The sequence below is a fragment of the Struthio camelus genome, chromosome W, assembly GCF_040807025.1.
Source record: "Struthio camelus isolate bStrCam1 chromosome W, bStrCam1.hap1, whole genome shotgun sequence".
NCBI classification, from domain to species: Eukaryota; Metazoa; Chordata; class Aves; order Struthioniformes; family Struthionidae; genus Struthio; species Struthio camelus.
The window spans coordinates 20,352,478-20,474,373 of NC_090981.1; the positions used below are offsets into that span (position 1 = coordinate 20,352,478).

Genomic DNA, 121,896 nt, shown 5'->3' on the forward strand with positions numbered 1-121,896 from the left:
ATGATTAATTTTCTGCTGCCTGCCTACAGCTGTGGCTAATGCACCCAGAAGACTTTAATCCTGACAGTTATAACAGGGTGCCTCAGAGCTGAAGCAAATAGATCACAAAAATTACCAGGCACAGAAGTTCACAGTGGACCTGGTCTTCTCATGGGCTGGTGAGGCTGAAAGCAACTGTGCCCAGGGTCAGAGTCATGTAGGAGGAAAACGTTAAGGAATAGGGAGGAATCAGATGATTAAGTAAATAAGTATTTGCTTGATCCCAGAAACTGGTCAGAGTGCAGTAGCTTCTTATGTTTTCTGCTTTTGCTCACTGTTTGAAAGCGTGGTTTTACTCTTGAGGAACTTTCTTTTTTGGAAGACACTCTCATTCTGTATCGTTTTTCCCAGAAGATTTCAGCCATCGCTTTAGTGAGGGTGGGGATCATTATAATGTGGAGGCTGCAAAAGGGTACGGAGGAAGACAGTTCTAAAATGTTGTAATGCAGCTGTTGAGGGAAGTACATTTTTTGTACATACTTTTAGTTGATTGGTGACAATTTAGCTAGTTTTGGACAGTACATGGCCAGAAAGTGATTCTCCTTACAGTTCTTAAAAATCCCTCTCAAATAAGCGTTGGGAGTGCTCAGAGTGTTATTTTGAGTCCTTTCCTCCACTGTATATAGTCCGTGATGTTCAGAAAGTCACTTAAGTCTTCATTACAAGTTGAGAAATCACCAACCTGAGATTACAGAAGGTGGAAAGGTCTCTTGGAAAGACTTCAATGTCAAGCCCTCCCCAAAAGAGGGGGCCGTACAGCTTGTGAATCCTAGCTGCTTAGGATTATCCCATGCACTGTCCCATCGTGTTCCTGCCACGGTCCCTCTTCGCTGTGCTTCGTAGGGCGGCATAGACCTCTCTTTTGTTGTTTGCTGTGTGTGTAAGATGAAAATCATAGCAGATGCAGTAGGTTACAAAGACACTTGTCTCTATTTCATGTTCCACTGCATCTTACTTTCTAGAACTATGATTTTTCTGCTTATTGGGTTGCCTATCACTTTGCTGATAGCACAGCTTGGAAGATTCCTTACTCTTTGGTTTCTTAGTTCATCGTGATGATGGATGTGCTTTCTTGGAACAAAATTTGGCCTCCTCTTCTGTGGCATGAAGAACAAGAAAATATTTGGAGGGAGTAAATTAGACCATTTTGGATTGATTGAGCCTAAGCCAGTTCTACGTGCAATAACAGTTTGAGTGCAACAGCTACAATTATTATCCTTTCCTGTACAACATGCCTCATTTGCAAATTAGTAAAACTAATTTGATAGAAATAGAGAGCTGTAACATTATATTTACAAGTGACGTGCAGCTGTAATTTTTCAAGCAGGCCCTGTGCTCATGTTTCATAGGTATATTTCCAGCAAGCAGCAATCATACAATCAAACATGGTTTGCTAAAGACTTATCCATTTATGGTTTGCTATTTATATTGAGCTGTTTTGAAATTCTGAATTTGAGCTTAATATGTAAGATATGTTAAATAATTGATAATGTGCTTAAATAATTAATCACGGGAAAGATACTTTTTTCACAGAGAGAGGCTGCATCTATTTACATTCCACAGTGCTTGAGGAAAGATGGTAGTTGCCTTTGAATTACTAGAGTAATTGGTTCTGGTGACTTGCAAGAAGTTTCATGGAAGACAACAGTATTAAAAGGACCCCCCCCCCGCCCTGGAATTTCACACGTGTAACGTGGAAACAGAGCAATATGTTCACTAGTCTCCACTGAGTCTCCACTGAGTCAATTTGTTTCAATAGCTGTTGAACTTAATTGCCCATTTCCCTTATTATTTACCGTGTGCAAAAATGGATCTGAGTTAGTTCGTGTACACAAAAACATTTGCAAAATGGCTGTTACATGAGCTTTGGAAGCCACACATGCAAAAACTATTTGTGCAAAAGAAAAGATATTTGAGACTGATTGTTAGTGTGCTATTCATGTGCTAGTATTTCCTTATTTTACTAATGTTTCTCCTTTTTAAAAAAATCCTTATCAGCTATACTTCCACTAAGAAATAGTTAAAAGTCCCAAGACTGTATCACATTTTCCACTACAGTGTTACGAGTAAGGCTAGCAGGATTTAAACTTTTTTCATCTTCTTCCTCATTTCTTTTCAGGGTTCTAAAATGACTTTAGTTTATATCAGCTGTTCTCTCAAGCGTTACAGGGAACTCGCATATGTGCTTGCATTAGTTATTTTGGATTGTGTCTTTTTTAATGGTGCTTTGACATATGTTGACAATAACATTCAACAAGATGAGCCAAACATACACAATTTCATGGGAAATAAAAAGTAAAGTTAGCATTCTTAATCTGAAAATAAACCACATATAATGGGGTAATGTGTAATTAAAATGTTTTGCACATTTGTGGTGCCTCTTCCCTTGCTGAATAGTGGCTCTAGCCGAGAGAGATACCACTCTAGTTCTCGTAATGAGTTTTGAAATTAATCCTATATTACTGAAAGTATTTCTTGTATCACATTTCCCATAATCTTTAACACCCATTCTCACACAGTATGTGTATGCCTGTGATTTACTGTAACCTTAAAGATACAGTAGCATAATGGAGGAATCATTCTACCAGTTCACTTAGCATCAGACATGTTTTGAATAAATATGTGATCCGCTGCCATTTATCATTTGTTTTAAATGCAGAGCAGAAGATGACCAGCTTAAAAGACTGATCAGCAGCATTCTTCACCTTAAGGCAGCTGGACTCCTTACAATGACAGTAACATCTGTGTTGAAGGCACTGGACCTTGACTGTTGACCTGATGCAAGGATAATGGGTATGTTTTTAATCATGACTTACTTGTCTTTCCCAGCTGAATGGACTTTAAAACGATGTGTCAATATTATTCACGATAAGGACGGAATTAGCCTAACCTCCCTTTGTGTTCTTACGCGAACAAATAAACCATCTGGATTTTGTCCCCTCTTTGGGCAGTAGCTATATCTTCTATCTATGCAAATTCAATATTGAATTTGCAAAGTACAAATTCAATGTTTTTTTGTCTAGAGGAACAATTACGGAGGAAACCTGGAGGACTGCCAAATTCCTGCTAATTGGGAAGGGAGAGGAACCTTCTCTAACTCAGATGGGTGATGGAAGGTAACTTTCATGCCGTTGGGCTATAAATATTTATAAAATTGTCTCATAAGAGGAGAGGTGAGAGCGGAGGGAGAAGAAGGCCTTCATAGTTTGTAAGAATCCTTTTGAAGTTTGAAAAGGATAGCCCCTGTTATATGATACCCTAGCACTCCTGCCCCTGGTGAAAATGATCTTATGATGCAGGATACAATTTCTGCAGGGGTCTGTTGGATGCAATTCACAACAGTCTGGAAACACCCTATAAATCCTGTCATTAAAACCAGCTGGGACTTATTAGTAGAGCAATTGCAAAGGAGAATTCACCTTCAATAAGGATGAAGGAGGAATTGTCAGGATTGCCTACAGGGACTGTCTACCTAAACTTGCAGTATGAAACCTCTCCACCCCCTCTCTTTTCCATTTTCCATTTCAGTGATACTGAAAACTGGAGCTTCGGGGGGAAAAAAAATGAAAATAAAGGGTCACATAGACAAACTGCTCCAGACATCCTATCCCTTTCTTTTCCCGTCTAAAGTTGGCCTGTGCCAAAATAACTTAGTGCAAGAGAATTTGTATGAATATAGAAGCCAATTCTAAAGGCATGTCCCTGTAAAACAAATATGTTCAGTTTGGTTTTAGGTACTTATAGCCTGGAAAAATAGACCTTTCTGTGGTTTTCAATAGTGGAGAGAATGGTCCAAAGGAGATCTGTTTGGATCAAAAGTGGATTTACAAAGGAACTTAAGGCATATTTTCTGAGCCTTTAAGGTCTACAAATTCCAGTCTCTTGCAAGATAGTTTTCCCATGAGACTCCAGGTGCACTCTACTATGGTGCGCAGTATCAAATGAACAACTTATTTCATGGCTGAGTAGTTGCCTTTTAAGAAGAAAGATGTTTTTCTCACAGATCTCATCTGTGTTTGTGAAATATGACACTATTTATCTATTTTAAAACAGCAAAAACCTGTGGAATCACACAAATCCAAACATGATAATTGGCAGACCTTAATCCTATTCCTGTGACCTAGTCCTAATCAGCAAAGCAATTCTGACTCCCTGTCCAACAGAGATTTTCTGCTGGGGCAGAAAACCCAATTTCCTTGGTTATATTCTTTTCCCCCCAGAACCAGTCTGTTTGGAAGAGCTCTTCCGCTGCTCCCGATGTACTGTTATTGCAGAACTCAGGTTAAAAGTCTATGAAATCGGAATAGAAATGTCAGTGGCAAATCCTGTTTTGGAAGGCAAGAGGGCATGTGTTGGGGGTGGGGTGGGGGGACTGTTACAGGTGAAGCAATTAATATTGATCAGCAGTTCTGACCTAACCAGGAGAGTGGTGTGATGGGACCTCATCAGTCTGCAGCTGAGGACCAAGCCTGGATCCTGACTTCATAAGATAGCAGATATACATATGAAAAGCTTATCCTTACTCACCTACAGTCAGATCCTCCAAATAAGGGAGGCCCCACTTGTCCAAAAATGAATTGCCACTGCAATAGAGCAGCTGAGGAAGAGCTGACTGATGCAAGTTTAAAGCTTACCACACCAGTAATTAAAAAAAAAAAAAAAAAGCATATAAACGCCTGTCAGTGCTGCAAAGGTGGCTTTGAAAAGTTCGATATTATTCTTTATCTGTGGGCATGGCTAAGCTTCTGAATTAACAGCTGGTTCTCAGAGAATGGTGTTCCTAAACTGCTGAGGGTGTTGAGTTATCAATTATCTCTAAAACAACTACAGGTTTGTGCTGATGGAAATACAGATTAGTCTTTGGATGCTTTGTTTCTGCTAAAATAGCTGGCCAGGTTGTCTGCAATTGCATAAGGAATAGATCTGTTGGTTGATGTGGTGAAGGAGAGCCTACAAGTGAACTGAAAAGAGCAGAAGAAAAAATTGGCATCTGGGGACTGAATATCATATCAGATAAGTGGAGAGCTGTTGAGATACATGGAGAGCCCTTGCAAATTTACCCTGCTTGGAAATCTGACTGAATAGCTAAATTTTTCCTTACTTCTGTTCCAACATGTTGAGCAGGCTGTGGTTGTAGAGGTCTACAAATGGCTTGTAGATTGGGTTAATGTGCCTTTTGTTCTTGGTTTGTTCCTTATGTTGAACCTGACCAATACTTTGTTTTGAAAAGGCTGATTAATCACAGTGGTTAAAATAAAATGCTATGTGTTAAAAAAAAGAAATTGCCCACAGGGCAGATGAACAGCAGGTTTCAAGTGAGAGCCTGAGAAAATGGTACTCAGAAAAACTGGGAAGGGTCAAAGACGTAGCTGGGGCAGAGTGGTGAACAGCAAGAGCTTGCCAGTAGGATGGGGTAAAATGAGAATTGTGGTTCACCAAAAAAAAAAGTCAGGATTCATTTTAATTTATTTGTTACAAAACTTAAAGGTTTTTGTTTGTTTGTTTTTAAAGTAACAGAGAACATGTAAAAGCACATATACATGTTGCCAATTGTTTGAAAAACCTGATGTGGAAGGTGCGAGATGCCCTCTATGTCCCTTCTCAAAACCAGGCAGACTCTGAACATACCCTAAATCAAACTGTTAACCCTAACTTACTCTGGAAAGCCTCCTGTAATACAAAATTCTTCCTAGAGCTGAAGACCCCCCCCACAGATAATATGGATGAACCAGGAAGTTTTGGCAACTAGTTTTTGGTGTTCACCTTTTTCTGAGAATGTTGCACCAACAAAACTACATCTGGGCCAAGCTGTGGCATCTGCCATGGAGGTGTCCTCAGAAGCCATGCTATTTCCCAGGCAAATTCAACAGGCAAGCAGAAGGAAAGGGCCTCACTGCTGTCGGGAGATGTAGCGTAGGTGTGATTTTGTGTGTGCATGTGTGAATATGCCTAAGCCAGAGGTTCACCCTTTCTATTAGGCGGAAAAGAAGCCTACTCTCCTTGAAATCTATTTATAGTTCCTACATAACATGAAGCCTATTCACTTAAAGATGAGTTCTATTTACATACTGTAAATTGCATTTATATGATGATAAAGGGGGTTTGTTGTTGTGCTATATAGTAGAAAAGCTTTTGTTTCTTTTTTTTTTGGAACAGAATTAATTCTAGAAAATATAAATGCTCTGACCTGACTTGATCCTTTTTACCTTTGATTTATTTGGAGAATGAAGTAACGGACTATGAACCTTTTAGCTAGCTCTAATTTTGCCTCAGGAATGCCTCTGTCCGTTGTAAATTAGTGTTGTTGAGCATTAAGCACAAATACAGCTCTATCTATTTCAGCCCATTCTACTGCCATCTTTCACTGCAAAAGAAAATAAGATTGCGATTTTCTAGTTTTCGCTCATTTCTCTTTCAAGCAATTCTGCCTTTCTCATTGTCCGCAATGCTTGCTCTCAAATCAGCGATTGTGTTGATTTATTGACAAACCACAGTTTACAGTAAATGTCATCCCAGAGCAGCATTATCTGAAGCACATGCACTGAGTGAGCGAGTAGGAGTTGTCACAAAGGATTATTCAAGACCATACTTTCCAAAACCAGCATATATCACAAAAAGACCAAACAGACTAGCAAGATTTTTGTTCAGGATCCTCATCAGCTATCATCTAGGTGCAAAAGAATGAAACAGGAAAGGTTTATGACATGCTGAAATCACTAGTATCCACTATAAATTATTTTTTTCTCCCGCGCAGAACGGCTTCAGGATTAGCCGAGCACAGAGGTGAGCTTAACAATTGCTGTTTCCAACCTGTATTCAATCTGCCTTTCCATACATTTGCACAATTTTATTAGGTTCTCTTTACTTGATTGTTGAAGCATCTAATACGGATTAGATCCTGCTTCTGCTTGAGTCCAAACAGTCACATCAACTCCAGAATTTTACTAAGTTTCGGATGTTAACGTAGTTCTTTACAAATATTGACATACATTTATATTCCTTTTCAAATAAGGAAGTAGAGTTCCTTAACCCGTAGCAAAACTGCTCACTGTATTAAAAAAAAGACTAATAGCTAATAATGGGAGTTTGCTCCTCAGCTGCTTTCTTTCTCTGTTTTTAGCTTTGCGAACCAAGTAACTTTTTTTTTGAACTATGTATTTTCTTAAACTATAGTGGAGTTATTTGTGTGGGATTTTAAACAAAAGCATTTCCAGCAACTGGATAAGCAAGTGTCTCATTGAGAAGGATGGAAGACCGATGGTAATTCCTCTGCCAGAATGCAATGGAAAATAAGAGCTGTCATCTAGAAAATGACAAAGCCATTTTTAGTCCCTATAGATTATCACTCTGTCTTTCGCTGAACAAATATGCTGTTAAAGGTGTTGGCCTGTAAGACAAACATAAAAAATGTTGCACTGGTATCAGGGTGAAACTATTAATTTGTGTTTGAAATAGATTATAATTATTAAATTGTTTGCACTGGGAGGAAGCCTTCCTAGAAACTCTCTTCTTAAACAGATAGGCAGAGCATGAAATAACCATGTAACATAATGATTTTTTTCCAAAGGGCCTATAAACTAAAGAGATGAAAGGTGGCCCAGGGAGGTGAAGAATCTTGGCCCAGCGTTGATTAGGTCAGTGGCAGAACGAGAGATAAAGCAAACTTCCCCAGCTCCCAGTCCAGTGACCTATTGGTCCACACTTGGTCGCGTGGGTTGGTAAGCGATGACGGAAGTTGGACTTGAAACCATTTGAAATATCCTCTCTAATGCTTCTGCAGCCTTCTCTTGTGCATCTTTTTTCCCTGAAAATATATCTGCTTTTTGTTGAATTAGATTTTCCCCACTGCCCTTCTCATAGCATTTCTCTCTTTCTGTTATTTTCCAGTTAAGCTACTTATGAAACAGAACACTATATGCAGTCAGTTGGTGAGATTAGCTCTCTATAGTTTTGTGTTTTTTTTTTTTTTAGTTGTCTCCCCTCCCCCTTTCTCCTATCTTTTGGTCCAAAACATATAGTTGCTATCTGATTATAACTGGCCTCTGGTCAACCTTTTGTGCAGGGCTGATTTAGATTTTCCAGCTCGGTCACAGCAGGGAAGATAAACCCTGAACCACATGATGATGTTGGCCGTGTCAGACAGTGGAAATGAAGTCTCCAGGGGATACCAATTGACATTTCAACACTTTGGCTGCCAAAGAACGGCCTTGCACTGGGGAAAAAAAAAAAAAAAAGAAGTTATGGGGTGGGGGACATCAGAAGCCTTGAAAGTTGAAAGCACAGTGAAAAAACTTGCATGTGTTTGTAACATGAAAGTGAGCGTGTATTTTACTTTCAATGTGTTTTTACGTAACAGATAGAGATTGACCTTAGATGCTTCTCGCCCTCCAGAAATACCCTTTAAGTTTCCAGGAGTTATAAGTAACCGAGCTGTACTTTAAGACGAGAGCAGTTATATTTAAAGTGGAATCATGGTAGCTGTATTCCGTCAGAAATTATCAGGAGGCAGAGCTCCCTTACAACTGTAATTCTTCTATGAGCTTTATAGCGCAGTAGGCCTACCCTTTTTTTTTTTTTTTCCCCTGCTTTACACCTGACTTGCACCAGCGTAGCTCCGTGACCTCAGTTAATTCCAGCTCAGCGCGAGCAGAAAATAAGACTCTTCCTGGATGTTTTTGACAGAAGCTCGTTCTCATCTGACTCCCACATTTTTAATTTTGCTTCGAATTCTATTTCTTAAAAAACACAAAAACACACACAAAAAAAAAAACTGTGAGAAAAAAAACAGCACATTCAAGTTGCCCGCGAGCCCCTGGTTGATTTTCCCTCCTCCCCCCCTTTCCTCTTTCCCTTTCTTCTTTCTCATTCTTTTCTTCTCGGTGACATTTCCTATGATGAGCACGGGGGAAGAATAACGCTTGCCTCTCTTGTCAGTTTTGTTTTGGCAGCTCTGAATGCTGGGTCTTGCTTTGCCATTTCCAAGGTCTCTTTCAATGCCTAGAACACAGCTGGCGCTTCAATCAGCAGCTCACACCGTGAAGAAGCTGGCAGTTGATCCCCAACCAACTTGCACGGAAAATATATAATGTATTTCGCGGCACGCCGTGGAATCCCCTTTTCATTTCAGCACCGAGAGCGGCCGCTTCGCTCGGGAGCGCTTCTGTACGAAAAATAGCAATAATGTCCCGTGCTCCTCGGGGATGTGAACGTTTGGGGGTTGAACTTCACTGACCCCGGCTTGTCAGGTTGATGTGGCTTCAGCAAATTCCGTAATGGAAGGCTTTTTGTGCCGCGGTTTACGGTTTCGTTAGCCTCGCTGTCGAGAATGTTTTTTAATCACTTCTTGGAAGAAGTTGTGGGAATTGAAGTGTGTGAAGAGGGTTTGCGGGTAGATGCTCAAACCTTGTAGAATTGCATAATTGGATTGTGCTATATAAGGGATGCTCACAGACCTGAATACTCTTGCCTTTGTTTTTATTAATTATATTTCAATCATCACAGAAACAATTGAGACCTCTCGCTTCCTATTTATGCTATTTGTTTTCTTTTTTTTTTTTTTTTGGTATATGACTTGATGTGGTGAAAATTAAGTCACACAAACTTCCTGCTAGCTTAAGTGAGGAGCGCAGTCCCAAGCCTGGGAGTATTGCAAGAATTTTTGCCCCAAGTCGTCCTTTGAGAGGGGAAAAAAAATCAGCTGCCACCGAGGCACAAGGGGCAGGGAGTGGGCAAGCAGGGCTAGTGGTTAAGGCCGTCTGTGGACCAGTGCTCTTTGCAGGCTGCTGTTTGCTTGGCTCTGGGGAGGCTCCTAGTGCCGGTGTGTGTACTGCAGGTCTGATGATGAGCAAATCTTTCTAAGCTAGAGGGGACCTCTGTGGTGCTATTTATTGGGTTAGTCTGCTCCCGCATGAAGTATGTGATTCTGTGTAAGGTGACTGAGGGTCTTTACTTCCTATTGGCCTTGTTGAATTAAGATCTTAGCGCTCAAGCAAGAGAAGCCAGTTCAGTCCTGCTTTACTCTCGTGCAGTGCCTTAAAGGAGCTTGGTGAAGCATCTTCCTTTCTTAATTTATGTGTACAATCTGAAGCAATGTGCTTATTAGCATATTTGCTTTTAAAATGAGCACGCTTTGAAGTCAGATGGAATGTGTTAGAAATGCTCATAAAAGGAAAAGTGTTTGCCCTCTTTTTATATAGGGCATAAATATTCCTTTTTACATTCCTCAGTTCAGGATGAGGGAAGACAAAGACACTTGGGGCTCTTAGGATTGTATAGAAGATACTGAAAAGAAAACATCTATCTGAGTGAGAAAAATTGAAAGCCCATTTAGTAATGAGCATGGGGAATCCTGCTTTTTTGCTTCAAGCAGAGAATAGCTGTTGGATGGACATTTCTAGTAGTGCATGAAATGAGTGAAAGGCACTGTATTTACAGGACGTTGGTTAAGTGGCTTGGTGTATTCCTAGGACGTTTCTTTTCTTCTCTTTAATTTTTCTGTAGTCTCTCCGTTTCTCCGTTCCCTCTTTCACCTGCCTGAAATGACAACCACGGCTAGTTTAGCAAGTTAAGATGTCATTGTGGGTTTCCTTTACTACAAAGGAGACATGGCACTGTCAGCCATTGATCTAACAGCAGGCACACCGGCCCGATAGCAGAAAGCTGTTCAGAGCTGTCCTTGGGCTTTTCTCTTTCTTCATCATCTTCACCACCTCTTTGCAGTAATCCTATCTTCTCTGGGGAATGGCTCCTTTTCTTATCTTGAAACCCAGATGCTCATCGTAAACAAATTGCTTTTCTCTTAGACAGTTCAGATTGTAATTTTTCCAAGTATTAGTTCAACGTTAGGTAAAGCGCACTGCACACGTTTTACAAAGGCTTAAATGCAGCATGCTAGCCAACATTTGTAATGGTAAGATGCAGTATCACCATAGTGAGAGCTGGTCAGTCTGAGAATGCTTTCAGTATAGCTAATAAATTGCCATGCATAATTTTCCAATTACTTGACCTGAGGGGAGACAGTTCCCATCTTTAGTTTCTTTAATTTTATTTTAAACATAACAGTTCACCCTGTGTATTCGGTTGTGTATTTAGTGCCGACAGAAAAGATGCACTAACTAGATTGTAAACAGCTTGATATGTTTGTATGGAACAAATATTCTGGCTGTTAAACAAATTTGTGTTGGATTACACTGAATTTACAGGACTAAAAAGTCCAGTTTTTCCAATTCTGTACCTGCCATTGACGCTAATGGGAAGTTCTGACTGAGTAAGAACGGCAGATGCCACGTTCCCAGGCATTTCAAACTTCAGTTTTTAAATAGCCAATGCCCCGAAACATCTCATCTTAAAAATAATAGCTTTCCTAAGAATTTAATTAGGCCATCGACAGGGGTTATCTTTGGCACTCCGAAATTAGCTTTGTTGCAGACACTTGGGAGGACAATTAGGACCCATCTTATTAGCACTGAAGGTTAAAACTCCAGTACTGTCTTGTCTCAGGACGTAATCTTTCATGCTTCACAGCTCTACTCTTCACAATGAGCTGCAGTGGAAACAGTATGGGGGGAAGGGAGAAGGGCAGACCTGAAAGAGCTAAATAAATATCCAGTTTAAGGAAGTTGCTTCAGGCTTTTTATTCAATGACCCTGATAAATATGACTCAGGAGAAGACACAAGGCTGTAGGGGACTGGAGAGCTATAATTAGATCCAATAAATTCCCTTAACTGAATTCCTAACATGATGTTTAAAGAACCAGGTTATTTATATGATGTTGAAGCACACCCTTTTTTGTGGAATTGTGTTAAGTATAAAGTGCATTAAGATTTCTTATAGGAACCGAATACATTTCTCAGGATAAAATTCTGTTTCATTTTAATTTTGGTCGGGAAATACCGTGCTTGGACAGCTGTACTGCTATTAAACATGAAAGTCATGAAAATGAGTTTATTCTCGCATGATAACTAGGACAAAGATTTTCACATCTCATAATCCCTAGTTAAAAACATATTTTGCAACATATTTTGCAGTTGTTGAACATAGTCTGTTTCTAGATTCAACGTATTATGTGTAGAGTTTTTTGTTTCAGGGAGATAACTATTTCATAAACCTGCATTTTCCTGCAGTAGAAGGAGGCTGTTATATCTTGCTTGCTGGGTATACACAGCCTTTTCATAGGAAGCCTCCTTCCCACATGCATTGTGCAATAACAAGTAAAATGACCCTCCAGGGTCATGGGATAACACTCACGGGTTGCCGCTTGCTTTTTTTCTTTTTTTCTTTCTTTCTTTCTTTCTTTCTTTTTTTTTTTTTTAAGTGGCACCTGCTGTGAGGTTCTCAATATAAATAGAGAGTGCTTGCAGCAAATCACAGATGTTTTACGCACTGGAAAAATCGACAGGAAGCAATCACTAAAGGAAAAGCAGAACCAGTGGGGGATGGCAAAGAGGAGAGAAAGAGAAACTTTACTTTACATTTTCTTGTCATTTTCTTACTTAGCAGTGGCCTGGTATAATTGTCAGGTTTTCAGTTAAAAACTTGCCTAACACATGCAGAATGACTTCACTGTTGTCATATTCTCCTTTCATGAGCATCAAGCCAACTCTTTTTTGTTGTTGTTGTTGTTGGGTGGGTTTTTTTTTGAAATGTGGGAAAGGAGCAGTGCTGCTTTGGTTTTTGTTTTTAATGGATTAACAACAAAAAAGAAATAGTAATACAATGAAAACTATTCATATTTTTACAGTTATTTTAACATATTTTAACACTTTATTTTTAGTTTTCTATTTGCTTTTAAACCCCTCTTCATGTAGTCATATCTCACTCAATTATGCCTGCACAGAATGAAGAAAAAGTAGCAGGCCATAGAGATCTGCTTTGAACAGCAACCAACACCTCCATTGAGCAAGAAGAGAGAAGGCTTTGTGAACTGCCCTTTCAGATCCTATGTTGCTTTTATTTTGTGTAAAACCTTTTCTTGTCCTCTCCCAGTGTCTCATAGTCCTTCCATGCAAATTCAGTTTATTTCAGCTTTGTGGAGCTGGATATGAGTCACAGCCACAAGACCTTGAGGAAGGGGAAAGAAAGCTTGAATGAAAAGAGAGATCTGTCATCTGAAAAACGTTGCATTTTATGATATACTAAAAACTGCAGATATGTGGACAGCTCCTCCAATACTGTAGGACATAACTTTTCATCAGAGTTTTTCCAGTGATGATAGGATCTTATTAGTTACGTTAACTTTGTTAAGGAGTGTCAGAATGTAATAGATTTATTTTCAGTGAGTTATGAATGAGACTGAATAATCATGAGTAGAAAACCAAATATTATCAAAATAACAGCTACTAAACTTACTAATTGTTTTTTTGCTTTATATTCTGAACACTGCATTGTCTTTTGCAAAAGAATCAGGATGTAGTTTTTCTGAATCTTTTGGAGGGCCTCTTGTTTTTACACGGGGATCCTGTATCTTGGTGAGGCTATTGGGTTATATGCCGTATACGTACAGTGTATTAGCTCCCTGGCAATATTGTCAGGAGGTACCCCAGAAGGAATGTTATGAGTTATGATAGCAACAATTACTTGATGAACTGGTCTGGGTGTCATTCCCTGCAGTACCGTGGCTAACGCTCCCTATGGGAATACTGTTAAGTAGGTCGTTTTTTTAACCAGGAATGCCTCAATATGGCACATAATCTGTGTGTGCTTGGAATGCGGGTGAGGAGTTGGTATGAACTTCAGAACGGTTTGAGGACTCGGTCTTTTAATCAGGATATCTCAGGGTTATTAAAGAAAATGAGTCAGAAGCATCCAGCCTCTAGGTCCGAAAGCCAGAGAGGCTGTTAGAAGATGAATTTGCTTCAGTATTTTCCCTACCATATTTACCTTTTATTCTTTCTCTAGCTGTGCCGTGTTCCTATGGCTAAGATTAAAAAAAGTATTTTGCCTTAAGAAGGTCCTGGGGACAATACATGCCTTACTGTTCTCCTATCACTTCAGATACAAAGCCGCATTGGCTGTTCTTGGGAGGCAGGATTGATGCTTTTTGCTAGATAAGAGCATTATGGCAGAATAGGGGTGAGAGGTCTACAGCAGTCCAGCCCAGAGTGGTGAAGCCTGCAGCTATAAAGCTCACAAAGGAGAAACCAAAAGAGGACACGGAAGGAGCTAGGCCTCATATGGGAAAGCTTACGTTTGCTGTGGAGCAGAAAGACCTCTTCAAAGTTGGCCATGGAATTCCCTTTGGTTTTGTGAGAGTTAGTATTTTTACAGAATTCTGGACCAATAAGCAAATGCAATGGACCTCTTTAGATTTCTTTCTTATAAGAAAATAAGAAAGCATGGTGAATGCACCTTTATAAAGTAGCGATATGCTGTCTTTTGTTTCATACAAATCTGCTGTGCAGATTTATGGTGTCCATCCCTTCACTAAAAGACAAACTGAGAAATTAACTCAGATACTAGAATCAGCTTAGCTTAGTATTACAGAGGGCCCTAGACTCATTTACCTTTTTGAGAAATTGCTGGGCCCTAGGCAAAACCTAAGAAACAGGTTTGGGGGAAGGGAAGGGCTTTTTGAAGAGTAGATAAAAGTAAGGAATTCTCCTTTCTTTGCTTCTAATTCAGAGGCAGGATATGGAATAAATATGCTGCTGCCTTTTGACTTGTAATGCGGTTTGCTGAGTGCAGTAAAACCTACCCGACTGCTCAATTCAATGAACTGCCCCCTGGAAAATCTCGTGTCTAGGAATAACAGCTTTATGAGTTACTGTGTCCCTCAGCCTTTCTTAATCCCGTTCAGATCATCTGCAATGCTAGTTTCATTCAAGTCAGAATTTGGAGATTTCCTAGGGAAGGGAGCTGGAAGCGGTGTAGAGCACTGGCTAATGATCTTCTCGAGGCTGATCTAATTGACCTGTGCACTCTAAGGCTTAGTGGCAGCTGGTTGGTAGAACATGTGGCTCTTCTCTGAAGGGAGCAATTTGCAAGAGCGCATCTGCCTAATGACCACACGAGGGTCTTCTCTAACCCATCAGGTGACGCATAGCTTCCCCGTTCCAGTGCCACCCTTGGCACTGCCCTTCCAATCATATGCGTTAGCCTGTTCGCCACCAATGCAGCTGCGTGTACAGTGTCCGGGAGTATAATTTGCTATATATGAAGATTCCTGTGGCAAAGATTTACTTCACTAAGTGAAGTAAATACCTATTGTTTTTAAATACAGTATATTTTTCTCTCTCACGCTCTCTCTCTGGTTTCAGTATTCTCTTTGCTTTTTTTCAGCAAAAGTGAATGCAGCTTTATTTAGGATTCTGATGTCTGAAGAAATCAATATGCATATTTCTGAACTTAGAGCAGGTAGTGAAAACAAGGGCAAGAAGAGAAGGCAACTTTACTTCAAATATTTGACATCACAGAGTTCATCTGAGCAGGGAGGTTTTAAAGAAAAATGAAAAAAGAGACATCACAAACTTCACTCTGATGAAGTATACCTCATAAAGGAAAACTACTTAATATTCCCCCAAAACATGCTGCTTTTTCAAGAATATGCACTCAACCCAGTCAAAAGCCTTCCTGTCAAGGCTAAGCAAGTGGATGACAGCTACAGTCATCTTCCTAACACACACACATCTATATATGTGTGTGTGCCTTACAGAAGTTAACTACTTAACAATCTGTATAATCATGGAATAAAAATTCTTCAACCTTAATGACATATCTGTCAGTGCTTACCACTTAGGCAGTCAGACGGGCCTCAGAAGAAGTAATCCCATTTTGAAAGAAGAGTCAAAAAAGGACTCAAAAGAGGTTTTTAATTTGTACAGTTCTACTCTAGATTTTTCTCTTTATACAATAACATGTACATCTTAGTCTTCTCTTTTAATACAACTGCAAATCTTGGGAAGGGAGTGCATGAATTAACTGTTTATCAGGTATTTCCAGCAAAGGGAGTTATCAATTCATGTTTAGCCTGAAGCTGTAAAATTCCTCATTTCACTGTGGGAAATTTCTGTCCTCCTTTGATTAATGATCCTAGTGGTCATTATTTGTATTTGTGTGAAATCTGAGACTAGGTCAGTATTCTGGGGTTTGTAGTTTTTTCTGTAACCCTTTTCCACACACCTTTTTACGCAGTCCGAGTTGCTTGATCTATTTCAGTAATTTCACATAAGAATTTTAATAAACCTTTGAAAAAATGTTCATTCTTATTAATTTTCTAAGTGAGAATGAATTGTTTTCATATGCTAAAAAGCAACAAAGGATAGCTTTGATGGGTTATGTCTACACGGTTAAAGGCAGAACTCGCTTCAAGGCAGCTAGACCTGAACTTGGTCCAGACTAGAAGCTGTGTAACCACATTAGCATGGCACTGAGCCCAAGCTAATAAGCCCTGCTAAGAGGCATTAAAGCAGTTGCACAACTTTTGGATAAGGCCTGGCTTGCCTCCAGCCAGCTTGGAGCATAAGCAGGATGAGCTCAGGTTTGTCAGGAAAAGACAGTGTAGACAGTGCTTCCGATCCCTGAAACACGCAAGCTTAACCTGTACTCCAAACTTGTTTTGTAGCTTAATGCAAGAAGGGAATGTAAAGCTGGCACGTATGAAAACTGTAGATCTTAGGCAGCGATATTTCGGAAGTAAAACTGTGCTTGTATATTTTACTTTCTGTTCTTTCAACTTGTTCCATTAACAGATCCATTTGGGAAGACTGTTTTGTAAATACTGCTTGAAAGGAGAGTAAGAGATATGCTCAAAAGACTTGAGCAGCAGTTATTTTCCTAACTTTACCCAAGTCTTTCATTTTTCTTCTTCATATAGAGGGAAAAATTTTTTTTTCCTCAGTTCAAAGCCATTTATTGCAACTGCTTTATAGTCTCCTGCCACTTTTCCTGGGTGCCAGAATCCATTCATTTAAATGCATCTATTCTTGTGGCTGGACTGAGGGATGAGCTTCTGTTAGCTTCCTAAAGCAGCTCTGCGAGTGCTTGCCTGCTTTTCTTGATTTTTTTTTTTTTTTTTCTTCTGGGCAGAGACATCCAATTTCTCGAGGACTGCTTCTCTTCTGAAATTGTTGGTGTTGGAGTGCTACTGGAGACCACGGTGTCGTCAGAACTAGGAGAGCTTATTACATCCCTATGAAGTAAAGACTTTGTAAGCCTTGTGCGCGTAGGAAGGCTGGAAGGATGGTGTACTTTTGTTCAGTTGGCCAAAAAAAGGCTTTGAAGAAATTGATTCTCTGGAAGGGCATCACAGAGCAGAGAATTGGGTTCCTCTGTTTGTCTGTCATCCAGTGTGACTTTTACTGTATTTTAATTTAAGTCCTATTTGGTCTTCCATAGAGTGAATTCTTCAGTAACTAGTTCTTGACTTAAATCACATTAACAATATACCTGAAAAGTATTCTCCTGAGTATTCCCATTTAAAAAAAAAAAAATTAATATTTGACAGTTTCTCTGTAGAGAGGAAAGAGCATTTGAAATAATGTTGGGTATTTTGCCAAGTCTGTCAAATGAGTAACACTTCCACTTTCTCAGCTCTGTCTCATTAAAATTGTATTCTAATTCTGTCTCAACTTGGTCTCTTTGCTTCATAAGTCATTGCCTGCTCATTACTTGTAGTGTGAGAGATGAAATTTATTCAAACCTGATAGCAGGGATAAGGAATTGAAAGGCAGGCAGCTGGGAGAAATGAAATTAGCTTATTCTAATGCTTTTTTGACAGGATTTTTTTCATAGCCATGGGTTACTCTAAGTGTCAGTTTGGATTTGTGGTACTGTCTTTGTTAGGTTTGTTTGTTTCTTTTTTTTTTTTTTAAATACATACCATCTTAAATGCTAAAATATGCTTTCCTTTGTCACATCATTTGAAATAATGTTCAATATCTGTGTTGATAATAAGGTCACATATTACTTGCTGCAACCTTCTGTAATTATTTTATCATTATAGCTGTCCAAGAGAGAATACATTTTTGCAATTGTTTTAAAGTAGATTCTTCAGCACAGTATTTAGATAAATAGGATACATTCAGTAAGGTTTGGGCAAACAGTATAAAATGCAATATAACTTACGTGCAATTTAATGTGGCATACAGAGGGGAGCTGAGCTTTCTAACCCAAATATTCTATCTCAAGCTTTGAATGTCAAAAGAATACACTAAGGAATTTCTAATTTTGAATATAGGAGAGTATTAGAAGCAAATTGACTTAAAGCACAGCACTTTTCCAGTATAAAATTGAGTTGTTAAGGAATTATATGGTCTAATTACTGAACTTGGTATTTTTGACTACTTGGATTATGAACAGATATTGTCATTAACTAGCTAATTAAATTGACTGCAATAACAAGCAGTAATTTAGAAATATGTTCTAAATTAGTTTTTATATGAAAGCAAAGTCTTTGTTGATCTGTGCATGTGATTAATGTCAAGTGTCATGAATTAGCTCAGGGATCTCTGGTGGAGGAAGGGTGTTGCAAAGAGAAGTATCTGTATTTGACAGAAACAGATGCAGTCAGAGGAGCAGTTTCTATTCAATTAAAAACTTGAACTAGAAAATGTTAATGAATATGCATACATGTATTTTCTTGAAGGATAACAGACAAAGCATCTCAGTAAATAGAGAGTGAAATATATTTCTCTCTCTCTCAAAAGGCAAAGCTTTCTTTTAGCCACAATACAGCCGATGCTCTTATCCCAAAATCTTCCCGCTTGAATTACTTGAAATTTTGCTATTCAGCAAATGAAGTATTGGGCTCCTAATCTTTATATGCTTACATACAATGAACACTTTCAAGCAATCTGATTGTTAACATCTGAAGTGGCCTGTTAATTAAAGATGGTGTCTTAAAAGCCTTTAAGAATCTAAACATGAAAAAGCCCTATGTACTGTATTATATGCTGAGGATATACTAACCATACTCCTAAGCAGACCAGATTTTGATGCGGATACACTGCAGGAAATACATATTAATTGGACAAACTGATCAGTAAGGGAAGTCTTTATTCTAGATTTTGTTTTCCCTTCCTGTTTAATAGTTACATCATACTTTCCCAGTATTCCTTCTTCCCTTTTCAGTAGTTAGATGCTTTGAATGAAATGGTTTAAGCTGGGTTGTAAACGTAAAAGCATAAAAAATAAAGACGTAGTTGTGGAAAGGGAAGCTGTCCTGGATCTTTAGGGGGAAAAAAATTAAAGATGTCCACATATGCCAAATTACCTGAACTGATTTCTAAACAATATTTGGTACCAGATGAGATAATATGAGATGAATCTCAGAGTTCTCATGACATTGATCTGCAGCAGTCCAAGCCTCACAGCTCTCCGTAATCTCAGCTGGGGATGGACAAAAGGTCAGCTCAGATATCAGTCCTCCAAATAGTAACAAAATCCTGTAGGGAAAAGGGAGAATGGTAGGATCTAGATTTTCTTTTTCTAATCTTTTTTTATTTTTACACAAACAGAAATTAAGGTCTTTGGAAGTTTAAGCTTTCTATGGTTGATTAAGGTAAAGAGTGATAGCACAGAGTAAGCTTTCTCTTTCAAAGCCCACCTTAAAACGGCATTCACAGAAAATGATACTTTTAAAGAATCATTGTATATTATGCAATCATGTATGAGCATACATGATTACACACAAGCATATACCATAAACCATCACAAGCATATACCATAAATTGGGCAGTGACTTGAAAAGATCATTTTATGTATCTAATTTTCACTGATAATAGAGAACTACCTTTGGTGTTTATCTGATTCGAGTCAAACCTCAGGAAACAACTGATTATTCAGCCTGATCACAAAAAAACAAAACCTGTATCTCTGGGGTTCATTAAAATTGAAAATAAGCTTTTTGAAGGAATTAACCTCCTGACAAATATTTGAGTTGAACAAGATGTTATGTTTCATCAGATGTAAATCTCATAGCTATGAGACTCTTACAGCTCTTGAAATAGATAGGCTAAATACTCTCTACCCAGAGCCCTTAGAGATTTTGCCTATGAAGCTGAAAGTCCATTAGCAAGTACCTTTTAACAGGTATCAGTTAACTTGTTGACACACAATCTGTAAATGAAATAACTGTATTTAAGAAAGGGAATGAGCCAGAAAATAATTAATCTCAAGAATATGCAAAGCTTTAGAACAGTTCTGAAGGAAAGAATAACTGAAGGCACAGAAATAAGTAGAAAGAAGTAGAAAATTCAGCACAGGATTTCAAAGGTATCTCCTGCTAGATTAACCAGTGTCGATCTAGAAAATCATTTCTCTTATCAAAAGATAGATCTTTCCTATCATGATTATTAGTTCAGCAAGTTGATGTAGCCTTCCAATACAAGTAGTAGGAGCAAACTTTTTGAAGTTGATAAATTTGTGGGAGAAAACAAGGAAAGGGATTAATTGCAATGGTAACATGCTAGCCTTGATGACCCAAGAGGGCATAACCCCATCGTGTGTGTTCCTAAGTAGAAACAAAAGATTTTCAAGAAATTCTAAATAGAAGGTCTCAGAAACAAGCAAGTCTTGGAGAGCACATATCTGCACCCTGAATTTGTTACAGTTCTTACTTGGAGTAGTATCTGTGAAGAGGGCAGAATAGCACCAGGTAAGTGCCGAGAAGAAACCTTGGGGAATTGAATGCGAATGTTATCAAGTACCTGTGTTAAGATAGCATGAGACTAACAAAGAACGTCAGATCTGAGTCACTCCCGCATTTACATGTGCTGGGATCTGTTCTTTTGACAAATTAATTCCAAATGCCTGTGGACTGCTTACTGCGCTGCAGCAGGACTGTGCTCGGGCTGAGGGAGAGGGGGCTGGCAATTGTTTATGATTGTGAGTGACTTCATAAATATGTTTACAGGCAGAAATCAGTGAAAGTGGAAACAGATCATAAATCTTAGGAAGATGTATTACAGAAAATGATCATGAAATCGCACAAGTGTTCATTAAATGTGAAATACAGGTCTGATAAGCTTCTTACAGCTGACATGTTTTCAAGAGTGCCTATAAATAGTGAAGGCAAGGAGCAACAAGGAGAGAAGTTTAATATGACTTGTGTGTTGCCGGCTTACCAAATGAAATTAGACAAGTTCAAATGAGAAACGAAATGACCTGTCCTTTGGAAAGTGTAGGGAGGTAAGCGTAGCTAGATAGCCTGCAGAGAAACCACTGAACATGAAATTGTATTTGAAATTTAACACATGAAAATAGAATTCTGTTATGGCTGGAAACCAACAGCTTTTGGCCAAAGTCTTAAACCTATTTAAACAATTAAATGCCATTAAGTACCAATGGCATTTTTGTTTGTTTGTTTTGCACTTTTAGCTGCAACACTTAGGTTTGGGAGCATGTAGGTGCACGTTTGTTGCAATTTAGGTGCACATAGGCACCTACCTAGGTTTTCAGAACTGTGAAAAAAGACACCAGGATGGTTTAATTTGGGCAGGCATGGATGGTACTCACTGAAGTGAAGGTATTGGAAAGTAACTGCAACGAATATGGGATAAATTGCAACTAAGATTTCAGATCATCCATAAATCAGGTTCAAGACCTTTGGACTGAGCAGAGAGTTATTTCTTATTAGTGGACTCTTTAAAGAAATTTGTACACAACTGATTGAGTAACAGTGAAACATTCTCAATCGGTTAGCTCCCCCATAAGATTCCAGGTGAGTTAGTTAATGCAAAATTAATAAATGCCTCCATTCAGCCATGCTCCTCCTTGCTGTATCAGGTCAAGCACAAGATACGAAGCTTTTACTGTGTACAGAGAGTCTTGCTAGCCAAAACCTCCCTAAATGTAGACAAGAGCAGTGTTAGAAAAGTTCTGTCAGATTCAAAGATCTCCTGTTACTATCACTTACTGTGCCAAGATTGTGCCCCATAGTTCTTTAATGGGATTACCTGGCCATTGACTTCCCAACAGTTTAGTAGATTAAAGTCTAGATGCTACTTGTGAAACTGTGACTTTCCTTGAAACCTGGGGGAGCTGTTGACTCCACTGCAATCAGAATTTACCTCCATATAAAAAGCTTCTTGAACATTAGCTTTGTTAGGATTACATCCCAGGGAACACAAACAGGAGTGTCATTAGAAGACAGACAGTTATAATCAAACTGATGGGCCGGATATCAAGTCCTACAGAAAGAAAAAAAGGATAACTTTCTGTTGTGTGCTAACCTAGAGGAAACAGGAGGTGTATTGATTACAGATTTTATTTGATAATTCTTTTTTGTTTAACTAAGCCCAGCCCTGAGTTCCTTTTACTTCAGAACCTAAAATCTGACAGCTCCGCGAGCATCAGAACAGGGTGATTCCTGGTTTGGGACCCACGTGCACCCTCTTAACTGTGTAATGGAGGGCAAATGATGAAGAGGGGCAGACATCTCCTGTTCTCTGATTCCAATATCAGCTCAGAAGTGAGAAAAAGGAGTTCTGTCTTTCTCCTTTTTTGCCTAGGCTTCTGGATCATTAGGATGGCAGGCTCTTCACCTAGCTCAGGGAGGGAAGGGCAAGATGTAGCTGTGCCAGCTGGTGACGTAATCCTGACGGTGATCCGCGACTCGTGTCGCCACAAGGTCAGCAGTTGTCAACTCACCAGGCTGAAGCCCTAGGCTCGAGCCCAGCTTAACTATAACGTGATCATACTCTAAAGAACGCAAATGCAAGGGCACTGATCGTACAGCCTTTTTGAGCACTGTTTGCGACTGTGAGGTTGCGCATGCCTACCCACTCACTGACCATGTAAAACAAGAAGAGCAGTGTAAACAGGTTTCAGGTGACTGAGTAGCTCAGTGGCTGCACAGGTCATTGCAGAAGGAATTGTTCTGAAACAGAGAAGGGCCTGTGCAAGCAGAAAGCTGTTATAAGCCAGGGACAGTAATTATTGATAGCCCTGTGTTATGAAGCAAAATATCCTGTCATCTATCAGGGGAGTGTGAGGTGTCACAGTTGCTGCTCTCTCCTATCTTATCTGTGTCTTTTTAATTGACTGTATTACTTTGTGATTGATGTGTTGACTTGTATGTGATTTCAAAAAAAAAAAAAAAAAAGGAAGAAAGAAAAAGAACCAAGGCCACTAGTAAATATTGACCTTGTCATGTAACTTAGAGGAAACTTTCAAGGCCCTCGCTCTGTCCTGTGACTCAGGGAAAAAGGATAGGCTATGAGAACTTGATATAACTCCTAATTTTCATGCTTGCGTCACACACATGGCAACACATATTTCTGGAAAGGCTTAGTGGTCTTCTCTCCACAGTGCTTTTCTCCTGTGGCTTGAGAAATTGTTTACCTCTTGTCTTTGCTGAACCATGCTTTCCTGTCAATCTTCTGGGCATCTTGAGGAGGCAGCCAACCCCTTCTCTGAAACAATATGACTAATGCTTTTTTGGTTTTGCTGACCTCCTCTGAATTTATCTCAGCTCGGTGGACTTGCATAGTATTGGCTCCTTGCATATTTTCCAAAGGTTCTCTTAGGTGTAAATCTTGCCACAATGCCCCAGCCAAATATCACTCATCTGGAATGACAGCCACACATTTGCTATAGCTGTCATTCTGTCATTCGTCTCAGCTGTTGTTGCACTTAAAGAAGGCCACCAGCAATGAGCTGCTTTTCCAGTTGCTGAAAAGGTAGCCAAGGCTCGCTCGCTGCTCTTCCCTCTCAGTCTTTTTCTGCTAGCTCCTTTGCTCCTGTTTTGCATTTCAGTGTAGTAGTACAGGAAGACATATGGTGGAGCTGCTGTTGCCAGCCCCGTTTTTTGTTTTTCATTCTGTCTCTGACTTGGAAAATGATCTCTGTGCCTCAGTCTCTGTGCCTCAGCTTTTACAGAGCATTTTATAAAGTCCTTTGAGATGTACAGATGAAACATATTACTCAGATACAACTTAGAATCCCATGTTTTCAATTAAGATATAAATGACAGACATGCATTCTAATTTTATATTTGGAAAACCATATAAAATATCTCTGGAATGTAATTTGTGACCGTGTGAAAGCTGACACTTGGTTTTAAAAGCAGCTTTTGCTTTTGTCTCTTTAAGCGAAGCCCTTTCTGTTGACGCATAGTTATTTATGGAAATAAATGTAACTTTGAATAAGTTAAGCTAATGGAGCTTGCGGAGCTTTAACATGAAGGGAAAGAGTTATAGCATGCTGGGAATTTTGGTAGGAGTGAAGCTACAAAGAAGTTGCCACATTTGTTTAAAGTGCGGTTAAAACTCTGGTTTGGGAAAAGACAAAAGGGCGTAGAATTGGGTAGTTACTTTATGAATGTGGGTGTGTAATGGAGAGAGCTCATTGGTTTCATAGGTCTGTGTTAGATTCCCACAGCCCTGAACAAACAGCTCTCAGCCTTATATTTTCTAAGCTTTTGTCTTCCCACTTTGGAATTCTGACTGTGGGCACATTACCAAGCCAACTGGATTCACTACAAAGCTCCAGTGTAGCTCTTTTTATCACAAAGATCAAGACAACAATTGTGTGCCTACAAGAAAAGAACAACTAAAACCATCGAGCAAACATTAAAAGAACAATTCTAGAGATAGTTGCCTTTGAACTGCAATAATGGGCAACATTGAGTCCTGAGATTTGAATTCTGAGTAAAAGGAATTCATTACTAACTGCCTTTCCTTGTAATTATCCAAGCTGCTGGCAACATATATTTTCAGCAGCATTAATTTTGTCCAACGTAATATTTTGTAGTCGTGCTGAACCCCACACAATGGCAGTATTGTAAATCTACTTTATGGAGTTAGTTTTGTTTATTATAGAGTTCGTATATGAAAAAGGAAGAAATCTAAATTTTGTGTTGGCTTCTCCCCAAACCGCAGAAAATGGAGTATTGTTTTACAAGAGCTTGTTCTGAAATATCACTTCCTGAATGTAAAAGAAGTATGGTATTTGTGCAGATGCATTCCACAAGCATGCACAATGTCCAGCTGAAAAAATATTGCAGGAGCAGACCAATTTTTTTCTTTCCAGAATAGCCCAGTTTCACACTTGGGGAGAAGGGGAGGGGGGAGGAGGAAGGAAACTACTATTTTTACAATAAATGCTTCATTTTGCGATGCCCAAAAAGTAATTTAAGTTGGAATCTACCAGACACCAGTAATTCAGGGTAAACATTGTCTGAGAATCTTTGACCACTGCTGCTTTAGTTCTGGCAGTTCGAATCTAAATCGTATAAATAGTTTCTGTGAATCATCCTGCAGTGTTTTATTCCTCTCCCTGCTTTTTAGTAGATTAGCTTTGGATTCATTGTTAATCAGCTGCCTGAAGTTTTATTTCATCTTGAAAGGAGGTTACACATTTGGAAAAGTCCTTCCCAGATTATTTTGGTTTGAAAAGAAAAATTGCAGAAAATACAGCGAGCTGGAAACATCCAGTCTTGGATTCCCTGTTGTGTGCGTGGATGATGAAGTATACATGTGATGTGCAGTCTAAGCAAACTGAACGTTATTTAGGCTCCTTGGTGACGAAGGGGACAACGTTTTCCATTTCCATTCATAGCAGTGTGGGCAGATAGGTAGTCCCTGTTTGGCTGCTTTGCCTCCTCTGGTTTCAAAAAAAAAAAAAAAAACAATGACAATAGCCTCTGTGTGACCTGTATGGGGAAACTATTACCAGAGTGACGATTTCCACATGAATTAAGTATCAGGCTACTTGGTTTCTCCTCCAAGCAATTGAAAGGTTACAGGAATACCTAATGGAAATACATTTAAACATTTTGCTTTACCAGTTACCTCTAGGATGCCCTGAAGCTGGTACAAACTAGCAATAAGAGCACCATCCTATTAAGCTATGAAGCTTAGTAAGAAATCATTGCCCACCCCCTGCAGCTTCTCAGATAGCATCAATTCAATGTTAGAGTCCTTCTTTCAGACCTGAAAAAAGGAGCACTGGTATCCTAGGAAGGCGGGATATAGGAGGAGAGATTGAATCTTTTATAGCACCTGGATGATTTTAGGCAATGTTCTGGTTTAACTCTAGTGAGTTTTGACTTATGCTTTGCAGGCATGTAACGTAGTCCACTAAATCCATTAAAGCTCTGCTCCTACTTGAGAATTTTCCTTTTTTAAAACCGTATATATTTTAAATCGGAACTACCCATTGCTTGTACACATTTAGAAAATACATTTCTGCTATCTAGAAAATATGAACTATAAATGAATTGTTAATAAGTTTCTAGAGGGTGTGTTTTGTTTTGTTTTTGTTTTTTTTAGCTTTCTAAATTTCATACAGTTGAAATTTTCCCAAATTGTGATATGTCAGTCTAGTAGTCATTTAAATTACTCAGGAAAAAGGGGGGGAGGAGGTGTCAGGAAACATCTGGTCAGTAGATGAGATTTACAGCTTATCAGAAATACAAACACTTTTTTTGCCAGATTTCTAGGTTAAGTGTCTTTGTACAAAGTAAAGAGCCCTCCTCATTTTCTCCACTCTGCTCTAACTAGGCCATATAAATCATGCTGACGTGTTGAGGCATCAACAAATAGAAGACCTTTCCTTTGAACTGAAACTGTAATTGGCCTAGATTTGTGGTCCTCTCACTTCAGGGCAGCTCATGCTTAGCATAGCCAAAAGCTCTGCTGCTTTAATAGCAGACGAAAGAATATCCTGACACTGCAGAGTTTCTCGGGGACAAACGTGGCTAGCATGGACATCTCTTCTGCTGCACTGCTAGTAATTTTGTCTCTTTCGTAATTGGATTATTTTCCGGTACAGTCAGCCTAAGAACTACTTTTCTGGATATTACATACCTCAGGGGCGTGTTCTGAAATCTAAATCATTAGTGTTCATAAAGTTCTTTGAAAGTCTAAAATGAAAAGTGCTGTAAAAATCTAAATGTTTATTTTTTTCGGTCTACTGTTTTAAGTACTAAAAGTTCCCATAATATCCATCAATAATTAAAAAGAAATACTTTTCAGGCTGTCAAAAACAGTGTCCATGGGATCATATTTATTTAGTCATAGCCCATCACGTTTTTATGCTAGATTACTGAAACATCTACATCTCAGGTTGATCTTTACTTTCCGTTTCTCTCTGAGGGTAATTATTGCCTAAGAATTACATCACTATTTTGTACCTAACCTTGGGATTTCCACCTGGGTTTTACCTCAGTAGTTACCTTCTCCTGTTGAAGTGATATCTACCATCCTGGAAAACAGCATTGAGGCTCTTTTCCTTTTTGTAAATGATTTGCCTTGGTAAATTGCCACAAGTCCAGTTATTCCAGAAAAGAAGTTTCAGTACTTTTTATGAGAGCTAGATGATAAGGCCAGCCACAGGAGAATAATGCAAGTGCATTAAATGTCCATCAAATGCTATTCAGAAAAGGCAATCAAAATGAAAAGAGTGTAAAAGGAAAGGAAGTGATGAAACCATATTATATCAGTACCATTAGATTTTAGGAGGTATGTCAAGTTACTTGTTTTAAATTATCTGATGTTAATAGAAAGGTGCTAATTTGGAAAGACCTACAAACGCAGAAGAATGTCAATAAAGCTCTAGCAGGAAAATTAAATATTATTCGAGTGTGTGTCTGAGGGAGAGAAAAATTCTCCTGTAGCTTGAATATGCAGCTTTAAGTTGGGAATTGCCATTAAAAACTGATCATAAAATCATGCATTATTTATATAGTTATAAGAGCAGCACTGGGTATCCCAAGTTTTATATTATTATGGGATTATTTACCTCCAGTTGCCAGTCTGCAGCTTATTAAACATAAAAGGCTAAGGTATTTTTTAAAATATTGTCTTAAGAAAACAAATTTTTAGATTAGCTTTCAAAACCTTAAAAAGGTGGAAATAATCCCCTTAACATTAATTGCTGTCATACTAAATGAACTGTTCTCGTTTATTTTAAAGCCCCCAAACAGAAATCTCATTAAAACACTATCCAGCCTCTAGTTTGAAAGTGAGGAGGGGCTTCTTCTGGGGGAGGGGGGGAATCCCCAAAGCAGAACACCTTCAGACCTTTGATTTTCACCTTTATATCTTGAAAGCATTTCTTGGTGTCGTACATCCATTGCTGACTTGGAAATTTGAAACTTAATTATATTGGGACTGCGAGGGGAACTGTTTAAACATATCTCTCAATACTGATTCTGGCAAGTCACGGTCAGTCTTGACTGTAGGTGTTAGAAAATAGTTGTCTTCGTGTGTGGGAAGAGATGACTCATTGTGAATAGGAGCACAAACACTTCTCTCTGCCTTTTGTTCTATTTATCTTTGGGATGTTCCCTCGTTAATGTTTGTGAGAGTTTTTTTAAAAGCTGATGAAGAGACTTGGGATACAATTTATTTTTTTCCTTTAGAGAGCAGAAAGACGAGCCTGAAAATTCTCCAGGCTCGTTCCTCGGGTGGTTGGAAGGCTGGGGAAGAGTCTGCATGTTGACACAGGTAGAGACAGAGTGAGGAGGAGACCTCTTTAATACTTTCTTAAGTCAGTGGTCAAAGTGGCAGTAAAAGTAGTAAAATAAGACCTACCGTGAAAACTTCTTCAGCCTCTAGCATGAGCTTCCAGAGTGAGGTTAAGTGCATGTAGTAATTTTTGCCATGTAGTCCCCTCTATCCCTTTTCAACTCTGAGTGAGAAGCACTGTCTACGGTTAGATCAGGACAGGCAGCATTCACAAGGAAATACATGGGTGTCATTGACATACTGTTCGTTATGTATTCCCTTGAGACTGCTGAAGCTTTCTTTGTCGCATTCTTTCTTTCAAAATTGACTTTTTGTTTGCATATTTGTGCAAAGCAATGGCTTAATATAGTGTATTTTCAGTGCAGAGTATCAAAGATCATTGTGGAAAACTCAGTGCTTGTTTATGCTATTACCTCATGTTAACTCAAATGGAAATCTGCGGTAGGTGATACCTTCTGGGCTGCCTTAGGAAGAGTGTTGCCAGGAGGTGGAGGGAGGTGATTACTCTCCTCTGTTCAGCATTGGTGAGGCCACATCTGGAGTGCTGGATCCAGCTCTGTGGGCTCCCCAGTATGAGAGAAACGTGGATCTGCTGGAGTGGGTCCAGCAAAGGGCCACAAAGATGATTAAGGGACTGGAGTATCTGATATACGAGGAGAGGCTGAGAGAGTTGAGGCTGCTTAGCCAAGAAAGAAGGCTCAGCAGCATCTTGTCAATGTGTATAAATACCTGATATGGGGAAAGGGGGCAGGGGAAGAAGATGGAGCCAGACTCTTCTCAGTGGTGCCCAGTGACAGGACAAGAGGAAAAACAGGCACAAATTGGAATACAGGAAATTCCACTTAAACATAAGAAAAAGCCTTTTTTTAATGCGAGGGTAGTCAAACACTGGAACAGGTTGTCCAGAGAGGCTGTGGGTTCTCCATCCTTGGACGTACGCAGAACTGAACAGGGCACAGCCCTGACCAGCCTGCTCCAGCTGAGCCTGCATTGAGGAGTGGGTTGGACTAGATGATCTCCAGAGGTCCTTTCCATCCTCAGCCATTCTGTAATTCTTCTGTAATTCTGTGATTTACCAGGAATTATTACATTGTGACTCAATATGCTGTGCAAGATTTAAATTAAAAAAGAATGATGGTCAGCTAATAATAGTCTGATAATTCCTGATCTTTTAATTAAATATAGAAGTGTGCAAATCTTGGATTTGCACTTTTTCTGAGCAACGTTCCCATGTACTTTCAGTCCTTCTAGGTTTTTTTTCTTTATATATATACATACATATATATATATTTTTAAAACAAATTAAAGACTTGTTTCAAACAGCTGACTCCATTCCTTTCCAGGAAAGGGTCAGTTACAATTGAAGGAAAAAGAGCAAACTCCTTTTTTCCATTTTTCTGATACCTGTGTGGATCTGTTAGGAAAAGCCTCATGACTCACTTTTGATGTATGAGACACGGAAGAAATAGTAGACACTGTGCTAAATGATCAGCCTGCAAACATAATCTGGGGCCACTCAGCCATGCACTATGCGCAACTCGGTCATGTGAGCAGGACCTGGCACTTAGGGGAGAACAAAAGTCCCCTTTATATCTCTTCCAACTTGTAAATTGATATATGCTGAGTAAACCACATTCTCAAGAATAATATCGATCCTAAAGGAACGAAACTGATTTTCCCAAAAGTGCCTATAAGGTTTGTTGCATCATTTGGGATTCGACCTTTCTATTCTGTGTTCGCAGTGTTAACCATTAATGTTTTTTTCCTTTTTAAAAACTGGTAACTGTATCTGCAGACAGCTATTTCTAGAATGCTAATGCTTGTGTATCCTTTTCTGTATGAACATGTGCATGTGGTGAGGTGACAATTTATTAATGTATCATTATACTCGCGCTGATCTGGAGAAAATGTCAGGTTAGTTAAAGTATTTGTTTTTTCAGAGAAATATAATTCTGAAGAATAATTAGGAGGGCCATAATAATTAAGAGGATACCATAGTTTAAGGAGGTTCCTTGGAGCACGTTTGGCGGATTGATAAAGAAGTCTTTTTTTTTTTTTAAGGTGAAAGAAAAAAAATTATCATTCTTAAACCATAAATAGTTTTATTCTGCGATAATGATACCTTGTAATAAATCACATCAAATGAAAAAGGAAGGGCGCAAGAATCTTAAACAGAGCCAGACACACAGCAAATTTACAACACTATTTTTTCAACAAAGGTCCTTTTCTTCAAAAATTGTCTATCTGGAGGAGATTGTTCACTTCAGAATAAAAACCTTTTACTTCAACAATTTGCATGGCTATTGCCCAGCTCTTTGCTTTCAATTAACATTCTTGAAAACAAAACAAAAAAAAATCACTTATACAAATGTTTATGGAAAACAAATAAAAACAGCTGTGAATGCCATCAAAGTGGATACATTATTTTTATTCCAGCACATGTTTGTGAATACTTTCTTGCAGTATTCTGCCAGCTCTAGCCTTGAATTTGGACTTTAAAAAGCATTTACAAAATTCTTTTCCTCCTCCCTCCATACCACCACATTTACTCACTCGCACTGTTATTTTGTTTTCCATATGTTATCTCTAGCAAACAGGCTTCTACAAAAATACGAATGCAGAAAAGCTTGAGGCGGAGGTATTTGACATATTTTCCTTATTAAAATCTTGTGATATCTTTCAAATATCTAAAACCTAAGCCCAAAAAGCAGCGAATAAAAACCATGCGCACATTGGTGTACCAGCTGCATCATAAACCACTCTACCGTCGCTCTGTTGGTTACCATGATACTTTCTGAGTACATAGTCTTAAAGTTAACACTGATCTGGGTTTTGCGTTGTATTTTGACAGGCAGATCCTGCCTCCTGACTGTATTAGTGCTGCATGGTATCTTTCACCCTTCACGGGAAAAACTGTGTGTAGTATTAATAATGTATTTCTTCGGGGGAAAAAGGAATGCGCTCAGGAGTAGAACGACGGATGAAACTCCGACTGTCAGACCTCCGCAAGCGCACAAGTCGGCTTGCATGTGCCTCGCTCCTGAAAGGAGGCCCTTGGCAGGAGCATACAGACTAGGTATTAGTACACAGGCCTAGGCTGCTAGCCACCTATAGAGTCATTTACATTACAAATCCCGTTTTACATATGCACAGAGGATAGTTGTCTGGCTAAATTACGTTCACACACTGTTGGATATGCAGTCCCACAAGGCCAAATGTGGACGTTTCCCCCAGTGCTACCGGTTCTGTTGGTTGTGATGGTAGTCCGCTTGTTTGCACCCGCCGTCAGGAGAACGACTTTGAATAATAGCTGTGTTGTTCTAGTTGACTGCCATGCGCTTATGTGCCAAGATTTTTTCTTTTCCCTAAAATTAACCACTGTTGTCAGAGTTGACAGTATTACTGGTGACAGTACCACTCTAAGCAAGGTGCCAGCAATTTTATCAGGATATGATATATGACGTTATCGCTTTCAGGATAAGACCTCTTGTACGAAGGCGGCACAGAGAGGAGGGAAAAAAAAAAGGAAGAGAAGGTTACTCATATTAACCTTGTACATTTCTGCATGTAGGAAGACATACAGAATTCCTGTACAAATGTGCTGTTTTTAAAGGCATGTTGTTTTGATTTTTTTCCCTCTTAATATTTTTAATACCTCATAAAATACACCGCTTGTTTCTTTAATCGTACTGTAGATAACAGTACAACATTGGTGGTCTTTATTGTGTTTTGGAAGAGGGGGACTATTTGCTTGAAAGCAGTGCTAAAAAATAATAGGATTATTCTCATCTTTCATTTAGCTTAATAATACACTACATACATTTGTCAATCAAATTAGAATTACTGTCAGACCATAATAATGCATTTTAGTTTAGCCAATATCAGTCAGACCTGATTTATTTGCTTAATACAAATCTAATTGACTTTCAGGCTGCTCTTCTCTTTTCAGCTGTTAACCGACCAAGTACATCTTTAATTTCCAAGACCGATGGTTTGGTAGCAGTTGAGAGGAAGAATGATTTGCATAAGGCCCCAGAAGGGTGCCAAAACTCTTCACGCTTTAAACAACAGCCTTTATTATTCTGTAAGTGGATGTGTTGAATTTTCATGCTTTTGTTTCCAGTTCAGCCCTGACAGAAAAGAATAAAGTAGATTTTGCCAGCACCCCTGCTGTGCCCTGAGGGAGAAATTCAATGTGCCTCATTTGTCTTAATTGGAGAACCGCCCTTAGCACCAGCTTTTTCTATGAATATATTAGCATAACAGACAGAGAAGTCTAAGCCCACTTTTTTTTGGTAGAAGTATTTTTTTTTCTTTCTAAGAAAAATAAAAACTGGGAAGAATAGAATACATGCATCATTTCCCAGTCTTCTTACTATTATTGTTGTTGTAAAACACGCTATACAGAAAAAATGTAGCCAGCCTACTTCATCTCCTAGGTGTTGTTAGGAGCTGGGTAGAGAAAAATGTGATAAATACCATCTATGACAGAGAGCTGAAAGCTGATCTTTATTCTTCATAATGTACTAATCCTATATATTTGTTCTCTGCCTGGTTATGTTGCTTTTTCAGATGGAGGAGATAGTTTTACACACAAAGACTGATGGGCAGTAACTAGGAATGAATCTAGGAACAAAAAACAATCTCACAAAAGTGAATTTATTAACACCAAAACAAAATGCAGCTATCTCTGTCAAAGGAAGATTTCGAGCCCCACGCCTAGTCATTTGAGAAATGTTAAATTCATCTTCACGTTATTCATTTCATAAAAGAACTCTAAATCTGGACAAACAACCTGTGCAGTGTAAATCATTTCTAAATCAGGGCTCTTTCAGTGTCAGATTGAACTAATGGTATTTAAAGGATAGTTTTTTTAAAAAGAAGTATTTAGTTTACACGTTCCCATGACTGATATTAATCCCTACATCTGTTAAACCAGCTATCTATTGCTTGTACATGAAAAACATGCTGGAAATAGGTAATTTCTTACTAAAGTGTGATGTATACGTTTTCCTGGAAGTGTGGCTGCGTTTTAGAAACTGATGAATCCGTATTTAGTCTTGATATTTCCCCCCCGAGGGTCCAATATACTGCACCAGTCACATAGCCACTTAAATAGAAGCTTTCCATGGGTGCTGGAATAAAGGCTTGGTGGTTTGAGGTTTTGTAGGCGTCTTGTAGACATGATGAAAAATTAAAATATTCTTTGGGGCAGGATTCTTCAGTCAACTGGAGGAGTTAATAGCTTTGAGGTTTGATTCCAGCAGGAGCTGGGGTGGAGTCATTAGCATAGCCCCCGGAGAAATAACAAACTCTTAATTCTGATATTTACTCTTGCCTGTTCTCTGTGGCAATTTATCAAAGCTAGCCAGTACTGCAACATTAGAAGTCTTTCACACCTCTCTCTCCTCCTATTACTCATTACTGAACCATTTTTCTCTTACGTGCACACCCTCTCTAAAACATGTTCAGCTGCTCTTGGCTGGGATCTTCTTACATCTTGGAGAGTAGTAATAGAAGAGCTATTTGCTTTCTTGTGCAAACGGATCTGCAGAATAATTATTTAGCGTGATGTATTTTTGAAAGTATGTGGGCATCCCACACTGAGTGGTTTCATTTATGTTAGAAAAATGGCAATGGTTTACAATAGTTTTTCTGATAATCCACACTGTTTTGCTGAGCAAATAACCCAGGATATCAGACAGGCATGCATGCTTTCCTTCCCTCATTTTGTTGCCTTGCTCAGTTTCTCTCCTTCTTGGCACTCCTTGCCTCAGTTTCCAACCTGGAGCCACTCAGACCTGCCTAGTGGAGAAGAGTGTCCTAGACTAACCTTCTAAGAACTTAAAGAGAATATCCTCTTTGTTTATTGCCATGAAACTTCCATAGGTATTAATTTCTAATGGTTTGTTTCCTAGGAAGGAGGGTAAAAACTATTAGTGGAACTGCAGACAGGTTAATGGTAATATGCGGCACTTCTTGAAGTAATGAGATGGTGGGGGAAAATGCCTTATCTCCATGTCATGCTCTGTAATTTCCCACTTAAAGAAAATTGCAACAAATGGTTTGTGTAGAAACAAAATGGTAATCTAGGTAGCAGGACACGTTGCGAGGTTATATCATTGTTATTTGTCAACATGATAGGAAGCTCCTATGAACAGAATCCTCTTGATGGATTAAGGCATCCCCTCATTTTTCATAGCACTAAATGATGCTCTCCTATTGCAGAACAAAACGGATAATCCCAACCTGAGGAACATACTTTTTAAATAATTCTCTTGATTATTTCCACGTGTACCACACTGCACATCTATAACAAATCCTTGCTCTGTCGTGTCTGTTTGTGTTTTGAAAAGTGTTTCATTTCTACAATTTTCTTGGATGGATATGGCCTTCAGTGAGTTGGATTTGTTGTCTGACAGGTCCTGGGCAGTAGTGTAGCGTTGGGTCCTTCCCAAGGCTTTTCTTCTATTAAGTGCCTGGCTAGCCGGTTCCTAACGTAAAGACTGTGCGGCCCTATTTATTCATTGTGTCCCTATGTTGGGAAGTTGATAGCTGCGTTTTCCTTCCTCCGTATTGAATGGAATAGGTTGCCCCTACTTGACAGCGTTTGAAGAGCTTTCTAGGGAAGAACAGCCCCTGGGATCCATACAAAGTAAGAGAGGATGAGGAATGGTTGTCTGCTTTCCATAGACAGCACACAAATGATAAAGTATTATGAGGACTGCAGCGTGGAAGAGTAAATGGTTGTGGAGGGAATCAAAAAAATATCAACAGTTGGCTGACAAGTGGGAGCAGATTCAGAGTTGACACATTTTCTCCCATGAAGTATCCTCTCCTTGGGCCTGTGGAACACAGTGTATTACGAGCTTAGCTCTGTACTAATGGATTCAAGGTTGAAGTTAAATGTTGCAGATGTTTATTCACTAAAAATGCATGCACAACTGCAAAAAAGGATATGAACATGTATTCATTCAAGTTCTTTTTCTTTTAATTCAAAAAGGTATCCACTTTAAAAAATAACCCTCTATTAAGTCTTAGTGCACACCTAATCATCTGTTTCCAGTTATGCCACTCCATTTCTGAACTTTTGTGGATACACGAGGGCTGTCCGCATGTGCAGCGGCTTTATACATTCTCCATTCATTTTGGAAAATGAACAAAAGTCCCACTTGTGATGTTCACAAGGCTATCCCACATTGCCAGTCATTAAGTCCAACATTACCCTCACAGAGCATTGAAGGAGGGTAAGGATATGTTAAGCGTTCCAGAGGGTGCACAACCAAAAGGAGGCATTCACATCTTAAACACACAGACTGCACCTATTCATATGTAACATAAATAATGTTTTTTTTCCAGAAGTATGGTTTTCAAGACATAGCTTGCTGAGGGTAAGGTGGTGTCATTCTCACTGTTCATGAATAGGGCAGTGTGCAAATTCCGCAAGCCACGTACCTTATGTGTAGCATCTGTGTCTTAAAAAAAAAAAAGTTCTCTTGGTCTGCATGTCACACAGCGTTACCACAGTAAGCACTTACTCCTAATCAAACTCCTGAATAAATAGGCAAATAAAATGCATGCAGTTTGCTTGCCCTATTCTGTGAGTTGCCTCTTCTGTAGAGCTGTGGTTAATGGAACATGAGCTTTTATGAAACTGTCTGAAATATTTGCAGAAATATTTTATCCTGAAATGATGTCTACATCTCTGTTTTCACTGATGCTGTTTCTGTCTGGAAGTAGTATACATTTCAGCAGAAGCAAACAAAGAGTTGTAATGTATGGCAGTGCTGAGTCTGTGGTGATGAATTACATAAATAAATTCTACAAGGAGGAAAAAAAGCCCTTTCCAAATATTTTTGCAAGATTAAAGGCTGGAACATTTGCATTGGCATGTGCATAACCTAATTAACTCTTGTGAACAGATTCCTAATGTTCAAAGGATGACTTAGTGGAGAAAAGGTTATGCTTTCTTTAATATTATTTTCATTATCCAAAAGTTGGAGGTATTTCAGTGCTCACTTGATGCCTGGTTCCTAAAATACTACGCAAATAAAGCACTGAATTAAAAACTTAGTATGAGTCTAGTTTTTAAACACTGAATCAATTGCATACAAGAAACTATAGTGATTGTAACTTCTTCATTTATTAATGGAATTACTGGAACATTAATAAATATTGGTGCTGCTGATCTCATAACAGACTCCAAAGATGGTTGTCTGCAGATGTGTTTTATAAAATGTTACTCTCCTTATCAGAAAGAACCCCAAACTTGGAGCGCTCCATCTAACTACTCTTGTGTTCAGCTTTCCCGCAGGCGCTTAATCCACTAAGTTACTGGCCTGCCAGAAAGCTATCAAAAGACATTTGTCACTGGATCAAAATCAAATATGTATCCTGACTGTTAAGAAGGGTTTTGTCGGACTAAATGACTGTACCATTTTAGACACTGCTGCAAGATTAACGATGACATTGGTTGTCCAATTTTCACCCTTGGGGCAGTATTACAAAGATGTGCCCTTTCTGCGCACCTGATGTTACGCATACCAAACGCATCGTTCCTTCTGCTGCGAATCTTAGTAACGGTCCGCGTTTCCCTGCTCCCCCTCCACAGAGAAAGATTAATATGGCATGGGCGCAGTTTATCTTGGGGAGGGGGTTGTTGGATGGAAGTATACTTGCTGGTACTATATTATGTGGGTTAATCTCCTAATCACAGAGAATACTTAACGAGCGTGCGTGGTCCCTGACAGAATGAGGCCTCTGGCATATATTTTTGAGCCAAAGCAAATGAACTGTTCCTCCCCATCATCATTCCTTAGATGTTAAAGCTATCAGTGAGCAACCTGCCTTCAATTAGCTTTATGTTCTCTGACCTGCTCCAAAGCCCCTTCCTCTCTTTGTTTTACAGCACCCCATCGCTAAATGTAAGCTTACTTTCGCAAGGAAATTCAGCAAATAAGGTTTTACATGGGCATTTTGCCCTATCCGTACATTAGAAGGCTGCTGGATAAACAGCACTGTTGGCACTGTTCAATTGCTGTGTAGTGTTTTTCTCCTAGGTGGTATGCTGAGCCACTCTTTGGTGTTTCCATTTGCCCTGATAATGACTTCACTTTTAGCTTCCAGCTTCATGATTTTCTTTTCACACGGTACTGAGCTGCTTGCTCTCTCCTGCTGCTCATGTCAGAGGCAGTTGAACTTGGAGGTCAGCGTGAAGAGAAAAGAGCAATATAATTGCGTACCACAGAGGCCAGATGTTTAGTAAGATCGTGGGGAATCTTGTCAGGAAGCCCCACTGAAGTTCCTGGGAGATTCACCGCTTTCCCAAAGGAAACTGGAAAATCGTATTCCAGAAAGAATGGTAGTCATTCCTTGACAGTAACATGCCAAGAGAAAAATAAAATGGGCTTATTTTTGCCCTTTATTCTATAATACATCTTATCTCTCCTTTTCTACTCTTAGTTTCTATCCATTTTTTCCTGATCCATCCCAAGGATAAGTTGTAGCCGGGAAACTAATAAGCGCTCTTAATTTGTGGAAGTTTTGTTCCTGCTCCTAGTTATGAAACATTGACAAAGCCATCACAAACTTTTCAGACATTTATTGTACAAAAGTACAAAAAAAAAGGGGTTCTCTTCTAGGAATATTCCTTCAATAGTTCACCGCAACTAATTGAAAAGTTTGGCATCTCTTTTCTTCAACATTATGGCCTTATATGGCACAATAGCTAAAAAGTTGTGCATTCTGAATATGGAAAATCATTATGAAATATGAGGCTAGACATCAGCTTTTAGAAAATCTGAACTTAAAATTCAATTTTATCATGCTAAGAGAAGCAGCATATCGAGGAATGAAAATGTAGATGGGTAAAGCCCAATTAATGACAGATGGGCAATGACCAAAATTCTGGCACCTTAAAAAAAATCAGTTTTATCGCATGTGATTTTTTAAGCAATTAGAACCATGAGTGTATAAAATATCATCTCAGTACTTGCCCCCTCAAGGTGCATGATTCAGGAAGAAGGTGCTCACACTTACAATTTACACAGACTGAAATTTAAAATAACTGCTGGAGGAGGAACCTTGAGGTCAATACACATTTGCTACTTGGTTAGTTGAGCTGGCCAAGTTCAACTTGTGAGATGAGCCCTGGTGAGAAATGTGGGAATTACAGTCTAGTAAGCACCACCTGTCATCTTTATTGTTATGAGGGTAAAAATTATAGCACAATACGAGCAGATTTCTGGTGCTAACCAGTTAACTTATTTTAATGGTAGTTTTTAAGAGAAGGAAATGAATTTAGGCTATATAGAAGATGTTATTTTTCCTGCCCTTCCCTGTTGGGTACAATTTCTTTTTTTTCTGTCTGATCCAAGATCAAGTCTAAACTGGGAAGTTTAAAAAAAAAGAAAAAAAAGAAAAAAAAAGTGCTGGACAGTATGAGCTTAATTGTTAGAGATGCAAAGTTACATTAAGGGCTACAACCTCCTACAAATATAGAGGGTGTTTTTGCCATAGGGTGATTTTTGAGTTAACAGAGAGAGAAAGTTGGCCCTTGTCTATCCATAGCTGTGGCAGGTTGGAGGTGAATTGGCTCTTCCCTTAACTAGCCTTTGCTTCCAACTTTAGCATCTTATTTTTCTCCCCTCTCCTGTCTGTGCAATATTCATGCAGGAGAAACGTGGAGGGTAGACTTCCCATGGAGGCCCTCTACTACCTTAAATAATGTTCAGGCACTAGTGGATGAAAAATCTCTTATGTAGACGGATATAGTAAAACTTGTATCTGAAAAAACCTTGTATTTCTGTCGTACTATATCCTGTATCGGTTGTACTGTAGGGAAATGTCTTTTTAGAACCTTCTCTTCTGAAATAATGCTAAAATAATATTCTTAACAGGCCATCAATCACATCTCCACTCCCACTTTTAAATACTAATTACAACTGAATTTCTTCTTTGGTCTGGCTAGTCTTCAGTAGGACACCTGAGGTAGCTCATTGTATGAAAAGTGAATAAAAGCATATGAAACTGAGGAGTTTCTTTGTCTTGACAGAGCATAACATATGCAATGGAAGCGTTAGCTTTCCTAAAAACTTAAGCCGGGAATGTCCTGTATGGGTATAAATACTGTTGTATAAAAAGAGAAGAATGCCGCAAAGGGGCATCTCTGAGAACTTAAGTCTCGTTCTTGGCACTTGAATATGGAGCCACTTTATCTTCCTGGCCCCAACACATGGATCCAGTAAACTCAGCTTTAGCTGGCTGATTCCAGTAACCAATCATCTCTGTGACAGTTTACTTTGTTGAGCTCAACCTTTACTTGTTTCACCAGCCGGGGAAGTTGTCCATTTCCTAGAGAGACATAACTGAACTGTATTATCCATCTAACAAGCCATTCTGCATCCCCAAGATGTGGATGTGCTATCTGTATTAGCACAATACGTGCTCTGCTGCATGTGTCTGAGCAGTCCTTTGCACGAAAATGTCCTTGTAATAGCGTCTGTCTTGGATATTCAATTACCACAGAAATCTACTGGCAATACTATTTTGTTCCTCTGCCATTAGTTGGATGGTATGTTGCTGATAAGCTGGGCAGTTCTGTCCTCAGTGATTCTGGATAAGAGAAGATCTATGATTAGGTTTGCTATGTAATATAGATATGACAAGACTCTTCAAAACGGTGTAGCCCCCACATAATTTAACATAATTTAAGTCTCTCATTTCCCACCTTATAATTATAATATATTAAGCTGTTTCAGAGATACTGAATATGAAAGTATACAGGCACTGAAGTATTTCTTGCCCTAATCTTATCAAGTCTGTAATATTTTAACAGAAAAGAAGGCCTAAATGCAAATTTCCATTCTCTTTGTATAACATTTATGCAGTAAAGAATGAGCTGAGTACACGATTTTTCATTTCTGGATAGCTAGGAATAGTAATGCATGAGCTGCAGAAGAGAGCATTAATCTCAAGCTGCTAAGAAATGAAATGTCGTAGAGAGCGACTTGTTCTTCACTGGCGCTTTCCCAGCATCGTTTTTTTCCCTAGCTGTAAGATTCTTCTTCGGGAGGGGGAAGATCACACTTCTGATTATATTAGATTACAGCAAAGCTATAGTCTGTCATACATTGATTTAGATATTGTATTTGGAGCATGAATATCTCATGCATCCTTTCTTTCTTCTCATGTATATATAATTTTAAATCATTTTGAAGTTTGCAGGGGCTGGTGTAGGTCGAGGAAGGCTGAGATAGTTTTTGCATGTACTTTACTGTGTCACATTAGAGATAATTTCTAAACAGGACCTATCTTTTTTTTCGTTATTTTCTTTATTTTCTCTTTGTAATTTTAATTCAGGCTTGCAGCCACAGTTGCATGATGTCTTCTTGGTTGTTCTGACTTTTCTTTTGGCAAGCAGAGGTGCATTCTCATGTGAGCAGGAGCCTATGGATGCAAGTACTTGTAATAAAAACATGCCTAGTTTGACCAACTTCCTCATTCTCTAGTTGTAACATTCAAGAGGAAGGACACGGCCCTCTATTTAGTGGTTCTGGGCCATCTTTTTGACACTGCTTAGCCCTACTTCTGCCTTTGTCTTAGGAGCTAATTGGGACTTGAGTGATGTGAAGACCGTGAGTGAGTTCTTTGCACACAGGGGAGAAATTCACTCCTGGAGAATAATTACGTGTCCTTTGACATAAGGATTTTTTAATAGGAGTCAGAAGCTCCTCACACTTTTATGAGCTCCCTGTAATGTTAAGGTCCTCAGAAACCTAATCCTGTCATCTATTGGCACAAAGCTCCCAAGGACTTGCAGAATTTTGCATCAGTTTTGAGTTAGGATTATGGGTCTGATCCTACAGAATTATAATGATGATGAAGTCAGAAATCTGTCTTCTGATGATATGGTGGTGTATTTTATCTCACGAATCTCTTTTGCTAAGTTGCAGAAACATAAGGTACCACAGATATTCTGTAAACAGAACTCTCATTTACTTCTGTGTATGTTCTGTACACTTTGCATACTTCAATCATAATCATTTACAGTGGCCTCTTCTATTTAATTTTCATCTCTATTTCTCAGCTAGAACTCCTAAAATTTGTGTTATGTTTAGAAACACTTGGTAATAGTTTTGGAAATCTTGTCAGTCAGGCTGCCTCAAATTGTCATTGTAAATACAGAAGTCAGTTTGATTTCACAGGAAGAATTGTAAAAGTGTTCACGTATACCTGAACTGCTCGTGTGCGGATCAGTGGCCCTCAACAGCATTCTTGGAGAACCTAGGCCTTCTCTCAAATAATTAGTTCTGCCTTTCAAATAGAAATAGCCCTTCCAGAAGATCACTGGAGAACATATAGCACATGACAAATGTTATCGTACATCATGTAAACAGTAGAAAGCAAAAAAAGTATGTAAAAAAGTATAAATTATTTACATTTTGTCATGTGAAAGAGGAAAAATAGCAGGTTTGTGAGGCTGCTAGGACTTCTTCATATAGGGAGTGTGATTTCCTTGTTTCTGTGGTTATTTTTGTTAAGCTTTAAGTACTTATGGTGTGCTGTTAAGCTACGGTCTTTTTTGATACCTGTAACGGCATCACCAGCAGTAGCAAGATCAGAGTTTAAGGCTGTGTGCTTTCTCTTCTTTACCAGTTTTCAGGATCTTGCCTGACAAAAGTAGACTTCTTCAAGGAAATTTGTATTCACTGGTTTTGAAACAGATGGAAGTCCGGTGTTGTTGCTGTCAATGTGATCGTTACACTTTTAGCAGTTTAGGTCCTCTGGAGATCCATTTTGCTTATGAGTGAAGAAAGATGTCAATATATCTGCCTTTTAGATATGGCTGAAGCAATATTTCTTTGCAATAAATTGTTCTCCCTCAAACAATTCAATTAGTAATGGCATCTATAGTCAGCTTGGAATCCAAGTCACCTCATAACGTGACAGCAAATGCCATATCTTAGATTCACTTTGTTTCTCTCATTAGTGAAAGGCAATGGAGAAATTAATACTGCAATGTTAGTTCTTCGACTCTTGCTCTAATCATTCTTCTTTTAAAGCTGTATATTGATCCTATGTGCAGTGCAAAAATATTATCAATAACGCATTCTTTAAACAAGAAATTTCATTATCACAAGGATTTGCAAAAAATGGAACGTGTGTTTTAGCATTATGTTATATGCTTGAGCTCTCTCCACATTGTGAACAGTCAGCTTGGATAGTCGTGGGTACATCCTGCAAGCAGAATCGTTGTGAGAATGAAGGCTGTAGATGCCAGTGGAGATGGGGAGTTATCTACGGTGCAAGAGGCAAAGGTACAGATGCCTGTAGAGATGGAGAGGTATCGATGCCTATCAATAGGTATGGAAATGGAGAGGCGTGGATAGGGATCGCTGTCGAGAGGTGTTGATGTCGATAGTCCTTGATGCCTACCAAGAGTAAGCTGGGTGCGAGAGCAAAAGCTGAGGTGTGTGTGGAGATGGAGAGGTATTGATGGCTGCAGCAGCAACATAATTTCATCTTGTTAATTCAGAGCTCACAGACTTGAGTGAAAACCGCTCTCATCTTCTAACTGAAAAACGTGCCTTAGCCATGCTATGAAACTTTCTTTAGGATACGTTCTAAATCCCACTGAAAAGAGAAATTCTTTCTATTCATGTCAAGGATTTTGTATTAGCCCTCAAAGATCAAATAACAGAACACAATGAAAGGAGAGAGGCAGGTAAAAGTATGCCAGTTTTTCTGTTATGCCCTTAAAGAAATTTCTCCACATACTTGTGTAGGGATGAAAACAACACCCATTGGGATCCTCATATATCTATGAATTGTTTGATTTTTTTTTTTTTTTTTTAGAAATTACTCTAGATGATCAACAACACCAAATTCACTTATCAGCTGTGCAATACCGTTAAATTCCTGCAGAGCCAGATGATTCATTGCTTTTATGGATGCTATTTTATGTCTTGTCATTTGTCTTAGAACAGCTACTCGTTCTCTGGGAGACAAATTCTCGTGTTTTTCTCTTTTATGTTTCATAATGTTTTCACTTTCTAGAAAATCAGCAAGTGTGTGGGGGCGGTATCATTCCTGTATTTGCATCTTTTTTTTCCTTCCATTATTGTTTGTTTGCTGGGTAGTGTAAAACATGTAGCACATACTTGGGGATTGCTTTGTAGCTTGCGACTGGGATGTGACAGTATTGTCATAATGAATCAAACTAATACAAATAGAAAGGCCTCTATTTTTCTATGGCGTATGAGCGTTAGTGGATTTTGAAGAAAATGAATTCAGTTTTATGAAAAATACTGAGTTCTGCAGTGCATTTCTCCCGCTATACCCAAAAGTTAGTTATACAGCACTTATCCAGGATGTGCTGCCTTGCTCTTCCTTATTGGCAGTACCTGACAACGATCTGTCTCCTGTATTGGTGTACTGGGATTTTAATGCTTTCTTCTTTCCCAAACAGGCTTCCATCTCGCACCTAAGAAAACTCTCCTGTTCATCAAAAGGATAAGGAACCTGTGAGTAATTCAACGTTATTACCAAGCTGTTAGTGGCTGTAATTTATTCCCCATACATCTTGACTGTAAAGGCATTTCTGTAGTATTTGTAATTCTAGTGTCCCGATGCCTCACAACAATAAGAAGACATTAGTGCCCCTAGAAGATGGAACTCTTCTATTTATTTTCTTTTCCAACTCATCTTTATTATTATACAGTGATTACTACTGTTCTGAAAATATTTTTGTGGCATCAAGCTTGCCTGTCATTGGTCTAAATGCAAGAGTGGCTGAATCCTTGGTATTTTAATTTGTGAATCATTTCCTTTTGTGTACCCAATGCCTTCATTTTCTTAAAATATTATCGGTTGAGTTTTTGCATGAGGTACTAGTCTGTTAAGAATGTTCAGTGTCAAGCATGACAATAAAAGTACAGTCGCAAAAGGGAGAGGGCTATAGAAGGCATCACTGGCTGCAAAACTGTTCAACTTTCGGTTCAGAAAGGCCAACTTTGCAAGGCCAAGAAGGGAAGACTTGCAGCCTCCAGAAGCTCTACAACAGAGCCGCCTGGGAAGGCAGAGGGAAGCTATTTCCTAATTTGTAAGCCAAAACACATGAAAAGACAAAACAGTCTACTCTCTGTTCCTGAGGGCATGCAGATTTTTAAAAGAGGGAGGATAAGGGTGGTTTTCAGTGGAGGAAAAACCCTTATTCATAGCATGCAGGGAAAATGCATTAAAATCAACATTTAAAACAAAAGAGGATGTCAGTAACTAAATAGCAATTTATCTGTGAGATTTTTATATATGTGTATATATACACACACACGTATATGTATGCACATATGTATGAATGATATGATATGTTGCTCTAACTGTCCAGGAATCTCAAACTTGTGCAAATGCTAACTGATGAACCCTCACAACACTCCTGAGAACTATTTTACCAAGGAGGAAATTAAGCTACATAGGTTAACAATCTTCTCTATGTCCACACAAATCAGGTCAGCCCTGCTGATTCGCTGTTATTACCAACCATAACAAGGCTATTGTAATCCATTGCTGGTGAAGAATTGTGTTGTAGGGACAAAAGGAAAAGGGAGTGCTACTTCAGGATGGAAATGCCCACAGAACAAAAGCATTATTCTAAATTGGTTCTAGGAGTGGAAAATAAAGTTAGCGGCAATGTTTTGACTAGAAATGGCTTAGGCCCATAGGAGTCAGAAAGAAAAAGAAAAAAAAGAAAGCAAGCATGGTGGAAAAAAAAAGAGCCTTCACATTCAATATGCTTACTGTATCTTTACTTCTTTTTGTCCTAGTCACAACTTTTTTAATGACATGGTGAATTAAGTGTTTGACCTACGTATCTAGAGTTTTCAGGAGGAGTAATATCACAACAAAAGTCAATACTGGAGTTTTTTTACTCACCTCCTTTTCTGTGTCAACTCTTGGTACAGAATTAAGGCATCTACGATGCTAAGAGCAAACCGAATCCAAGGTTGGGAATTTTTTAGCCTTTTAACATTAGCTGCAATGATAAGAAACAGCTGTGATAATGGAGATCATAGATTTTTATTTCCTAAAGCTTAGCTGTATTGGATGAAAGCTCTTGAACATAACCCACTTTTAAGACCAGTGAGAAAACATTTTGATTAAGGTGTAGACTGCTGTGGGCTTGATCGCACCTTGTATGAAGGCAAGAGGGGCTAAGGGGCTGTTACGCAGCTCCATCATACAATAAAGGGAAGTGGTCATGTTATACCTCCCACAACTTGAGCTTGGGGGAGATTGATGAGACAGGATGAGAAATAAGAGGTAAATTGGCCTTGATCCCTTAAAAGGCATACATAGACCACCTAGCAAATTTATGGTATGCATCTGTCACAGGACCCAAGTTAGTCCAATCCAGTCTAGCTGTAAGCTGCCCCACTGCAAGGTTAACGTGCTCTTTGTTTGTGCCGTGACGATACTGGGAAGTGTATTTCATAGTTCTTTTTTCCTGAGATAAATGAAACTGTTCAGTAATTTCCTAATTTGTGAAAGAGTAGGAGGAACTATGGGAGAGCACTGGAGGATTATGTGCATCCTCAGTGAGGTTAGCCTGGATTGAATTTATCATCTAATTTATGTGAGAGATTTTTGTGTGCGTATGACAGGGACGGAGATAGGTTCAAGAATACTAGCTCTGCATTAGGTTTTGAGCTGGTTTGAAAAGGAATTTGAAATCTAAGTTTCTCTGTTAATTTAAACTCTTCTTGAAATGGTGACTTATTGGCGTATGTTATCTGGATCTTTTGTCTTTAATTTCCTCAATTTCTTTCTAAATTGAACAACTAGACTTTAAATTGAAACAACTTTAGTTTGCCAATCTATCTACATCTGTATCTTTCTGTGCGCATAAATCCAGCCACATGGAATAAACTCTTTGTTATTTTTTTCTTTCATCTGATCTGCATTTGAAGTAGCAAAATAGAATGGTTCTGTTTTCTTCTATGGTCCGTTGAGATTTTTGTGATGATGCTTTCTGCTTTTGTGTGCGGGAACAGAGCCAGTTTATCATACGCAATCAGGAGCTTCTACCAAACAAGTTTATTAATTTCTGACCTACAGTAGATCTTGTCTTTTACAGATTGTGTCTGCTTTGAGCATTTTTGCCTTTCTTTCCACTACTAGCAGTAATATTTCCCACATTATTATTACCTTTTAATACTTACACATTTTAATTATGTGCTCACATATCATTCCCTATTTCGATTGCTCTCCCATTGTCCCTGAACATTCATGTCCTGATCCTACAAAGACTTGTTTACCATTGAGATTAAAGTTATAAAGGACAATTTAGGATCACAGAATAATTCATATTGCGAGGGACCTCAGGAGGTCTCTAGTCCAACCTCCTGCTCACTGCAGCGTCAGCTGTGAGGTCGGACCAGGTTGCTCAGGGATTTATCTGGACAAGTCTAGAAAATCTCCAAGGATGAACAAGGCACAGTCCCACAACCTGTCATCAGGTAAAACCAACTGAATGTGTAAGTTTTTGGAGGGCTAGTGTATTAGACAGAGGGTTATGGTATTTTGAGATATTCTGTAATACTACTAAATAAAATCACTCTTGGAAGTCATGTATGAGAGATGCTCAAAGGAACACAGATTGTGTGTATGTGTGTGTATTTATGCATCAAAACTAATTAAGGTCCCAGACTATTATTTTTAATGGAAAGAACTCTTGTATAAAAAAAAAATGACCTATCGGTTACACACGCATTAAAAACATCCAGTTTTGTCAGTATTGCTTAGAGTGTTGCTCTCTGAGACAGCTGAGTTGATTTAGCATCTCACTACCCTTGTAAAAGGCAGGTCTCGTCCTCCTTTCTCTTCCCTTTATCTGGCTGTGTAATCTCACCCGTTCCCACATGCCAGTAAGCTAGTTTAGCTAAAAATACGTATTTTTTTGCCCCAAGGGTCAGTTTCTGCAGATTCAGTGAGCTGAATTTGCTCCTGCGCATGGTTAGGAACAGGAAGAGCAAGGTGGTGGGGAGGTGGCACTGCTCATTTTCAGGGCACCATAACATTAGATTGTTCAGCTGCTGTCAGTCTGCATCTTTAAAATTCTGTATTTTTGCTTAAAAGTAGGTTTTAGTAGTAATAATTTATACACAATTAAAGATACCATTAAAGCTAGATTAAGTGGGAGGAAGGACTACAAATATTTATTCTGAATCAAGCAGCACTGATGGTTGGATTTCCAGTAAAATGTTTTTTGGTTTTGCCCTGTTTTAGGAACATCATGTGTGTATGTATGGATATATGTGTGGGTATATATACATATACAGAAACGTACATGTATAGTGTTCCATAGTCCATGGAATTTTCCAGCTACATTGACTTTATGGTATCCTCTGACCCATTTTGAAGAAGTCTTTCCAGTGAGAACTACGCTGTATGTGATGGAAATCCATAAATTTTACTAAAATACCAAACCATCTGCTCTGATGGAACTTGTTAGCTAAAAGTTAGCTTAGCGAAACATATCAAATCATTATGACATTAAAAGAAATGGAATATAAAAGAGCATTGGCGGGATCTTACCACGCACTGTACACCAGCTGTAGCAAAAATGTTCAGAAATTCTGAAGACTAATTCTGTAACTCAGATCCATTGTCCTGAAAATGTTCAGGATACAGAGCTAAGGTTGTGCATTCCGACTCCTGAATTCTTGTCTGTGCTACCATAATGTTCTCCTTACTATAAATTTTTGTATGGAATAAAAGGAAAATCCTCGGTGCTGCAAAATAATTAGTATGTGCAGATATCAACTGAGAGATGCATGCTCTTAGGTAGGAGCTCCATTTGGACTCAAAAAGCCCAATAAGCAAAGATCTCCCAATCAAAATCAAAAACAGAACAGAAAAACACAAACTGGAAAAATGTCAGTGTTTTTACTGTCTTGCGCTCCCTTGCCCAAACCCGTGGCTTTTATTTCCTCTCTCTCTAGAAACAAAGGTGTAGAAAACTCTTTAAAATGAAAGAACATTTAAAGGCAAGAGAGCACATTTTAATGCAAAAACGCTCCCGGTCTGCTTGAGGTGATCAGTCTAAACCTATCAGCAATGGGGCAGATAGTTAATGAATTATGAGATACTTGTATTTCATTTGGGGATCCCAGATGCAGGGAGTCCATTGCTATTGTTAAAACCCAGTGGAAAAACTTATTTAACCACGCTTTTAACTAGATCATTAATTGTAATTTGTTTCGTTGTTGCTGAAAAGTACTCCCATATAATATCAGTAAGGGTTAGAGAGAAAGCAAAATGTCTGATTTCTTAACTGAATGTGGGAAGGTATTTTAAAGATTACTGCATTTTTTTGGAGATTTAAGTCCCTTTCCAAGTGAGAGTATCATTACAAATGTTTACTTCTTCTCTTGCAATGCAGTCTGTTTTCTGCCTTTGCAGATACCAAGTGAGAGATCCTCAGACGATCTAATATAACCATTTGATTATCTTCTTCTGGCGTTACTCCCCACACGCGTCAGAAAATAAAACTCTCCATGACAGCGCATAACGAAATTACAGTAAAAACGGAAACGAATGTCACTAACAGTCAGTATATACCAGTTTCACCTGTTTTCCTCTCATTAGTTTGCTTCCTCCAGCCAGGGCGAGAGCAGAGGCGTGAAGCGGGGCGCCGGCACCGAGGAGCCAGCACGAGCTCTGCGGCCCGGTGAAGCGGCCCGGCCCACGTGGATTTGGGTTGGAGACCTCGGGGCGGGCCTGGGGGCAAGCGTGGCCCGGGTGGGGTGTTTGGGAGCGCCGCCCCTGAAACGGCCGTGAGCGAGAGAGGTCGGAGGAGGGAGGCCCCGTCCCCATGAGGCCCGAGGAGAGTGGCACGAAACGCCCTAGGAAGAGAGAGGCGCGCGCGTGCGCGGCTCCAGCGTCACCTGCGACGCCTTGTCCAAAATGGCCCCCACACGACCCCGTTCGCACAAGGGATCGTAACCGCGTCGCTCCCCGGGGAAAATCAGCTGCGGAGGCGAACCCTGGCTCTTGTACGGGGATTTCACGAGCGTCTGCTGCTGGCTGTGACTAAACTCACGGTGTCAGCAGCTTTTAATCATGTTAGCTGAGGAATTAGTGCATGCCTCAACGCAATCTGTATCATCCGCCGTGAAGAAATAACGAGAAATAAGCGCTTTCTGCTGTCAGGCGAAGCCGGAGCAGCAGCAGCAGGGATCAGTCCGCAGCGACTTGGAGCCCTGCGTCGTTTCGCGGCCAAAGTCAGTAGCTCTCCCCATCCACGGCGGGCGAACGGGGCAAAAACAAACCGCTTTCTACGCGGTGGCAACGCCTGAAAGGGCTTTGCCTGCAGTAATCCGAAATCCAGGGCCAGTCTGTCCAGAACTCGGCACCACCGATCCTGAGAACCCACCCATAAGCACGTTCTCCTCCCTCTCCCCTCTCCCCCCCCCCTTTTTTTTTTTGAGTTAATCCTCTTAAAGATTGTGCTAAGCAATGAAAGGACGGGATGAAAGAGGCCTTTTTCATTATGACCACATAAACTGCTTGTGTAAATGTTTCGTTAACACGCTGCTTGACCGGCGTTTAGTTCTCCCTTCCCCCCGTCGCCATGGCCCTGCTGCAGCCTGCCTTGGCTAAACCTGTGATTTACACGTGTAAGAGAAACATTCCCACACCTGAAGGCTGCGCTCTCCTTTAGAGGAGGAGGGAGCCACCCAAAAAAAAAAAACAAAAAAAAAAACCATTGTGGACAACGTTTTAATTTACACTTCTTGTTTTCATGCGTGCTTAAGAAGATGGATTGCTTCCAACTACGCACCGGTTTTGTTTTTTATTTTTCTAAGGTTCCTCTGATATATGTTTGTCTCTCGCAAGCGCCCTCAGGCAAGCTGACATTTATTAAGCATGATGGGTTTGAGAAGATATTTATATGTTTTTATTTTCTTGGCGGAAAAGGCAAAGGGATTCAGAGGAGGTTTGCCCTTTTGTACACTCAAGTACAGGCAATATGTTACCCTTTAAGCCCGTGGGTACTGGTCAGCTTCCTCAGAGCCATGGGTAGAGAGAGAAAAAAGACTGTAAATTGTCAGGTGAAGGCTTACAGCATGTTTTTTCTTATATATTTGAACCAAAGGGTGTAGTTTTCTTTATTGAATAAGGCATCCCATAATTTTTCCCTCTACTCATATGATTACAATCGCCATGTTTTGTGTTCTGCAGCTAATCCTGTAAAGCCTGACCATTTGCATTATCCTATTCAAACAGAAATAAGATATTTTCCATACTGTCGTCGTTTCTCTAGAAAAAAACACGACCTGCACTGTGCACTGCTTCCTATCAATATTAGACACATGGGGCCAGCTAGATCTGCCTCATCAGCATAAACGTCCAGTAACTCTTTTGCAGCCAGTGGCATTACTCAAGGAAGGCTTCACTGGAGTTACTCTCCATTTACACTCATGCGGTCAGGAGTGGATTTGGTGCATCCTGCGTGATATTTGCATCAATACAAAATGCATTTTCTCTTTTAAAGCAGGCATTATTTTAATCTAGTAAAGTAAAGTATTTTAATCTAGTAAAGAAAATGAGAAAATAACAAGAATTGTTATCACAATCAGCTCTCTTCCTTTTGGGAAGAATGTGTGAAATTATTATTATGTTTCCATTCTACCACAGCTCCTGTTACCTGCAATTACAAAAATAAATGGAAAACTGCTTTAAAATATAGCCCTTATATTGCAATCAAGTATTTCTTTTCAAGCCCCTTTTGTTGCATTAAGGTTAGCGCTCCTGCTTTGCTATGAGTTTACAGTTACTATGGCTAATATAAGTGCCACATTTAGTTTGGTGTATGTAAGCTTGTTTGCTGCCATGACCATGAGCTGGTTTCAAAGTGAATAGATTCATTTGGATCAACAGTCCCCCCAGGGGTAAATGCTTAAATGTATTCAACCTTCTTAAGAGCTGAAAAACATCAATACCTTCATAAAGCCACTTTGATTTGTATTGACTAAGGTTGTGCTGCTAATTCACATATATCATTGTTTACTTCACAGAGCTTTTAACATGGTATTTGATTTATAGAAATAGTGATTCAATTTCTACAAAGAAGTGGTAGGCTAAGACCTCCCCCAGATCCTTCCTGTAGCTCAGAAATGCTGAAAGTCAGAGAGAGGAAGCCTATCATTGCAATGCAAAAATTACTCAGTAAACGTTCATGCGCAGTACATATTTTACTGGCCTAGGAACAGGTAATAGCAATGTAGATGTGTCAGATAAAGGACAATCAATTATCTAAGCATGTCGCTAATGTGACTGCAACAAAACCATTGATTTATATCTCAGCAGAAGGTGTCTGTGAAGTGCATTTCTCATGCTCTACTCCATACATGTCAGTAAGAAACTTGTAAGGAAAACGGAGGAAAAAAATCTAAAGGTCTTTTTATTGTTCTTTTTTTCATTAAGAAAATATAACCAGCGATTCCCTACAGGAAACACTTAAAGCGCATTGGTAAACCCACATAAATGGCATACAGAACCCCATACAAATAATTGCAGCACTTACATTTGGTATGAGTTTAGAATGTTTGTTTGATGCTACATCAAATACAGGCTTAAAAATGTCTTTCGTAGCTCATTAACTTTAGGCAGCTACAAACTGATGGCTTTAAATAAAAGTTTGGTCCAATACACCAAGAAGAAATTACTTTAAACATCTTAGTAAAGTTTTCCTGAACTATGTTCTTTTGGATTTTCCCTGGGTTGGAGCCAGATCCTACAGATTGTCAAGCTTATGTATATAACTGGGCTCACAGTAGTTTTGTTGAATGAAACACGATCAAAACTATACAGTTTTATGCCCAGGAGTTTGAAGGGTCTCGCTTGGGCTGATCACTTGAGCCTCACAGAGAGCAAGAGTTTCTCTTCAGCGTTTCCACTGGTAGCCCATTGCACCGATGCAATCTTCAGGATTAAAAAAAAAGGGGGGGAGGGTACTGCAAAAGTTATCCTTTGCTGCTGTGAGGCCAGTGAGTGTGTCTTGAGTGCAGCATGGTTTTTCAACAGAGAGTTTCCTATCCATCACTTTCAATGGAGAAAGAGCCATTGGATACCAAAGCTGTAAGGCAACCTTTTCCCGCATTTGTGAGCTGCATAACTTTTGCAGAGGAAAGCTGGCTTAATTTGGGGGCTGAAATTGAAGATCTGGGTTATAGGAATGGTGCTGTCATGAAAGCAGTACAAACTCGAGGTTCAGAAAATAACAGCGGTGGAGCTGCTACTTTGTCAGGACTGTATTTTCTGGATTAAGCTGTTGATAAACAGAATATTTTTATGGCTGCAAGAGAAATCACAGTTCCAGGGGAGATAAACTTAGAAAGCTTAGACACACACTATAGGGCTCGTCAGCATCTCACAGTTAATTAAAGGAGTGAGTGGAAAGCATCAAGGCTTGCTCCCCTCTGCATGAATAATTCACTGCCTGTATCCATTATTAAAGCCAGTTACTTCACCACAATGATTTCCAGCCTGCGATGGATTGGTCTCAGAAATGAGAGATAAATTGCAACAAGGCTTGCAGCTATATTAATAAATTGAAAAGAACATTTATTTGCTCATCTAATTAGAACTGTAGTTTTTTCCAAATGGTGTAGTAATGCATTACCTTGACAGCCAATACCTGCTGCAAGAAATAATTAACAGAAATGCTTTTTATTAAATTCTGTTTCACTAAAAGCAAAAGTTTTCCTCATGATTTTGTTCCCTTTAAACTGTTTGTTTCAACTATTTTACAGTAGAGGTCTACAGTGGATTCAGCATTACTAAAGCAAATGAGATCTATGCGACTGAAGTGCCTGTAAGTAGTCATAAACTTGCAGATAAAATATGCATGCATACAACAGTCTACTTTCACCAACTCTCTTTATTAGAGGTGTAATTGTATGATATGGCCTCTGAACAATATCTGAAGAATGCGATCATTGTTTCAAAGCTTTGGTTAATGTCACAACCAAATAAAATACTTCAGAATGAAGAATTTGCTAATTTTCCAACTATATTGGTCTAATAAAAGCTGTTACCTCTAACTGCAAACCTCATCTTGAATTCATTAACATCATTCTTATTTATTTTCAAATATATTTGCTTAGATTACCAGATAAAGAAATGGAAGGTATGAAGAAGTTTTGATATTGATGCAGTTTTGGACTGTCAAAGTAACTGAGATGTTATAATACCTCCTTCTCCATAGATGCATTTTAAATTAAAATAGAAGCTATAGCTACCAAAAGTTTAGCCTTCCCGTTCTTCAGCCTCCCCCAGCAGAGAAGAGACTGCGCCGTATTGCCAGGTCTTTGCATGAGGTTTGCAGATTTGTGCTTGTCAATCCAGTCGGTTGTTATAGCTGGGGCCAATGTACCAGTGGAAGCAGAAATGAGAGCGTGCCGTGGCTAGTCATCTCAGCTTACCCTTCCCAGAGTAGCAGGCCAAGAACCTTGAGTTTGATGTGGGAAAAGATAGGAGAGGAGCCAAAGGGTTTGAGAGATTGATAACGTGTGCCTGTCTGTATATGTACAAATATCCATATATATGTATAGGTATACAAATATATTTATGTAGTGGCCCATACTCACCATATGTTTACATGGGGAATGGCTTACTATATGACTTAGAGGAAAAAAAGGAGGTTGGTGATAAAAGGAAGGACCATTCTGAACAGACTAATTTTTTTCACTTCCTTATATTTTTTTAGTGACATTACGTTCTCAGTTTGTCATGTGCATAGGAAATATTTTCTAGTGACTGTTTTTCCTGGATGGTATTTTCCACTAAAAATGCTCTCCAAATAAACTGAAATGATCGGTCTTTCATTTAATGATTTTGGAATAATCTTTAAACAATTTTAGAGGAATAATAAATCCATGGATATGGAATGAGACAGCATGGCTGGGTTTGAACTTGCAATTGTTTTTATTTTGGGATCCAGGCACATAAAGAGATTTGAATGTGCAGCCTGCTTCCTTCTGGTATGCATTCATCCAGCATGGGAACATGAAGCTTGTGTGCTTAAAGAAGCATGTCAAAACTGCTTTGTTAAAAAGAAGGGGGTGGGGGGAGAAGCCCTAGACCAAGTGACAGGACTGAGTTTAGTGTGCTAATCATATTCGTTCTTCTTGTAACCTAAGGAGTTGCACTGTAGAATTTAAATGAAATGAATGGTGTTTCAGACAAGCGGTTAGTGATTTTATATGGTCACTGTCATTTTTCTTCTTCTGGGAATTCAATTTGTTCCTATTATGCCAAGGTCACAGATTGGGGAATCTTAGAGAACATTACTTCTCTGCCTTTGATGCAAAGGGTCAGTGGATTAGTACAAAGCAGAATTAATCCAGTGTGCTGGCTCACCAAATGATATTTAAGTCATTTTTAATGAATGACTAGGAGTTCCTATTAGTTTTCTTAAGGAAAACAGAAGCAAGCCTACAAACAAAACCTTCAAAAATGAATATTCAAAGAGAAGTATGACTTCATTGTCAGCTCTAATTGCTAGTTTTACCTTATTAGTAGAAGCTTTCTGTAGCTGAGTCTGACATACATTTGTTTGCACACTGTTATTAGTCAAGACTCAGTGAAGTCTTGTAATTAACACCTCCACATTATCTCATGCAGTGAAAGCAGAGACAAAAACAGATGACTCACTTTGTTTCAGCTTTGCTCTTGTTTTCTGATACAGAAGTACTTAAGAAGAAGTGTGAGCTCATCAGAGTGCCATATGGAGTCAACAGAAAGCATAAAGGGTTTTTTCAGGAAGGAGAGCATCAAAGTTTGTTAAGAACTAAAGGGTAAGGCCTCGTCTAAGCACAGTGTTACTGAGCCGGTTGTGGTGTAACATTTTACCAGTATAATTACATTGGTATTAGTCGTTGTGTTTGATTCTGTTTACACCAGTAAAAAACAAACAAACAAACAAACAAACAAAACAGTGCATCTGCCTGTGTAGTTTATTTCCCACCTAACGGAGGGAAACATTATACTGGTACAGCCTCTCTCGCCTCTCCGTGGTGGTGCCCACACCAAGGAAGTTGTACTTTTTAAGCAATCAGTAGCACAACATTTCCATGTTGGAAATTCCCTGCTAGAAGTATCACTCATCATGCGCTATGCATAAGTGGATTTTCTGCGCTTATCATCTTTTTACTTGAGGTTAAAACTCTACTTCATCATAGTCAGGCGCGAGTTCCTTATTGGAAGTTAAATATTCTTACGTATTATTTCATTAATGGGCCATAGGATAAATTCACAAGGAATTGTTGGAGTATGTGCCTTAAACCAAGATGTAATTATCTTCTGAATATCTGGTTTCAGGAAAGTCACCTTTGTTAGATCAGGCTTATCTCAAAAGTAATTTGTCTGCGGAAATTCAAGTACCTAATTCACACACACATGCTGCAAAATTAAGGTTGTTGGGTGTTGTATTCTGTAATGAACCACACTTTTTTTTTAATGTGCTATTATAAGGGATGGGAGAAAACAAACAATATAAACCTCAAAAAGAAAAAAAAAAGCCCCAAAACCTGATGAAACAGTTACAACAATAAGGAGGAATTACTTTATTGCAGCAACAGCATAGCCTTTCAGTTAACGAGTATTCCCAAAGCAACATGGAATTCAGTCATTAAATTATTACCGTTGAGAGCTTGGCTGAGTTAGATATTCAGATAATAACAAAGCTTGTTTACTGGATGGAAGCCAGCCAAGAATATTTGAACAAGTAAAATGTACATGAAATTTCCCACAACTCTGAAATAGCCATCAGAAAGGGAAATGATCGAGAGTGATTGAATTCCACAGAGCTGCTGTCCTTGGCTGTAAGTACCCACATCCCTCATAGCAGAGCTCTGCAGTTTGATGCGTTTTACAGCATTACCATTGTTATTGATCTAACAACCCCACGTGTTCCTGGTTTATTATTTTGCTACTCAAGAATAACTATCTTAAATGATTAGGTCACAAATGTTATTGTATTATTGTGATTTGGAGAATATTATTACAGATAGGTCACTTCATTACTGAGATCCCAAAGGTGGTGTATATGGAAAAAACTACATTAGTTAAGTTCTCTGGAAGCTGGCAGGGGCTCATGCACAACTAAGGCTATCTGTATTTTATCTCTAGCCTAAAAATGCTGCCACTGAAGCATTTTCAGGTGCATACTACTGTGCCTATTCAGCCAAGCTATACTGAGTCCTCCTAAGGGAAAAATCTTTCCTAAAAAAACTTCAGTTGTCTACTGCAGGTTCTTCAGCTCTGGTTGCAATAGGTCATGGCACAGTGGAGTTTGTACTAAAATAGAATCCTGCAGTGTTTTGTAACCTTCAAATGGGGTTTCTAATAATAGCGTTGCTTCTTGGTTTGGGTACTGGCCCAATGACTGTGGACATCCAGAGTGAAGCACACGCTGTACACAAATCGGATCAAAATGTTTCTAGAGGGTATAGGCAGTACTCTGGGACACATTCATATTCTAGAAGTATTCCTGAGAGAAACGTTGCTGGACTGGTTTTGGAATAAGTACATCCAGACTGAAAGGAACTAAGTAGAAGCCCCAGCAACAGGAACTGGTCACACAAGCGTTTTGCTCTGTACATTAGGCTTGTCTGTACTAGTGCACGCGAGGACTGCAGCTGCCACAGTAGGAAACCGCTGCGCTGGTCTGCGCTTGGTTGAGATGATGTCCGATTGACCAAGTAATTGCCACCAGTGGAAATTACAACTTTCCTTTGGTATACTCCGTGTCCGCAATGGCAGCTATACCGTTTGCCTGCTACTCCCACCTGAAATGAGGCAGAGCAGGTCTATACTGGTATCACTGGGAAATGCACAGGATGAGCTAGCCTCGCCGTCACCACAGAGATGGGGAAACCAGTGGTTACGATGCTGTCCCTGTGGTAAGTGTCACAGAGGACACCGTCCTTGACTTTGCCCATCGTGCAGACCTGTTACGTGCTCTCGTGAAATCCCCCCCATCTCGCAGTACTTTTGTAAAAGGGGGCTATTACAATCTACTTGTGTACAACATACGTACTCTAAGGAAAAGTGCTATTTAAAGGCCAAATGATACCTTTTTATTTACAATATCATGCTATGTCTGTTTGGAATGGAGGCCCTTTTCCCTCATTTTGGGTACCATTAATACACAATTCACTATAGACTAGGTATTAAGATGCTTGTCCGATGCTGAAGACATCTGGATATTAATGTCAGTGATACTGGTTGTTACAAATAGCTAACACTCATTTTGTTGGTTGACCTCCAAAGGAAGATTAATGGTCTAAAAACTGGTCATTAAATATGGTAACAAATGTTTTTCAGGGAGGTTATTGCTACCATAAACTTTAATCAATGGTTCATAGGCAGCAGCCGCTGGTTCAGTGTTCTGACTAATGACAAATTAACTATTTCTTAGCAGTTAATAAAGACTTTTCACCAATCTGCATACAGAACATGATTTCCTCGGTTGGTAATTAACGTTGTCCCCTGGGTGCAAACTCCATATATCCATACTGAAATTCCACATTGGCAGAGATGAAAAGCAGCAAATTTAATACCATTTCGCTAGAGATTTTTTTCTTTAAATTGTCTATTTAAAACAACCAAAGCAATTTTTAAAGAATAGGAAATCTAGCTATTTAACGAGCTATTGTTTGCCGAATAGTATCAATCATGTTGATCCTTTTCCCTTTCCTCTGTTTCTTAAATGATTTTTTTTACACTCAGATCTAGCAAGCACCAGGCTGGAACTAGTTAATGATCTATAAAAGAGAAAAGGGTAGGGTTGGAGGTGGGAGTTGTTTGTTTTTTCTAAAAGCTAACTACAGTTAGTGTGAGAAAAACACTAGAGAGCACTAATAAATATATGCCTTATAATAGTAAAAGGAAAAAGGTACATCTAACCTTTCTAAATAGCCTAAGGGCAGGGTTTTGCTTTTCAATGAAAAGGTCATCCAGAATGAATTAAAGTCATTTTCCTGCTGAGGTCCAAGCATGTGGCTTCACTTTGAAGGCTCAAATAAAGTTGTTCTTATCCATGTATCTTGGAGCGATGCAGAGTTTTACAAAATGCTTTGCAAAAATCTGTGACGTGTTTTCATTTTGTCAAGGCAAACCACATTGCAACAATTAATAAATGGCCTTCCAGGATGAAGTTTCTAATAGTGATGATAAAGGCAAAAGACTTTTGCAAGGTGGTTATTTATTCGCTTTGGGCTCTTTCAGTGACACTCTTGTATCAGTTAATCCTTCTCATTTTTTAGTATTGCTCACATTTTCATTCTTTTACTATGTTTAATATTTTAGTTGATATCTTGCCTCGACTGAAATTGTGTGTGAAAATTCAATAGCCAGAATTTCATACTGCCAGAATGACAAGGAGGGATACTGAGACAGAAAATGTGAGAGAAGGCATCTATATTACAAACTAAAAGGCATACAGTCAAATCTATGAATGCACTGTTTATACTGTAGTGATTTTTTTTTTGAAAAGAAGGCACAAAGTTGCTATATTATATAGTTCCATTTAACTAGAATTATAAAAAGAATTACTTGCAAGCAGTATCAAAATGTGCTTTTCTTCCTTGTTATATGACAAGATATTAGGAGGAGAAACCAAAAAAGCTGAAGAAATATATCTTATTCAGAAATGGTGTTTCATCTTATTTTCCTCATACTGTTTTATGCAAGCAATATCGCATGTCAGAGTACGAGATGGTAAGTCTCTTGGTTGCAGCTGTTCTGAGGTAGAGGCAAAAACTGAAGGGTTACAAAAGCCTGGAGAGAAAACCTGAGTTTGAATGATGAATTTGAAATAAAACATGAATTCCAAATACCCGGGAACCTTATGAGTGCTCAGAATCCAAATTGGTGTCTGAATTTCCCAGTACTGAGGCAAGTCAGTAGGAACTGTGTTTGATTCTGAACTTGCTCGTTTGGGCCCACCTCCAAATATCAGAATGACTTGTTCTTTCGGAATGTTTTGCTTTTTTATGACATTTTTGTAGGATTTGTAGCCTGTTTCGCAAAGAGGATTGCACTCTGCTGAGCTGAAACTTTGGTTAACATACCTGAATAGCTGAAATTTCATTCAACAAAACAGTATACTTTTTCCAAAGATCATTTCTACAAAGGAATGCACTCAAGAAAACAAGTCAACATAAACTAATTAAAATATAGAAGATTATTACTTTGCCTTTCTTATTGGTCTAAGATATCTTTAAACCTTTCCTAACAGCTATTGGGTACCACCAGGGTTACTAAGAAAGAGGTCTGGATTAGGAATAAAGCAGCATCAAGATTCCTCAGAAAGGGTTCTTGCAAAGCATTCCACCAGTTTTCTTTTTCTTTTTACCAGCTGTGGCATGACTGAAAGGCTCACCAATAATTTGCCTGGCATATGTTGGAATTTTGCCTTTTTATGGGCTTTTGCTTTCCCAAGCAGCTTTGAAGGAATGCTAGAGGCACACGTGCCTGGCTGGAGGCAACGCGGATTCCTGCAATCCTCATAAAAATAGTGCCCATGGCTGAGCTAAAGTTTTGAAGTGCAAGGATGGGAGAATGGTAATTCAGCCTCTCCTAAACTCTCATTACCTGCAAATCTGGATATCTGGAGTCCTTCAGAGACATCAGGTGCACAGGGGACGCTGATGGAGAGGTAAGAGCCTGCTTGGGTGTGGAGTCTTCTTATCCATTGTGGTTTCGGGGGAACGCCCAGTGTTAAGGGAATACTGAATCTCTGTCAGCTTCTTGGCTGAGCGACTTCCAAAGCACAGAGACTATTTGTGAGAAGAGCGGTTCTGGTGCTAGACTCCTGGATTGACTGTTATCTGTGGAATGTAAGAGGAGTGAAAAGTGCCGATCAAAACAGAGATGTTGGTAATTGAATATTTGGAAAACTGTTAAATGCCTCTATCTGAAGTGTTCTCTCTCTCTCTCTCTCTCTCTCTCTCTTTCTCTCTCCCTCTTTTTTCTTTTTTTTGGAAATTTGCTCTTTCATAAAATGCGTGTGTGTGTGTTTTTATTCCAAAGCATCCCTCTGTTGTGGTTAGGTTCCACAGGAGGGTTCCAGCTTGTAAAGGTTAACCGTGCAGAAATCAAGACTCGGTGCATTTTTGCAAAGGTCACACTCATCAGTAGTTCCGGAAAGACTGCTGGGAAGGGCTATAGTAACTACCCAATGATTGAACCGTGGCTCCAGGTTTCATTTCCTTTAAGAATACTGTTACAATCACTGGTTGTGTCACCAAGAGATAAAGAGGCTGCTCAGTCACTTGAAATTCAATTTGTACATTACTGGAACCTACCCCACCTCTTTCCTTCACGGTGCCTAGCAGCTGCTTGCTGGCACTCTGAATTTCAAATGCCTGAGCTGCAGGAAGCAGCTTAATAAATGGGATAGGTTTTGATTAATGTAACAAGCTGAAAATAGACAATGATGCAATGCATATCTCAGCAAGAACCACAGGCTCGGATCAAATCTTTGTGTTCTGAGGAAGACTGCTACGGCAGAGGGTTCACCCAGAGATGCATATTTATGTTTCTATAACACCTTGAAGGTTCAAAACCTACCAATATATAAGATTTAGACCTGTAATCCTGTTATGCCTATAAGCGTATACTTCAGGTCACTGCGCAGTCATGAAGTTCAAGTCTAGATTAAGTATGTGACATTGAGTTCCAGCAAGGGCACTGTGCACTTCACCACAGAGCTCTGATTTTATTTGCAGGAAGGAAATACCGCATTTTTTTTCTTTCGATGTTAGAAATGTAAGCAGTCAGTTGCTGTGCTGCAAAACAATGGCATCAATATGTCAAGTTTAATTAGTAATTCATATGCATACAGTAAATTACATGCTTTGACATTGTTTCAGATAAACAGTCTGTGTGGCGGTTGCACTCATCCATCGTGGATCTATAGCTTTAATGCTAGGAAACTTATTCTTTGTGAGTTCCTGCTCTCTCAAGCCCCAAACGCGCAGAATTCATATTATGCTGGAATTCTCCCTCAGCAACTTGCAGATTTGCGGTTTTACACAATCGTATTTCATCAGGGTAGTATTCACTCTGCCTCACAAAAGGAAATAGCTGACGATGTCACTGACGATTATCACTGCTTTCTTACGTAAAAAGAAAACACAATTAATACACGCTCACAAGATCTAAATTACCAGGTCTTGACTCTACTCCTTTTTTCCCTTGAGGTGTGGCAATGAGACCTGACAAGAGGTTGGACACAGCGTGGCAGCCTGTTTCCAAAGGTGCCGGTAAGCGACTGTTGGGTTTGGGTCTCTGGCAGCGTTCCCTCCTTGGCAAGTGTTGCCGAGTTGCCTTTCTTTAGGTGCGTTTACAGTAAGGGAGCTAGTCAAAGGATGGCTTTGTATTTCTCCCCTTCTTTGCGGGGGAAAAAAAAAGTTCTCTCTATATTATGAAATAAGTGAAAACCTAGGATTTGTGGGGTTTTGTGCTTTAACAATTTTGAGCGCCAATTATTTGCTCAGTGTTGTTGCTTCATACAACCTTAGGCGAGTTAAAATTTATATTTGTTTCATTAACGTTGCCAGAGACTAAACTCTTGTATGAGGAAATAGTTCTGTAACATTACATGAGTTGGCATTACTGAAAGTGAATTGGTTTCTCAATACAGGAATTAAAAATCTTTGGAGAACGGTACAGGACAGCTGTATTTTTGAATTTATATCGCATATGTTCGTTTTATTGGTATAAACAGCTTGTGCTAGTCATTGGTTGTGACTAATTGGATAATCACCAATTGATTACTGAAAGCTTCTGATTCCCAAACCAGAATTTTAGGATTTCAGTGGATTTAAGAAATTCACTTGAAAAACCTATACTGGAAATGTCAGTAACTATATATTCTGGCACGTTTCAGTGGATTATCAGGGTTGTGGATTAGTGATACTCCTTTTTTAAAAACAGCATTATCTTTAAAATCCCATTCTGTGTTTATTTTTAAAGTCTAAAATACTCTGTTCCTATAAACCAATTCCTTGTTTGTTTGTTTGTTTTTCTCTGGGTTAGCCATCCTCCCTCTCTTCCCCCCACTACTGCCCATACAATGGAGAGTTGATGGTAGTTGCTTTAAAGGAGATCAGATCAATAGTGTTAACTCTCTGATCAGTTGTCTGCCATGAATAACAAATATTTTAAGTGAGCAGTTTGCAAACAAGCCATGGGCTAATATTTGTTTGCATAAACTATTCAGCACAGATGCATAAAAAGATATTTTGTGGAAAGCAGGATCAGTTTACAAATGATTCACATACAGAAAAAAGCTACAGTCATCAGATATTTTGTTCACAATTAATAATTTAACCAACTCTAGCAGGGATGCTGAGAATATCAAGATAGCATGTATTCTCTCTCTCTCTCTCTCTCTCTCTCTCTCCCTTTTTTTTAACTATTATTTTCAACAAAATTAGCCCATTGTCCTTCTTAATTTTGAGGTGAGTTGATAGTGGTATAGATAAAAAACATGTAGTAGAGCAAAGCGATTCTGATGACAAACATGGACTTAATTTGACTTGAACTTGAGCTTCAGACCTGATGAGGGTGAAACAAAAGGGGGAACTCGCAGAGCCTGGCTTTACATTAGTGAGCTGCCTATCCCAAGCTTCCCGCTACAGGCAGTGGCAATGGCTAGGCTCCCCTGGAGGCAGTTCAGAGACAAGAGACCCCCCCACCACCACCTTCTCTTAAGCATTCTTTGAATTGCTAGAAATCCTCTCTTGACGCATCTTCTTTCCAAAGGCAACTAGAAAGTCAGAACTCACCTTTGTGATTAATCCCTCCGAAAACTTCACTTAAGCTTGAAAGTGTGATATTATGACATGTGGTCTCCATGTTTGCCTTTTAGCTTCAAAGTTCTTGTTGTTGCCAGCATTTCCTTGGAAGCTGTAGCTTTCTGGTTTGTGATTTTTTTAGGGGTTTATTGAAGGAAAGCAAGGGAGGGATAGAGTCATTTTTCTACTTTCATCTCATTTTAATCGTTGTTGTCTGTGTTTCACACGCTTCTCAAAGAAACAAACTGTGTTTCCCGTGTCTGTGGAGGAAGTGTGCTTTAGCTAGGGGCCTGTTGAGGGGCTGGGGAGCGTGGTTATGGCCCACTCTTCAGGGCCAGTAGCTTCTTTCTGTTGGCACATAGACAAGAGAAGTAAAGAGACATGAAACGGGGTTTGATGAAGCGATGGGAAGGTGGAAAAAGACAGCGAAATTTAAGTTGTCCTTAAGGAAAAGGATAAAGAGTTTCTTTATGGGGATGTGCTAAGATCCAGGTAGCTGAAACAGTGGGCTGATTTTTTCTCTTTTTTTTTTTTTTTTGAGTGAAATGCAGATAGCGTGGAACCATTCGTTCTCCTCTCTGAAAATGCAGAGAGGGACAGGGAAATGCAATATGAATCTGCACTGGAGTTTCAATTATAGAAATAAAATTAATGGATTTTAGAGATGTTGTGAGGGGATATCTGGTGGGACATTCCAGTGGTATCCTTGAATTTAGGAAAAAAGGCAAAAATGAAGGTGTCGATTTGCAAGCCCAAAGGAAAGGGAAAGTAATAAGTGATTGAACGTCAGCAGTAACAGGCAAGGGAGGACAAAAAGATGATGTTCTACTTTGCCAAGTAAAGGTTGCCTTAGTGCATAGGTATCCTGTTATTTGAAGTCACAGCTGGAGGTTCAAGAGTGACAAGAGGTGGTGGCGTGACAGTTGAAGTCATGTGGCTGAATTAGGTTGCCCTGGGACTGGGTGTCTTATGTGTCACTTGCTCATGTGTTGTTTAAAAATAAGTAGTTAAAATCAGCTTCGGTTATCCAGCACTGCACTGTTTAAGAAGATCCCATCATCGTGAGTTTTGTGAGGCCAAATTTTGAATGACTGGATGTACACAATTGAGTCAGTGAGCATAAAAGAAAACACTCATGTAATTGGGATGCTTTCAAGAATTTTTAAGAGTTTCTTTTTCATCCTGATCCAGGGTTGTAAACAAAAAGGAATAAGGAGCAGCATGTTTTATTCGTTTATGTCGTACCATTTATATTTTGTGGTACGTGCTTTGAAGACTTCTGAAAGGCAGTGCTGTACACAGGGGAGACACTATACTTATATTTGCACACCATTGTGAGAAAGTACATAATTACACAACATCAAAATTTCTCAAATTGCTCACAATTTTTAAGTGAGTGGATTCAATCCACTGATATAAAAGGCAGATGAAAACCTCAGCTATTAATTTTATATTGCTGCTCAATTGGTACTGAATGTTCCAGCACCAGCTGAGTTCTGCATGATGCTTTTGGTGATTTATTGTATCTGATAAAGGCAGCTCTTTGATTAAAAACAGAAGGCTTTGCTGTCTTGTGAACTACAACCGCTCCTAGCGTAACACTGAGTGGCCTAAGGAAATGTTTCGTTTGAAATTCTCCTGTTCTGTTTGATTTTTTTTTTTAATGCTGTAAGCATGCCAAGGGTGTGGTCAAAGTAAGTAAACATAAGTATAATGAGTATAAATTTAAGGAAAATAAGTATATTTATCAGTTTGTTACACAGTGCTTTGCGGCACGGTCCTTTTCATCTGCTACACTGCCTCTAATATTTCAGGTAATAGTTCCTCTTTCTAAATTTTGAATACTCAAACAACAATAACACTAGAGAGTGGTTTTTTTTTTCCTTTTTGTTACCAGAGCTGCTGTCTTCTTAGTATGCTTTAAAAGCAGAACTGATTATCTTAATCTTGTTAATATTCTGAGAGACAGCTTTATATAGCAGCAGCTTAATGGTGATCTGCAAGTGTTATGTCTTAATACAAATGCCACCTGGTTCAGCCACATATATTTGTATGATGGCAATAACATGGAAAATCTTAACTCAGAGTAGATGTATGAAATAATGTCAGAGTATTTCAGCGGGTCAGGGTCCTGTTTACTGTCGAGCACCAGACAGTGTTTACCACAGAAAGTATCGGTTTCCTCTGCATCTTTCAGTACAAATTTATCTAACTGAGTTTTATTCCAGGGGAAATGATATAAATTTTCATTAAAGAAAACACTATATTATGGCAGCACTAAATGAATCATCTGCAATCACTTTTAAAATACTTGATTTATTTTCCACAGTTGGGAGGCTGTAAGTTAGGAAAATATTTTTGCTGACAAGAATGAAATATAGTCTGGATATAAATAAAAAAAAAAATCTCTCTAGCTAGCTGAAGTGTTTGTATGTGTGTGTGTGCATGTGTGCGCAGGCATGCCTTTCTCTTCCCTGTAATTATGTAGGTATCTATGTGCATGAATATATATATTTTGGCCACTTTGGGAAACACTTGGTCACCTTCCTTCTCTAAGAAAAAAGCAAAACAAATTGACTAACCAGTGCAGGCTAAAATAAAATCCATCATAATAGAAGAGAACATTGTCCTGGAGAGAATATATATTCACACATCCTTCTGTGAGACTTTCATATATTTGGTGACATTGTGAAATGTCATTGAAGAAAAGGTATTTCAGTTTAGCCTTGAGCAAACAGACGTAGTAGAAGCACTGTGCATATGCAAAGCCTTTTTCTTCTTCCAAAAGGGACCTTTTTTGCTATATACACAACTGAAGCTAAGGTTAGGCTAGTGAGGTGCTGCATGATAAGAACTTGGTTAGCAAACATGTTGAGCAATCGAATGACTTGAATAACAAAATCCCCAGCAGAGTGTTTCAGAGCTAACTGCGTTTGCACTCTGCAAGGAGATCAATGCTTCACCCTCATTGATTTTCTTCAGTCGCAGAACCAGGATTATGCACAATGTGAAACTGTATTCCCAGACACATTCAATCTGATTTCTTAGTCAATGCTAAAAACGCATAGTGCTGTCCTGTAAACATAAGGTTAGCGAAGTATAGCGTATCAAATTTGTATTTCTGGTAAGGCTGCATGTTAAACAGAAGCATCATAATATATTCTGGGTGTGATGCAATCCATCTTACAAAAATGTTAGATTGGTGCTAAACAGATCCCCTTGATATGTATTGCCTCCAAATAAATGTGCAGAGATGCCAAAGAGAGAAATTGAAATGCATTGCATGGATTTATTTTAGTCCCACATCACTTTAAAACGTAGTATAGTTTCCTTTCTGGCAGACTTGAGCTCTAGTGTAAACACATAAAAAGAAGTAATTTCTTCAGAAACTTTAGAGCGGGAATGTAGTACATCTTCCGAACTTAAATGACCTTGCAATTTACAGTGTATGCTAGTTTTCAAAGAAGTAATAATTGTAGTAGAATAACCGAGTGGGAAATGACAGCTGACAGGAGCTTCGTTCTGATTTGCAATTTCCCCTTGTTTGTAGCTTTGCTACAAGCTATGGGAATGCTATCAAATGCTGTTGAGCTGTAGTTCAATTTGAACACTGGAATGAATTAAATTAGCTCAGTTCGGAGTTTTCCTGAACCATGTGTGGGTGCATGTAGGCAGTAACAGCAAACGAGGACCAAGAAGGGACCCTGATGCCTCGACCAAGACAGCTTCCTCTCTTCAGCTTCAGTCATGCCAGGCTTTGCAGAAGCAGAGACAAGTCCTGGAAGCTGTAAGCTGCAACAGGCCAAATAAGGCATCTCCCAGAGAGACATGTGCGCCATTTATAGGTAACTTACCCAGAAACTGGGCACTGTCTGTATTTCCTAATTTAAGATCACAATTGCTTCTTGTTGTCTGTTTCTCCAGTGCTACTAACCAGCTTAGCACGTATGTGTACCTAGAGCAGGTCTCACGTTATACAAATATAGTAAGTGAGAATTAGGAAGTTTTAAGCTACTGAAGCCAAAGAATCTGGGCTGATACATCTATAAGATCGGCAGTTTTTTGTTCGTTTCTTTAAATTTTTAGACCTGAACATGTCGGTTGGTTAGGTTGATTCTTGTTGATTCTTGAAAGTCTTACAGAAAAACCCTGAGTCCCATGACCTGGGGGAGGCGTGCTATGTGCTAAGCACGAGCTAAAAAATGACAACAGCACTGACAGCACACTGGAGGACTTTTATTAAGTGTTAATGATCTGAATAGATGTGATGAGCATAAACAGTAGCTTGGAACAGAGTGTTCTGTTAAACTTGGGGAAAAGATATTTATTTGTTTTACTCTAAAAGGTAAGAAAGCCCAGGCAAGGGCCAACGACTCATTGTGAAGTTCATATTTATTGTACTTAGCGATGACTGTTTTTGACAGTTTTGAAATACTAGATCAGGAAAGCACTTATGAATCTAGTTGACCTCTAATCATCAACCAAAATCCACTAGCATATGTCCTTAAATGCTTCTTCTGAATAGAGACAGCTCTGTCCACTTATTTGAGCACTTTAAGAAAATGAGGCCTTCGTCTTGATCCAAAGCCCACTGAAATCACTGAAAGACTTTCCACTGTCCTGTGTTCATCAGGGTCGATATTTCATTCCTGTAAAAACACTTCCAGCGCATGTTTCTTAAGTGATTCCAATTTCATGTTAAAGACAGATGTTAAAACAGTACAGTGAAAACTGTCGTTTCTGGAGAAGTCACATTTTTAGAACCTGGTGTGCTTGATCTAAGTAAGAGATAGCAGTCTAAATAAACACTGTAAAGTAATTTGATAATGCATAAGTAGAAGGATGCACTCTGAAAACTAACACCATTGTTTAACCTCAAAACTATGCTAATAAGTAGGGTGATAGACATGAAACTTGGAATAATGGAGCTGTTATTCTAGCCTACCAGGCTGTCTCGGGGGACTCATAAGTGGATTTGCCATGCCATGACTAAATGTAGCTCCAGTCCAGTATTTTACATAGCCTAAAGTATCTTGTTGCAGTATATTCTCACATTTATCAAACTAAATCAGGTTTAGAAGAAAATATATTCTTCACTCTAGAAAGAAGACATCTGTGTATATTATTTGCATGCTATTTATTGGCATGCATGTAAAATTGAAGAATCCTCCAGAAATAACCTGTTTGTGAAAAAAGACTATATCAGCACAAGAATTTCATTAATTTTCAGTGTATCTGTTAAAAAAATATATCCTTTTAAGAGGGGGAAAAAAAAACAGGAAGAATGCAAAACATTATAAACTCAAACGCATATATATGCACATGTGTTTGTCTGACCTGGAGCTGACTGTAACGCAGAGCATACTCCGAGAATTATCTGAACCCAGTTTACGTTGAAGTCATCTACAGTTACTCAACATTGACTAGTCAGTGTATTTCATTTCTTTTTACGACAGCCATACCCTGCCAATAAAAGATCAAATACTTTTGGTTGCTGGATTGAATTTTTAAAAAGTACTTGATGTTCTCCTGAATCTGCTCTCAGTTACAGCTCACTAAAGGGTCTGCTCCAGTGGTGATTCTATAAATACAAACATAAGCTGAAAAAGCTGCTCCCAAAGCAGAATGCACAAGCCTGATGTTAAGTGATTTCCACTCCACTCTATCTTGTTTACACAGTTTCCAGCCTTGAAAGTGGGTGGTTATGCAAAAAAAAAAAAAAAAAAAAAAACTGTTTTGTGCAGTGTCCAATTTTCTGTTGGCCTTTTGCAGCACAGAAACGTACAATTACAGTGCACTTGAAAAGCACTCAAATGAACTCATCCCAGCTTCCCATATGTACAAAGTCATGCATTTTTAGATAAATTACGTTAGAATGAAGACAGACAAGCAGGAGATTGCACTGTGGTTTTATTTCCGATTACTGGCAGTTAACTTTGGGGTTTTTTTTTTATATCTGTTTAAAAAAAAATGCAGAGGATAAGAAGTCCTAAGGAAACCACACAGCTTATTTAAAAAAAAAAACAGTAATGTTAAGCTTTTATCATCCTCTCATACTTGCGTTAGACAGAAACCTGATCTTTTAATCATTCGCAATCACTGAAGTCCCCTAGGTTACTTTCCAGAGTGGGGCTGCCTGGTCAGTGCCTGGCATCATTCCAAGTTAAGCACAGTGAAAACCCTTGTAGCAACCATGGGAGAGACTAGTCCTAGTTCAGCTGCTGTAGCAGGTGCCTGCTCAGTGAAAGTTGCACTGTTGTTCTTTCCTTTTTTTTTTTTTTTTTTAATTTTTAGTACTTTTAAAATTTAATTAACAGGCTGCATATGAAAGGCTTTTTATTACTTGTAAGTCGCACAGGAGCGTGGTCCCGTGAAATGGGTGTTGGGAGCTGTTCTCCTCGTACCCTACGTCCTGTAGGAAAATGCCCTCCTTCCCTGCCCTTTTCTTCTGTGACTCCTTGCCCTCCCCGAAGTATTTCCATGCTTCACTGCGTTAATCCCCCTTGCTGTTCCAAAGCCTCTTGTTCTGCAACGTGTTCGCTCTGCATCGTATTTTTCTCACCCTGGTACCCTCGCTGCTCCTTGACGGTCTTCTCGGTGGCGCCTCTGCCCCTGCGTGCCCTTGCTTCCCCCCTGCCCTCGGCTCTCCTGCCCGTTCCCGAGGCCTCCCCAGCTCCTCCGGGGCACAGTCCCCATCACCGTTCGTCGCCAGCACCTCTTGGAGGGGCACCAGCCCCGGCTTCCCGGCTCTGTGGCACGCTCTCTGCTTTGCATCCCCCGTCCTCGGCACGCCTTTCTGGCCCTCGCCTTACAGCGTAGGGGGTGGCCATCTTTCCTAAAAGGAGCCCACGGTTTGCTCCCGTGGCAAAACACGGGGCAGCCTTTGCACGGAAACGGTTGTTGTCTCGATAGCAGTAACTTGGTGTCAGTCCCGCTGGCTGCAATAGGGAACGTTTCAACTAAGGGCAACCTTTGTGTGTTTGATAGCAGAAATTGGGAAATCACGGGAGATTTCAGTGTATGCACACACCCACCTGTCAAGACCTTTAAATCCTTCTTTGATCTTCATTTATTTTACAGTTAGAGCGTACTTTCCCTTTAGTCATTAGGGTAATGCGATTACAAATGCGACAGTATTTGTGGCAGCTAGTTGAGCAGGTGTCTGTGTTACGCAGATCATTTGAAATAAGAAAGATTTTTAAGGCCAGATAACATGTTGTTGACTCTGGTTACAGCTCATAGGTGGCCCTACGGACAGGTTTGAGGGCAATTATATTTGCTCTGACTACAGTTTCCTTAAATGCAATGTTCTTCATTTTGTGTGCTGGGGCTGCAGGTCCGATATTACGGAGAGAGAGTCACGTTCATAAAGGCTCCGGAGATTAGCCCCAAACTGTTAACGTACTGTTGGGCCACACAATTTCACTGTTGAGTTGACCAAAGGAGATGATGGAAGGAGCCGTTCTTACAGACAGCTCGTGGTCTCGGGAGTCAAAGATAGGAAGCCAAAGCCTGTACTCAAAAATGTGAGCGCTGTCGCGCAACTGCTTATTTCATTCGGATATGCAGCCACCCCAATCACACGCGCACAGGAGATCTTCTCATGGGCAGGATTAGAAAATAGGACTCTTAACAGCCAAAGCAAAAACTGGTTACCTGTGTCCTGCTCGTTACATGCCACATTAATGAAGAGAAGCTTGCCTCTAAACAAATTGCCTTTGGCTGAAGCAATTTTCTTCGTTCTATCTTCATTCTGTCTAATTCACTCTCTTCTTTTTTCCATCACTACATGAAAATCCTCATTATCAAATGGTGCCAGAAATCTCTGTTAATGAATTATGACCCAATTTGCAACCCACATTTACAGCCAATAATATACAGGTGATAGAAATACAGCTTGAGAAGACAGAGGGATTTCTTCCTGCTAGTTGTGGTGATTTTCAGTCTTAGAAATTATAAGAGAAAAGTCTTAAGCACATGGTAGCTGTAAGACTCTCCGGCTGTAGTGCCATTTAAATCAAAAAACATCCTCATTAGCATCCAGGAAATAGAGCTGTCCTTTAATGTACAACAAAGCACCACATACTGAATGGAAAGTTATTAAGTCCCAGATGAAAATGGTTTCTTTTACTTATTTATTTAGCTCAGTCTGCAGCTAAGGATACTAGGCTAAATAACAGAAAATTAAAAAATGCATATAATAACCATACATGTCAAATGGCACTAAGATCCTCAAGTTCTTTTATCCCATAATTCTCAATAGCATTAATCATTCTCTTATTCAGTCTTGCAGTTTATCTAAATCCCAGTTCTAATGTATTCAGCCTTATACTTCTATCATTGCAGCATGCACTGCAGAGTCTTTACCAACCCAATATAAATACAGAAAATCTGGGCATAGAAGTGGTCATGCTGGACACATAAATTAGATGGATTAGTTCATTGTTTTCTTTGCCTTTTTTTTCTTCCTATTTAAATCAATATTGCTTCTAGGTGGCACAAAAAAATTGCACAGTATTTGAGTCAACACAATACATTTAACTTACAGGAATCTGACTGCATTTCTTAAGCCTTTAGAGATATCTGCTTGCAACTTCAGTGGCCACAGAGTAAAAATTGGAACAAAACATGAAAACACTGCTTAGCCCATAATTCAAATTCCTGTAAGTGGAGGACTTTCCAATAAAATCCAGACACTTGAGAGGTATGGAAACGGCTGTGGCTCAATAAAGTTGATTGAGTGCCCTTACCCCTTCATATAGTACCGGTCAGGGGGAGGGAAAAAAAAAAAAAAAGATAATAAAGACTTAACTGTTAACTGTTAGGTCTCCAGATTTAATCTTGTGGAAATTCTCAAGAAGTCTGCAAAGCTCATCATACTGCAAACAATTAAAGGCATTACTAAATGTAGCAAATGAATAACATACTAGAGCAAAATAGAGTGGTTGATTGATTTGATATGTGACTGAAGGCTGCTCTTTGTCTTTTTCCCCTTTCTGCAATCAATAACATAAACCTTTTCACTTTCTTGCCTCTCCTGCAGCTCCCTAATATTGCCTCTCCGCTGGATACTACACTTTTCTGGGAAAAGTTGCCCGCTATATTGTTCTGAGATGACTGCTCTCTGTGACCTCGATCCTGCAAATAATTGCTATCAACTTTAATACTAGATTGAATGAAATTACTCTTCACGGAATTTACCAAACTCATTTTGTTGAAATTGTTATCATGATCTGACTCTTAATTTTCCTTTGCATAACAACATGAATCCTATGACAAACTTGCATAATGGGTCTTTGTGCTTTTATGCTGATGCAAATGAGAATTATAAGGCAAAGGTGATTGAACACAGAATTATACAATAATCTTCAGCTGTATTGAAATATTCCTAAACTTTCTCAGTGGTCTGAGAAATGTCCTGCCAGTACACTTATTTATTTGTGTGATAGCAGTGCAATGCAGTTGCTGTGGATTGACAGGAAAGGGGCCCACCTGGACACTGTGGCCTGCCAAAAGCCAGAGTGAAAGGCAGCCTGCGAACTAAAACACGGACTTGTGTGGGCCAAGGGAAGATTTATGGGAGGAGGTAACAGACCCCTTTCCTATGATGTGTGAGCTCTGGCCAGAAACGCCTTTTCTCGGATAACCACAGAAGTGGAGAAAGAAGGTGAAACGAAACAAAGGATCTGAGAAGCTGCAAAGCGTTAGAAAAGGTGGATTCAGGACACGGTTTGCGTGGCTGCAAGATTGCTCTATCTGAGCGGAGGCTCCTCACATAGATCAAACTGCAGCTGAAGAACTTGCTGCGTTTTGTTGGGTTGATGTTGAAGAAGGAAAGCTGTTATCAATCGTGAACGCCTTCACGTCCATACTGGAGGGAAAATCAATTCTCTTGTTCTGCATAGTTTTTCAGCTACTTAGCAGTAGTGAAAGCAAACAGAACACAAACCTATTTTTGCTGTGTTGAAGTCCTCACTCCGAAGGTGAGTTAGCAGCAGCAATGCTGTGGCTTTGGTGAAACTGAAATTTTAAGCTACTTTTGGGTGGAGTTCAAAAATGGAGTGTTCCCTTCTACTACAGCTCACCTCTCAACTTCAGAGAAAGCAGCATGCTGTGACAGAGTGGACGTTTTGATCTCTGAGAACTTTCTTCACATTTCAGAAAATAACAGTGACCTCTTTGGATCTTTAAACTACAGTCTAGGTAAAAGGAAATGAGCACAGAGTCGAATTTAATTTCTGATCTTTGTCCAGCAAATCTCAATGTTTTAACCTTATCTCTGTAGTTGAGACATCTGAAGGAAAGCGTCTAGGGAGAGCTCCCACGTGGTGACTCGGCACTGGTGCTCTGCATGCCCTTTCAGTCATCAGGGTCTCACAGCTCAGCTCATAGCAGAATATTATTTAGAGTAGAGCTTCAATAGTTTTCCACATTTGCTCCCTCCTTTTCCCTCGTGACATGTACAAGCCTGACATGTTTTGCTGTATGAACTCTCCTCAACACTATCCACCTTGCTCTGCAAAGAAAAAGCGTCTTTAGGCAGAGCTGCTGTTGTCCCTATATCTTTTAGTATGTGCTTCCTCTGAGGTAGGTGGTTGCAGATATAATTTGTAGATTCTTCACCGTTTATTTCCTTAACCAATTGCTTTCCTGACTTTTCTGATTATTATTGATTAATAACGCTACTCCTTATGAGAGTCGGCAAAACTAGGTGAGATATTGGCTTCCGAGTCCAACACAGGAGCTTCTTCTGTTGGGGAGAGGAGTGTCCTTAGTGTGGATCCAGCAAAAAGTGGTTAATTCATCCTCTACATTGTAAGTTTACAGGATAGCCCTTTGTTTACTGCATAGCTGAGCTGAAATGATTCAAAACAGCCTTTGCATGCAGCCATCTTCAGCAAATGTTGCTTTTTCCTTCAACACTAAGTTGCTTTTCTTCTGTTATCACCCCTTTTCTTTGCCTGTCTTCCTGTTAGGGTCTGTTGGTAGGGTGTAAGGACCAACCCAGCAAATATATTTTCAGTTTTGCATTTCATTGAAAGCACAAGGAGCTTTGGAGGTTTGTAATGAGAACTTAAAAATCAAGCAGCTGTGGCTTGCCAGCCCTGGAAATGTTGCTCGCTTGAATTTTGAACTCACTGAGCAATTCACAAAACATCTCTGCTGAAAAACGTACCACAGTTTATGTAACTGCTACAGCAGTTGGAGGAAAGTACTAATACTCTGAATGGTTTATATTACTTTGCATAACTGGCATCACAACCTTTGTTTAACATTCAAGTAAGATTAGGCAGATAAGGAAAGAAGGCAAGAGAGAGGAAAACTTAAGCAAGCTATGGTTAAGGCAGTCTAAAGGTCAAAATTGTAATATTAAATAAATCTTACATGGTTTTATAAACCCTAATTTATTGTCTATGTGCAACTGACATTTTAGCTCTTGGTTTAATACCAAGCACTTCAAAGTATTCTTGTAGAAGAATAGTCGATAACCCTCTTACACAGTATAATTGGAATTCTGCGTGTTAGAACATTTGGTTTCTGAAAGATTTTTGTAAATGTTAATAGCTGTCTTTTAAAATGGTGTAAGTGTGAAATGCTATGAAAAGCAAAGGTTTAAATGTCACTGTGTCTATAATTTTCATATTGTAAAAACTAAATAAGTTTTTTGGACTGAAAAACCTAAAGGCCTGCTGCAAGTTTGAAGATATAAACTAGCTCATTATTATTTTTTTGAAACTGATATGACAGACACATTTTGTAAAACTGTGCGAGTTTTAGGCTAAAGTGTACATTTAACTGGCTGGCAGTGTTATTACTGCAGCTTCTTCCTGTTTACTGGCACCCGTGATTTGAGTATGAATAAGTCATGGCGATAAAAGGATTTACCTGGAGAGCCTTCCTGAGTCTCATCAGAAGTATTCTCCTCTTATGGATCCACTGGCACTCAGGCTGAAAAGCTACTCGCATTTTGTCTTGGCTGAGCATTATCATTTTCATCTACTGACCGGGAGCTGTGGTACATGAGCAGGAATGTTTGGGTTATTTTCGTGAGGGCGTTTTGTGCCTAACTGGAATGGAAAGCATAGGTGTTTTAAGCTATAGTGTGGAGAGCTTTTCCATTAGCTTAGGTGAAGAATGGAGTCATGAATTTTGGATTACTGAGATTTGAAAGAGCAGGTTTTCATAACCTAACGCTCTAAAACTCTCCTTTAAAAGAGTAAATAGCACAGTAATGACCATGCCACAAAAAAAAAAAAGCATCATTATTTGTCTTCTTTATTCCACCATTCTGAAATATAACTTAAGAATAAAAAGGTAGCTCATGACAACCACAGTCTCAGCACTTTTTTAGGAGTTACCAAGGGTATCAGTTTACCATCCAGCCTGTCTAAATCAAAGAGACGACAGCATTTATGCGAGCAAAAATACATTATAAAGAGCAGGTAACACAAACAAAAATCGTGCCAAGAACGCCTTGTCCTCGCATGTGGGTTTTAGGAAGCCAAAACAATCTTTCCCTCATGTACTGTAATAATAAAGATTTACTTCAAGCAAAACAAGATAAGATAACGTTTGTGTGCTAAAGGAAAGGACTCTTTAAAGTCTCGTTGCAAAGTCTGTGATCCCTCATTCCCTAAGCTGATTTCTTTAAGCAGTAAACTTATTTACAAGGCTGCTGTTAAAAGAGTGTGTCAAAAGTTTCCACAACTTTGGCACTCACATCTCCATCCAGAAAAAAATACCGGGGCCAGAGAGTGCATCCAACAGCAACCAGGCGGGGTGCAGAGGCCAGGGGCCTGCCTCGAGGGTGGGACTCCTGGAAACTGTAGCTCACCCCTTCAGTGCAGCAGAAAAACTCCTGTCGCTTGAATTGTTGGAGGTCACTAAGCGCTACCAGTCCAGGGAAGCGGGTGGGATCCCGTTGTAATGGTTTTGATCGTCCTGTGGGCTCCTCAGGTCTAAAAAGCCTGGGAGTAGCGAGGAGGTGGGGGCGGGGGGAGAGAAATAAAGGGTAACGCGCGTGGAGCGTATCAGCATGAAGCGGGGGACAAAAGGGGATGGTGCAAAAGACTGGAATTAGGGAGTTGTCAAAAAACGTACAGCTTGGATAGGAAGACTGGGTTTATTGATACTCTTGTTCATGGTTTCTGGTGGCTGACTGCTGTCGTGCTTCCAGGCAGTGCAGAGCCTGGATCTGTTCTCCTGTGCAGGAGATCCGTTGTCCTTCTGCTTGCTCTAGAAGTTGGCAGCAAGTAATAGAAGGAGCAAAGAGGTTATAAATAATTTTGTGAGGTAGTTTGTGCCCTGTGTCTGCTGGTCTAGAGAAGTGAAACACTGTCAAACAGAAACTGGAGCGTGGCTGTGTTAGTCTATATTTTATGAAAGCAATTGCCTAGTCAATAGGCAAAAACCTGAGTTTTGTTTTTCCATCAAAGCCTATCTAGGGCAGCAAGTCTCTGTTATTAGCTGTTTTTTTAATGTCTGTGTTTAAAAGGGCTTAAGGTATATTTATTTTCGATTTATGGAAAAAGTGTTTAATATTCCTATTCTGTACTCATATAATCATTCTAGGAATTTACAGCATTTGAAAATATTATATTACTCATCTTCAAATTCAAGCCACTTGTCTTGTATAACGGTCCATTTTCTCTGTTAAGAATAAAAAACATATGATATCAGGAACATAAAAGACAGCAGCTGGCACTGACTGTCTTATTTACAATAACAATGGAAACCTTAATCACCTGTAGAGTCCAGCAGGCTAATGTGAACATACAGTAAATTTTCGCTGAAGTGCATTATGTTAGAAAAGGACATTTGTTCATTTTGCATCCTGAATGATGCATGGTTTTATGATGACATTTCTCAATCTTTGTGTTTTCTTCTTTTTCAATTTCCATCTTTTCAGTCAAAGGAAATCATCAAGTGACCTTGAAATCTGCACTGGCATTTTCCTGGCAGAGAAAGAAGCTCTCTTCTCATTTGCAAACATGAATAACAATTTGATCATTCTTAAAACTTCTAAAAGGTTAATTATGCTCTCTCCGTGAGTACTGAATAAAAACCTGCTTTATCTCTGCCCAAATGAAACCCACAGGGCTCCCATTCCCTCTAACTCTGCTTGGAGACCGAATCCTGCAAGCTGTCAATTAACTCCTATCAGCTCATAGATCTGTGTGAGCTGCAGTTGATTTTCTCATCCGAAAACTATGACAGTTCTCATTTGCCAGAGCTGTTGGGTGACTTTAAAAAAAAAAAAATCACAGCAGGAAAGTGTTATCTGGTTGTGGGCTTGGTGGATAGAAAGGGAAAGAATGAGAAAGAGAGAAGCAGAAAGGTCCCGGGTTAGAGAGAGTTCATTTCTAGCTCTGAGATTTCTGCCTGGTTGCAAAACCCCACTTGAACTCGAGTTGCGTGTTTCAAACAATAATAGAAACTGAACATGGTTATGCACTATGGGCATGATTCCTGGAGTGTATTTTTTTTTTTTTAATATTACTGTATTATAGCAACCAGCCACTAAGGAGATGATACCGGCAGACAATAGAATTGGTAGAACAGAAACCCCAACGTTAAACATTTACCCAGCTGGTATTATTTCCTGGTTGTGAAATGGCTTTTTAATTTGGAAGTCAGAATAGTAATCTACAAGGGAAAGACTGAGAGGCTCTGAGAATATTATTTCGTTTAGCTTGAAATAAGAATAATGCTATTTTGAAATGAAACGAGAGAAAGCAAAAAAAGTAAAAAGAAAATGCACTGAGCGTTCGGTGATCACTATATTTCTGCCTGCTTATTTTAGTTTTATAGTTTAGGGTCAGCTCTTGAGGAGTCAGCTACTATAACTTGCAATAAAGTCAAAGGAACTTGTACCGATGGCTCTGCATGTGTTAGAAGCCGGAGCTAGAGTAATTAATTTTAGAATATAAATCGATGGTGTTGCAGTTAGCACATGCCTGGGACTCAGGAAGCCAGGTTCAGTTCGTGCCTCTGCTTTGACCTTTGGGAAACTGTTCCTTCTCCCTGTGTGATATTAGTGAGTCAGCTGTACATATCAATGCCTACTCTTCAAGTCAAACAAAATAGCAGCTCATGTTCCTGACAGTATCCACTCCTAAAAAGATTCATCATTCAGTTTTCAATGGAAATGAACAATAAAAATTACAAACCTGTACTGAAAAAAAAAAAAAAAAGATTGATCGGTCTATTTTATTCCTGTCTTCTGTAAATTTAAGATGCAAGCCTTTGGGACAGGTATGATGACACCTTATCTTGCTGGAAGTGCTTACATGTCACCCCCCCCTCCCCAAAATAAATTTAGTAGTCTTTATATGTGAAAAATGAATTGGAGAGCCAATGAAAAACTAATTAATCAGGATGTTGCTCCATATTTATAAATATTCCTATAATACCCTTTCACCTTGCTCTCTTTCTCAGCACTTGCTGAGTTGCCAAAGCCGTCGCCAGGTAAATCATTCTTGACGCTGCGCTCAACCGAGTGAGCTCAGCACTGTGCAGGATGGGTTTTCTGCGGTAAGCGTCTGTATTGCATCTCTGAGGGGAATGGGAAAAGCCTTAGTGTTGTTAAATGAGCCAGGCTTTCACCTCCAGAATTATTAACATCAGTAAATGGCAGATTCCTGGACAATTTACAGCTTTGGCAAATCACATGCAACTAGTTAATAAAAAGGGGGAAATGCTCTTTAAATAAAGGTGAGCTAAAAGTTCACAATGTTTAGAATAACCTTTGCAAGCACACATGCACCCGCAGTGTAATCTGGTTATGTGCTACCTGATTTTGGGGAAGATACATAATTCCATTTTAGCTTTACAGTATATCTTAAAAAGAAAATCAGTGCAACTAGTCTGTTTTTTTCAGCCATAATATAATTGGCAAGGTGGTATACAATGTTTGTGGGGTTTTTTTTGGAGAAGCCTCTGAAATAGGCCGCCATACAGAACATTAAAATATCTTTGTGAGGCTTTATTTCCTTTTCATTAAGCAGTAGAACAGAACAGCTATCAGCGTATCGTGGTATATATGTTTATACGGCAATATTCTGCCACTTCTTTCAAAAGATCTAATGAACGATGCAAATCCACAGTGATTTAATTCTATTTTAAGTATAAAGAAGCTTTAGTGAAAAGTTTTACACTATCTTAATTATGCTATCAAGATTACCTGGTACAGAGAGAAAAATGGAACACCTACAAGGCAGTCAGTAATTTAAAAAGCTGAAATATATGTGAAAATTTCAAGGATTATCTGAGTTAATTTCCAGGTTCTAACAAGAAACCTCAGAAATGATCATCTTACACTGTCCATAGAAACACCTATTGTAAAAATTTCCAAAAAAACTCCGAGAATAAAAGAACACAACTGAGGGCACAAAGTCACTGAAAGAGGTAGTGGTGTCAGAAAATCCACCCAGAAACTGGAGTCTATGAGGTAGAACCGTTGTGCGCTTAGTAAATACTATCAGGTTTTTGTTTGTCCAAGTGTTTGTTTATAAGGTTATATCTATTTTGTCTCTTTCTAAATGTATGTCGCTCCTTCCTTTTCCTCCAATACCTTCATGAAAGCCTTGTGTTTTCCTTCCTAGTCTCTGGTCATCCTTCTTTTCTGTTCCTTTCAGACACAGTTTCTTCAGCCGCAGTATATTTGGTCCTGGTTACTTTCTTTGGGGTAATAAATGTTTCTCTTTCATTCAGAGTGAGCAGACTTCAGAAGGCTCAGTCATGTAACGACTACATTCGTCATTAATGCAAAGCAACGTGACAGGAAAATTGGAAGAATATGGGAAAACCTCAATTACTTCAATGAGGTAAGTGCTGCAAGGCCTCATTTGCCAGAAGCACCTGGGTCATTGGTGTTGTAGGGACAGCTCATTTGTCAGTGATGTGGTTTTTGGCCCTATCAGGAAAACAAAACCAAAGGCTGCACGGTCAAATCAGTACAGTCAACTGAGGAAGGTGGATTCCATCAACTTGGGAGCAAATGTGGGGACTGAATTGGCAGAAATGTCCAGATAGTTCATGGGAGACTCAACTGGACAGCTCGTGCCGTAAGTGAAGCTGCACTTCTCAAGAGAAAGCTTGACCTCTACCAGGTATTTTAAACATCAAAGGGCAATGATGCATATGGGGGACATGAGAAGGCTATTTTTGCGAGGAGAATAATATTTTTTGATGACTGACGCATCTAATAATTCTTCCCATTACAGATGAACTGGTGTTGCACTGGAGTTTTCAATTGGCTGGATCTGGGCAGGAAGACCTCCACAGCGTACATCCAGAAGCAGCGGTCTAGTTCCTGCACTCTACTGCTGGCTGCAGTGCCCTTGTCACCAGTGTTCCTCAGGTCTTCCATTTAGCTGTTTGATTGGCAGGTAGGTTGAACCGTCCTATCTAGGCGCTCCTAGGACGCTCCTCCAGTATTAAATGTAGTTGAATGGTTTTTTTTTTTTTGCAAAGAAGTTTAGAAAAGCCCCCACCACCCTTGAAGTGATGTAACCATACATTCCTCGGCTTGTGAAATCAGCATTTAATCTGCTTTTCCCCGGAAGGTGGGGCAGAATTTGGAAATAAGAGCTTATATTCAAAGTTTGCTGTAACAGGAGACGCAGTGCATTCGCAAAGCCCTGTGCTTATACACACCCACCAGGTGCAAACACAGACTTGTATGAGCACGTTTCGACCGTTTACCAATATTTGCCAATTCAGTGTTCTTAACTATGTGCCAATGCAAAATCACCTTTTATGCTGAATTTTAAAATGCTGATGTACACATTACAAATGTTTTTAATTTGCATACCATGTTTTGAATGCAAAGTAGGAATGGATGAACCCCAAGAATATTTGTGTGTTCATATAGCAGAATGATCGTTCACTCAACTCTTCTGCCAGCGACCAACTATTTTTTCTGACGATGGTTTATGTACTACTCCATGTTTCTCATAAATAACTAGATATGTGGAATGTATTAAGGATGTAATCAGCTTGGTATTTGGATTACATTTCTCTTCAGCTCCCATTACAATCAGTGTAAAGGTTCCCTCTGATTTCAACGAGAGTTAGATCAGACCTGGGGCACTATTTTTTTAAGGCCACATTAAGTGCTGCTGTTCATTGACATTGTTTCCCAGACACCAGCAATTGTTCACTGACCCAGATGTGAACTTGTATTTTTTTCTATCTCTGTTTATAGAGACCCATTCTCAGTCACGCTTATCTAGCCCCGTCACAGAGACCTGTTTAACTTGCTGAGAAGTTGTGATGGAGCAAATTAGAAAGCCTGCAGCAAACTGTTTATAGCTGAGTCTGTCAGAACGAGTATTAAAAAAAAAGGCAGAGAAATAATATTTACATAGAGTAGGGACCTCTATTTTACTCTTCCTACTTCTGGGCCATTACTCAGCTATAGGAAAGGAGGTTAGTACTCAGAAGTTTTAAAAAAAAAAAAAAAGTCACTAGATGCTGAAATAGGTGGCCGTTCTCCTCAGCCTAGTACTTCCACCTGACAAGGCAAGATGATAAATTTTGCAGAGCTCCAGGTTCGTTTCCAAATTCCTGCCCACATTTTTGAGCAACGTTCACTCTTGCAGGACTCAGAACCCATTTCCCCTAGCAAAGGAATCTAAAGCGTTGTGTGAAGCTGATAAAAAAAGGCTGGTGAAAGGCAGAAAGGAAACAGAAACGATCAAAAGAGGGGTATTCCTATCTGCAGAACACAGCCTGCTTCTGATGTGATGGTGATGATGATAATTTGTGAATACGTTTTGCAGCACAGCATTTTTAGCCACATTTGGGTTCTATAAAAATTTTCTCTTATTCACATAAATATTGCTAATGCACCACAGGAAAACTGCGTGATGTTTCAGCCTTTCAGTGCTAGTTGTGTTTGCAACAAGGGTCGCAACCCTAAAAAAAAGTCATACGTACAATGACCTTAAAACTTGCTGACTTCAGTGGCGTTACTTTGCATGTGTAAATGAACGCGTTATTTTTCTTCTCCATTATTCACTGTATGCATGTTCAGAATAATTAGAGACAAATATCCTAAAGCTCTCAGGCAATGTTTGAGTTCAAACGCCAAAAAATCTTTCCCGTTCCTTTTGCTCTCGTTGCAACTATCTTTAGATGATCTATGAGTTTTTTTTAAATGAATGTAAAGCTACAGAAAAGAATGAGCTCGCTAGCAAATAGGTAGTTTTTCAGTCTAAAATCTGCACAAGATGTAAACTTTACCATGAATAAAAGAACAAGTCAAAAAGCAAGTATTTCTTCTCCACTGACAGAGGAAATGTCATCAACTGCAGGATAGGTTTTGTTTTCAAAAGAGTATAAAAAATGATTATCAGTGTGCTCAGGCTTGTCTGGAATTTTTGGAGGGTTTTCTTCAATTATTCTGTGATGCAATGGGACTCCAAAACAACCCCAGTGCGGGGGGATTTGCTCTCTCTTGAATACAGCCTACGAGATGGCAATGTAAATCAAATCAGCAAAGAGATTCATGATAAAAATGTGGATAAAGGATTGGCTTTTTTTTTTCTTTGGCAAGAAATGTAGTAAGAATATTTTTGTGTTTTGTGTTTTTGTGGCTGCGTTCTAAACTGGTTCCACGATATGTCCACACTTAAACAATCTACCAGACAGGTGTATTTTAAAATGTGGTTGAGCAAACAGTTGAACTGACACATTTGAGTAGTAATCTTCAGCAGGAACACGGAGCTGTGTGGAGGTCAAGACAGGGTTATTCTTAAACCGGATCTGCCTTCACATTACTCCCTTTTTGCAAATATTGAATCGCACTTGGAATGGCAACTGATGCATGTGGCTGAGCTGCAATTATGAAAACTGCAAAATGTAAAAATAAGCCTGGTTATTGACCTAGGCTTCTCACTCAAGCAGAACAGGCGCGCGTTACAGACCGGCAAGCTTGGAGGTATATGACAGCCTGTGAATTTCACTGCTCTGTCCGACACACGTTACATTTGCTGCGTACTGCTATTTAAACATGTAAACACCAAGATAAAATACTTCAGGAAAACTTTTGAAAGGCAAATGCCCCAAAAATGGTAATAATTTTGGCCTCGAAGTACAGCAGAATGAACACTTTTTAACTGGAATGTCAGTGGGTTCTTTGCTGACGTACCCCATGGCAGCTCGGTTACCTCTGCAGTTGACTTACTGATAAAGTAGATTAATATCTGACTCATTTGGCCTTCTTTTGTGGTGAACTGATAATACTTATGGCCTACCTTTTCCACCTTTTTGGCACACCTAAATAGACCTACTGCCTGGCGAGTGCAGGAGTATCCAGTTCACGTTCCTGTCCAGACTGCGGGGAGAGGGGACAACTGAGAAAGCTGCAGCGCTCTGTTTTCATGCTCGGTATAGTCTACTGCAAAGTGAGCACCCCCAGTTTCACATCACAACCATTACAGCTGTAATGAGGGATCTCTCTCCTTTTATACAGCATAAAGCATTTGAATACCTTGGAGTTGTGTTTCCCTTGTCCGTCTTGCACATTGGTATAGGATTCTGCTTGTTGAAAGGCTGGTCCCAGACTGCACAAAGTGTGTTTCCCCTCTGCTGAAAAGTAGTTAGTTGATTTTACCGCAAAACATCCCTCTTGCCTATCAGATATGCAGTAACACGCTTGTAAGCGGTCGCTGCATGAAACGCGAAGTTTGAAATGACGCGGTTGTCTGGGAGGGTTTTTTAGCCATCAAAATGTAACCTTAGGTTACATTTTTTTGCACAAAAGCTATTCCATATATGACAGTATTCTGTCTTTAAAGAATAGGCAGGCATACATTATTTTTAGGCTAGGACAGTGATAAATGCACTAGAGATGCAACACGGCCTCTTGGAAATTGTTCCCATGTGGGCAAGAGGAAAGTGTCACATGGCGTTAGGCACCAGGACATAGACTGTGTTCTGGGCTGTGGAGAAAATTGATTGTAATCTTCTGTGAGTACATTTACAATAAAGTTTTTTGGCAAAACCATTAATTTGATTGGACATACAGACTGTTGTGCGAACAACCTCCGTTTGCAACTTCTGCAGGGAGCACCCATATCTTATTAAATTCCTGTGCTGTAAGAAATACCACTGAAAAACAAATTTTAATGGGTACGTCTTAACGGCTCTGACTGAGCGTCAGCAATCATATTGCTTCTTCAGAGGAGCTGGATAGCTTGAATGAAACACTCAGAGAGGCTGTGCAGCTGTGAAAGATAGGTTACTGAATTTAAATGATTCAGCACAATCGTTAAAATTCCTGAAAATGTCTGCAAGTCATTGCACACAGATATTTTCAGATTACCCCTTGAATACAGGAGGATTGGCAGTGAAGAAAAGAGATGGCTGTGAAAAGATTGTCAGAAAGCCTTTTTTCCATGAAAAAAACAGTGCCAATTGTGGAGTTGCAAACTACCTTTTAGTGCTAGTTAGCAGTTGTGGTTTCAAGAGAAATAAATGGCACATACTAAGGAAGGCAAACCAATGTTGCATTAATGACCCGACACCAAACATTCTTCATACTCAGGCTAGTCTGACTGGCATGCAGATTTGTTTCATAAACAAAAAGTAGTGTTTTCTCTCTAAACAATTCATTGTGAGCAATTTGTCATTGCAAACAGCTTCTGGCAGTTGACCAATTCCTTTCAGAGAATCTTTCTTTAAACCAACTGGCCATTAAAATCTTTCCCTCCAACAATGGCTCTGATTCATTCGCAATGAATAATTTGCTGGGATTACTGTATTTGCTGTATGAGATGGTATAAAATTTTTATGTCAGAAGCAAAATTGTTAACACTAAGTTATCATTTCGTTTTCTTTCTCACCTACCCCCTTCATAGTCAGGGTCTGAACCCATCACATTTCTCAAGGCCAAAAAGAATTTGTCTGACTAGAGCTATTGATTGGCCTTAAATACATGTACTTCAGATTTTAAGTCATTATTTTCTTTTCATCACGTGAAAAAAAAGGAACAGAGTCCACAGTAGAGGAGAATAATTAAAATTACTGCAAATACAGAGAAAGAAAATGTAAGCATTATGATAAATATAAAATCATGGATGATTGAAAACGTGAAAAAAGAGATTAACAGAGTCCACTCGATTCACATTTGGGCATTTACCAGCTTCTAGCCTGGAACATTAAACAGAAGAATATATCAGTATTTACACTACCTTCTGTTAACATTTTAATGTTAACATACACTTTATATTCCTTTCTCTTACTTATTTTCCTGCCTCTCAGTCAACAGATTATTATTTATTCCTCCACTGATTTCAAGTGTTAGTAATAGCTATTATGTATGTTGAGTGAGATAGAGGTATTTTGGTTATATGCGTCATCTACCTCTGTAGGAAAGAGAGCATTAAGTTGAAGGTGTTGGATTGGGAAGTGGAAAATCTGAAATTCAGCTCAGACTGTCGTGGTGATCAATTTCTGTTCAGTTCCTGTTGCCCTTTGTAATCCAGAGGAAGTCACTTCTGCAACCTGTAACTTTATTTTCTCATCTGAAAAATGAAGGCAGTAATCTTTGTGGTCTCACAAGTGTTGTCCAATGCTAACCTCATTGGTGTCTATGAAGACTGTAGATAATTTGGTGACGAGAGCAAAGGAAAGGCCTGTAAAAAAAGATAAAATAAACTATGTGAAGGAGGAATTGATTTTAACCATAGCCAAGAATATTTCCTGTCAATACTGACATATTAATTTCATTTTCCGTTACCTCTAGTTGTTTTGTTTAAGTTAAAAAAGTAACCTCCCAAACTGTTTAAGCTATCTTATTTATTGGACTGTTTCTAGGTTGCAGTGGTTGTGCAGAGGCTTAGCAAAGTTTACAGACTGTATTACAAAGTGTTATTCTATGAAGCAGCAATGGCCAATCTTGGCCAATCTTTATACAGAACTTGCATGCTTTTAATTTGAGGTAGCGCTGACCTGGTTTCTGATACCTTCCTTGTTTAATGCAAATTAGACTGATTAGGGAGTCTGTGAGCTTCCCTGAATATGAGTATAAAATGAGTCTCTTTCTGTTTCGGCCTTCTGGACTAAAGAATGAAGGACGCATACCTCAGAACTAGTGGATGACAGTAGAGAGGGTAGTTGTATCGGATAAAGAGGAAAAAAGGCAAGCCTAAGAGAGTATTAATTTGCTAGTGGGTTACCCCGGCATTCCCAGGTGACCACATCTAGCTTCTGATGCCTTAAAACGTCACCTTTGTTAGGCAGCGTGAACAACCTGTAGTTCAGAAAATCTAGTTTCCTTTAGCTTTCAGTGTTGAGAGCTCATGTTATTGGAAAATGCAGTTATTACTAAGGAAGAGTCTTACATGTCATAAGGAATCCAAACAAAAGATAAAAACAAGATGAGTATTCTCATAAGTAAATAAATAAACTGGTCAGCACAGAGACTGCATGATGTTTGGATGATTTCAGTTCAGCTTGGCCCAGTAGCTAGACTGTCCTTTCCTAATATTGCTGTGAACCTTATATGCTAATGTGCAGTGTATCCCCAAGTGTATATACAGTATACCCCCAAGAATGCCCTGAAGGGCCCAGAAAAAAACAGTTTGTAGCACAAATACTATCCCTGCCAAATATATAATCTGTGGAATGTGGGGACTTGAGAATATTGTCCTGTGGCAAGATACTTTCCATTTCCACTCTACAGGACTTAAAATTATATTAATTGTGTGGTCTTATATCTTCTCTCACTGCTGCAGACAAAGCTTGGATGACTTGAAAGGCTGTCGGGTATTCAAGACATACTTGCTATCAGTTTGGAAGCACCAGCTTCTTTATCATCACTCACTCCCCAGTGCTAGTCAGAGGATTGAGTTATTGACTTAGCTATGTTTTCTCGATACCAATGTGTAAGCTGATGCGGTGGACAGGTACAAGGAGCGCGATGCAAGCGAGAGAGGACAAGCTATGTTGTCATGTGAGAGCCTTCCATGTGCAAAGGAGCAAACACTAAACAAATGTACAAGAACATGACATTTCCAGATTCACCTATGAAAGGTCTTAGTTGCACATCTGCTGGTGTGTTGCAGATGTTATTTAATTGTAATCTCTATTTTATGAGGTTCCACTGTGAATTAGGCAATTCTTTAGTAGGGTTTCCAGGTCGCCACTCACAGTGATTTAATATTCTGGGACCATTAAATATTCTGGGAGCAGACCTGAGGGGATTTGATGACTTCTGTGTCATCAGTTTTAGTTTCCTGTCATCATTTTCATAAATGGCAAAGGAGAGGGAGGAAGGGGTGAAGGAAGCAGGAAGAATCCACTTGAAAATGGTAAGGTTTTTCCCTTTGTTATTTCTGTGGGATTTCCAGAACTTCACTGCGCTGATGATTAGGAATCTCTCCAATTCCAGCATAAGTGAATTTCTGAATAGCGTGTATCCTGCTGTCCATGTGCCTACATGTCCTTCAGTTAATCTTTCTTACCTGCCACCGGTAATCCAGAATATGTATTATCTCTACCATGGGTGCAGATGCAGCTCAGATCCAATAGCGCTGTCTGTACCTGGAACTGGAAGCACTGGGCAAGGGAGGGAGCCACCAGGAGCAGATACAGAGTTAAATGTATCCTCACTGAATGCGCTCAGACCAGTGACTCGGTAACATCGTGCTGCTGGGCCTGAGCGGAATCCAAGCGAAACTCCTGCTTTTGCATGTCTGCTGTATGACCAAAAATCTGTAATTTTCAGACTTTTCTTGTATTGAAAGTGAACATCAGTCAACAAGATTTTGGAGGGCTAGTGGGGTGGAGATAAGGTCAAGCACAATGTTAACGTAGCATTTCTTTGTTCCTGTTGTCTCATGTGTTAGCCATTATTATATCACGGGCCAGAGTACCTAAAATGAGCTGCACTCTCCTAGCCAAAGGCTATAGCAGTAATGGACAAGAAAAGGTAAGACAATATGGAAAATGAAGACTTAAAAATTTCTCTTCCCCTTCCTAGGCACTGGCCAGTATAATATTCCCATGTCCATAACAGGTGTACAGGGGGCTATGAGCAATTAAGAATTTCAGAAACAGGGACAACCAAATGAGTATCCACTGAATGTCCTGCCATTTAGGTAGTGTGCGTGACTTATCAGATTTGCAAAGCAATTGCAATGTTTAATTTGGCTAAAACTCTCCACCACTGGACTCTGTCTGTCTGTTTGGGACATTTGTCCAATATGTTAGACTAATTCAGCATGCATAGGGAGCGCCTCACTATGCCTGCCTTGGTAGGATTCATTTTTGTAAGCGTTTGCCATCTATCTCGTAGGTCTGGTGCGTCCTGCTGCACTAGACATCCTATGATTACAGGCTCCAGGGAGGGTCTCCCACATCACTTGCTGCAGTCCCAGCAACACTCACATTTCCCTCTCCTGATCTGGTTGGCACCCCCATACTTTGTAAGCTGTAGGTTCACCATCTCTGCTATAATTTATGTCATAACACACACCTTATTATTCTCATCTCCTCTGTGCGATATGGATCCCTGACTTGCCGGGAATGTAAATTAAATACAATCAGTATTATTGCATCTGCCTTTCATTTCACAGGCTTGATCCTTGATATGTGGGTGTACATGTACCATGGGTACTATTTTTTTTTCCCTTATGTCCTTAATCCTTTCTAGTAATTCCAGAAGATATCTGTAATAGGCCTGTCAATCAAAAGGGAGCCAGAGGAAAATGCTGCCTCAAAGTACAAGGTGGCCTTGGCAGACTTTCAACAGTGCTTGCTAATCCTCAGACCGAGTGGCAACTGCAAAGCTGCTGAAACAGCTGGCAACAGGGCTCACCAAGAAGTCAGTTGCCATCACTAATAAAATGTTATCTACAGACTGATAGCTGGGTCCTGAGAAAAATAGAAGAGCTACAACTTCTCAGACCAAGTGGCACTAAGGTATGAAGGATCTTGTTTAAAGTTCAGAAGCAAGCTTTCTACCTAACTTAGAATATGTGTGTATGTGTCTGTAAAATTATATTTTTCCACTTAAGTAATCTCAGAATCTTTTCCACTGAAGTCCACAAAATCTATTGCGTAGCCTAAGTGCTTTGACAGTATTTGATCACAGAGCAGTTGCACAGGAATTTCACCAATGTGAATATGTTCAAAGAAACAGAATCTTGATGCATTTTTTCTACTTTTTCATCCTGTTAGATTCCTTAAATGAAAGTCTTTCTGATTAAACAGAATACATATATAGTCTGTAATTTAAACACTTAAATAGATGTATAGTTCCTCTGTGATATCCAGATAGCTAACCTATATGTAACAAAAGGCCCTGAAAAGAGACTACAAAAATCAGTTTTCTTAACCAAAAAAAAAAAAAAAAAAGCATACATAGGATACAATATTGATTATTTCTTCAGGAAGAACTGAAATTGCTTCTCCCTTTTTTCTTAAGAGTAGGAGCTTCATGAATTTGCATACAACATTGAGCTCTTAATCTTATTTACTTACTCTGCTAATGTTTTTCAAGGATAGAAAATATGCATTTTTACTGCAATTTATGCAATGATCATTGAAAGCGATGGTTTACTTGGAAGCTAAGGAGAATAATAAATGTTTCATAAGCATGATACCTTTCAGTATAGCATGCACTTATAATTGCAACTTTTACATCCAAACACAGTGAAGTGGCAATTCACAAGCAATTAGTAATAAAAGCTGATTATCCTATGGTTTGCATCATATCTCTGCATGTTTTGAATCTCCTAACTTCTCTCGGTAAGATCAGTCTTTGGGGCTAATCTCTCCCACGTGAGCAATGCTAGAAGATTGCCTTCACTACAGAGCAACAGAGAAATTGTTTAAGTAAAGGTAGTGACTGTATAAATCATAAGCCACTTTCTCAGATAAACGCCATTAACTAAGTCTGTGTACAAATGTGACACTGTGCTTCCTTGCCTTTGACAGCCCTTTGGAAAGGCTTAAATGTACAAGCTCTGACTAAAGCTTTCAAAAATTCATCGCTGAATATTTGTTAACCTTGTTCCCTGTGATAGCTGTAGAACAAAGATCATACTCTTCAAATGGAGATAAATTACTATCTTTCAACAGATTATCGCCAGTCTTAATCGAGTTTGCTCCTACAGCCGAACAGCCAGTGACCTTGTTACTTGCACAACAAACATCTCTGCTGTTTCCCGTGTGCAGGAAATACGTTTAGTCTAACGAGCCTGCTGCGAACAGTTCCATGGATTTGGTATAGTTACAGCTTTTATAGGTAAGTTAGGAAATTCAGCCGGCTGGAGGGTAGAGAAAAGCACACTGACTAGTGCGTGGTGGCAGGCGCAGAATAATCAGAAGACAGAGAAGGTCCTAGGGAGGTTAAATAAAACGCTGAGATTTTCACACTCTCGTTTGAAACATGAACATCTCCCCCATCGTTTGTATATCATAATTTGTGCGACTTAGCTAAATTTCAAATGGAGCTTGTGTATATCGGTCACCTCTTCAAAGGGCATGCTGCATCCTCAGCCGATGCCAAACGGCACAGCACTGAGGATTCCCAGGGTGCCGTACCACACCTCCTCCAGCTGCGAGACTGTCTAGGCAGCTGGGTCTCCTCTTACTGTAGTGTAAGACAAGGTGATCTGGGCAGATAAGATGGGGCCTTCCAGTGTAGCTATGTGCCTTTTCCAAGGGTTCTTTGCTTTTGTTTTATTTCAATCGAGAGGACTCCTGCAACCCTTTATTTGACATCAGCATTTCAGCACCCATTTTTCATACTGGAACACGTTGGCTTGGCAGGAGCTGCGCTTCAGGGAGTTGGCACTCGAGCTGATTATGGCCTGGCTCGCATTCTTTGCAGAGGTGTTGGGGTGGAGATTAGAGCGTTATTAATTATCTCGTAACGGCATTAAATCCCGCACTGCGTGGAGCTTTGGACTGCCCGTGCCAGCCCCCGTTCAGCAGAATCAGATTAGACAGCACCGGTTTAATATGCAGTTTTTGCAGAGAGCGCGCTTTTTTTCCCCCCCATTAACAACATGACTTTTATTGGAATCGGCCCCTCTTAATGTTTCACAATGGCACAGCATGGGAAAAGACGAAGCTGCGGTGAAGGAACCGTTCCTTGTTCTCTGAAGCAGCCCGTGCACTGGTGGGCAGAGCTGTCTGAGCACAGTTCAGAGTCAGTCCTGACAGGAAAGGTAAGCCGGGGCCACTCTGAGATAAAGCGTTTGGCATTACAGCGATTCTATGCATTGCAGCTATGAGACTTTCTCTGCTCTTTCTTCTCCTTTCTTTTTAGTTTAATAGCTATGGGTTTCACTGAGTATTCTTTTCATACCTTTTGGGAAAAAAAAGCCCCCTTGTGAACGTTGCAGAGTGCTTCACTGCCTCAGTGGGAGTGGAGGTCACCCAGCACCATGTAGAATTAGGCCATTAACAATGACATGCTGAAGCAAAAGGAAGCCTTCATTGCATGCTTCTCAAAACTGCAGCAAGGGAGATAGTAACATTTTGCCCTCACCGTGGAATTTGGAAAAAGTTTCGAGGCCAGTAATGATAATAAAAAATAACCGCTGTCACATAGCCTGGAGACAAACCTTCATAGGAAGCTTCCAAATGATTTTTTTATGCATTTCATGTTCCTCTGGCCTCTTCCGTGTCTGATCAGACTCCACGTTCTTCCGGTTTCTCCGGCTTTTGTGATCGTTGAACTGCCCCTGCAACTGTTCCTTATACACTACTATAACAGGCTTCAGATAAAAGAAAAAAAAAAAACTTTTGCTGCCTTTCACTCATTTGCCCAGTCTTCTACTGCATGAGGTGATTATCCCAGGAAATGGTTAATGGTGCTAAGTGTTTTTATATACTAGAGGAGACCCCAGGATTTGACTGTTACTTTTGTAAGTGAGCCCATGTAATTTTGTTTTTTTTAGGGGCTAGGAAAGAGGCTGTTGTAATCATATGGCCATGAAATGAGCTTCTTTTTTCTAACAAAGCAGCTTGTGAGACTCCCATCACAAATGTAATAGTAAAACCTTAAATCCAGAGGGGTTTTTTTGGGTGGGAGGGACAAAATAATTTGCTAGAACCTCGAAATAACACTTACAAGGTTCAAATGTGAAAAAGCTAAGCACCTTCTAGTGTTTATCATCTTTTGACTTTGTGTTTGGGTCAGCTGAGCTCTGCTTTGTGGAGAGAAGGATAGTAGTGAATTATCTCTGCGTTCTCCTTCCCTTGCTTAATCCGTTGAACATCCCGAGGTCCCTGGCAGGGCTATTGTGCGTACAGAGGTCACGGCTGCTTGACTTCTAGTCTGTAATCACAAGCAAACCCCACTAAGTTGTCTGGACCCAAGGCTTAGGTGGGACTGAATGGCGCACAAGCAGCGACAGCAGCTTCGCACCATCAGCTAGATGGAGTCATAGCTTAGGTCGTAGGAGCTGTTGTTCAGCTGCCTCCTGCAGCTCACAGCCACATCTCCAAGGCAGGAGTCTCAGACCTGCAAAACACTGCCTGCCCCGTGAACCTCCACAGATTTGCGTGCCCGTGTACTCCCTACTTTATTTACCCTTTCAGGCCCGCATTGACTCTTTGAGGTACTCCTTGAGCATTGCAAAGCTGTCTTAACATAGGGCAGAACTTGCTCTCTTAACTCAGCTTTGTTGTAGGTTCAGGCTAGTGAATCAACAGGGCAGTGAGGCATGGGAATACTCACATACCCCTGTGCAAACAGGAACTTGCAGACCAGCTAGTTAGGCTGACAAATGCAGGCTTTGCATGTATATGCAGGTATGCAGATACACTTGGCATATGTTCAAATCAGCTGCTCTGCTTCTTTTAATTTTACGCACAGTCAAAGGTTTTGAGGAACTAGTGCAATTGTTTTGCAAAGTCAAACTGCTGAGCTTTTTTTGTTTTCAGCTGAAACACTCCGTAGGAGCTATGGAGAGCCTTTTTGGAGACAGGCCCCACATTAGCAAGGCGTTGCTTGTGAGGAAAGCTTTGTCTCGTCTTTGCAGAGATGACTCCAAGAACTTCATCAGGCCACCTCTGTGCATCATAAAATCGCACACTATTGCATGTTAGTGAATAAAGTATCAGAGGGAGCCAAAAGAATTTGTGTTTACACAGGGCAGAAATCTTCTTGTGTAGTGCATTGCAGCTTTTATTATGATGCATGTTTATTGCTCATAACATTCGAGCTTCCACAGATTTCCAGCCAATTCATTCTCTTGATCAATGGCAATAACTGTCCTATCGCCTCTGCGCTCTCATATGAAAAATTCCCTGAAGTGGTGGAGGCTTAGGCTACTAGAGGTGCCTTTGTTCTCCCTCGTTCTTTCTCTTCCTGTAATTCAATCTCTTTGTTTTGTACAAAAAAATTTGCTGCAGCAAAGTGTTTCTGGGCTTGCGAATGCATAAGGGAGTGGGATGGGGTGTTGTGAGGTTGCCTGTAATCACAAGGGACCAGGTGATGGCTTAAGTTTTATATTCCTGTTGCTTTTCTAGGCAAGAACTTCAGCCGTCAAACACAGGCTGATCACTTTGCTATTTTTAAGAGTCAGGAATATACCACATGTGTAAGCATCTGTATTGAGTAAAAAAGATTGTGCGTGTGAATTTGATATTTGCAGGAAGAGAATTATGCAACTATTTGGAGACAACCGCATGCACCAAGACTGATTCACTCTCAGCTATGCTAACTGAGGAATAGATCAGGCAGGCTACTGGCTGCAAGACTTTTGTGCATCATTGCACGTTTGACCTTTCACATTCAAGCCTGAAATGTCAGTGATCTGCATTTTTGTTCGTTATACAACTCGAGCTGTGTAACTAGCTAGTGTTGTGTTTTTACTACTCTTTGTTTTTATTATTATTCTGTGGTTAACCCCAGGACTCCAGAGGAACTGTTGCTTGCTGTATCACACATGCTAATTTTGCTTACCATGCACATTTTTGTCTTTGCATGACTCAGAAATATGGCTCAGTGAATCCACTATAAGTGGACCACAGTTAGGAAAGAGCCTGTAACTCCACAAAAGTGTTTGTTTGCAGAACAGCTGAGACAAAAATGTTCTGTGAGGCTTTTTCTTGTATATGTTTTCAGAAGCATGCTTAAAGCCTAAGCTGTAATCTGTCTTGGGGAGAGAGTTTGCTTGTTTGGTCGGGTTTTGGCTTCCTTGTTTGCCACTCTCCGTCTGTTCGTCTCTTCTTCTTACTGTGCTTTTGTGTAAGAAACATCGTCCCTTCTTGTTTTCTCCGTTGAGCCTTTTGCACCATGACATCTGGACAGTGGTGGATTTTGCTTAGCATTCAAATGGTTGGATTAATAACGGGCTGGAACTCGAGGGAAGTTATGTAGAATTCTTTCAGATACGCCCCTGAATTTGGATAAAATTTATTACAGATGTCAGTGTTGTCGTAAACTATTTTAGGCCCTTCCTGGCACTTTCAAAAGTCTGCCAAAGAGAATGTTAGTCTCTTATTAAATTTTTGGCTATTTTTTACTATTATTTTTGCAAATTTTACCCAAAGAGCACCAAAAATATAAAATTACTGTACCATTATCCTTGAGGTCAGCCCTTCACCTGCTATAAATATATCTAGCTGGACACGATTTTATGTGGAAACACACCTTTTGCATTCCCTAAATGCTGGCAGGTGCAAATGCTGACTCATTCATCTAGCTAGCCAGTAGCAGGAATGAAATCTCAATTTACATGTACCCCATAGGAATTCCCGTTCGATTTTAACCACGAATAATTTCAAGCAAATGCATGCCCAGGGATAAGTTGATTGATATTATTATATAAAGCCTCCATATGCTCAATATATTTAATTATCTGATAACAATTGTTCTTGGTAACTGATTAACATTGGGACTTCCTTTCTTCCACTAGCATCAGCAGTGTTCACCTCTGCATATATTTGCTTATATGCAACCAAGAAGTTGTTGAAGAGGACATAGTTCTTCTAACACTTCAGACAACTCGTCCCCTACTTACTGTGCCAGCGCAGTACCTATTACTGTTGTTCTAGGAAGGTAACATGCTTCCTAAATGAAACAGAATTTAGCAGATCTCTAGCTAGTAAACTAAGATCAACAGGTCAAGTTTCTTATCAGCAAAGTGACACAAGAAAATGGGTGGAATGGAAGTTCTGGGAAGAAGCGATCCCCTCAGCTCACGCTGTATTTCTAATGAAAATGCCTGAGCTTGAATGCTAGATGGCGGTGGGTGAGTCACTGCACTGAAGTACCTGCTTCCTCAGGAAGAACCTAATTCTCTTTACTAAGTTGATGAGGAACATAGAGCAAATAGCCTCCTAAAGCCAAGTGCTTTAATTTAGCTCATTTTCTTGGTTTTAAAACAGGAGGCCTACATTTCCACATTACTTAGGGCCAGATTTTCAAAACGGCTGCAGCTACAGCACACAACTTCAGGGTATGTGACATCCTGGAGAGGGGTCCCTGTTGGAGGTGTGCAAACTGTCTGTGGAGGGCTGGGTGAGAGCTGGGTCCATCCCCAGGGGTTCAGCACAGCCGGCACAGTGAGGCTGCGCCTGTCCATCCCAGAGGGCCAACAGGCAACGCAGCCTTGTTCTGCATGTCGGGGCTGAAATCTCCTCCTGCAGACCACTATCAGCAATCTTTCCTTCAAAGATCATCTCTCTTTCTTTTAAATACGTCTAGGGAGTATACAAGTTGCACAAAAAGTCACCTCGTGAGTTGTCTTTCCAGTCTGAGGGAAATAAGATCTTCACCTCCGTCTTTGTTTTCCCACTAAATCACCAAATGACAGGGCGTTCTGGGTTTGAGGCACTCTTGAGTCGTTCTCTTGAAGCTATTTCACTCAGAAGAAAACAGTACCGAATTAGCAGGATTATTCCCAGAGAGGGAATAAGATTCTCTAAACTTTGTTCTCATCCTGCTTCAGGGACTGTTTATATTGGCATGGAAAGGGCTGAAGATAAACATGGATGCATCTTATCAATCTGAGAACCCATGTAATATTCATCTGTGAAGGCAGAGTTAGAAAAGCGTGAAACTAGGTGAGTACAGGAAATACTAGCTTTAAAAAGGAGCAGCATAAAGGGACAAAGTTAATTGCAGACTCATGAGAGCAGCAGGGAGCAGCAAAAGACATTTATGGAGAAAGGAAGGGTGACAAGAAGGGAGTAGAGAAGTAAACGAGACACAGAGAAGGTCATCAAAGCTGGAGAAGGCCAAAAGGCTGAAAACAGTAAGAGAACAGCTAAAGGGAACAGAAGAGCAGTAAAAAGATTTATGCAAAATGATGGAGCCATTAGTGATTCCACTGTTAAAGCTGGATTGACTCTGTCTGCTAAAATGGAGCTTACATCCATTTATTAAGCAAAAGAGCAAATGTGGATCCTAACCAAAATTGCACCACCTCTTCTGTAGATAATGATTCAATTTTCTCAAAAGTTACAAGAAAATTGTTGAAGGAAATTGAACAAATACCGTTCCAGTCAGAGATTGTTAAAACTCACCTGAAGGAATTATTCTGAAGTTTCTCTCCATATTCATATATTTAAAGGAGGAGGAAAATTACAGCTGCAGATCCTGAGATTGAATGGTATCCATCACAGTCGTAGCGCACAAGAGTCTGTCACTGAAGCCAATAGGAGAGGAAATCATGCCACTGGCCTGAATTTCTAGATGAGCAGGCTGAGCTTCGCTGCACAGTGTTGGGCATGTTTTTCAATTCTGCTTTTTTTTTTTTTTTTTTTTTTCCAGGAACGAAGCAGAGAAAACTTGAAGATAGTCGATGCACTCACTCACTAATGGCCGTATGTTTCAATAACAGTCTTGTGGGCAGCAACATGGAACAGAAACTAGACTGTGGATGTTTTACTGCAAGAAAACTAAACAAATCAGCACAACAAACTCCACTGCGTTACTGTTTGTCTTGGGAAACACTTCTAAGAATCAGTGAGACTTTCCACAGAGGATTTCTTCAACAGAACAAAGGCAAATATTTTCCTAGGGAATTTTGTTGTTTATAGTAAATGTATTTATATTTATAATAAAATAAGTAAAGGGATAATATAAAATAATAAACTAGTAACTGTTAAAGTCATTAATAGTAAATAATAAGTGACAAATGCAAATAGCAAACTAAAATATATTCATATTTGTAACAACTTTATTGCTGCATTATTCATTCACTGGCTTTTGGATAAGGTGACTGACCACTGTGCCTAAGAAAATCTCTTCTTTATACTCTGCAAAGCTCAGGAACCAGAGCAGGATTCTGACACCTGACATCCAAGTCATCTGGATTTTTCTACACCTTTAAGGAGGCACTGTGAGAGAAGACCTGTGGCATATACACATAAATATATGCGTTGGAACATTATTCCTGGAGCCTTAAGACTTTAGAAAGTCTTCAGAGAGATTTAATTTTGGGGTTAAGAGTACTAACTGTGAGAGGCTGGGACAAAGAAGAAGCTGCAGAAGTTTCAGCAACCAGATGCGTCGCTGCAAAGTCTTTAGCGTCCTTGCTTACTCGCTCTGAAGGATTTATTTTACAGTGATAAATATATATCTTATAAAAAGAATACCTCTTCTCAAACATACGTGGTCTTCCTCTCGACACCCTCCCCTTTCACAGCTTTCTCGTTTGCCCCAAGGTCCTCCTGATTCACTGTTTCTACTCCTAATAACTTAACATCCTCTGTACTGAAGTGTATGAGTTAACTGCACTTCATGGTGTACAAACAGGGGCATCAGTCATTCCTGTGGACTTCCTAATATCTACAATAGCTCCTGCAGCCTTCAGAACTATGCTTCATGCTATTCTTTGGGGAAAGCAACAACATACGGAAATTCACTCAAATAAAAGTCTTAATGGTCTATTAAATTGGATAAATAGTTACGGTTACAGAAAGGTAATTGTACTTTTCCTTGATACATCACTTATATTTTAATTTAATGTTATTTAAATTTTATATTATTTTTCATGAAATGGATTTTAAACTAGCTGAATGTTATAAGGTATGCTGGGACATGTTGTGAAGTTTCTTCCTCTGTACAGTTTCTCCCAGGTTTACGTGGCAATTTTCCTCAGAGATTCTTCTCCAAATTCTTTATTCTGGAGGTAAAAGTCTTTTCTTCTGCAGCGAAGAAGCCGAAGACAAACTTACAAGGTAAGTGTTGGAGATGTCCTCTAAAAAAGCCAAACCGAACGTTTTTTTTAAAAATAAGTCATTTAATGTTCTGGGGAACAGCATGGCCCCCAAAACTGCTGTACCGTGCTTGCTGGAGGGTTAGTAACCTTCAGCATGCAGGTGGAAACACACAGCCAAGGCCAGGTAGAAGGAGGAACAACTTAAGCCATTTTCACAGTCAAAGAAAAAATAAAACGTAATTACAAGCTGCAGTACAGACAGGTTATCCTGTCTTTTATTTTCATTAAGAGAGCCGTGAGATGATGAGCAGCTGTGACTTGAAGCACTGAAATAAATGTTCTGGGGCGCTTCCTGACAACAGTCTGACGAATTTTTACATATGCATGTAGCCGAGCAGCGCGTTTCTATTTCAGTCTATATGTTGTTGATGGCAGTTTGGCCACCGGCAGTATACATGAGAGATGAGAGAGATAGATCAGCGTACGAGTGCGTCGTTTATTATAGTGCTTCCTGAGGTGCGCGCTTAGACGTTGCCTTTTTCTCTAAGGCAACTACCTCATCAGAGGTAGTGAATCTCTTTGAATTACAATGGTGAGAACCAACCTTGGTGACAGACTGTGTTAAAGCACATCTTGTAGGCAATTTATGGCGATTAAGAGGTTGTTGAAAAGGCGTCACTGGAGATTTAGGGATCACCAACGTGGAGATTTTGGACATGTTTGTGGAGGAATTCCCGATGGGGATTTTGTGTGGTAGTTGTTCTACAGGTTGTCGTAGCTGGATAAAGGTCAAGCTCAAAGGAATTCAGTTTGGTTGAAAGAGTAGTTTCTGATGGCAAAAGAGCTGCCTTCTGAGTAATTTAGTTGTCATCTTTCTACTTTGTCCCGTGGGTTACGTTTTTTGCTCTTCTGGGCATGCTGCAAAGTCCTTCTTATCTTTGGAGGTATTGAGGGAGTCTGCAGGTTTGTAAGAGAAGGAGCTGAAGATTATGGATGATTCAGCTGATTTTTTATGGTGTGCTGTTGTTAGGTGGTACTACTTTAGGTTCCGTGAGAAGCTACTAACTGGAAAATGCATAATAAGCAATTTAATGAATAAAGATCTTTTACTGGGAAATGTTACATTTTCTGATGGGGTGTTAAATTTTAGAGGGTTCCAAGAAGCCTGGATAGGTACCAGGAAAAGAGTAAAATGAAATGAAAGAAATAAATCCGATCAATAAGAGCTGAAGTTACAAAACGAAGGCAAGTCTGGATTGAAATGCTTAACGTTATTTAAAGAACTCCATCACTAACTCTTCCCTTGACAGGTTTATTCCTTCAGCAAATATTTCTTTGAAATATTTCCTTCCATGTGGCATTACCATATGTTTCATATTGCATATATTTCCATAAACAGAGCACATATACACATTTTATAGACTATTGGTCTTTTTCCTGCTCTGAACAATGTTGATGAGAGTTTTCTCCCCGACTTTTATTGGAAAAGGTTTCTTATTTTTAACAGATTGAACCGTATCCTCTGCCGTTTGGGAAGTCTGTACTTTGCTAATATATTCCTTGTAGTGAAAGTATAGAGAGCAGGGACTAAACTAGTACGGTTTCTTGTCTGAAGAAGTGCCTGTATCAGTGAGTGACACCCAGCGCTCGCCCTGGGGTCTGCTGCAGGCTGCCGAGTGGTGCCAAAACATCCGCCTCATCCAGCGGATGACGTCGGCCTCGTCCAGGCCTCGTCCAGGCCTCGCTCCTCTGCTCTCGATGCTCTGAGGCCACCGCTGTGAATGCTTCCATTTTGATCACCTCGAGACAGAGAAGCAGGAGGTCATTTTCGGGGAAAATTGAGGCTTTTAAGGTGACTAGTTAAGCAAGCAAAATCAGAGACATCCACATTCGCTAGTTTAACAAAAAATGCTGGGTTTAAGTCCGTCTGTGAGCAATGTAATGCCCTTGTCGGATACACCTAGCTAATTAATATTCATATTTTGCTTAGAATAGCATTAGCTTCCTTTCTCTAGAAAGGAGGGTCAAGGGAGGAGACAGCAGAAGTGTGCCGGTGTATTAAAGCCACACTTCGCCGTGCACGGAGGCCAGCCCAAATGCCGGAGAAGCCTCTGCTCTCCCTGCCGTGGGCAGCTCCTCACTAGCCTGGGGCAGCAGAAGTGCTGGCGTGGCCCTGTCCTGACCCAGGAGCAGGAAGCTCATCCGACTGAAAGGCAGCCCAGCCAAACCCTCTCTGCGCGGTTCAGGCAGACCAGTTCCCTCATCTCTTTTTGGTCCCTGCCTCACGACCGCTTCTCCAGGCACACTACAGGTCAACGCAGCTGAGGGAGTTGGGCAGCTTTAGCAGCACGTGGGGTTGGCCGTGATTTTGGCAGCAGTGCCAGCTTCCGGGTACCGAAAAATACAGCCTAAGATTTATTTCCAATAAATGCTGAGGCGACTTTTCTGTGGCACAGGGGCCCTGTGATTTCTTTTATCTTGTGAATCCGACAGGACTGAAAAAATCTGTGTGCTCCTGGTACAGAACGTATAAACAAACTGGGTCTGAAAACACACACGCAACATAGACTTAGCAATAGTTTACCAGTGTGGCATTTTCCCCTTTCTCTATAATATCTGTCTCTGCGCATAAGATTAGGTCATTCGGTTAAGACCTCCTTTAATAAAGTAATCTCCTGCTAGTTCTACGGGATGGCCTTGTCTTATCACCTATTTTAATGAGGGCAAGAGTACAGAATCAAGATCACTTATTGATGCAGTTTCTCCTTCGTTAAGGTTATCCAAGGTAATGCAGAGGTGAGCAATCAATATGTCTGTTTGAAAGAAGAAATTTTCAAGCTGTATTAACGTACCTTTGTAATCATTCAAAAGTGTCATCGTGGTAGGTAAATATCTTCCAAAAAGGGGGCACTGATGAATCTTGTAGACAGAAATTCTGAAAGGACTGCGTGTGATTTTTTTAGAACAGCAATGAGAAATTTAACATTTGTACTCTTTTTATTCCTCTTTTGCCACACAGATGATCTAGCTAATTATTATGGCAGGATTATTCCCTGTGGAACATTTTCACAAGTGTTTTCTTCCGTGTGGCCTGTCCGTATATCCAAGTAAAGTCCGCTTGTACTTAAGGAAAGAGGGAAAAGGAACTGAATTCTCCATTATAATACCATGCCAAAGCATCCTTTAAAGGCCATATCTGTCCTGATAGCATATACCGCAGCACACCCACTTGAAACTCATTCTTCAAGCGAGTGGGAGCCATAGGGAAAAAAAAAATACAATTAGAAAAGTCTGTATCAACAGCTTGAATAGCATCGCTCTCCACCAGCTATCACTAAAACAGAAGGGAAAATGTTGCCAACTGTCACTGTTGTCCCCAACAGTTCAGATGTTGGCGTGACCAGAGAAATGTCAGAACTGGTAGGAGCACGGGAATACGTCCCACCGGGGTGTCGACAGCTTCTGTGCATCTAACGAAATCCCTATTTAGTGTTGATTCAGCTGTCCTTGCGTCATCAATTACTGCCAATTTGTTTTGCCTTGGTAAGGTCTAAGTTTTAGGATTTGGCCTATAGCACTACCCTGTTTACATGTGATTTTTAAAAGGGGGGCTACTGGATGTATTGTACGCACACAGTTCTGAGCTCTCTCACAAGATCCTGAGCTAAATGCTGTGGCTCTTTTCCCCTTGTCATACGCCCGTAATGTTGCAAAGGAAAAAAAAAAAAGATCCTGTTGCTTGTCACAGTGGGTAAAATAAATATGTTTTTCAGTCCGTTAGTGATATAGTGCTTTCAACAGAGGAATGAATAATACCAGGTGTTCCGTGGGATAGAGACATTGTATTCACGTTTTGTTTCGTAGGAAACCATGGAATAAAGCCATGTTTGCATTTTATGGCTGGAAACAAAGAAGTGAATATTCTTGAAGTGGCTGCCTTCAGTGTGAAATGTGGAATGAGGGAGGTTTTGTTTACAGTGAGGAATGTCACTACCAAGTTCCTTAATCCTTTGTCAACAGTGAGCTAATTCAGCTTTCATAGAGACAGGGCAGGGCAATGAGTAAATGGGTCAGTTACATTCCTCTAATATCACATTATATTAACATTAGCGTTTGCAGGTCGCTCCGCTAAAAGGGCTGTCTCAGATTTTTGCCTCGTGGGGATTTTTGGATAAATCTTTGGCAGACTGTGCTATAAGAGTATGAGGAAGCAAGAGAAGGTGTCTGTGAAACGACCATGACACATTTTGCAATGATCTCAGCTATGCAGTAATAGCAATTAAAAGCTACAATACCGCAGTGGTCAGTACAATTAATGCCATTAAAGTAATTAGGCCTGGCAGCTGTAAGGTCAAGTAAAGATAGCTTCGTAACAGCAATATGCCAGGAGAAAATTACGGACATTTCCAGCTAAATTATACTCTCTAAATTATTGTCTTAATGCTAAATAAATAAAGTTATGATAATTCAAAGACTGATTGCAGACTTGAATTAGCACGACTACTTGCTCCGCAGTTGACTCGGGTTAACGTTTTTAACGTAATTAATAGCCTTTACTCCGTGTATCTGGTAATACATGGTGTTTCTCATTTGCATTCCTTTGCAATCTGCTGACAGTGCTAAATGTCTGAGAAGAAAGACCTCATCCACCGGAGGAAAATGGTTCTTCGTGCTATAATGCTTATAATGGACATGGTTGCTGCACTGTTTTAATAATAATGACCAGAAAAGGAATGTGAAAGAGAGAGGCTCTGTGCTGTTTTTCTTTTCAGTTTTGAGTTCCAAGCCTTTCCCGGAGTCAATGTGAAATGTAATTGCTCTTTTGACCTCTATCTCCTCTCTCCCCAGGTCCGAGGAAGAGCTACACTGGTTGATTATTGCAGGAATGAAAGGCACCCTGACCTTGCCGCCCGAACGCCTTGCTGCTTTCAATGTTGCCCATTATGCTGAAGGCAGGCAACTCCTGGAGAGAGCCGGGCAGCTACGGGAGAGCGGCTCGCCGGGCAAGCCGCCAGCCACGGCCGCGACGCAGGCACCGCTGAGCTCCTCGGGCAGCGCAGGGACGGCGCTGGGGGAGGCGGCGAGCCGGGCCGGCGAGGGGGAAGTATGTCCAAACATTGTTAGAATATAAAGAGCTTTCAGACACGGAGCGCGGATTGCTTCTTCGTTAAGAAAACTTGACATCATCCACCTGAAATGAAAAGTAACGGAGAAGCGCGGGAGAAAGACGAGTGCAGTAATAATTTTCTTGCAGAGGAATGTGGCAGTCGTTAAATTGGGGGGGGGGGGGAGAGCAGCCTCAGACCCACAGTTTTCACAATAATAGAGAGACTGTTGCTGTATAAGGATCCATTGAAAATACTTCTCCAAGGAAAATGGGTCAAATATTCAGTTGCTATAATTGTGCTAAATCGGAAAATGTACACCATAAAATCTTTCTCAGAATATTTTTGGAGCTGTGAGAGGTTGGAAAGCATACTGCCTGGCAAACAGCCTCTCTTTTCATGTGTGTGTTTATATATATTTCAGAAAACCAAATCCTCAGAATTCACTGTCATAAGAAGACGTTATTTGAAATGGTTTCCTATTCCTCTGCCTATAACTTTCTCTGCTCGGAGCCAGCCAAGATGCCTGGTTGAGTGAGGTTTCTAATTTGACCTGAGGATTATTTGGAGACTTGGGCGAAGCTGTTGAAGGCCATTGATAGCGCGAAGTCCCTGCGTTTTATATTCAGCTATCTAAAAAGAGATTCAAAAAGCACAGGCGTTTCATTTAGAAACATAGCCTATCCCAGCTGGGTCACTAGTGTCATCATGACTTGAAGGCTGTCTAGTGATTCATACAAAATGAATCACTGCTCTTTATCTCATTTTTCTTTGGTTGAGTGTCCCTATGACAAAAAAACACTGCGAAAAGATGGACAAAACCTCTTTTTTCTTCTTCTTCTTCTTTTCCCTCAAGCAAGAGGAAGGACTGGATGAGTCACTGAAACTAAATTACTCTCTCACTTGGAAGCAAGCACCGCTTGACACATTGGCAGGGACACGGGATAGGGTCGACAAAGGTACCGCGTGCCCGGCAGTCTTGTTACACGTTCCCAGGCCTCCTCAGCTCCTTGCGTGTCCCGCTGGGCTGTGGGCGAGGGCAAGGGCTGCTGCTGTGGGCAGCCGGGGCTGCGACAGTCACCGGGTGGCCGCCCTGCCTCATACCAGGTCGCTTGCTCAGAAGAAGTCCTGTCCGACGTTTTTGCCGTGCTGATGCCCAGGAAGCCCGAGCAATCAAGCCAATGATGAAGAAATTTGTTGTACAGCAGGTCCAGACTTGGGCAAGTATTCGTAGGCACGTATCCCCCCTCGTCATTGCTTGGGGCGGGCGTTTGGACCAGCAGCGGAGAGTCTATTGCGAATTTTGGTAAACTGTAAAAGCAGGTAATGACCTTTATTGTTAAAAGGCGTGTTCCCCATCAAGTCTGTGCTAGAGCTGGTGTGAGGTTGTTTACATTTATTCTCCGTGCTTTCTATTACAGTTATGCCTCTATGCAGCCCTGTGTTATTAAATTTCTGGTTCCTTGCAGGAATTTATGGCTGTGACCAGTGTCCGCATTTAATTTCACTATGATAAAACAGACTTCGTTCCCCAAAACCTTTCGGTGAGGTTTGTTTTCCAGCCTTTTAATTTCTCTTTTGCTTCTTCCTTGAGCCTTCTCCAAAGTATCAACAACCTCCTTGAACAGCGTGCTCCTGTACAAATCTTCCCACCGCCAAAAATATAAAGGTAAGACTAAAGCCCTTGAACCTTTCTGAGAGTCACCCAGCTTTATCACTCAGCTGACTATTCCCCGTAAACCTCAGCTCATTTTCGGAGCTGCTGAAGTCCTCTCTGCTGTAAGTAATGGCCTCTATTAGTTGCTCCTCGCTGAATTGCTCTACAGTATGGCTGCTCACTTTCTGTTTCTTTTTTGTTTAAAAAAAGCCACTGTGGTGTGTCAAAGTGAAGGAAGTTGTATTTTAAAATAACTGGCATAAAGAAGCTGCGTGTGCTAATACAGGGGATCCTTTCATGCAATTGCCATAACTTCAGTAGTTTTTCCCATGGAACAAATACAGATTATAGGCAGGAATTGTTATATTTACACTTTAGCTAGTACTGAAAGGGCTTTCACATTGAATACTCTTTTTTTTTTTTTTTAATATTACTTTTACTCATGTCCCCAACATTTCAAGAAGTAGCTGGCAGGATTTGTCTTGGAAAAGGAGCACAGCGCAAAAGCAGAATTGCCTTCGCAGGAATGAAGCCAGGTGAGCAGGAGTCTAACACGCAAACAAGAGAGTAAATATATTTTTTCCAACACACTGCAGGAGCTAAGTGGCTTTCCCCCCCCCCCCTTCTTTTCAGAGTTCAAATCTCTGGCAAACAGCTTGCTGCAAGCTCAAGTTATTTTGTTTGGAGAAATCTAAAAAGGTTAAGCCAACTAACACCATGAAACAAATGGATCAGAGGTATTTGAGCTCTGGAAAGTCAAACTATTAAATAAATTGTAAGTTCATACTGTGCAACTTCTTAGTTTTCATTGCCTTAACCTGAAGGATGAAGTAAAGTAAATCTGTGTCAGATAAAACAACATTAAAAAAAGTATGAGTAACTTGACATAACAGATATAAAACAGGAAATAATTGTTTTCACTCAGAAGGCTGCTCGTATGGAAACTCAGAAAAGGAGGACATTTTTTTCCTGCAAGCAGTTCAACGAACAGAAGCTGCCATTTGTACCCTGTGGTTTTTTCCTCTCTTCTTCCCTGTGCTCTTCCACACTTGCTTGCTAAAAACTTTGAGTTAAAAGTTAAAAAGGGGAGTTTTTACTGCAAACCTCATAATATATGAAGGTTTTCCAGCATTCTCTATGGGTGCAGTTTTCCATGACACAAGTACCCACTTAATATAAAAAGGTTATGAACATGTACAGCTGCATGCACTTGCAAAACCAAGTACTCTTGAACATTGAGCTTTGTGTATGCATTGGCTTGAGGCAGAAATCCTCGTTTTGCCTGTGATTCAGGCCTGGTAGGTATTCAAAGGGCACCCATATGCATACTTCATAATATGGTCTCCTGTACATGTAGCCCTTTGCTCCATCAAAAAGTACCCCAAAGTGTCATTTTTCTAAAGTACGGTTATTATGGTTACTGATGTTATTCAGAAATGATCCAATTCTAAAAATAACTTTATGAGGACTTTCTCTTGGTCCAGAAATGAGACCTCAGTGCTAGCAAAACTCAAAAGATGCAAGTAGTTCTCCACCGTGCTCCTTTTGTGGTGTATGGCCTCTCTGGGGTTGCCTTTAATCACTTTTTTTTTTAAGTTGTTTATTTTGATTGACGTTAGTGTCATATCGACAATATTTTATACTCTTAAAGTCTTTTTTTTTTTTTTGTTCAATGAGTCTAAGATAGATGACCGAAAACCCTAAAAAACATAAGTTAAAAATATTGGTGCTTTTGCTATCTGTCCAATCGGGCAACGTGCTGGAGTTTTACTCTTGTCGTTGGCCTGACCCAGGCGAGATGATATAAGCCTCTGGAAATATCGTGCACCTCCAAGGGCCCGTGGGTCCGTGGGCCCAGTGACTGGGCTCGAAGCGTACACGTTATCTGCGGTTGCTCTTTGCTTCATTGTAAAGGTTGAAATGTGGCATTTTAAAAATGTAACATCAGATAAGTAATAAGCCTGAATGTTAAGGGTTTTACTGAACATCAGATTTCATCCAAAGAGATGGAAAAGGCATCATTTCTGTAATATTTGCTCGATTAGGGCTTTTATTTTTGCAGGGAGGGTAGCTGTTGGCGGGGCGGCTGGCAGCCGGACGGGTAGGAGGACAAGCAGCTTCCTTGTGCTCCCTATCAGCAGCTCCTGTGCCATTTGCATCTGAGGGAGTTTTTTCCATAGCGTATTCATTTGCCAGTGAGTTAATGTGTCCCTGCATAATCAGATAAGAATGGCATAGAATTACTAATGATAAGAGGAGGTAGAACAAGGGCACGCCAGCAGAGCAGCCTCTCCTTCTCCCGCCTAATCTGAGTAGATCGTCATTTCAGCTATCTCCAGTTTGTTTCTTTGTTTTTCCCAAGGTGGTAGTAAGGGTATTTTTTTCCTCAAAAATCGAGTTTAGAAAATTAAATGCCGCGGATCGGCTATGACAGCTACTACTTCATTCTGTGAAGCTGGAGTTAAAGAATAAAGTGCTCTCCCTTGCAGCTAGGCAAACACGTTACTTACCTCCTAAATCCAATCCAGGAGCCAATTAATTATAGCAGAGTAAAAAATATTCGCTGGGAAGCTCCAAGCAAAAAACAAAACAAAGCAAAACAAAAAACAAAGGCGGAAAACTTTGCTCCCAGTGCAACATAACGCTGGCCACACGCAAGTCAGTAAGTCGTGATTGCATTAGAGCGAACGCAAACGCCATAAACCTTTAGGGTTGTAACGTGCTTTCACGAGGCAGGCCTGCACAGTGGAGGGCCAAGGAGCCTTTCCAAATTGCGTTGTGGGCTGGTATGGGGCCTTCGGGGCTCAGCGAGCAGGTGGTGAGCGGCAGCTGAAGGGCACCCGGCCCGCCGCACCGCACCGGTAGGGGAGAGCTGGGGCCTCCACCTCGGCCTCCAGGTTACGGCTGCGCTTGGGGAGTTGGGGTTGCAACCAGGGACGATGCTTCAAACCGTTTAACGACATCCTCGAGGGGTCCTTCTCTAACATCCAGTTACTGCAAAGCGTGAAGTCACAGCACTTTTAAAACACCACGCCAAAAACAAGAGTACCGGCTACCTGGTGGTTTCTAGCGCCTCTCGGATACTCAGCAATATAAACTCCCTGGAGTTGGAGTTTTATGCTGTAATATTCTTTCTAAGCTTCTGCGACTCAATGTAGGTTATCCCTTTTATCTGAAATACTTTGTAATGTAGATGAAGCTGCTTTTGAGTCAGGCAGGTGTTAATGACCAAGGTGGGGGAGGAAGGGGAAGGCCCAACTTTCTGGGGATTTGTCTGAGCGAATTCTCACCGCATTCAGCGAGCTACGCCCTTTAAACAAGACGGTTTATATCGAAAAGGGGATACTTCGTATGTTTATTAATTCTGCTTAACAACATTTCACAGTGATTTTTAGCATGCAACTGTGAGTATATATGCCAAGATATATTGAAAGCGAATACAGAGCAATTAATATCCATAACAGTATATAAACAGTTTGAAAGAAAAGCTCAATAGATTTGTTACAGTCTTTCAACATGTAAGTCTCTAAATATATACTATGTGACGACCTTAAACGGTTCCTGCAATCTAAAGCTTTCCTGTGGATTTCGCTTTGGCCTTCTAAAAATACATGTCTACCTTTCCCTTTTGCAGATCATCTGCTCAGCAGGACAGATATGCCCTCTATAAACTATTCTGCCTAAGTAACATAAACTACATAACCTTGCACGGGCCCTTGCAAATGATTTGGACCAATGATGTGTTTAATTGGGAATTTAACGGGCAAAGGAGATGTTCCTTTGTTTTTCCCATCCACCGGTACGTTCTTCCACTTTTATTTCCAGATAACTCCACTGACTTTGAGGAAGGCGCACTTTGAACAAAAAGATGAACGCAACAGTGCAACAGGCCCATGACATCCTCACAGCCAAAGACGAGTGGAATTTGCACCGCCGTGGAGCAAGCAGAACAAGCTGTCGACCAAGGCAGGTAACTAAGATGCCAGTCAAAATAGTTTCCCAAGAAGAAGCACTAGGTCCTTGAGGAATGTTTCAGCCACTGTCACCGAAACTAAACTTTGTGACTGCTAGCATTGTTGAAGAACATCAAAGAATACTTGATTGTATCATTGAAATCACAAGTATCTGCTTCAAGCAATACAGTCTAGGAATTGCTAAAGTTTACATCAGCCTAGCCCATTCTGAAAAAAAGCCTGAGCTTGATGCTAATAAGTTCAGGCTTTATAGTTCTCTTTCTTCTAACCTCTTCTCTTAATAACATAACTGAGAAATATGTAGCTATCTACTCTGGCTAGGTTTTCATACTTTGTCCATCACTATAGCCATTGAATACCTAGTACGGTCTTGAGAACTATAATAGCATCTATCTTCATCCAGGATTATGGGATTTCTGGTTCAGACAAGTATATGCTTCAGAACCCACCTTCGAACTGAATTCGGGTGCTAGACAAAAATCCTAGGTTTGATTGCCTCTGAAGTTACCTTATAATTAACAAACTACAGAGCAGATGCAGCACATGAAAAGTGCGGCTAATGAGATCCAATGTAGCAGTAGAACGCAGGGCAGAAGGACTCCAGCTATGGAAAGTGGCGCTTGTCTCCAGCCCTGTTTGATGCAGAGATGTCAAGCTAATGGCCATCTAGCATCCAAGGTAGGTACTCATACAGGAGAAACAATCCAAGTAGCGTCCTTATTCTGTCCAGTGCAGAGAGGTTTAACCAACAGAAAGAGTGTTCAGATCAGAGAAAGGTTGGGAGAGGAGGGGTAAATTGCTGCACGGAGATTTCCAAATTTTCCTTGTCTTCTCTTGTGCCTGACTGTGCCCGCATTAGAACGACAACGGTTAATTGGCAATTCTTCGTCCCCTCTTGGAACGTATTTTTGGTAGACACCTGGTAAAAGGAAAAGAGCTACGTGCCTCTGATGCTTAAATATCATTTTGTTCCCTCTACACTGAAGAGTCTTGTCAAGTATAACGCATCACTTAGTGAATCACTGAATTTGTAATAAGCATCTTTGGCCTGCGCACAATTTTCCAAAAATAAGTGTAACTAGCTTGCTCATTTCAACTTTCTGCCAGTCCCTTAAGGCACTGGCATCGGTCCTTCTGGTACCCGGAGCGCACTTGGGAATGTGTGTGAGCTTCAGAACACTGAATTCCTACTTCCCTGTATTTGAATGAAAGTCAGTCCTGTATTTTTCCCTAAAACATACAAAATGTCAAAATATATGACGGTCAGAATTAGAGCCCTTGATGCATTATTTATAGCCATTAAGACATGTCACAGCAATAGTACTACATCACAAAGGCTAAGAAGCTTGTATTTTGAAAGATCTTCAAATGGATATTTATATAATAATCATTGTGAAGGAGTGGGTGTGTTCTGCCAGGCAAACCTCCGTAAGTCACTTCTTTCTGCAATTGCCAGGACCTTTTCACAAAATGTTACAGGAATTCCTATGAAGCTGTTGCTATCTAGCCAGGAAAAAAAAAAATCTGCATTTTAAGAAGCAATTATTCATTCACATACTAGACTCTAAAGTTTTAAATGGCTGTGCATATGCTTCCGTTGTTCCCAAAGCTGCTGCATATGTTTGTTGAATTGGCCTTTGCAGTGGTTAGAGCTGGTCAAATACGGTTTTTTTGCAACTAAAAGGACAACAATCAGTTTTCTTTAAATAGCCCCCTCCCCCCCCCCAGCTGTATGATCCAGAGTTCCAGTGAATACAAATCTATGTTTAGGAGTTATCTTATCAAGTCTCTTCTTTAAACCCTTGCAGCACTGTAAAGGCAATATTCAAGATGCACAGCCTTAAAGAAGGTTACACCAAAGCCTATGAATGACAGGGATTTTGATTTAGAGACAGCAACATGAATAGCTGTTTACAGCTGTTGATAAGCCACTAGAAGACTTCCAAAGAAGTATCATAGGGCTTGGCTTTCACCGAGGAAAGCCACAGATTAACAAACTAGACCTTCTCTAGAAGCAGGATGGCCAAGCAGCACAGGGTCCATCTGCAGGTTTGCGGAGCGACTTTGCAGGGCAAGTGCAATAGGTGCCCCATGCCTGCCGTTGGACTTGCCCCACTGGCCACCGAGGCTCCAAGGGCTCCTGCGCTGACACGGTGCCGAGTACTAGAGGTAATAGCGAGAAGCACTTAGAAACACAGCCGTCATCCTTGTCGATTGTTTTGGTCAATTATTATTGAGTTGTGAAAACTAGACAGAGCAATCACCTTTATGGTTTGGAAATGTACGTGGTGCTGATGGGCATACATAAGTTCTGCCAGCGCCGTTCATTTCCTTTTCCTGCTTTTAGTGCTTCATAGCATCCTACAAAAATGCCGGTGGGTGATACAGAAGATAGAGCACAGAGGAGGGGGATGGTCTTAGCAAATGGGTGGTTTTAATATTTGTTTTTCTTTCTGTTTTTCTTTTTTTTTGGTCAAGCAACTGCGAATCAAAATCACATTATTTGATTAAAATGTCTTGCATATCATGCTGCATAACTGGTCCTATTGTATCTCCTTTAGCAGCGCGGAACACGTGTCAATTACTGTTTGCAGGTTTGGAGATGTATATATCTGTTACACCATCTTTCCTGAAAAAAAGGGGTTTGAAAATAAAAGTGTTTTCATTTACTTTATTAACATTATGTAAATGGCAACATAACTAGTGTTGATTTGCTGCCACTACCTTGGAAATATTTAAGCATTATTATAACTTAGCTCAACATTCCAGTTTTATCTCTGAAATTAATGCTTTTAGGCTCAATTTATGCCTGTCAACAAATAATGATCATAGATGTGAGCTGGCTCATAATCCAGAGGTACTAGGTTACAATGCGTTGCCATGGAAACTGTGTTTTATTGCATTTTCTCTACTTGATTTAAGACATTTGACAATCATAGCAACTGTTTGCCTGTCTTCCCACATCATAAAAAATTCAAAAACACAAACAACCAATAGGGGAAATTCATACAGTTCTTGGACCTCACTATAAAAATAAAAAAGAAATGACAACCTTATATTTAATGGGGACCTTTTGTGAATAGTTTATCTCACAGAGTGTCCAGGAGTGTTGGAAAATTCAATCAGTGGTTAGTCATCGAATGGACCTGTCTTGCCTGTGGTTCATTTTGTTTATTGCATCATATATCTTTTATGATCACTGGGACTTTAGCCTGAAACAGCATTTTCTTTAACAAGAGCCATGTTTCCTCTAACGTTGTTTATTGCATCTGAAACATTACTCTTTGAAACCACGGTGCATTTTCAATTGAGCAAAGGTCTGTAACGGAATACAGCATGTCTGTGTTTATTCAGGATCCTGAGAAAAAATATCCCAGTTCATGTAACATTAATCACTTTGCCAGTGTTCAGCTGAGGTCATTGCCACATTCCTAGCAGTATTAAGCCGAGTCAAGATTAATCACGTACATTAAACCCTGCAAGGAAAGCACGTGAAACGGATCTGAAATTAGACATTTGGTGAAGGACTAAGAGAGCACTGTAACAAAATATGTTAGCAGAGCTGTAGCAAGCTTTCAGAACGGTATGGGATTTTTCCCGCTGAGTTGGTGTCAGCTCATCTATATTTAAGGCTGTGTTGATGTCTCCTTTATTTAACCCGTTTTTTAGAAGTTTTAAATAAAACCCCTAAAATCCACTCTGGATTGTACAAGTGATTTCTCCCTTTTACTTATTCATATTTATTAAAAAATGCATTAATGCATTCTTATGTAACTCAAATTAGGCTTCTGGGATTTTTAAAAAACAGGTAGTAGAACCCTGCAATATTTTAGGACAGCAAAGTTAATAGTCAAAGGATATTTAAAATCAGTTACTGCATCAGTTACTGATGTATCCTTTCTATTCTTTTTGTATGCTTTTCTATTCTTTTTGTATGCACATACATTGGTACCATAGTGCTTCATATTTGATGCTGATGTCATTTAAAGTGGCTGCATGCTGCAAGTATAAACTATGCATTTTAAGCTAAGCCCTTATGTTCTACATGGTAGACTGTAACAATTCCTTTGTCCGTTCTTGTAAACTTCCATTAAACGTTTATTTTTAGTGCATTACACTGTCATAAAAGGGTAACTGAAGCATAAATAATTCCCGCTGAAAACCACAAGGAGAAAAACCTATAGTGACATGAGGTTTACAGTCAGTTATCTGTGTCTTGAGAATATATTGCAGTGTCAAAAACGCTAGATTCATGTTTAGAAAAATTAGGGAACTAAACAATTCAGCACTAGTGTTCAAAAGGAAACTAAACATCCTGAACTCCAAAGGCAAAAGTAAAGGAGGCAGTTTAACTTTCTTTTGCCTTTTTGCAGTGTCCTGGTAATAGCAAATGCTTTCTTTTTCAGTGAGAACAGAAAGTTTCTTCATGCAACCAGCCTCAAAAATCTAGACTTGCCCTAATTGTAGCTATAAGGTGGTGGCCTACCACAGAGTCACAGAGACTGAATGAAACATGCTCTCATCACACAAAACATGCTCCTGGCTGGGGCTAGAGGGAGTGCACATTGAAGGATATCCTCCTCTCCTTGTTGACAAGTCCCATATTCCCATAGTCCCATATTCCTTCCTTCTTTCGGCCACGTGCGGGAGGGATATCGCCTCATTGGGATCCTCGAGAGGAAAGTCTGATCCTGCAGAACGAGTAAGTGGCATCTCATCTTGGTGAAGACTCTCATCCTGAAAAGTATCACTGCCACCAAACTCCACAAGCCTTAGGCATTTCTTCAGGGTTCAGATGCTATTAAGTTTATTATCTCCTTCCCTATGAATCTTCACGGGCAAAAGTGGGCTCTGGTAGCTGACAAAGGCAGAAAGTAGAGGGATCTAACGCTTCCCAGCACTTAGAAGTAAACGTTCCTCCGACGGATCATCGGAGACAAGTCCTGCTGCTGTGAACCACAGGAGAACTGCTGTTGGGAGAGGACAGAAGAGTGCTAGATCTCCTCTTGCAAAAAGTTCTCCTTCATCTGGGTCCTTCATTTAGAAGCTTTGAAGCTTTTCATTTGATTTACTCAAATGTTCATGGACTACTCATTTTTGCCAGAGATCAGATTTGCTTATTCCTATGCTTTCTATATCAGGAGGCATTTCCACTGCTTTGGAAATGGAGCAGAAACAGAGAAGCCATGAGATAGCTTAATTTGGAAGTGTTGGCAATGTGGAAACACCAGATCAGGGGAAAAAAAGCTGGTATATGCTGTGGTACACATTTTTACAAGCAATGTAACTTCCCGGTGCCAGTCCACATATCAGGTGGTGTCAAGCTCAGCACCAAAGTGCTTTTTTCAGCACTTGTGGAATCTCCTTATGCTTAGTCAAATAGGTGTCTTTTTGCTGGGAATGAGAGAAGTGACAGCAAGAAGACTTCAAGAAGCGCTGAGGGAAGGGAAACTGTGGTGCCCTACTTTGTAGGGTATCTGGGGGCTGAAGGGAGTGAGAGAGTGAGCTCCCAAAAGGACCGGGCAGCTCACTAGTGTCCCTGTCCCCATAGCGCTAAGGAAGCTCACGTGCACATTCATCTTGTATTCCCACAAGCCTTGGTGGAAAAGTTCTAGTATTTTCCAGTAACAAATGTTTTTTGTCTCTAATACTAGAGATGACAGGAAAAGCTCAGTTTAAAAATCAACTTAGAAACTTCGGAAATAAGCCTTTCAGTTATATGAGCTTTCTAATTGAATCAGGTGACAAGCAGAGGGAATTCCATATGGCAAATGATATTTTTTGCTTTCTCTTATTTTTGTGTTGTTTTCCTCCCTGGAGCTCAGGCAGAGTGGGGAGAGAAAGAAGGTATTTCTGCTTCCTGTGAAGCAGTGGAAATTGGTCACAACCGAAGGCAGGAGACGCTTCTAGTAGCAATGAAATTTCTCAGGCATCTGGTTCGTGTGTCCTTTCCCACACTTGTGCCAAAGTGAGGTCTGGAAACAATTGTTATTCAGATCTGATTGGCATGTGCTCTTGGTATGCCTCCGTAGAATTAAGCATAGTCTTTTCCCAGTGGTCATCTGGGAGGTTTCTCTAATAAGTTCCCTTCTGTGCAGCAGCTTACAGCATTGGAAAAACGCCTGCTGTTTTCCTAGGACGTACTATAGCTGCGGCTTTTGTTGTTTGGATACAGGTCTGGTGTTCGCTGTAGGACTTTGGAACAAACTTTGGAACGAACCTGTGATGTTGTGGTAGGAAGTGGAATACATACACTGGGCATCTCCTAATGCAGATATTTATTGTGTGGTTTTCTGCAAGGGGAGGGATTTGGACCTGTTGAACAACGTGTCCTTTCCAGACCCATACTCTTATGTTCTCTTGCAAAACGGTAAGGAGTCCAGTGATTTAGATGGTGTTCCTGGTTCTGCCACAGCCTTCATGCACAATACCTGAGGTTGTATCCTTCCATACTATCTGTCTATCTAGCAATTTGTCTGCTGGAGATTTCTGTCATATTTAGGGGGGGGGGTCTCTCACATCCTCTGAAATGGTATATTATGAATATGTGCTCCAGAAAGAAATCATACTCTCTTATACTTGTACTGCTTGTAGAAAATAAAAGTTTAAGAAAACATTTTAAAAAACAGTTTTGCCCCCTCTTTTCTTCCTTTGAGAAATATTTGCTTCCAAAAACTTCATTAACGCAAGTTTGAAGTTGACTGCCAGGGCCTGGCATGCCTGCAGGATTCAAAATACGCGTGCCTCTGGAAAGGAGAATATATCGCTGGCTTTATCTGAGGCTAAATTGCACCAGTTACTGTCCCATTGGTTTTATGGGGTGCTGGGTTGGCAGTATGACTACAGTTAGAGTTCCACGATTGTAATAACCTGATACTGGTTTTCTGAGTTAATTCTTTATTTTTTTTCTGATTAATTGAATGATTGGTATCCCATTACTGAGTAACTTCATAGTAAACCTATGCCAGGCCAAGGAGTGGGGCTGTTGCTCAGAAATATTTCTCCATGCTTTAGAACTGAGAAGACAAAGTGAACGTGTCAAGAACGCCACTAAAGAGTTCTGATTTGGTTAAATTCAGAATGAGGAATAAGACTGTCAAAACTCTCTGTGCAAGGGAACGAAACTGTGGGTCCATGCCTGCCAGCGAAGGTGGCAGTGTAGTCCCAGACCGATGCACTGAGGGCCAAGGGAGATACAACACAAAGGAGTCCTCACGGGTGAGTCTGAGCCAGAGGTATGCAATGCTTTGACGAGTACGTAGCCTTCCCAGAAGACAGGGAGGAAGCCAGTGGGCAACGTGACAAGAAACCACGTGACTTTCTATCGGTCTCCTTGTTTCGGAAGGAACTCATACAGAGATTGACTTTGCTTTGGGTTTCTAAAATCGCCCACTGAGTTTCACTTAACACAAAAACACACAGATCAAGACAAGAAACAGTAGTTCTTGTAATTATTGTTTTGCTTCTACTTTATTACCAGTTTGGAGCATTCTTCTGGAGTCGATGGCCTGGCCCAGAATAGTCTGTGTGACTCTTCCAAAGGAGGTTTGTCCTCCAAACCCTTTACTGGCTTCAGGTCAGCTTATTATCTCATGCATTTGTTGATCTGACAGCCAAACCTCTTTGCTCTACTATCAAGGCATGTTTACTTCTCCTCTTCTTTTGCCTCTGATTTCCCATGTGTCCCTATGAGTCCATCTATACATCCCAGTTCCAACACCTTAATTTCTTTACTCTTTTATACAAGGAAACTGTTTTTGGCAAAGGAAGCTGTTGTGAATTTACAGCACACCCATTCTTCTGCACTGAATCCCTCACAGCATGGATGTGCTGAGGGCAGAGGCAGATTTCTCTTTTTTCTGCACTGCAGCCCTGCCGGTGCCTTCTGTCCCTAGCTACCAAAAATCTCTACCCATGACCATGCGCAAGGTGCTTTTGTGAGCGCGCTTTAGCCTGTTCCAGTCAAAATGAGCTGGAGTGGCTTATGGTTTAAATGCATTTTTTTGGCAATTCAGCTGGCATATCTGGTGACGGCTGCTGGAGAGACGTCTCTCTGTCCTTAGGGTACAGTAGATGAAACGGCGGAAGCCAATTTCATGGTTTTCTACCACTAAAAGGAGAGGTCCCGTCCCGCTCACCCCTCAATCTCTTGTCCCTCGCTCCCACCCGGCTGCTGGCCATGGCTCCCTCCCAGGGTGCGGGTGCCCCTCTCGCCTGATTCAGCTCACTGAGCCAGCAGCAAACCAACCCCACAAAAAGTCAATAGTTTTCTGTTGGCTGAACAAACCCCGCTGACTCGCCAAGGGGGTCAAAGGCGTGCCAGGGCTGTGGGATGGAGAAGATGAGACCACACAGCTGCGAAAGGCTGGGGTGGTGGTGGGGGGGGGGTGAGAAAACAGGGCCTGGGGCCTGGGCCTGCCCCTTTTGGCAGGAGCAAGCTGTTAGAGCAGCTCAAGTGTTTGGCCAGGCTGCACCTTGGCTGGGCACAAAGGATGCGCCCATGAGAAAGGCTGCAGCAAGCACCCTCGCTTGCTTTGCAGCGACTTCACTGCAGCCAGAGGTCTTTTGTTCCGTGTTTGTTCTCCAAATCCCCTCCCTGCAGGCAGGTAAGGGAAGTAGCTTCAGCCCATCTCCTTAGCATACCTATTGTCTGGTGCAAAGTACAGTCGTTGTGTTCAGCAAGCCTCCGCTGTAAGCGGGCCGGGAGAGACGGGTACCCGTTTGCAGGGGCCCAGCAAACCCCTGCTCTTCCCACGTTCTCCCCAGCTCCCCATCCGTGCCTTACGTCAGGGTTCAAAACATTAGGCTTTGACTAGGTGGGAGGAAGGCTTGCCAGGAAACAACTTCTGGCTGACTGCACGTGCATTGCCCAGCAGAACCCGTCGGGCGCCTTATCTAATTAATTCTGTAATTAACGGGCACTGCCCAGTTTGGGAGAGATGTGCCTTTTTGGGGGAGCACAAGTAATGCCAGTGGCTGGGAGAGCAAACGTGTTTTTGAATTAAGTTCCCAGTGAGCAAGTTTGACCTGATTCCCTCTAGTAGTTAGCAAGCATATTCTGCTAGGCTCGGTGGCTGAGCAGCAGTGGAGGCAGGTTCAGGATACGACCATGAGGCTGTAAACAGCCGTGCTGATAAAATGGGGTTATTCCCTAAGTCTACATGACTTGCTTGTTGTCGCTGTATTCCCATGTCTCCTCCCAGAAGTTACTAAACCTCAACTCTGCCAGCTGAGCTCAGAAAAGCCCTCTACAACTTGCTCAGGCCTAAGTGGGTTCAACTAACTTAAACAGTGTGAGTAACAGGAGTTCTGCTACTCTCTCTCATTTTGATTGAAACGGTCTAGGGCGCGTTCAAATAAGTAGTTGCATAGGCAGTTTGGAGCAGAGGGAGGGAGAGTGCAACATGCTCTCCCATAACCCTGGCAGGTTATGGGTGGTCTCTCTTCCCCTGGCATAGCCGTCTGCAGGGTGAACGTCTGTCTCTACCCCTCCAGTCTCTTGGGGAGATCTCCAGTGATGTCTTCAGAGTTAGAAACTTTTAAGAAGCGATTAGATGTGTATTGAATAAGCCATTAAAACATCATTTCATTTTAATGATTTGTATCTGCAAGAGGATGTAAATTAGTAATGGCCTATTAAACTTTACCATTTAAGGTATTCAAAAAAGACCTGTGAATGCTAGATTTAAAAAATGATGTACATATACATACCTACATACATATACATATATATATGTATACACACACACACACACACACACACACATTCACGCATATGCACACGCTCATGTTACTGCAAGAACTGAAATCAGTTTGAGGGTTTTGGCCTCATAAAAGAAATGGCTCACACATGTTGTCCAGCTTGAAAGTTTCCAAGAGAGCTGATTGCCAACAATTATTTTATATTTTATGATGCATTCTTTCTCTCTATATTTGGGTTTGTTCATATGGAGTGCTCAGTTCCATACAAAGGTTCGTAGAAGCTGGAATTCCTAGATCCCTCCTGAAAGCTTGTTATTAGGGAGGCTACTTGAAAGTACTTTCCATAGCTGCTGGCTGCTCCTGAAATGCATAACAACAAGCTTTCTCTGAAAAAAAGGAAAATCTTAAAAAGAAAAAAAAAATTGAGAGGACACTAATTTTCCTCATTCTGAGTAGGAGGTGTAATGTCTTTATAAAGTAATAATTAAAAGAAAAACAATTACTGGTGCCTTATCTGGACCTTGCAGCTGTACTTCCCCCTTTTGCATTAGCAGAGTGTGTTCTAAGGTTATGACAAACCATGAAAATTGCATCTTAAGAGGAGTTTTATTCTTTTTCCTAGGATTTGATTGAAACAGACAGCTACATTTTGTGTATATATAATTAGGCAGTAAAATAGGCTTTGAAGGCAGATTTCTGTTTAGTATGTGAGTCACACGCACAACAGTCTTTCATTCAGCAACCAAAGACTGATCTTTTTAATGCCTCAACTCGCTCAACATGTTTTCTGAATGCTACATCTTGCAGGAAGAAAAAAAAAAAAGAGAGAGAGAGAGAGAGAGAGAGAGAGAGAGAGAGAGAGAGAAGAAAAAAATAAAAAAATTAGCCTTTAAGCCATATTTCGCTCTCATTTTTCCCCCCTTCCCCAAATGAAAAACAATCTGAAAAGCCAATCTAGCTAGTCTGCGGTGATTTAACCTTATGACAAACTGATTTTTATCGTCTTTCTTTCCAGATTGTTGTCCAGGGCAGCACTGAATGCTGCACCAGCTCTAGGCGTATCTAATCCCTCTCATAAAAGGCCATTGTGGTAGTAAAACTGAGACCAATGGCTTTTTCATTCTCCACCTCTCAGCACTCCAAAGTAATGGCATTGGGGTCTCCTCTTCATGTTTTTCTTTTCAGATGCATAGTTTCTCCTTTTAATAAGGCTAAAATAGGGAGAAATAAAAGGAACACAATCACATTCTCCTCAAAGCTCTTTCTATAAATACCTTCTGGAGAACTGAGTTTAGGAATAACTATCTGCAATCTGAGTTGTTGTGACGTTATGTGTGAATGCAGGAATGTACCCCTGGAATTTTCTGATCAGTCTGAAATGTGTGAACATGTAAAAACGTTGGGCAGATAATACTCGGGGCTTCATATTTTCTGCTTAGGGCCACATGCTGCCATTCTTCCTCACGTCAAAGCCGGTGGAACTGCTGATGTGATGTGTCGTGCTCGGCGTCAGCACAGTTCTCACACCTAGTCCTCAGGAACATGGCGAAAGCCATTGCCCGCTTATCTGATGCATTTGCAATGCGTTCTTGCTAACAGTATTTTCTCCAGAAAAGACAAATTGTAACCTAGTTTTAGCACACAGAACACATAAGAACGTTAGGCACCCAGTATTTTCCTGGAAAAGTGCACTTTTTTTTTCTCAAAAGCCTGGACCTCGGTGTTTAAATGTTTTTATTAATAATATGCTAACAGATTATATTTCAGAACTAATTCACCATTTTGAACAGCAGTACAAGAGAAAGTTGGTCTGCATTTGATCACAGATTTTCAGTTGACCTCACAAGAATGCTTTTAACCAGCAAAATACAGAGCGCTAGATAAAAAGATTTATGGCTACGCATAGTTCACGCAAACTCATTTCTCCAAATTGAAACAGTGTATTTTAGTACTTCTTATTAATATCAGCATAATTAAAGGTGTCTTTTAATATCACCATTAAAAATAAAAACCAACAACCCTGTTTAAAAGCTATAGAACTTTGCTCAAGGCAAAATTTTAACCTGTTTTAATTCTGAGGGCATTATATTTGAGCACTTGAAATCACAGAAGTGTAAAATTAGAAAGCAAGATTTTTATGCAGATGTGCATTTATGTGTTCCTAAATTTCAAATGCGGGACAGAAAGGGAAGGGGCAGTATATGCTCTGCAGAATACTATTCCATAGTCTAGAGTACGGTATAATTCATAAGTATCTGTGCCCTTTAAGTACAATGTGGAGATCTTCTGTTAGGCATTCTTGATGAATAGGAGCTAGAAGGCGCTCTGGTGAAGCAATGGAGGAAAGATCCTCATGGAATTTCTACCAGGTTCTTTTTCTGGTATTTCTATTAGAAGAAAGCTGAAAAAAATAGCGTTTCTGGTTCCAGGACACCGCAGACCACCGCAGGCTCCATAAGGATCTCTGGGCATCTCCTAACGAGTCAGACTTCTTTAACCGGAAATAGGAGGTGCATTCAGAGGCCTTGTGGGCTCGGAGGATGTTGGGGATGGATCCTGTGCATCAGGCCTCTTTTCACGCCCCTGTCACTATTGAGGGAGCAAGGCACAAAGTCTGCAGTCATCCCCCCTTAGAGAGTTTGAAACAGTCTTTACACAAAAATAGATGCAGGTGAGAGCTCAGTGTGATTGTTTGGACTGTAGGCCAAGCCTTTGCAGTAGGCCCATAGAAGAGAGCAGTTGCAGGCACCAAAGGTCTGCTTTTATAGTAGTTATTTACTATACACAATTGTAAAGCTAATGCAGATGTTCTTAATCACGTTACACTTGATCTCCACATGCCTAACAAACACAGCTCTCAAAGCACCCTGTAAGTTAAGTAATCACTGTTACACCAAATTAGGACGGAGGAAGCAGAAGCAGTGAGAAGACCCACAGATTTGAAAGGCTAGACTGTGCAGAGGCTCACCAGCTTCCTAGACAGATCAGCTGCTCTTTGAGTCC

The 121,896-nt window shown here is 40.1% G+C and overlaps 1 long non-coding RNA gene across 1 annotated transcript; it reads left to right on the top strand.

Moving 5' to 3' along the window:
• Positions 1 to 59,899: 59,899 nt before the first annotated feature.
• On the top strand, positions 59,900 to 115,811 carry LOC138064233 (uncharacterized). Its single transcript, XR_011137515.1, has 16 exons — positions 59,900 to 60,169; positions 61,716 to 61,778; positions 72,358 to 73,297; positions 73,395 to 73,517; positions 80,028 to 80,140; positions 80,237 to 80,425; positions 80,540 to 80,704; positions 96,239 to 96,353; positions 97,063 to 97,296; positions 97,564 to 98,216; positions 98,363 to 98,474; positions 103,304 to 103,559; positions 103,985 to 105,229; positions 105,679 to 105,753; positions 109,043 to 109,187; positions 113,598 to 115,811. It is a non-coding gene; the product is annotated as an uncharacterized lncRNA (long non-coding RNA).
• Positions 115,812 to 121,896: the final 6,085 nt, after the last annotated feature.